Source organism: Peromyscus eremicus, chromosome 2 (assembly GCF_949786415.1).
Source record: "Peromyscus eremicus chromosome 2, PerEre_H2_v1, whole genome shotgun sequence".
In the NCBI taxonomy this organism is placed as follows: domain Eukaryota; kingdom Metazoa; phylum Chordata; class Mammalia; order Rodentia; family Cricetidae; genus Peromyscus; species Peromyscus eremicus.
The window spans coordinates 9,901,231-10,045,409 of record NC_081417.1 but is presented as its reverse complement, the minus strand read 5'-3'; the positions used below and the strand labels follow the sequence as shown (position 1 = coordinate 10,045,409).

The 144,179-nt window shown below is 42.3% G+C and overlaps 2 protein-coding genes and 1 pseudogene across 5 annotated transcripts; 2 read left to right on the top strand and 1 right to left on the bottom strand.

The window, feature by feature from the left end:
• Positions 1–13,048: 13,048 nt before the first annotated feature.
• Positions 13,049–14,864, top strand: LOC131904461 (uncharacterized; annotated as a pseudogene).
• Positions 14,865–32,680: 17,816 nt separating this feature from the next.
• Positions 32,681–93,101, top strand: Nsmaf (neutral sphingomyelinase activation associated factor). Its single transcript, XM_059253826.1, has 31 exons — positions 32,681–32,845; positions 45,407–45,496; positions 50,578–50,656; positions 50,757–50,824; positions 50,896–50,932; positions 53,438–53,488; positions 55,940–56,011; positions 56,405–56,452; positions 56,548–56,600; positions 62,382–62,511; positions 65,549–65,620; positions 67,077–67,185; positions 68,941–69,117; positions 70,942–71,021; positions 71,431–71,521; positions 71,609–71,672; positions 73,494–73,545; positions 73,633–73,753; positions 74,160–74,291; positions 74,899–74,941; positions 75,572–75,735; positions 77,033–77,141; positions 79,475–79,533; positions 82,600–82,667; positions 83,362–83,429; positions 83,832–83,955; positions 85,796–85,879; positions 89,674–89,824; positions 91,228–91,330; positions 91,407–91,516; positions 92,463–93,101. The coding sequence occupies exons 1-31, from the start codon at positions 32,787–32,789 to the stop codon at positions 92,555–92,557; spliced, it is 2,763 nt and encodes a 920-aa protein (XP_059109809.1). The 5' UTR covers positions 32,681–32,786; the 3' UTR covers positions 92,558–93,101.
• A 571-nt stretch (positions 93,102–93,672) lies between these two features.
• Sdcbp (syndecan binding protein) lies at positions 93,673–120,438 on the bottom strand. Of its 4 annotated transcripts, none has more exons than XM_059253827.1 (9): positions 120,334–120,438; positions 109,323–109,388; positions 107,285–107,363; positions 105,658–105,767; positions 101,813–101,974; positions 99,779–99,954; positions 96,557–96,728; positions 95,644–95,735; positions 93,673–94,818 (listed from the first exon to the last, which is right to left on the bottom strand). In XM_059253827.1, the coding sequence occupies exons 2-9, from the start codon at positions 109,371–109,373 to the stop codon at positions 94,764–94,766; spliced, it is 897 nt and encodes a 298-aa protein (XP_059109810.1). In that variant the 5' UTR covers positions 109,374–109,388; positions 120,334–120,438; the 3' UTR covers positions 93,673–94,763. The 4 variants fall into 4 exon arrangements, with proteins under 4 accessions (XP_059109810.1, XP_059109811.1, XP_059109812.1 ...); XM_059253828.1 differs by having other exon boundaries at positions 101,813–101,971; XM_059253829.1 differs by lacking the exon at positions 120,334–120,438 and adding an exon at positions 120,177–120,199.
• Positions 120,439–144,179: the final 23,741 nt, after the last annotated feature.

Here is a 144,179-nt window from a genome sequence, read left to right as displayed (position 1 = left end):
CTCAACAGTAGAGCACTGGTGCTTTTCAGGAGAACCAGAGTTCAGTTCCCAGCACTCATATGGCAACTCACAACTTTCTGTAACTCCAGCTCCAGATGATCCCATGCCCTCTTATGGTACTGTGGGTACTAGTCATCACATGAGGCACAGATATTCATGCAGACAAAATACCCATACACTCAATAAAATTTTAAAAATGGATTTGCAAATGCAAAATTATTCTTAAGGCTACTAAGAGAAGCTCAAGAAAAGGAAATGCTAAGACTGATGCGACAAACTAAGCCTGCACTGTGTCTTCTTCCTTTCTTTGGGAGGTACTGTTTCCAAGATATTTAAGATGAGAGTCGTGAGGTAGGACTGTTTGAGATAGACTCTTACCCACGGGTTATTGCAGCTTCCCTTGCATGTACAAGGGAACAATTTTTCCTCCAGGAGGCCCCTAAGTGTTCTACTCCAAGCAATAAATTCTGATGATCATCACTTTCTTTTAACCTCAAAGTTGCTACTGCAAACAGCAAGAAAATAGACTTTGGGTCATGCAGTCATGGATCAAATAAAGTCACTGCCACTTACTGAGTAGAACTGTGCCTGCTATTAAATTAAAGCCTGAGTTGGCATCTTCTGATGACTGGAAATAACAGAATGATCTCACAAAGTGACCTTAAGCATTTGCCAACAAGCCATGCCATTGCTAAGGAGCAGCAGGTGACAGTGTTAGGTTGGCTGGTGAGACTGTGAGTTTAAATGGATTTAGACAGTCTGTGGCTGCAGGTGGACCAGGCACCAACAGCCTTCCATCAATCAGTTTCTCTTGCCCCTTGGTGTATTGGTTTCCTGTGACAAAATGCCTGACCAGAGCAAGGTAAGGAAGGGAAGCTCTATTTGTCGCACAGTTCATCATGCCCAGAAAGGTATGGCTGCAGCAGCAGGAAGCAGCTGGTCTTACTATGTCTTCATTAGGAAGCAGGGACATGGATGCTGGTACTCAGCTCCCTTTCTGCTTTATAGCCCAGGCCCCGAGCCCATGGAATGGTGCTGCCCTCATTTATAGTTGAGTCTACCTACATCAATTAATTCAATCTAGAAAATTCTTACAGACATGCCCAGAGAGTGGTTTCCATGGTGAATCTAAATCCCACCAATTTGACAATCAGGATTAACTGGACATTTGGGTATCAGGAGGTAGAACACAGCCCAGGTGCATTCTATACACCTGATCTTGCCATGCTTGAGAAATGCCAATATCACTGCCCTTACCTAGAGAGAGGCTGCTGCCAAAATGCCTACTGCGACCTTGGCAAAGACATATTATATTTGTTACTTGGGATGTTAGCCAACATCTTCTGGCAGGTGAAGGTGAAATTTTCATCTTCATTACCCTAAAATACAAGGAGGGAGAGAGAAAAAGGAGGAGGAGGAGGCATAGGGAATAAGGATAGGGACAGAGAGAGAGAACAGGATCAGGAAGAAGAGAGAGACTCACCTAGAATATTAATGTATCTGAACAAATTGTTGATGTTTAGTCATGGAAAATCAGAGAATATTCTCCCATTAGGATCAAAGGAGAAAGATGAATGCAAACTATTGAGCTCAATGTTTGCCAAAAAGTAATTCCAAGTAAATTCTGGTATCACTGATATTGATAATTATGAAGCATCTGCAAATAGAGGCATATGTTTGGGGGTTTGTTGTTGTTTTGTGTGTATGTGTGTTTTTGTTTGGTTTTTTTTAAATATTAACATAATTTTTATTGATTCTTTGGGAATTTCACATCATACATCTCAATCCCACTCCCTTCTGAGTCCTTCCCTGTCTGCCCTCCACCCTTGTAGCCTCCCTCCCCAAAATAATTATTTTTAAAGAAGAAAAACCACTTTTCTCCTCTATCTGTCCCAGCTCTCCGTCACATGTTCATTTGTCTCAGTGGCCTTGGGATCTGTGATATGTCATGAAGTATACCCTTTTGTCCTAACAGCTTTACTTGCAAATGTTCATTACAATGAGTTGTTAGTCTGATTCAAGGTCTCTGGCATCTGCATCACCATCAATACTGGCCCCTCACTGAAACATCTCTCAGATATCCTCCTGTTGCCCTGAGTCACAGAGATCCTGCAGCTATGCTTCTGCAGGACTTGAACCTTCACATGTCTTAGCAGGTCATAGAACAGGTAGATATTTGGGTGGGCCAACTCAAAACTCTAGATGTGGGCCTGGGTGGTAGTTGAGTTGGTCAGTTTAGGCCTCCATTGGTACTATCCCCTCAGGCAAGGGTCAGGACCAGCTCTCCCTCACCCATGCCATTGGGGCTAGCCCTCACACATGGATTGTGAGGGGTAGGGCCAGCTCTTTTGTGCACAAGGCCAGCTATCCCATTGTGGTGCTTGTTGATGGGGAGGGCAGTTTTCCCAGGGCTGTTGGTGGTCTTGGGACTACCTCTCAGTGCCCATGACACTGGGGCCTGTTCTCCTAGGCAAGTGGGGGTGTGTTGTAACAGTACTTTTTCATCAGGACCACCAACCTGCATATAACAACTGAGACTTATTGTCAATTATGAACGTTTAGCCTTTGGCTTAGGCTTGTCCCCTACTAGCTTTTTTAACTTAAATTAACTCATTTATGTTAATCTATGTTCTGTAATGTAGCATTATCTATCTCCCATCTTGCACCTCTAATTTCCTCTCCATGTCTCCTGGCTTTTCCTACATGCCTAGATTCTACTCCACTTCCTTTCTCTCTGCCCACAAGTCCCACCTATACCTCCTGCCTAGCTATTGGCCATTCAGCTCTTTATCAAACCTATCACAGCAATATATCTCCACACAGTGTACAAATATTCCACAACATTTCCCCTTTTATCTAAATAAAAAGAAAAATGTTTAACTCTACCATAGTGAAACTACATACAATAAGAACAATTATCAGGTAAGAATTACATTCACACTGTCCAGTCTACTTGTATTTGGCATATTTGGAGAAAGCACTCTAATATCTATCTTATCATGATGAGTTTAAAGTTTTTTTGTAGGTAGAGTTTTCCTGCCTGGCCCACGGTCAGGACAAATCTCTATCACCTGCCAGTCCCACAGCCTCAGAACCGACCAAGTAAACACAGAGACTTATATTGGTTACAAACTGTATGGCCATGGCAGGCTTCTTGCTAACTGTTCTTACAGCTTAAATTAATCCATTTCCATTAATCTATACCTTGCCACATGGCTCGTGGCTTACCAGAATCTTCACATGCTGTTTCTCGTCCTGGTGGCGGCTGTGTCTCTCTCTGACTCAGCCTTCCACTTCCCAGCTTTATTCTCGTCCTTGTCCCGCCTACACTTCCTGCCTAGCCAATGGCCAATCAGTGTTTTATTTATTGACTAATCAGCAACACATTTGCCATACAGAACATCCCACAGCATTTTATATCTAAACCTTTTTCTAGAATAACTAGTATTACCATCCTAAAACTATCTTTTTAGATCTAAAAACATCTTCTTAAATAAATAACTTAAGCTTTTGTTTCTTGACCTTATAATCTTTGTATCTCTTATGTAAGGGTTTTTTCTGAATTTGGTAACAAAGAAAACTGTATACTATCTAGTGTTCAATCCCCATTAGAGATCCAAGAAGGATATAATATTACCTGAATAAACACGAAATGAAGAGCAAGCAACTTCCAAAACTATAAAAATGACAGAGACATCTGGCTGCCTGGACAGTCATTCAAAGTTCCTCTGTAACATCGGGGCATTCATCTTCAGCCTAGAATATCTGACAGACTTTTCTCTGAATCAGGAATTTTAAAGGACTGTCCTATCTTCTCTTGGCAAATTTGGCAGTCGCTTTCTTTTGTGTCCTGCTTGCTCTGTTTGGATGACATAATTAGCACTCAAGGCAAAGGCAGTTTGTGGCCAAAATGGCTAGCTTTGCCACATTGAAAGCAAACTCCATATGGAGGTTCTTTGATGCCCATCATCCTTTTTTGAAGTAAATTGGTACTGCCAGGAACAGATGTGTCTCACTGTCATGAAAATCCTTTGGCATTAAAACATTTTAATGCCATATTCTGTATGTCTTTGAAGTGTTTGAAAACCATCTCTCTATTTAAAATATGTCTTTGATCTTAAAAACATGCCTGATATGACTGTAAATTTATTGTTATAGATGACTAACTACTAACCTGTCTTTATTTATTATCCTAAATAGCTTTCAAGGACTAAAACTTTATATTATAATTTTAAATGAGCTGCATAGGTACAACACCTTAAACAAGAGTAGAAACATACATACAGTATAACAAAAATAACCTTAAATTTGTATCAGTATACAAAAATCCATACCAATGTAAAATATTTGAGACTAGTGGTTGCTCAAAAGTAGACTCAACAATCCATTCTTTTATCTCATCATTTTTATACTATATTCCCCCTTTTCCCCTTCAGAAAGAGATCCCTGAATCTAATCTCCATTGTTCGGCTTTTTTCCTGGCCATGACCAATAACAACTTGTAACCAACACCCCTAAAACATGAAAAACATCTATAACCTATCAAATGACCAAAAACCACCTACCTCACCTCTTGTGAATGTAGGTATCATGTTCTCTAGATTGCTTCTTATTGTCTTGGGATGACAGCATCCTTGGAGGATGCTGAGAAAATGAGATAATGGTCAAGTCCTGGGAGAGCTAGCTCTGTCACATGTTGTCCAGTCTATGTAATGGGAAAGTGTAGGGCTTATCTGAAGTCCTGGCTGTAGTAGTGCATGAGGCTGGACCATCTCAGCCAGCAGCTTTGAAGTTGTTCTGGATGCAGAATTCTGAGGAAATTGTAACAGAGGCATTCTAAGAGGCTGCATCTCTTGGGCTACTTATTTTTATTGGTGTCTGTTCATTTTTTTTTTCTGAAAACACACAAACTTTTAAAGGTAACATATATATCTACATTAACACATGTATGGATTGTGTGGTGTGCACAAGTCAATTAAAGATGATTTGTTTTGTTTTGTTTTGTTTTTTGAGACAGGGTTTCTGTGTGTAGCTTTGCGCCTTTTCCTGGAACTCACTCTGTAGTCCAGGCTGGCCTCAAACTCACAGAGATCCACCTGGCTCTGCCTCCCGAGTGCTGGGATTAAAGGTGTGCGCCACCACCACCCAGCTGATTTTTTGTTTTATGTTTGAGCAGGTAAAAGACTTCTTCGCATAAAGCCTGTTTTCATTATGTGTGGGCTGCTTATCTGCAAAGCTCCTCCTTAGTCTCCCAGTGAAACAGATTTTACAGGATGGCTGTAAGTTCAGACCAGAGTAGCAACAGTGGAAATCACTTTCAAAGAATAAACCAATTAACTGTTTCTTTAGTGTCACATTTACAAATTCTATCACCAAGACTTCCTCGTATTGTCTTCCCAAGAGTCCACGTCACATCTCTCAGTCTCTGCTCTCTCTCCTCCTTCCCCCTACCACTTCTCTCTGGAGTGGCCATCTCACATCTTGGTGCACTGAGGATTGCCTGGAGAGGTTGTTCAAACAGGGATCACTGGCCAACATCACACAGTTTCTAGTTTAGAAGAACTGAAACAGAGCATGAAAGTTTGTTTCGTTTTCTCTTCTGGTTTTTTTTTTTTTCTTGTGGTTTTGAAATAGGGTCTCAAGTAGTTCACGCTGGCCTCAAACTTAATGCTTGAACTCTGAGCTCATCTTCCTCCTATGTCATGTGCTTAGATGTGCTTACAGATGCGCACTACTCTGCCTAGCTAAGATCTGCTTTCCTGGTAAGTGCCCAGGTGACTCAGAAGCTAGTCTTGAGGACACATTTTAAAGAATATTGCTTTGGAGCTAAGAATAGACTCAGTGGGACAGTTTTTTGCTAGAATTCACTAGGCCCTGGATTTGAACCCCATCCCTGCACACAAAAGTCAGACTTTCCTTCTGGTCTGCTTGCTGTTGAAATGGGCAAGTTAGTAAAACCTGGAAAAGTGGTCTGATCCTGGCTGAACAATGCTCAGGACACAAAGCTGTCATCATGAAGAACAGTGATGATGGCACCTCAGACCACCCTTACAGCCAGTGACTGGAATTGACCGCTGTCCCCAAAAAGTGACAGCTGCCACAGGCAAGAAGAAAATTGCCAAGAAATCAAAGATCAAGTCCTTTGTGAAAGTGTCTGACTATGATCACCTTGTGCCCACAAAGAACTCTGTTGATAGCCCCTTGAACAAAACTGTTGTCAACAAGGATGTCTTCAGAGATCCAGCTCTGCAACACAAGGCCAGGAGGAAGGCCAAGGCTAAACTTGAGGAGCTATGCAAGGCAGAGAAAAACAAGTGTTTTTTCCAGAAGCTTCAGTTTTATGTATATTTTTGTTTCCATTAGTAATAATGATAATAATGATAATAATAATAATGACACTCTCTCCACACATCACAAGAATGAATTGAACATAGTAGAACATTTTCAGGATCCTGGCACTCAAGAGGCTGAGATAGGAGGATTGTGAGTTCTAGGCCAGCCTTGACTACAATACCCACATACAAAACATAGAACAACAAAATCTTTTCCAAGCCTTGAAGAGAGCAGCTCCCCTTCTCTTTAATTTTGGTATCAGGACTAGAGGTCACAGTGCACTGCAAGTACTCAGCAACTTTTGCAGTTTGCCGCCTACTGTGATATCAGTGTCCCCACGTCTTGCTGGAATTTAACTTCCAATGCAGCAACATTAAGAAGGTGTGACCTTTAAGAGGTAATAAGATCTGTTCTCATGAACTGATTATATAGGAGTGGATCAGTTTTGTGGGGTTTGGTAGCTGGTAAAAAAGATAGGTTTGGCACACTTCTCAGTATATTGCCCAGAATTTCTGGAATTTCCCAAGTCCTATACCTCAAAATAAAGTAAATATAATGTGTCAATATTTTGGGGGGAAATTTGGAAAGGAAAGAACATTGCCAAGCTAGGAGAAACAAACTGTAAGGGATATGATGTGTGGTGAGCGTCACAAGAAAGCAGAAACCAAGCTGAATTCTCAAGACCATAGCAGGAGAGTCAGAGACACAAGCAGGCTAGGGAAATGGTCCTAAGCCAATAGTAACTCATGTATGATGGATTAGCTGGAATCATGAAGAGAAGAACAAAAGTTAAAGAAACACATTCAATGTCTGCAAATTAACTAGAGAAAAATGGGGAAAGCACATTGGATATAACCACAACATAGCTATTTTTTTGTATGACAAAATAAGTAGTAAATGTGGTCTGCTTCCCAATTCAGAAAAATACATAGTCCTTGGAAAAATATGTCTAAGTATAATGAAAATAACACAAAATCCTAATCTTTCCATTCAAAGATAACTATTACAAATTGCTATATTTTCTCCTATTTTTAAAATAAATGATTTTAGTATTTTTTACAAATACATTGCAGTCATTAATTACATTGCAGGTAATTAAATCTTCATTAGAAACAGACCTTTAAATAGATATATTACAAATATCCTATTGAATAGATCATCAATAATTGACTTAACTATCAGTCTTTTATTAGATACTAGATCACTGTTAATTTTTCACACATTAAAAATAAGATGATAGTGAATACCTTAGTTCATAAATCTTTATGCTGCTGAATATTTCCTTAAGAATATATTTCTAGATTTACTTTGGTGGACACATAGTTTATATTGATTATCAACTTGACAGGATCTAAAATCATCTAGGAGACAAATCTGTGGGCGTGTCTGTGAGGTATTTTCCGGACTACATTAATTGGAGGTGACAGTTGGTTCACTCCTTTTACAATGGACTTCAAGGATCTAAGTTGGGTTTTCAAGTGTACATTGCAAGGGTTGCTAAATGTCTATATTTGGAAAGATGGACCATATACCTTAAAAACATTTATTCGTTCATTTATTTTAAATTTCATTTTATAGATGTTTAGCTTGCATGTACGTCTGTGCACCATGTGTATGCCTGGTGCCCATGGAGGCCAGGAGATGGTGTTATATCCCTGGAACTGGAGTTACAGATGGTTGTGAGCTGCCACAGGGATAGTGAGAATCACACCCAGGTCCTCCGCAAGAGCAGTAACGGCTCTTAACCACTTAGCCATCTTTCCAGCCCCACAGTGTTTCATGTAATTTCCTTCTTATTATCTAATCTAACTTGTGGGTAATCTCTGATGGGCAATGTGCCTGTTTAAAAATATTCTAGATTTATAAAGTAAAAGGGTGAAGATCAGAAATGAGGTATGATTCTAGCAAATGCATTAATAGTTAGTCATGTGAGGAACACAAGCTGTACAGATGACAGATAAACCTCTGACAACAAAATGTAACTCAAGGAGTAAAAAAGTGGTGTGAGATGGATTTATAGCAGTGGTTCTCCACCTTCCTAATGCTGAGACCCTTTAACACAGTGGTCCTCAGCCTCCCTAACACGGAGACCCTTTAACACAGTGGTCCTCAGCCTCCCTAAAACTGAGACCCTTTAACACAGTGGTCCTCAGCCTCCCTAACATGAGACCCTTTAATACAGAGGTCCTCAGCCTTCCTAATGCTGCAACCCTCTAATATAGTTCCTCATGTTGTGGTGACCCCCCCAATCATAAAATTATTTTCATTGGACATAAAAGCAGAAATGGGTGTGGGTGTCGGGAATTGGGAGGCTGAGGTTGTGAGGATTACTTGAACTCATGAGTTTGGGGCTAACCTGGGCAACATAGTAGGACATTTCCCGCTAGTTCAAGAGAGAACAACTGAGGAAGGGAAGACAGTGGGTACAACCAGAACTTCAGAAACAATGATAGCTACAAGAGCAAGTTTTTAAAACTACATTATTAAAATACATGGAAATTCTTTAAAAATCACATACTGAAATTAACCAGACCCAAAGTCTATACATCTCAATGAATTTCTATAGTTAGAAGAGTGTCAATTCAGGTTGGGTTTTATATTTTCTCTGTCAAATATATTTTATATACTTATCCATCAACAATAATGAAAATCCATGACAGAGTTAGAATTAGAAAAAGTGATTAGTTTTATACCTCCTGTCTATCATCTGCATTCAGTCCTTCCTCACTCCCTACTGTTTATCCTTTCTTGTTCTCTTTTCTACAAGTCATACTGTACCAACTTATATGCTTGTTTTTTTATACACATATATTATTGGCAAAGAACTGCATTAGAGGGACTTTTAGGGATTGTGTGATCACACTTAATATTAAAAACACAGTCCATCCATTTTCCTGCAAATTTTGTGATTGCATTTTCTTTAGAGCTGAATAGTACTCCAATATATAAGAAGTTGCCATTATCCACTCATCTACTGGTGGACATCTATGTTAATTCCAGTTCTTTGCTATAGGGAATAAATCAGCAATAAACACGGAGTGCAAATATCTCTATGGTAGTATATGGGTATGTGCCAGGAGTGAAGTAGTTGGGTCATATTATATTTCTATTTTTAAATTTTGAAAAATTACCAAACATATTTATACAATTTCTGTATCTGTGAATAGGGGTCCCTGTCTTAAGTTTTGAAATTAGGTTTTGAGAACTGGTAATAAGCATAAAGTTCCACAAACAGCCAGAACTTGATTATGGATTAAAAATATGTTACTAATGAGAGTGTCAAGAAAATATCTTGACAGGCCCCTGATAACTCAGTTAAGAACTAGGCCTTGTTATGCCTAGATCAAAGGGACCCCCAAAAGTCCACCACAGAAACTAAATCCCATATGTAAAAGCAAAGAGCCTTTATTTTCAAGCTCAGAGCTTGGACTCTCTGTCTGATGCAGGAGTGTGAGCAGAGAGCCCAGAGCCCAGAAAGGGTGGGTTTTTATCATAGCAGAAGTTGGGGTGAGGGGGATTTCCAGGGTTCAGGACCCTGATTGGCTGACATTTGTCTAGGGGTACAGGGAATGTTTGGAATGTCAGTTATTTCCTCTTAGATGCAGGTCCCACTGGGTGGGGTCAGCATATGGATTTTCCTGTGTCCAGGTGTTACATGCCAGAAGCTGTGCCTGGGTCTCTTAGCCTGTCTCAGCAGCTGTGTGGTCAAGTTGTTTTGCACCCCCTCCCAGTCTCAGTTCACAAAAAAAGGGCAATCAATCACCAACACCCTTGACAGTGGACAAGGAGAATTGTATGTACACCTGGGCCAACTCCCTGCCCCCCACACAAATATACACACGCACACACACACAGGTAATAACCAAATAACAACAATGCTTAGGACTTGTCCAGACTTGCCCAAGAATAGGAAAGCTATGACCTTAAACCCACCCCTGCTAGCCCTAACCAATTAGAAATGTACTAACATAACTGCCACTCACTTAAGCCAATCGTAGATAAAATGACCAAATGATCTAACTGCCCTAGGAACTCCCCTTAGCTGTGCTTAAAAGGAGCTTACACATTTTTCTCAAGGTCATCACCATTTTGTATAGGTGAGGAACCCCACATACATGTGGTACAATAAATGATAGAATTCCTGGCCACTCACCCAGCTACATGACCGCACATGCACTGTTCAATAGCCAAGCAAGAGGCTTAGTCATTCCAAGGTCCTATGTCCTACTGTTGTGCCCAGATCACGACCCCCAGAGAGACCACCAAAGACAAGCAAGCCGGAATGCAAAAGCAAGGTTTAATTTCGGGATATCCAAATGCAATACAAGCCTAGGCAGGGACTTTGTCCAACAGATCCAACGCAGTGGAGGCTGGAGGAAGTGCCCGCCTGTCTGCAAGCTCAGTTTTTAAATGAAAAAAATCACAAGGTTACATCATTTAGGGGTGCTAGTACGGGTACAACTCTGATTGGCTCACTTGTAGGGGCTTTCTAGAAATCATGGCTTAATCTTACTTCTAAGGGAGTGGTTGCCTGCCACCATTTCTCATTGGCTGCCCTGGGGGGGGGCATTTTTATGGTCAGTTACCCTGGAAACCAGGGAGAGGACATTCCATAGTCTGGCAGGCATTACCTCGTGACTACCTTGTGACTCTGTACTTTTACACTTCCTGGTTTCTGGAATCTGAACTGACTGGTTTCAGTAACTAATGGCCTATTCCTAAAAGGAGAAATCTTAGGCCTTAATTTTAGGGTGAAAGAATTTTGGTCTTATTTCTAAGATGGCTCATTTTGGTCTCACACTACACAATCTGTGTGCTTCGTGATTACTTAATTTGTGTGGAGCATGATCATGTAATCTATGTGCATGTGTGGTGTAGCTATGTAAGCCCATACATGCATGTGTGGGGTAATCCATAAAAAGCAAGTGACAGGCCCTCCCCTCCTCTTTCCTTACATGACTATTTCCACAGGCCTAAGCACTACGCTCTGTTCTCCTTCCCCTAGTAAACTCTTATAGTGGGTTTTGTTGTACCTTGTGGCTTTTCTCACATGGTAAACAGTGCCGTGCCACTTAATGAATAAGACAGCGCCACATAATAACTAACAATAAATGCTCTCTTGCTGATCGCATCATGACTGGTGGTTTTTTGGGGACTTCTCGTGGACCTCAACATATGGTGCGTTAGCCAGGAAGTCCCCCCAAGACTCCTGACACATGGGCAGTTTGAAAATCCAGCTGGCAGGTAAGTGTGAGCCTCTTTGTGCGTCTTGCTGTTCTTTGCATTCTTGTGTTCTTTGTTCTGTTCTCTGAAAAGCTCGAGATAAATTGAACCGGAAGCTGGCCCAGGTATGCCAAGTGGACACACTTCTGGCACCTGGGCCACATGCATCAAAAGACTTCTTCGATCCACCTGTATCTGGTTGAGCAGGGAAAGAAGAGCAGGCTGCTCCTGTGACAACAGGGCTTGCAAACAGCCATGAGAAAGGCCATTGTCCTGATTCTGGTTTCTGTTTAAGGCACCGTACCGGTACTTGTTTGTCCATGTCATTGTTGTCTGTACTTGTCTACTAACTTCCTTTCTTGTCCTAGAGAGATGGGGCAAGCAACATCCACCCCACCCCCTTAGTATCCTGTTAGACAACTTCAAGGACTTCTGGGCCCAAGCTGATGACTTAGGGTTTGTGGTCCAGAAAAGTAAACTCTCCATTCGTTGTAGGAACAAGTGGCCCATGCTTGATGTGGGCTGGCTGGAGGAAGGAACTTTCAACCTCCCAATCATCTATCAAGTCAAGAACATAGTATATGGGTCACCAGGGCACCCTGATCAGGTCCCCTACATAACCACCTGGCAGTTCCTTATAGAGAAGCCCCCTAAATGGTTGAAGCCCTTTCTTCCTCCACAGAAGGCAATTATGGTATTAGCCACTGAAAAGAAGGAGGAGCCAAAAGGAGGAGCCAAGCCTTCTGCACCATTGTACCCTGTCCTCCCTTCTCCAAGTGATCTGGAGGAGGAATCTTCCTCAGCCCCACCTCCCTACCCCAGTAGCTCAGGAGGGATGGTTGGGGGAGGGGTGGAGGTACAAGGGGAAGGGGATGGGCTGAGGCACAAGAGGAGGAGCCTGCAGGGGTGGAGATAGGGAAGGAGGAGAGATTCGGGAGCCCTCCACACACGTGTACTAGGGCTCAGAGGGAGGAGCCACCAGCTGAGGCTGACCCCATGGCCTTTCCACTATGAGCTGTGAGACCACTTGATGCCAATGGCAGGCAGCAGCTGGTCCATTGGCCTTTTGCCACTAGCGATCTATATAATTGAAAAATGCAGAACTCTAAACTTTCTGAGAAGCCTGCAAGTCTCATTGACCTATTAGATTCTGTGCTTTTCACTCACCAGCTTGTGGTATGGACCTGGGCTGTTGTTCCCTTTGGGAGGGGGGGCCAAGTAGGTGCAGAGTCAATGACACAGACTCTGGGAGAATGTTGAAACAACAAGCTCAGTTTATTCAGGAAGAGGCAAGCCATATATACCCTCCACTCTGAGGGGAGGTCTGATGAATATGCATCTGTTGGTGTGACATGGCTGCCTCTCATTGGTCCAGGGCGTCTCCAGATCATGTTTTAGCTGCTGTTGCTAAGGCCCTTAGGCAGACCCAGGTTGGCTCTCAGAAAGTATCTTTTTTAATTGTTTGGGAAGCTGGCCCTCAAGCCTGTTAAAGATGAGTCATCCCACACCAGCTGACCGTTACCAGTTACCCCAGGTCCTCTTCAACACTGAGGAGAGGGAATGGATTCTGGCAGAGGCCCGTAAATTGCTTTTGGGCCCAAACAGAAGGCCAACTATGAGTGCAGACCTCATAAACACTGGTTTTTCCCCTGATGTGCCCCAACTGGGACTTCAACACGGAGGGAGCTAGGGAGAGATGGAAAGTCTACTGCCAGGCTCTAATGGGAGGTCTCCATGCTGCTGTGAGGCAGCCCAAAAATTTGTCCAAAGTAAGTCAGGTGTGTCAGGGGCCCAAGGTAATGCCAGGAGCTTCTTGGAGAGAATGATAGAAACCTATAAGGCCTATATGCCCTTGGATCCAGAAGCGCCAGTAAATAGATCAGCAGTGAGCCTGGCTTTTGTCAACAAGTCAGCTCTGGAATCTGCCATAAGTTATAAAGGCTAGAAGGGTTTGATGGTAAGAGGTTGGCTGAACTCACTGTGATTGCAGAAAAAGTGAACAATAACAGAGAGACCTCGGAAGAAAGACAGGCTAGGGGCTAACAAAGGCTTCAGAGAAGCAGACACAAGGACTCAGAAAGGTCCTCTTGGCTGCATCAGGTGATCCTGAAGCTAAGAGGCAGGCAAGGAAATTGGACTTTGGAAACTCAAAACAGGGAGGGAAAGGCCTAAAGGCCAGGCCAGGCAATAGGCTCAGCTTACAAAGAGACCAGTGTGCTTACTGAAAGAAATTGGGTCACTGGAAAAATGAATGCCCTGAATGACAGGGCTGAAAAGTGGAGCCACTAGAGGTACTAGAATTGGAAAAAATGAGTGATTGAAGGGGACAGGGCTTGGAGACCCTCCCTGAGCCTTAGGTAACCCTAAAGGTAGAGGGGAAACCATAGATTTTCTGGTAGATACCGAAGCACAGAATTCCGTCCTGAAACAACCCTTGGGCCAAATGTCCCAAAAGCAACCCTGGGTACAAGGGACCACAGGAATGAACCAGTATTCATGGACTACCCAAAGATTGGTAGAGACAGGAAAGGGCTGAGTAACCCACTTTTTCATGATCATCTCTGAATGCCCACACCCACTATTGAGAAGAGATTTATTAACCAAGATGGGGGCCCACATCCATTTTAACTGGATTGGAATATCAGTGACTGATCAAAAGAGCACTACACATGCTCACCATGTCACTTGTAGGTGAATATAAGTTGTTCACAAGCCCCCCACATAAAATAATTGGGGACCTACTACAAAAATGCCTCAACAAAGTTCCCCAGGCATGGGCAGAAACTGGGGGGTCTGGGCTGGCAATGCACATGGCCCCCATATTAGTAGAGCTGAAAGCTGACACAATGCCAACACACATCAGACAGTACCCAATGCCTGAAGAGGCCAAATTGGGAGTCACCCCTCACATCAAGGCTTCAGAGACCTGGGCATCCTGATCCCTTGCCAATCAGCCTGAAACACACCTCTGTTGCCTGTTAAAAAGCCTAACTAATGACTACCGACCAGTGCAGGACCTCAGAGAGGTTCACAAATGAGTGCAAGACATTCACTCCACAGTGCCTAATCCGTCTACACTTCTTAGTACCTTGCCCCTGGAAAGGACTGTGTATACTGTGTTAGATCTCAAGGATGCCTTCTTCAGCCTGACACTGGCCCCAGCCAGCCAGCCCTTGTTCACCTTGGAATGGACAGACCCAGAAAATGGATTCAATGGACAGCTGACTTGGACACGACTACCCCAGGGGTTCAAAAACTCTGCCACCATCTTTGATGAAGCCCTCCATGAGGACTTGGGTGAGTACTGAAAGACCTACCCCCAGCCAGCCTAATACAGTAGACAATCTAATAGCAGCTGACACCTTGGAAACCTGCAAAACTGCCAGTAAGGAACTGCTCAGAACTTTGGGAGACGTAGGATATCGTGTGTCAGCAAAGAAAGCTCAACTCTGCCAGACTGAGGTAACATCTGGGATACATAGTAAGAGGGGGGCAAAAGATGGCCATCAACAGCAAGGCAAGAAACTATCCTAAGGATCCCCAGACCCAGCAAGCCATTGAGAGGTGAGAGAATTCCTGGCGTATGCTAAGGTCTGTAGACTTTAAATCCCGGGGTTTGCTGAGCTGGCATGGCCCCTATATGAGGCCACAAGGGGAGGGAAGGCTCCCCTTGACTGAACTCCACAGATGGAAAAAGGCTTTGATGAAATCATGGCATCTCTACTAAATGTACCAGCTCTAGAATCACCAGATGTCACCAAACCCTTCCACCTATATGTGGATGAGAGAAAGGGAGTTGCGAAGGGGGTACTGACATAAGCCCTTGGCCCATGGAAGAGGCCAGTGGCCTACTTATCAAAAAGCCTGGACCCAGTGACCACTGGATGGCATCCTTGCCTCTGTATAATAGCAGCAACAGCCCTGCTAGTTAAAGAGTCAAACAAACTGACTTTGGGACAAATCCTAAAAGTGACAACCCCCCATGCTATTGATGGGGTTCTTAAACATCCTGCCAATAGATGGTTAACTAATGCTCAGCTGACCTATTATCAAGCTCTGCTCTTAAACCCACCTAGAATCCAGTTCACCAGCAGTAGTACCTTGAATTCTTCCACCCTGCTCCCAGATCCAGACCTGGACAGACCTCTCCATGACTGTGTGGACATCCTGAGTCATCTTCACAGGATCAGGCCATACCTCAAGGACATCCCTCTGATAAGGGCAGAGGTACCATATTATACTGATGCCAGTAGTTTCATCAAAGATGGTACCAGGTAGGCAGGGGTGGCAGTCATCACTGAGGTCATAAGGACAGAGGCCCTGCCTCCTGGATCGTTAGCTCAGAGGGCTGAATTGATAGCTTTAGCTAAGGCATTACATCTGGAAAGGTACAATAGACTTAACATTTATATCGATAGTATGCATTCGTCACAGTACATGTCCATGGTGTCATCTACAGGGGAAAGAGGGTTATTAACTGCAGTAGGAAAGACCATTAAAAACAAACAGGAAATTTTAGATCTCTTTCAGACCATATGGCTTCTCAGATAAATAGCTGTTATACACTTTCCAGGACACTAGAAAGAAGAGGATCCCATCTCAAGGGGAAACAACCTTGATGCTACAGGCAGATACTACAGCAAAAGAGCAAAATTGCTCTCCAGAAGGCATCCATCCTGCTGGTCTCACCACTGAAGCTGGTAGCACCCACACAGCCAGAATTTCCAGCTTACACTGACCAAGAGTACCCACACATGTATGAACACCTACAAAGGGAAAGGATGGTACAAGACCCTAGATGAACCGATCATTCTCCCATCAGATTTTGCCACTCAATTATCCAGCAGATACATCAGAATATTCATTTGGGAGAGAAGACACAAGACCTTCTAAGGAGAGCACACCTTAAGGTTTGTGATCTTAAATCTAAGACAGCAGAGGCCATAAGCCAATGCCCCACATGCTGGCTTGTGAACACAATGAAGAGAGTCACAAAAACAAGGCACCAGGAAAGAGGAACCTGACCAGGAGCCAACTGGGAAATTGACTTCACTGAGGTAAAACCAGGCCTATACAGCTATAAATGCTTATTAATCATCATAGATACCTTTTCAGGATGGACTGAAGCCTTTCCAACCAAACATGAGACAGCTGCAATCGTAGTCAAGAAGCTAATAGACAAAATTATTCCTAGGTATGACCGAAAGGTAAATGGTGCTAGTTGGTGGCTCTGGTTACCAGCAGAAAAATTATGGTCCACAGCAGAACCCACTGTTAGTTTTTAGAGCTTTATTAGGAGAGAAAAGGGGGTAAAGGAAAGAGAGGAGAGCCAAGCCTGGTGGGGAAGGGAAGCGAGGAGCTGAGTACAGAGCAGACAGAGAGGGTGGGGATTCATATCCGGCTTTTTTAAGGTGCAGATTGTGAGACCACGTAGTCACCAGCGCCTGCTAATGACGTAAGATGCAAGACTCTGAGCTACACATGCACAGGATCCTTACATTCCAAACTTTTTGCTTATTATAAAAAAGAGAGTAAATAGGAATAGGGGCATCGTTTCTTCTGGAAAAACTGTTTCCAGCTGACTTGGTGGACGTTGGTTGGCTCTTAGGGGGGTAGGGAAGGGGGCTTCTGAAGTAGACGGGCATCCTGGGATGGTGGGCTGTCCTGCTGCCCTGGAGCCATCCATCCTTCTTGGTTGGCACCCTGGCCACTTTTGTGTCTGACAGGATGCTGGTGAGATAGGAAAAGCCTGAAGTAGATCCAACCTGTCCAGATGGATTTAAGCTCGTTTCTGGAGCTTTGGAAAAATTTTGAACATGTTAAGAAGCAGCCATGAGAAAATTAGTGACCACTGTAGTGTTTAGTACTCTGCTTGTATTGGTTAGTGTTAATGAGAGAGACAGAGAGATTGGAACATGTTAAGCTTTATCAAAGACAGATTATTTAAGGCACCTGTTTCCTTTACTAGTTTAGCATCCAGGAGACAGGTGATCAATTGTTGAGAGCATTCAACAGTAATTGATGGTTATATTAAAGTCTGTTTTTGTAGAGCCCAGACACTTTTGCGTCTGGAGGTGTAAATACCTTTTAGCTGTTTCAGTTTCTTACTTGATGATCCCTGGACTCCAGTTCTGTGGTGATCCAAAGCAGCCATTAGCTGACCAGTTAATTAGAAGAGGGAACTTGGAAGAGAAAAGCTTGTGGTGCATGAGAACTTATTCTTTTGGAATTAGGGACAAGGCAGAGATCAGGGCCCTGTCTGTGTGCATGAAGAGGAGAAGCACTGTTGACAGGTCTGGAGTGAGGCACAAGGAGGGAGCAATGAAATGAAAGCTCCTACCTTATCTGGAAAATCTCTTCCCATTTAAGTAACTCTGAAAGTACAATTAAGTCTGGTGAGGTGAGTAAGGCTGTCCTCCCTACCCCAACAATAGGGAAACAAGAAGTGAGACCCCAAAACTCTCAGGACTGGGTTAGTGGCTCTGGTTTCCAAAAGGAAAGAAATGGATTGCTTCTGTGCTGTGTTCTGGGTTCCCTGCAAGTGAGCCTGTGGCCAAGCCTAGGTTTGCTGGAGGTCTTTGTCCCCCTGCCTCTTGGTGCCTGAGGGCAGCCAGCTGACCAGTTGTCTTTCTAGGTGGTACTTTGAACAAGGCTCAGTTGATGGCCTGGCCTGGCAGGACAGCACTAGCCTATGTGGCCTCCCCACCCCCCACCCCCACCCACCTCACCCGCCCCCGCCCCACCCCCGCTCCCCCACCCCCCACCCACCTCACCCGCCCCCGCCCCCCCCTGCTCCCCCACCTCCCATCCCCTCACCTCCCCACCCCCCACCCCCTCACCTCCCCACCCCCACCACCTCACCTCCCCACCCCCCACCCGTTCCCCCCCACCCCCCCACCCCCACCCCCTCACCTCCCCACCCCCCACCCGTTCCCCCCCACCCCCCCCACCCCCCGCACTTAAAGCAGGGACCCAACAGCTTTCGGGAACCAGCATGTGCCAGCACTTGGCAATTCTGTTCTCAGACTTTTTTCATCTCTCCTCGGTACACCTTAAATGCCATAGCTGAAACTTCTGCCTGTGGAATCAGGAGCCTTGCTCTCCAGATGCTTAGGTTTTGGTCCTATGTTGGGGAGATCTGGGGAGCAACAGACAGATTTTACTCTGTGTCTTGAATTTTTTTTTTTTTTTTTTTTTTTTTTTTTTTTTTTTTGATGTTTGCTGGCTTAAGGACAGCTTTAGGAAGACCTGCCAGGTGGCAGGATGTGAACTGATCTCTGGCTAAAGAGCCATTCTAGTTACTGTGTTTCCCATGTGGGTCCTGATCATAAACTTATTTGCACGCATCCTAGCCTGCCTTCAGACCCACTCATCTGTGCTTCTCAGGGCAGCTTGAGAATGAGTGGGAGGAGTTAAGGTGAGTTAAAGCCCGCCCAATGCCGGAGAGCGGAAAGTGGATGTCAGATAGACAGAAGTGGTTACACATGGCAGGGAAAGAATCAGAAATGGAGAAGGGGTGGGGGCGAGGTTCAGAGTTTCAGTAGAAAGCTTGGAGATAAGGTAACTCTTTTTATTTGCCCATTTGCTGGCAGAAGTTAGATAATTCCCGCGAAGCCATTATGCAGCCAATTTTACTGGTATCCGCCCTTGTGTCCCATGGCTGCAGCGCCGAGAGATAAAAATAAAAAACTGAAATAACAAACGAGATCCCAGGTTCCTATCTCAAGCATCCTTGAGAATAGGCAGTCTGTGAATCGGCACTAATAACACAGGTTACCTAACTGTCGTCATGATAAGGGTAAGGGCTGGGGCGTGGGGCAGGACAGCATCCCATACTTCCTCAAGAAAGAATGTGTTATGGTACGTAGGCAAGGACCCTCCAGAGGTCTGGTGTGAGTAATATAGCTCAGGCTGCACCTGCGGGAAATGGCAGGGGACTCACGCAGCAGCGGTCATCGCAAGCACAGTTCCCACACGGTAATGTGGTGGTGGCAGCAGCAGTGAGGTGGGCAAATGCGTGGCAGGCAGTCGCAGCTCCTCAGGTTTCCAACAATGTTCAGCCCCAGTCGCTGAGTGCTGGGAATTTCTTATCTGAGTCCACAGCACCAATGAAAGATAGATAACGGCGCTGGTGGTGGCACTGGTTGGGGGAGGGGGGAGAGTCATGGGCCACGGCCATGACTACCAGATTTAAAAAGAGCTTTATTGGTGGCGCACACCTTTAATCCCAGCACTCGGGAGGCAGAGCCAGGTGGATCTCTGTGAGTTCGAGGCCAGCCTGGTCTACAGAGTGAGATCCAGGAAAGGCACAAAGCTACACAGAGAAACCCTGTCTCGAAGAAAAAAAAAAAAAAAAAAGAAAGAAGGAGAGGAGAGGCAGGAGGAGAGCAGAGAGCAGGAGCAGAGAGGGTGGGGTGTCTGTGTCTGGCTTTTTTAAGGCACACATTTTGTGACCATGTAGTTGCCAGTGCCTGCTGATGATGTAAGACGCAAACCCTGAGCTGCACATGTACAGGATCCTAACAATGGCCATCCAGTGCTCTTAGGCTCAGATAATGGGTCTGCATTCATCTCTCAGGTAGCACAGAAGCTAGTCAAGGTAATGAGGACTAATTGGACAAATTGGAAACTTCATTGTGTAGAGTTCTGCCCAGATAGAAAGGATGAACTGGACCCTTAAGGAGACCTTAACTAAATTAACCCTTGAGAGTGGCAGTGACTGGGCTTCTCTCCTTCCCTTTCTCTTTACCAGGTTCCCAAATCCCCCTATGTCAGGCCTCTACCAATACTGTCTACCCTTAAGGCAGAACTGTTGGAGAAATGTGATGACCAAAAGTTTCTCTCCCCCCTACAAGTTCTCTCTCAGGTGCAGCGACAACTCTGGCCCCAGTTCCATGCAGTCGACAAGAAGGAGCCACTGCCAGTGTCCCATGGGTTCTGGCCAGGGGATCCAGTAGTCATCAAATGACATCAGAAAGAGACCTTAGAGCCTGGCTGGAAGGGACCCCACACTGTCATCCTGATTACTCCCACAGCTGTTAAAGTGGACGGGGTCCCCACCTGGATTCACCATTTCCACATGAATCCTGTGGACCCACACTCTGACCCTGAGAACTATGCTCTAGAAGAAGCCAACCCTGGACTTTGCAGGGGCATTGCCTGCAGTGTGCAGCAAGAGTATATTATAGAGATTCAGCTGTATAGTAAAGCTATACCTGGAAAAACCAAGGAATTTTTCTAGAGGGAAACCATTTATCAAGGAATATTGGGTGTTATTTAGCTTTTAATATATACCAGCTATCTTTTGCTATGAAATTCTTGTGTTCCCATATACTACTAGGCATTATGGCAAACAGTTTAGCTTCTCAGACCGGCTCCTGATCCACTAGGTAACACCCCTGCAGGGCCCAGGAGTCAGGCCAGCTGTAGATGCATAGCCTTGTTTCTTGTGCAAATAAAGCTCAGACCATGCCCTTCCTTCAGGCCTAGTAGCATTGCAGAGCTATTGACTCAGACAATAGGGCTTTTTGCATAACCAGGTGCAGGAAGGACTGGAGCAGAATTCCAGAGGAGCAGAGTTGCGTGGCCAGGAGAGAAAGGACAAGGCAGTTTCGGTAGATGGCAAACATCACTGTGTGACCAGGGAAAAGAGAAGAAGGCAGAATTTCTCAGAGCAGGGGTAAGGAGCAAGGAAGGAAAGATGGAGGAGGAAGGAACAGAGGACGAAGATGAGGTCAAAAGCATAGGAGCTTAGTTAGGACTATGAGAAGACAGGAAAAGTAGATACAGAGAGGAGCTATATGTGAGGATGGAGCTGAAGCTATATAGATAGAAATTTGTCTTAGAGAAATAAACAGATGAAAGAGCATGGTGTACATAGATTCTTTTCCCTCAGATAACCCACCACTGGATGTAGTGTCTTCCCCAGGACCCTGGGAGGGACTTTCTCAGAGCAGGCCCTTGGGAAAATTCCGATAATTGCCCACCCACAGGACCCTCTCAAATTGAGAATTTAGAAAGTCATTGACCCAGCTAAGTAGCTAAACAATGATTATGACTGTGTGTGTCCTCCTTCCTAGCCTGTACCAGCTAGGATTACCCCTATTACTTTTAACGGCTGGGCAGAATGTTCATACCGCCATCGGCCCTACAACCTCACTTGGTTTGTTACTGATTTAGAAACTGGGGAAATCCTGAGGGAAACCACTGGCCTGGCCCCAGTGGGAACCTGGTTCCCTGACCTGCATTTAGACCTAACTACTCTGACACTTGGTTCCTTCACACTGAGAGACTTCACATTGAGAGGCCCATACCAACAGAGAGACTCCTGTCTTCTCCAAGAGCAATATTTTTTAATCTTTTTTTCATTTAATTTTTTTTTCATTTTATATACCATCGCCAGTTCCCACTCCTTCCCCTTCCCCCATTCCCCCACTTCCCCCATCTCCCCACCTCTTCCACATCCCACTCCTCAGAGTGGGTAAGGCCTCCCTTGGGTAGTTAACAAAGTCTGGTGTACCAAATTGAGACAGGGCCTAGCCGCTCCCCTTTGCATCATGGCTGAGCAAGGTAATCCACCATAGGGGATGGAAGAGCAATGTTTCTATATCTACCCTGGCCATATTAGGGACAGGAAATGGGAGACAAATGTAGGGGAGCAGATAAATACTATTGTGCCAAGGGCCACATCTGGTGGCCAGCCCTTCAACATGGAGATCTCATTGCCATCTCTAGTGCAGGCCTCCCAGCCTGTGAGAGGCTTCAGGTATGGGCAAGGCACAATCCAATACTAAGTTTGGTTTACTGAGTCGGGCAGAAAGGCTACAGAATGGACATCAGATAAAACCTGGGGACTATGATTCAGGGCATGTCAATTTGGTGATCCTGGGAAGCTGTTTTCTATACAACTGCATGCTCAGCCTCTGTTATCACCCAAGCCTTTGGGTCCAATAAGGTATTGGCTGCTCCAGATAAGCCAAAAGGCACAGAGGCCCAATATCTACCAGTGAAATCCCTCATTCAGACATACTCTCTAGCCCAGGGCCCTTGGGGCTCTTATCAACCACCATCTCAGTTCTGAATGCTTCAAAGCCCAGACTCACTGAAAATTACTGATTATGCCTAGGTACCAAAGCCCCCTATTACAAAAGGATAGCAGTTAAGGGAAACTGTACTATATCCCATAACTTACAAGCTTGCAGAAAGCAACAACCTATTAAGGGGAGGCTCACTTTGCCATTAGTGACAGGAAATGGCCTCTGTCTAGGTAAACCCCCACATGGCTATTCCCATCTCTGCAATCTTACTCAGAATCCAATGGGAGCTGGCTTCCTGATCCACCAGATGACACCTGGTAAGCATGTGCCTCTGGCCTAAGCCCCTGTGTTAATATTCAGGTTTTGAATCAGACCAAAGATTTCTGTGTCCTGGTTCAGCTAGTTCCCAGGATAGTCTACTACCCTGATGATAAAGACTTTTACCAATTAGAAACGTCACCAAGACAGGGGAAATGAGACGTCGTCACAGCTGTCTTAGTATCCACCCTCCTAGGTGTTGGTGTAGCTGGAGCCATAGGCACTGGACCTTCAGCTTTGATACTACAAGATCAGAACTACAGGGCCTTGAGATGCAGATATAGCCACCCTAGAAAAGTCTATCACCCACCTAGAGGAATCTCTTCCCTTGCTCAGGCAGTCCTTCAAAACGGGAGGGGACTTGATTATTATTTCTGGAACAGGTGACTACGCACAGCCTTCGGAGAACAACGCTGCTTCCATGCAACCATTCTGAAGTTATCAGGGACTTGATCGCCCTGCTTAGAGAAAGGATACATGAAAGACAATTAGAAAAACAACAGAATGAGGGATGGTATGAATCTTTACTCAATTGGTCACCCTGGTTATCCACCCTGGACTCCTGATTCTTCTTTTAACCCTGACTTGTGGACCTTGTATCATTAACGCCTTAATCAGTTTTGTTTTGTTTGTTTGTTTGTTTTTTTGGTTTTTGGTTTTTCGAGACAGGGTTTCTCTGTGTAGCTTTGCGCCTTTCCTGGAACTCACTTTGTAGACCAGGCTGGCCTCGAACTCACAGAGATCTACCTGCATCTGCCTCCCAAGTGCTGGGATTAAAGGCGTGCGCCACCACCGCCCGGCTGAGGTTTGTTAAAGAGTGGACCTCCATAGTCCAACTGATGATTTTAAAGCAACAATACAAACCTGCAAACCTGGGAGAAGCATCTCTAGGATTGGAGATGACACACTACTCAAGAGGGGAAGGAGAGGCAAATATCACGACAGGCTCCTGATAACTCAGTTAAGAACTAGGCCTCAGTTCACAAGCAAAGGGCAATCAATCACCAACACCCCTGACAGCGGACAAGGCGAGTTGCACACACACCTGGGCCAACTCCTTCCCCCCCACACACAGGTAATACCCAAATAAAGGACAATGCCTAGGGCTTGTCCAGATTTGCCCAAGAATGGAAAAACTATATCCTTAAACCCACCCCTGCTAGCCCTAACCAATTAGAAATGTACTAACGTAACTGCCACTCACTTAAGCCAATCGTAGATAAAATGACCAAATGATCTAACTGCCCTAGGAACTCCCCTTAGCTGTGCTTAAAAGGAGCTTACACGTTTTTTCTCAAGGTCGTCACCATTCCCCACATGCCTGTGGTGTAATAAATGCCCCCTTGCTGATCACATCGTGACTGGTCTCGTGGACCACAACAACTAAGAGCTCCAAATGTACTTTGCAACTGTAAAACTTCCCAGAATGAAGACAAACACAGCCTCTAAGTTTTATGAGGATAAAGGAATGAGGCCTCTCCAGAGCTCACCACATTTCCCGAGAGGGGCAATAACCAACATCTGTGGAACAGCACCTCAAGCTGTACTTGTCTACCTGAGTTAAACCTTCACTTCGCCTCACTGAAAGTCCAATGCTATGTCAGGAATTCTTGTTCCCAAAAGGACATACATTCCAAAGGTATCTCTCAGTCAGCCTCTACTCAATGCTCACACTTGGCTGATAATCCTGACATTTCTCCTCATGTCTGACCTGAGAGGAAGGTGCCCATGACAAAGCCTTCAACTGTAGTACTCAACCTGAAGGGAGAAGGAGCTCCTTTGCCTTAGGGTGTCAGTTTTGTTCCTTTGGGGCCTTGTGGAAAGGCACCCACTGTTAGAGGAAGAGGCCAGATTTTCAGTATCCCTTCAAGGCATGCCACCATCTGGGCCCACCTCCTACAGCTTCTACCCCCTCCCAATAGTGCCAACAGCTCAGACCAAACCTTTGGAGAAGTTTGATTTCTTAAGCAACACACATAACCTAACTCTTAAATAGACTTACCCAAGTCTTTTGAAATGTTTACCCTGAGCCAGAACAAACAGCTTACGGCTAGCAGAAATTTGTCTTCAATAGCCCTTCAGTTCCTCTGTTACAGACTGGTTAAGTTACTGGTCAGTGAGCACAGAGAATCAACACTATGATATCAAGTGTGGGGGTGGGGCAGGCAAAGGGATCAAGCAGTAGGCAGTAAGGTAAGAGAAAAGCAAGGAAACCATGGGGCTTGCAGTAATGAAGTACTCCAGACAGGAGCCATGTTGCACGCTGTTTCAGCTACTCTGGGTTCTGCTGAGAGTTCAGAGAAGATGGAGCTAAAAGTGGCCAATGAATGTGGAGATTTGATAAGGAAGCATTGTGGAGGAGAGGTGGTAACTGAAGTCTAATCAAAATAGACAGAACAGATGAGAAAAAAATGAAGACGGTATAGGCAGTCAGATGTGTCGAACAGCTCTGTCAGGAATGAGATGCTGGAAGGAGGGAAAGCTTGTCTTAATCTTGAAATATGACACCCTCTCCTCACAGCTCAGGGAATCCCATGAAAGAGGAAATGAAAAGACTGTTAGAGCCAGAATGGAAGACACCAGGAGAACAAAGCCCTCTGAATCAACTAAACAAGGCGCATATGAACTCAGAGACTGAAGCATCAAGCACAGGGCCCACACGGCCTGCATCAGATCCTCTGCATATATATTATAGCTATTAGCTTAATGTTTTCATGGGACTCCTGACTTTGAGAACAAATGGGTCTCTGCCTCTTGTTCCTGCTCTTTGGGCTCTTTTCCTCTTGTTAGGTTGCTGTGTCCAACATGATAGTTTATGCTTCATCTTGTATTTTGTTTTGTCATATTTGGTTGTTGTCTCTTAGGAGCCTGTTCTTTTCTAAAGATAGACAGAAAGGAAGTGGATCAGGAGGGAAGAGGGGATGGGGAGGGGCTCAGAAGAGTAGAGGGGGTGGAAACTATAATCAGGATATATTGTATGACAAAATAATCTATTTTCAATAAAATGAGAAAAAATATATTACCTTTCAGATGGGAATAATCCAATAGTGAGGGGTATTGGTGAAATTATTAAGGCCACTCCACGTAGTTAAAAGGGAGGTTTATTTAGTGGAGTAACTTACAAATGAAGGGATAGGTAGGTTGCAGGGTCTGGGAAAGATGTAGCGCAGTCCGGCGGTGTTCTCTGGAGAACTCTGCTTGGTCTGCCTCCAGCATCCAGGGTCCAGGAACCAAGGGAGGCGCGCATCTGGATCTTGGGTCTTCAGGGTCCTCTCTTGGCCCCGCCTTGTAGGCATGACAGTTACCAAAGCCTCAGTGGGGGTTGGAACTTCCAGATCAAAGCTGGAATGGCTACCCACTACAGAGGGAAGATAGACCAACTAAGAGAATGACAGAAGAAAACATAATTCCAGGTTCTCACTTGCTGGGAAGAAAGAAGTTAGCCTTTGATAGGAACATTTATACCTTTAAAAATATAAATAAAGATGGAACACAAGAGAAGCAGTTAGGTAGAGATTAGGTGGTGGGAAGATGAGAGTACCAGTCCTCGGTTCTCTTAAAACTTCTAGCTCCTAACAAGTTAATACAGCAAAAACATTTCTCTTCTGGGCTAATGTTGAAGAAAACCCTTTGAAAATATTTCTCCCTTCTTCTTGTCCAAGAAAAGCTTGAAGTAGGAAGGACCACTTTTAATCAGAAATGTGCTGTTGCAATAGGGGCAGGAGATGAACCGAACTTGGATTTGTGGAAAGGTGGGGTAAATACTCTGAAGGGACAGCAGAGGACTCAGAAAGAGCCATGAGAGGTCAAGAAAAAGTGAAAAACTACAAAGGGCTAGTCAGTATAAACCAAGTTAGGCAGCTGTGTATGCTGGCTGGCAATGATAGAAGTCAGAATTCTGTCTTCCTGCACAGAAGGAGCACATCAGAAAAATGGCTCTTAGGTCCTTGAAAAAGACACTTCTGAGTTTCAGGAGATACATATGTATCCCAAAGGGGCAAAGGAGTGACTAACACATGTAAGCCCTTTGGAAGTTATTTGTTGTTAGTATGTGTGGTATAGGTGTGGGCCTGTGTTCATGTGTGTGCTCTTGGTCAGTGTGTACATGTGTGGAGGACAGGGGCCAATGTCAGGGGCGTTCCTCTATTGCTATTGACCCCCCCTTTTTGATACAAGGTCTCTCACTGAACCCACCACTCACTCACTGACTAGAGTGGCTAGCCAGTGAGTGCTGAGGATTCAGTCGCAGACTCCCCAGTGCTGGGGGTATAGTATCTGCCATGCTGGTTTTACTTTTCACATGGATGCTGGAATACATACTCATATCTCCACACTATGTGTCACACTTTGCTGACCACCTCTGGCCACCCCATAAGCCTTTTCAGCAAGTGCTCCAGTCCATGTAGACTAGAATAAACAGTAAGTTCTCTTGGCAGCAGTGAACAGGCACTAACAGGGGCTTGGGCCATTCAAGCAAACTGTTAGAAATGGTGCCGGGGCTTAAGTCTTCATGTAGAGAGGGTATGTTGTTGCTAGTTTTGTACTCTTTACTCTTTGGGGAGCCTGCCATCATTTGGAGCTACCAAATAAATACATATACCGGGGCTTATTCTTAATTATGAATGCCCAGCCTTAGCTTGGTTTATTTCTTGCCATCTTTTCTTAAATTATCCCATCTACCTTTTGCCTCTGGGCTTTTTCCTTTTTTACTTCCGTATATCTTACTTTCACTCTTAGTCTGTGGCTGGCTGTATGGCTGGGTGGCTGGCCCCTGATGTCCTCCTCTCCTTGTTCTTTTGCTCCTTCTTTTTCCTCTTGTATTTCTTTTTCTATTCATTCCCTCTGCCTGCCAGCCCCACCTTTCTCCTGCATTGCCATCTGCTGGGGATGTCTTTCTGTATGCTGTGAAAATGTGTTGCTATGATTGATTAATAAATAAAATGCTGATTGGCCAGTAGCTAGGCAGGAAGTATGGTATAGGTGGGACAAGCAGAGAGGAGAATTCTGGGAAGTGGAAGGCTGAGTCAGGAGATGCGGCCAGCCACCACCATGAGAAGTAAGATGTAAGATACCAGTAAGCCACAAGCCACATGGCAAGGTATAGATTTATAGAAATGGATTAATTTGGGATATAAGAACTAGATAGCAAGAAGCCAGCCATGGCCATACAGTTTGTAAATAATATTAACCTGTGTGTTTTTCTTTGTGTCTGAGTGACTGTGGAAACACAGGGATGCAGGAGCCAGGTGAACACAGGAAAACTTCAACCACAAATGGTGCCAGAACGTGAGGCAAGAATTTCCACCTAAACTGGAGAAAGAAGATTCTAAAACAGAGCTAAAAACAGCTTCCTAGTTGTCTCTCTCAAGTTAGCCGCAGTCTGTGTGCTCGAGCTACTCTACGGCGGGTGGGCAGCACATTCCCGCTGAGTTACACAGAGGTTTCTGCAAGCCACACAACATGGAGCATGGTGGATATAGGTTTTACTACAAAACGGGGAGGGGGGCTTCTGGGCTACACACTGCTTTGATAGAAGCATAGACCCAATGCCTTCCATAGTCAGCAGACAGCATGGCTCCCAGCTCTAGTGGTGAATTATCTCCACCATGTTGAAAAGCTAAATTAGGCAGAGCTAGCAGCCAAGGCTTCTGGTTTCAGTACTAGCTGCTGCAGTTTAAAGTAATAGATTCACAATAAGACAGATTCAGATGGGATAAACCTCTAAAGTTTACAATGTGTGTAAACATGTACATAGGCTTGGAAGAGAGAGAAAAAGTAAATATATACAGTTATATAAAGAAATAGATAGTTTTAAAAAATAAAGTCTTTAAAGAGAAAGTAAAAGTAATATAAAAAATAAGCCACATAAAGATGGATATTACACAGAGAATCTGGATTGTGCTGTCTTTGATATTCTTAACTGCAGAAAGACTTTTGGTTGTAAAGACTGCTCAGTTAAACCAATATGTTTATTTTAAAGGTACCTTGACTTCAAAATTTGGATCTAAGTATATGTTGCTTTGGAAAGGAGGCTCTGTTTTTGTTTCCACAGAAAGCAAGAGGCTATGGATTTGTTTCAGATTAAGATAGATCAGGTTTGACCAGCCAAGACCCCTGAAAGGTCTCTGATGACACCATGGACCAGATGATCCAACATCCAGAATGGTTTCAAGGCAACTGACTCAGACAATACAGCCTCATGGACTACTCCATAATCCTAAAATTTTCTTTGTGTCCCCATAAGATACAGTGCCCCCATCCAGCAGGAAGCAGTAAGAGAAGCTACGCCCAAATTCACAAATATACCAAGCGGGCTTTCGAGATGGAACTGGCTCACTCCTTCTCTAAACCCAAGCATATTGCTAAAAGAAAAGGTTGAGAGAGTCTTCTGTACCATATCAGAAGAGCCCTCTAGTGTGGGACAGGGAAAAACCAATATTTTTATTTAAAACAGGTAGATTATAAATGTAATCTCTTTCTAAAGAAGAAAGGGGGATATGATATAGAAATGTAGGATATAGATATGATAGGATAAAAGGGTGAATTATTGAACCTACTTTTAAAGAGCAACTTGTTTAAAATGTTTTATATTGGTAAAGATTTTAGTTTATTGATACACATTTAGAGTTGATTTTGTTCTACTATATATTTCTACTCTTGTTTAAGGTATTAAGTTTATGTAACTCATTTAGATTGTAATGGATAATCAATACAGATTAATAATTAGTCTTCTATGATAGTCAAACTTATAGTCATGTTAAGTTTTCTAGGTATACATAGATATAATTTAATTAGGTAGATAATCTTCAAACACTTCAAAGACCTACAGAATATGGCATTTAAAATGTTTTAAAAATTTAGACTTTCTGGACAGTGAGACATGTCTGCTCCTGGCAGCACCGGGTTTGCTTCAGAGAGGAGGATGGGCATTGAAGACACTCCATATGGAGTTTATCTTCTTCTTGGCAAAAATAGCCATTTGGGCAAGAAACTATTCTTGCCTGGACTGCTTGATCAACTGGACATGCAGGACCCATAGAAAGGTGACCACTGAAATTTGCTTGGTGAAATGCTCCTTCACGTTCCTGATTCACAGAGGAAACTGCCAGACATTCTGCAGGACACAGAGAAAAGTGACTGAGAGAATCTAGGCCTGTAGGCTGAAGACAGATGCCCCAGCTTTACAGAGGAACTTTGGATGACTGTCCAGGCTGACAGCTGTCTCTGTCTACTCTCAGAAGACTCCTGAAAGTTGCTTGTGTCCTTCTCCCATTTCTCAGGTAATATTATATCCTTCTGAGGTCTTTGATGTAGTTGAAGACTAGATAGTTATAATTTCCTTAGTTATGATAAAAGATAAGTTAGATATGAAACCTTAGACTCACAAATATAGGATAGATAGGATATCTTCTTTAATTTTGCCAAATACAAATAGACTAGATATTATAGTTCTATAGAACTATAGTTCTTGCTTGATAATTGCTTTGTTATATGTAATTTTACTATTGTTAAAGTTAAAAACCTTCCTTTTTGAAAAAAAAAGAAAAGGGGAAGTGCTGTGGATGTCTTTCTGTATGCCATGAAAATGTGTTGCTCTGATTGATTGATAAATAAAATGCTGATTGGCCAGTAGCCTGGCAGGAAGTATGGTATAGGTGGGACAAGCAGAGAGGAGAATTCTGGGAAGTGGAAGGCTGAGTCAGAAGACGCTGCCAGCCGCTGCCGCCATAAGAAGATGTAAGATACCGGTAAGCCCGAGCCACGTGGCAAGGTATAGATTTATAGAAATGGGTTAATTTAAGATATAAGAAATAGATAGCAAGAAGCCTGCCTTGGTGATACAGTTTATAAGTGATATTAGCCTGTGTGTGTTTATTTGGGTCTGAGTGGCTGTGGAAATGCAAGGACGCAGGAGCCGGGTGGACACAGGAAAACTTCAACTACAGCCATTGTCCATTCAGCTCTTTATTGGACCATCAGATGTTTTACACAGGCAAAGTAACACAGCTTCAGAATTAGACAAATGGAACATATAAGAATGCAACACATCTTTGCATCATTAAACAAATATTCCACAGCATAAACAAATGTAACACATCTTAATATTCCACATCAAGGGTATGTGCTAGAAGTCCACAGGTTTTGTAGTCAATGTCAAGGCACACTTAAGAAGAGTTGGAGGTACCTGGCTATTTGGTCCAGGAGAGAATCTGTCACTCTCAAGCTTCCCGGGACCACACCTTTCTTCAATGTTTAATTGAAAGAAAAGTTATATTCTGGTCTATTTTTTTCCTTACCTTCTTCTAGTCAAATTAATTTGTCTCCTCTGACTTCAAAGTATCTACTGTCATATTTCTCACATAGAAATTTCTCATGTAGTACCTCAGCAATTCTCATAATCTTGTTTTGCTGTGCACATATGCACACAATGACACTTTCCCAAGGGACCATTAAGCCAGTGTCTCCCAGTTACAGAATCTGTGCAGCACTGAGATACAAGGAAGAGATTCACTGACACAGGGTCCTCAGGTCTCTTCATTTATTACCCACAACCTCCCCCCCCCCCCCATTCAGACACAGAATAAAGACAGCTAAGATGCATTGCTACTTCACCACCAATGTTTTTTGTTTTTTGTTTTTTGTTTTTAATTTAGCCCCGAAGAACCTGGTCCTTAAGACAATGGTAGGTGTGCTTCAACATGCACACAATTTGGAGGCTTGATATCTGAGAGTCCCTCAAAGGTAAGCAATCTGCAGCTTATTCTCAGAGTATTGAAAAGCCCCAACTCCCATGAAATACCAGTCACACTTGGTAGCTAGATTTAATACAAAAGATAATAAGTATTGTTGAAGGTCGGGACCATTCTTCACTTCTAGTGGGAGTGGAATGGTGCAGCTACTTTGAAAGCAGTATGGCGTGTTTTCAAAGTTTAGAGGTGGAGTTATTAGACAAGTCTAGCAACTCCACTCCTTGATTTCAGCTTCGCTCCATAGAAATGAAAGCATGTGCATACAAAGACGGGTACATGAATGCTTATAGCTGCATTATCCTTAATAGCTAAGAGGTGGAAACACTGACATTCCTAGCAACTGCTGAATATATTAATGGAAATGTAGTATGGAATACAATAGAATACACTTCAGTGAGAAAAAGAAACGGAATGTTGACTTATGCTACAGCTCATGAACCTTGAAAGCATTATGATAAATGAAAGAAATCAGACACAAAGACCACATATTGTATAGCTGTTTTTATTTGAAATGTTCAGACTAGGCAAATTCATAGATATAGAAAGTTAAGTGGTGTTTTCTAGGGCAAAGGTTTTTGGAGAGGCAGCTAGGGAAAGCGCTTGCTAAAACGTAAAGGTTTGAAAAACAAAATCCTAACACTGTGGTCATAGTTGCACCTATCTATGAATATTTGTAAGAACCATAGACTGCTGCACTACAATTGGGCAATTGTTTGGTACGTGGGTTGTACCTCATTAATGCTGTTATTTAAAAAATGCCATCAGTTATTTCAATAACTGAAATTTGGGATTGAAAATCCAAAACGTTGTTATTTCATGTCCCCGCCGCCATCAACTGGGGGGCTCCCGGGCAAGTGTCGGCTTTCACATGTGAGGTATCCACGCCGCAGCAGCGCTGCAGAGGTTAGTCGGGACAGCGGAGGACGCGGCTCCGCGGCCCCGGGTCAGCGCGCGCCCCTCCTCCGAGCCTGAGTCACGGCGTCGCCCGAGTCCCCACGCGAGGATGCTGCGGTGAGCGCGGTCGGGACGCCGCGGGCCCTGGGGCGCAGCGTGGGGCTTTCGGCCGCCCGGCGGCGCCGCTCGGGACTGCTCGGGACAGTCGGCGGCCTGCGCGCCCCGGGCCTCCATGGCGTTCACCCGGAAGAGGCAGCGTGAGCAGCAGCTGCAGCTCTACTCCAAGGAGAGGTGCGCGGGGCGGGAGGGAGGCCGGGAGGGCGGGCAGCGCCCAGGCGCTCTCCCGCAGGCCGCGGCCGCCTCCCGGCTCCGGGAGCCGCGAGTGGGCCCGGCCGCCGGGGGCCTCGGGCTGCGAAGGCCGGGCCAGCCCCGCGCCCGCGTGGGGGCGAGCAGCCGGCGGCCTCCCGCAACCGGCCTGCGTGGGCGGCTGTTGGAGAAGCGCGCGCGGCGGCACGGTCGCGGTCACCCGCGGCCCAGGAAGGACCTGGGTAAGGCTACGGCCTCCCTCAGATCCCGTCCCCTTGTAGGAAAGCGCACTTCCGCCCCGCGTGCCCTTCCCAGTGCGGTTTTGTGACCCACACGCCTGCCGAAAATCCAGCTCTGGTTCCAGCAGGAATGTGGGCTAAGCCGTTTCTGCAAACACGGAGTTTGTTAGTGGGAGCTGCGGTCGGGCTGTCACGTTGTCGCTCGTGGAGCCAGCCAAGCTGGTTATACCTAGAGACGCAGGTGCAGCTTTTAATTTTGGGTGGATTTCCCTTCACCTGTAGTTATTACTTAACCCGCCCGCTTCCTTCATCCAAACATCCATCTCTCTTTAATCTGTAATGTCTGGTCAGGTGGTCCGTCCTGAAATTGCATTTCCCACCTGAGTTTAAAAGGGATGTCTTTGTCTGGCACCAACGACTTGTTAAGACTTGTTGGTGTTCTGTATTGCATTGATGAGCATTCACATTAACGTTTTAAACGTTTGAACTGTTGTCATGTTCTAGACTTCATTAATAGTCGTTTGTAACAATCCTGTGGCCTCAGTGATGAGCAGGGAAACCGGAAAGGGGTGTTTTGTTCTGTCTTTTAGATTCTGTTATTTTGATTGTCTTACACTGTTTTGTAATGCAAGGGGAACCTGCTGCCCTTGTTATTTCCCGCATATGCTGTTTTGTTTATGTTAGGCCCACAGTACTCCATGGTTAGAGTTCTCCTAGCCCAAGCACGTATCAGTTATCAGCATCAACAATCAGCATTGGCAGTTGAATTCTACTTCCTGATCAGTCCCAATGTTTTTTCTCTACCTAATGGCTTTGCAATCTTAGGGTACTATTTTAATTAGAGGAACGGTCTCTGACTGTGAGGTTTGAACTTAAGGAGATTCTTTATAAATCATAGACTCCATCCAAAAAGACCAACTTTTAAAAGTTAACTTTGGAAAATGAACCTTACTGAGACCCAAATTTAACATTTCTGCGCACGTGTTTCTTGGCTTATCTATCACTGGCAACATTAAGGACAAATGATGATAAAGGCTATTGGCTCTAGCCGTCTCAGAGAACTGTTCCTTTTCCTGAGGAGCTGGAGGCTAGCTTGAGAGAGAACCAGAGGCCTCCCTCTGCACTGTGGCCTCACTGGCTCCTCTCATACTGAGTTAGGGATTTTAGATTTCCACAGCTACCAAACAATGACCCCAGAGAAAGAGAAGCTGAAGTTGGTGTGTATTTCTCGGATTGCTGATTCAGCTCCAATTAGAATAAGCCGTATTTTCTACAAAAGTAGAAGCAGAGCCTGTTTGGGAGACTCTGCACCAGTGGTTTCCATCACAGTGATTATGGAAGAAAGAATGCAGCAAAGTAGATCGGTATTCCAGATGTTTAGTGAGACTGGTGACGGGTGATGAATGGTATACGGCATTTACCAGGGCTGGAGAAGGAAGCCCGGCTGGACTGGGATTGTTAGGTATGAGACACTCAGTTAAATATTAATTGCAGGTTTTTGGCATATGTCCCATGTAGACTTGGGGACATATTTATACTAAAAACTCTGTACAGACTAAGTATATTGTTTATCTAAAACTGAACTTTAACCGGAATCCTGTACTGCTACTTGCTAAAACTACACAGCCCTGCACTGAGACTTGTGATTTGTATAACCATGCACTGGTGCTGTTTCCTGAAGTTTATGAAAAAACTCTATGCTTTAGTTATTTTCAGGATTAGAAAGCAAATAAATGATTCATTTTATTTGTTCAGTTAAGTGCTTTTGTATCCCTACGATTTTGTCAGGAGCCATATTAATTTTACTAGTTATTTAAAAATACCATGCTTAGATGTTGATGAAGGCTAATAAAAAAGTAAAGAGAGAAATTCACATATATTCTTTGAAATAGTTGAGCATGGTCAGTGGGTAAGCAACTGAGGATATTCTACAAATTGCCACTTGTTATTCTATTTATGAATACTTCTATTTAAATTTTGTCTTTACAACTATTTTTATCTTACTTATGTAGAAGTTTACATAGTTGAGACACAGGCCTTAAAAGCAAAAGCTGTCGTTTTATTTCTGTGATGTAATAGAACGAACAACTGTGGTTCGTAAGCTGTCATGTTGGGCTAAAGTGTTAATGAGTGTTAATTTTCTGTTGTATGCCTGTACGTTACATTAATAGTCTTACAGGCATTCCAGAGACTTCTACTCGGCTTCAGAGAGCCCATGGATATATAATTCTTTGGTTACACTGATATTAATTTTTGTTTTTACTCAACATATTTGTTTATCAGTTGAGTTTGCATTTATTAAAAATACCTTTTTAGAATACTAAATGATTTTTTATTCTCCCATGTAAATCTTCCATTTCTGTTGTGGAGCATTCTAGTCTTTTATTCCCCTTTTGTAGATTATGCCAGATATTGGAAAAGGAAATAACATGCAGAATCAGCACTCAGTCAGTTGGGAATGTAATGAATCAAAAAAAGTTGTGCTTTTAAAAAAAATGGCTCAAAGCTGGGTGTCGGTAGAGCAAGCCTTTAATCCCAGCACTCCGGAAGCAGAGCCAGGCGGATCTCTGTGAGTTTGAGGCCACCCTGGTCTACAGAGTGAGATCCAGGACAGACACCAAAACCACACAGAGAAACCCTGTCTCAAAAAAAAACAAAAACAAAACAAACAAACAAACAAAAGGGCCAGTTTTTATCACATATATCAGTGAGAGAGAAAATAAATGTTGCAAATATTTTGATTAACTTAAAATTTATATTGGCTTCATCAAAAATGCTTAGTAGCCTATCTCCTTATTCCATTATTATTTCAAATTAACTTATTCCAAAACAAGAATAAATGGGATTTGAGTTTTTGCTATATGATTTGCATCAACTATATCATTTTAAGTGTGATATAGATAGGATGGTTAAGGATTCAGTAGTAAATTTTAGTTCTTTCTCTTCCTGCCTTCCCTACCACCCCATTCTTCCTTTCTTTCTTTTATGAGATAGGGTCACATGTAGCCCAGGCTAGACTTGAATTATTAACCCTCTTGCCTGCTGTACCTCCCAAGTGCTGTGATACAAGCGTGTGTCATACCCAACATTGTATTAACCATGGTGCAGTGATACTTTTCTCTTTTGTTATTGTTGATGTACTGGGGATCGAACTCAGGGCCCTGTGCATGGTAGGTAAACACTTTACCTCTGAGTTATATCTTTGATTAGTTTCTTCTAAATACCACTATGGTCTCCATTTTAACACCAGATATTTAGAAATTGTCCTAACATTTTTAACTCAAAAAGCTTTTGAAAATTGTTTCTTGTTTAATTTTTTATTGATTATTATTATTATTATTATTATTATTTTAGTTATTCCTTTTTTCCTCAGTGCTGGGGATGCTGGGGATTGAACATAGTGACTTGCAGATGGTAGGCAAATGTTCTGTCCAGTCCTGTTACTTACTGTTAATTTGTATTTTATGAGAAATTTTGAATTGTTATCTTTTTCCTGAAGTGAATCTTTTAGGAACATATAATAACCTCACTGTTTCTAGTATTTTTTTTTATTTTGTCTGATATTCATATAGCTATGTCAGGTGATTTTCATTATATAAAATTTTCTATTCTTTTACATTTTCTGTAACCTTGTGTTTTATGTATATTTCTTGTGAAGTAGTGTATGATCTAACTTTTAAACTTAATTATACTTTGTTCATTTATTTTGTGCATGTGTGTATGTGTAAGCATGTGTGTGTGGCGGTCAGTTGCAGGAGGCAGGTCTCTGTGTCCACCGAGATATCAAATTCAGGGTGCCAGGCTCGGCAGCAAACACTGAGCCGTTTGCTGACCCCTTCTTGTTGATTTTTTTAGTAGTTTAATTTGAATCGTAGTGTTAAGAAATAGTTCACTTTTTATTATTACAGATTTATTTCTGCCATCTCACTGCGGTCTTGGACTTCATCTCCTCCCCTACCCCCTTTCTTTTGGATTAAGTGAAGTTCCTGTGCTGTCTTCAGTGTTCATGCAGAGTGTGGGGTGCTATATTCTAATTTTATCTTTGTTTTAGTGCTCACGCTTGAAATTTTAACATTTACTATACTATCTGCAGCTAGTCATTCTCCTCTTTCCTCTCTGTCAGTGTGCAGGCCCTGGAATAATTACTCCTGTTGTCCCATACTGAATTATAGTTCAGTGTTGTCCAGTTAAATCTACACATTAGGCATTATGACTGCCTGACTAATAATTTTGTAGTTTTATGTGCATGCTTGCTACAGTCTTTGATGGGTTTTCCTTCTTGCATCTCATGTCTTCCTTATGGAAATTTTCTTTCTTAATAATATCCTGTAAAAGTTCCTCTGAGCAGGGTCTGATGATAGTATACTGCCCTTGTTTTTGCACGTCTGAATATATCCTTATTTTGCCCCTGCTTTGAGAATAGTCTTGCTGGATGTATCATTTTCTTAGCATTTTGAAGATTCTAAACAAAGGCAGATACCAGAGAATAGACCAGGACTTGGTGGAGAAGCAGTAAATCGTGATACCCCTAGCAGAGAAATGGTTGGCTGCAGGTATGCCCTGCTCCCCTCGACAGCACTCAGCTGTCCAGCTTTGCCACTTGAGAGAGACAGAGAAACTTGAATCCTTCAGAATGACCAGGTGGCAAGACATGATAGGTCCTGCTTGTTACCCCTGGGCAGCCCAGTATTTGTGGCTTTGGATTGTCATTAACCCCACTGGCTTGACGGGGGACTGCCTAAATCTATAAGATCTGGCAGGATTTGTGGTATCCCTGTCCACAGTTGGGAAGCATGAGCACATTCCCTGGCATCATTTGGGAGCTGGGGTCTAAGCCTGTGGACAACCAGGATTGATGGCCTTAAACACAAAGCCATAACCAGATTCTGGGCAGCTTCCCAGGACACCACCTTTTCATCTGCAACAGACTGGTGCCGCTGCTATTGAATTGTTATTTGTAAGTAGAATGTCTTCTCTGGAAGCTTGGGAGGCCTCCTCTCTGTGGTGGTTGCTGCCGCTTCTCCAGCCCTGCTGATTTCTTTAAACTCAGATTTTTTGGGTCTGTTTTCCAAATAAGGTCATCTATTCAATATCTCTACTACATCTTGTAGTTGAACTTAAGAAACTAAGTAAATGATTTGACTAGGTCACATAGCTTGGTCGTGTGTGATGGCTTATTTCTTCACCTTGGTTGCATTGGGAGGCCGCTGTGGACACACCTGTAAGTGTATCTGAAGACATTTCCAGAGAAAATTAACAGAGGGCAAGACACATCCAGAATGTGAATGGCCATTATGGGATGAAAGAGGAAAGGAAGGAGCCTGTTAGCCTAGGCAGTTCTCTCTGTATCCTGGGACAACTGATGTTAGCTGCTGCTGCTGCTGCTGCCTTTCTGCCAGGAGAGACTAAAATCCGTGACACTGTGAGTCACAAGACAAAACTGACACCGAGACTAAGTGCAGACTAGGACTAGCCCCGAGTTCTTGGGCCCAAGTGCAGCCTTTGTCCCATGGTGACTTACAAGGCATGTGAACGGCTGGGCAGCACTCACTGTTAAGTTCTCTGAAGTTTAAATGATTCCGGTGTGATGGAAGCATACTTTATATGACACTGGAATCTCAGTCTCACTGCATCCGCAGACCAGTGCATGAGCATGCCTGGAAGAGTCAGAGGGTCCGCCCCAGGTTCACATCAGAGTCTCATTTCAACACGCTTCCTAGATGACTGTGCGCACATGAAAGTCGGAGAACTCAAGGTAATGTCAGTTAGGCATCCGTGCTTTCTGTCTGTTTGCTACTTCTTTCCAACTGCTCCTTTGCCTCTATCTGGTCCCCAGGGCTCCCTGCACACATGGCTTCGTGTGTGTACTGCAGGGTGCATCAAGGCCCTGCATGTGCTGGCTAAGCACTTCACCACTGAGCTTTGTCACCCAGTCCACTGGGCTGTGAGTCTTGATGAGTGAGAAAGCTGAATGGTTTTTAAGAGCACTGGTCATGTTTCTACCTTTAACATCATAGATGTGGAGACTTGAAATTAGAAGCAGGAGGCTTTATGGATAGTGTCAGCGGGAGGGGTTTTGTTAGCTGAGCTGGGTCAGGAAGTAATTATCTCACCCACTGAGAAGAGAGTATAATTTCTTGGAGTTGAGCTAAGTAATGGAACAATAAATGTTCTGTGGAGGGGAAGGACTAGGAAAGTCAGCTGAAATAGTGAAATGGTTTTGCTAGGGAAACATACCTTCTGCAAAGAAAGAAGGGCCAGTAATTTACATGAGCCATTGGGTACAGGAACTAGAAATATCATTTAATCACTCATATTTCTGTGCAAATTTGTAGAATATGGATAACTTGACACTAACTAGACACATGGGAAGAGGGGACCGCATGTGAGGAATTGCCTTCATCAGATTGGACTGTGAGCTGTCTGTGGGGGCGTTTTCTTGATTGCTAATTTGTGCAGGAGGGTCTACCTATTGTGGGAGGCACTGTCCTGAGCAAGCTGTTCTGGGTTGTCCGAGAAAGGTAGTTTTACAAGAACCTGGAAGGAAACCAGGAAGCAGTATTCCTCTCAGAGGGTTATTCAGCTCCTGGCTCCAGGTTTCTGCCTTGAGTTTCTACTCTGGTTTCTCTGGAGCAGTGGTTCTCAACCTTCCAAATGCTGCAGCCCTTTTAATACAGTTCCAACCATAACATTACTTTCGTTGCTACTTCATAATTCATTTTGCTACAGTTATGAACTGTAATCTAAACATTTGTGTTTTCTGATGGTTTTAGACGACCCCTGTGAAAGGTAGTGGGACCCCCCCCACACCCCCACCCCCCACCCCCGGTTGAGAGCCACTGCTCTGGATGATGAACTGTAACCTGTAAACAGAAGTAAAGACTTTCCTCCCTGAGTTGGTCATGGTGTTTATCATGGGAACAGAACGCAAACCAGGACAAGGGTTAATGTATGTTTGAGGTGTCACTGAAGCTTGGGGACGGGAGTTGGGATTAGGATCCAGTGGTGAAAAGCTGCAGACTGATACAGAAGTATCAACCGGCAAGGAGAGGCAGTGAGTTTGGAATGTCAGTTTGTGGAGCTCAGGACCAGCGTGGGTGGGGCCCATACAGTGAGGACCTTTTGGAAAGAGGAACAGAGATAACATACTTGCATTCATTCACTGCGGGTGCTGGCAGTGAACAGGGGAAAAAGTGAGAGAAGTGTACCTGGGGCAGATCAGGAAACAGGAAGTGGCAGCAGTGACAAATGCTGAGAAGCATGGTTGAGCTAATTACAGCTCCCCACTTCCCCTTTTAAAGTTTTAATTTACCGACTGCAGAGCTTGTGAAGTTTACTTGATTCTGAACATTAAAGAGACATGAGTGAACCGAGTAGCAGTGAAGAAACCTTCAGAGAAAGCCGTAATGCAAGGCACCGATTTGAATCAAGGGAGTGAGGCCACAGCCTTACCTAAAACCTAGATTTTTAAAGAAAGCAGTATTGAAACTTGAAAGTGAAAAAGCAAGCCACTATTATTGGACAGTTCAGGAAAGCAGTTTGACTCAAGAAGTATGTGCTATCATCAAAGTGTAACTTAGAACTTCTGGTCCGTTGCCAAAGGCAAGGCAAGCGAACACAGCCGGCTGTGTGATCGTGTTCCTCCACATTGATTTCCAGAGCTGAGTCCACAAGTTATAACGGGCTTCAAGGAAACTGGAGCCTCCCCTGAATGGGAGCTTTGAAAAACGCTGTCGGTTAAGAAAACAATACCAGAATTTTCTAAAGTTGTGTTTGAAATGAGGACATATGTAGCTATTAGGCAGGGCCATGAGGACTTAGGACGGAGAAAGTGACTCTTCTTTTGTGCTCTTCTCTCGACAATGACCTTCATCTAAAAGAGAATTTGGTAAGATGTGTGAAGAGGCAGGGGACACAGGTGTCTGCTGATGGAAAAACGCAGGGAGAGCTTGCGGTTAGGACTGCAGTTTTCTAGTGACCTGGGGACTCTGAGAGGTGCTGAAAGCGTGCATGTACTGGCTGCTTGTTAGCGCAGGATGGACAGAAGGTTCACAGACCACAGATGGAGGAAGTTGTCACCAGTCTCCAGCATGAATTACCAGTGAAGTCCTGCCCTAGTCCTCTAATCTCTGTGGGCAGAGTTCTGATTGGAAGGTAAAAATAAAGTAGAGTTCAGTCACCATCGCTTGGGCAGAGGATAAAGTGTTTCTGTCTTCTTGTTTGTTTTTAGTTTTTTGTGTGTGAACACAATTAAAATGGGGAGATTGATGTTCATCTAGTTAGATGGAGTCTAATGTAAGTAACTGTTGAGAGACTGAAAGACTCTTCCAGAGGATGGTCTTAGTGTGCTGAGTGCTTGAACTAAAGAGCTGGAAACGTCTCGTAAGTGAGGTCCCTGACCTCCTGCTTCTGACCCCTTCTCCCCGAAGTGAGTCTTGAATCCAGAACTTCCCCCCAAGCTGTCTCATAGAACCTAGAGCCCCTCTCCCCTAACCAACCACAGAAACTAGGGAGGTCAATTTCTGTTCCTCTCTTGAAGCTCTTCACTGTGAGAGGTACTGACTGACCATACACATAGCTGGAGGCCAAGGAGACTCAGCAGAACTGTTGTTGGGTGCACTGTTCATCCAGCACCTTCTGACGTTCACATTTCCACACAGCTGTCTGCTTTGCCTGTGTCTCAGACTTAAGTGTAAAAGGGAGACAGTTTTCTCTGGGTGTTTGGAATGCTTTCCTGTCATGCAAAAGTCTAAATACGCTTGTTAAGCCTGTCTCTTGAGCCTGCCTTTGTTACAGGAGTGATGGGCGTGGCTATTGTGATGGACAAGGACAGGTTTTGCTGTTTCTGCCCCTCCAGCTCTCTTCAGACATTGCTGATGTGTGGGAGTGGCGTGGTGTTTGCAGGGTGGTGTCACCAGACTGTAATCTCTTTGTATGTCTGTTTTCTTAATCTCTTCCTTATTCCAAGAAGGGTTTTTTTCTGTTTGTTTTGTTTTTTGAATTTTAAATGACTTGCTTACTCAGCTAGCTTTCTAGTAGGACCACAACAGCCTGGCTTAATCTGAGGATAGCTTGGGTCTTCAGGGTATGGGTGGCAAACCCTGAAAGTGTGGCTGTCCTATGGCTTGTGCAGTGCCACTCGGGTGTCAAAGCACATTTTCCGTTGAGCTTATGCCAGATTTACATATGTAACCTAGATACAGGCCTGACTGGTACACACTGTGTACCCACTGTCAGCGTGACTGGGAATAACTGTGGAGTCGCTGTGCATGCAGGGCTGTTCCTCTGGCTGTCTGGAGTGGAGCAATCGGTCAGGTGTTAAGCATATCATCAATATGTTTTAAATTCAGGAGACTCGAGGATAGAACAACATGTGTTTAATATAAATGACTTGCTAAATTGAAATGTATCTAGAAAATGACCCCCACTCTGTGAAGGTGGGTCACACTGAGACTCTGTAAACCCAGGGGCCCAAGTCTAAGGAGTAATTAATGGTTAGCTGTAATAGTAATACGTGAGAGCACAAAATCATGAAACTGCAAAAACGTGACTTTAAAGGTTTTTCATAATTTATTTATTTTTACATGCATTGGTGTTTTGCCTGCATGTATGTCTGTGTGAAGGTGTTAAATCCCCTGGGATTGGAGTTACAGACAGTTGTGTGCTACCATGTGGGTGCTGGGAATTGAACCTGGGTCCTCTGGAAGAGCAGCCAGTGCTCCTAACCACTGAGCCACCTATCTAGCCCTGAATTTAAAGTTTTTAAAGCATTAGCTTTTACTCCATAGAATATTGTTTGGAAACTATTGTCGAAAGTAATTGAAATAATTTTCACACAGAATGTATTTAAAGCAGGTACCAGGAAAGACTTCAGTGGAGACAAAACAAACAGCCCTTAAATCGTTAATGTCAAGGATGTGATTGCTTAGGTTCCTTCCCTGTAGGTTTGCACTTCCTGTAAACTGTAAGTATTTATAAACAAAGGAAACTACTATTCGTTTGTGATAGATTTAGTGCCAGACTGTGGGTGGGCATCTATCTTGATCACCACATAGAAGAACAGTTGTTTTGGAAGGTGATCTGTGTTTCCTAGTCGTAAATTCATGCACATGTCTTGTTGAAGAAAACTTACTCTGTTTCCCCTTCCCGTGGGAGGAGAGGGGATAGCAGAGGACGGAAGGAAGGACTGCACATCGACATTCAGGTGCAGCCAAAATCTGGGGGCAGGGGGCAGTAATTAGTGAATAAGTTCCTGATTGGTGCCTTCCTGGACATCACCTGACACATCAAAGGAGTGACACCATCCTCCTGAATCTGATGACTGTACTGGAATTCAGATGGGCTGAGAAGGATTTCGGGTTGTGCTCTGGCAGTTTGGCTTATGACTAATTTTTTTTTAATATACTGGAGACTATTTATGACTTCTTTATGACTAATTGTTGTTCAGAAATTTTTTAAATGCAGGACAGGTCAGTAAAACTTAGATGGTAAAACTAGTTCCTGTTATCATTAATTTTAATTTCATGAATCAGTCCTTTGGGTCAGGTGTAGCTGAAGTTTTCCTGTGTCCCGCCTGGCCTGCAATCAGGACAAATCTCTCTCACTCACCAGTCCTGCAGGCGCTCAGACCCAAGTAAACACACACAGGCTTATATTAATTAAAGCTGCTCAGCCATTAGCTCAGGCTTCCTACTGACTAGCCCTTACACTTAAACTCAGCCCATTTCTGTTCATCTATGACTTTATCTGTGTGTCATTACATGCTGCTCCCTGGATGGCTGGCATCTCCTGACTCAGCCTTCCTCTTCCCAGAATTCTCCTTGTCTGCTTATTCTGCCTATACTTCCTGCCTGCTACTGGATGATCAGCATTTTATTAAACCAGTGTACAAAAGCATTATACCACTGCAGTCAGGTTGTGTTTTGAATGAACAATCTCTCGTGTCACTCAATTAGAGTATTTTGTTAATTAGAGTGTTTTCACCTTTTCTTCTGTTCCTTGTGTTGTCTCTAGTCCTTCTTGTATATTCTCCCTGTTTATTTGGGTGTTACTCTATCATGTTTGGTCTTTATAAGGATGATATTAGTCTTGTCCTTTTCTTCTGACTCTGCATTGTCTCTGTTCCCTCAGTTTGTATTCCTGTGCTTATTTGTGTCTTGTGCTTTCACTGTAGAAGCTTCTCATCTTGGAGGGACTCTTCAGTGCCAGACACCAGGTAAAGCCCTGTGCTTGCACTGGTTTTAGGATGAGTGGTGTTGTCCCGGGAAGCATCTGCACTGATTTCTCTGTGTGGCTCATTCCCATCTGCTCCCTGCCTCCCACAGATCAGCTCACATCTCTTCCTTGCTTGGATATCTTTCTAGTTTGCTGTTGTCTTTGGGTTTTGTCATTTAAAAATATTTTATTCACATCTTAGTTTTGTTCCAGGAGGAAGCAAAATAAGCAATATTCTGTGTGATGCACATTTAATCTGGGTATATCCCTCAAGGACAGCAGAGCGTCTAGATCCACCTCAAGTCTGATGCCGTCTGGAAGCTCCTCTGTGACTAGATGCTGTCAGCATTCCCTGATACTCTGCAGCCAAAAACGCGCTTCTTTCACTTTTTTGCCGTGTACCTATTTCTGTGGCAATTCAATTAAATTATTACTTTATTTTATCTTTTTAGTTGTACGTGTGCACCCCCCATGGTTCACATGTGGAAGTCTATGGACAACTCCCAGGAGTCAGTTTTTCCTTCCCCTGGGGTCAGGGTTCTGGGGTCACTCAGGTCATCGGGCTTAAGCAAGTCACCTTACCATCGTACACTTCTGCCATTGTGCTTTTAAAGTACAAAGCACTTAAAACTGAAGGAACTATACAACTCAGTCTATTTATTTTACTTACTAAACATGTATGGTATCTAAACCATCAGGTTGGTTGTAGCCATCTGCATACCTGCCTCCTAGAGCTCATTACCTTTGGGAGTCGTAAGAACTCAAGACAGTGTGGGACATGATCTCAGGGTTATGGCAGGGTAGGTAGGGACAGGAAAGCCTGGCATGCACCATCAGTGGACATTGACACAAAAGTTCCGTGGGGAGGAGAGCAAGCTTGTCATAAACACTTAATTTTACAGTTTGGGACTTTTGTGTGTGTTCGGAGAGTGCATCTGTGCTGTGAAGGACTCCATTTGGGGCATGGGAGAGAAGAGTGTGGGCTTCACAGAGTGCTGCCTGGGGATGTGGGAGCAGGCTTTTTATGTGCAAAGCCTTCTATACCTCTGTAAACCGGATGCAACATGAAACTGTCTTCTTCTTCCATGTTTAGGTTTTCCTTACTGCTGCTCAACTTGGAGGAGTACTACTTTGAGCAGCACACAGCTTTCCACGTCCAGCACCAGGGCAGCCACGAGGAAAGGTGAGCGAGCTCACGCAGCTCTGGGCACTGTGAGGTCTGAGGCCTTTAAAATAAACACAGGGCTATGGAGGAGTCCCTCTTTAATTAGGTAGCCAGATGGTGGCATAACTTACGGAGGTTCTGCTCCTCTGACAGAGGCTGCCGAGCAGAGCAGGGCTTTTAGAATAGTTCTGGCTCCTCTGACAGAGGCTGCCGAGCAGAGCAGGGCTCTGTAGCTAGAGTTTTCCTGCCTGGCCCACAGTCAGGACAAATCTCTGTCACCTGCCAGTCCCACAGCCTCAGACCCGACCAAGTAAACACAGAGACTTATATTGCTTACAAACTGTATGGCCATGGCAGGCTTCTTGCTAACTGTTCTTACAGCTTAAATTAATCCATTTCCATTAATCTATACCTTGCCACATGGCTCGTGGCTTACCGGCATCTTCACATGCTGTTTCTCATTGTGGCGGCTGGCAGTGTCTCTCTGACTCAGCCTTCCACTTCCCAGCTTTATTCTCCTCCTTGTCCCGCCTATACTTCCTGCCTAGCCAATGGCCAATCAGTGATTTATTTATTGACTAATCAGCAACACATTTGACATACAGACCATCCCACAGCACTTCCCCTTTTCTTTTCTTAAAAAGGAAGATTTTAACCTTTACACATCTCCAAAGTCAGCTTGGTATATTTGGGAATTTGGGCGTAGCTTCTCTTACTACTTTCTGCTGGAGGGGGGCGCTGTATCTTCTGGGGACACAAAGAATATTTTAGGATTATGGAGTAGTCCATGAGGGTGTATCGTCTGAGCCAGTTGCCTTGAAATGGTTCTGGATGTTGGATCGTCTGGGCCATGGTGTCATCAGAGACCTTTCAGGTGGTCTTGGCTGGTCAAACCTGATGTATCTTAATCTGGAACAAATCCATAGCCTCTGGCTTTCTGTGGAAACAAAAGCAGAGCCTCCTTTCCAAAGCAACATATGTTTACATCCAAATTTTGAAGTCAAGGTACCTTTAAAATATACATTTTGGCATAACTTAACAGCTTTTATAATCAAATGGTTTTTTTTTTAGTTATGAATATCAAAGAGAACATAATCCAGATTGTCTGTGTGGTAGCCATCTTTACGTGGCTTATTTTTTATATTAGCTTGAGCCTATTGTTTTAAACTGCAGCCTTTTAAGCCTGAAATGGCGCTGGCGCTATGGCTGCTGGCTCCGCCCACTTTAGCTTCCCAACATGGCAGTGGTATGTTTTCTGCCAGCTCTGGGAGCCATCAACTCTCAGAAATAGTGGGTCTATGCTTCTATCAAAGCAGCGTGTAGCCCAGAAACCTCTTTTTTTTTTTTTGTTTTGTAGTAGCAAAGGCTAAATCCACCACACAGCTTAATGTGCCACTTGCAGAGGCCTTATTCCCGCCATACTGTAGGTCCAGCACACATGCCAGGAACCCGCCATAGTAGCTCAAACACGCAGGCTGTCACTAACTTGAGAGAAACAACTAGAAACTGTTTTTAGCTCCGTTTTGGAATCTTTTTTTTTTAGGTTTTAGGTGGAAACTCTTGCCAACACGTTGGGCACCAAGGCTCCTAGGGTGGTTCTGGCTCCTCTGACAGAGGCTGCTGAGCAGAGCAGGGCTCCTAGGGTGATTCTGGCTCCCCTGAGGCTGCCAAGCAGGGCTCTGGTCATGACCATGACTTTGCTCTGGGATCCCTCTTGTCACAGTGCACCCTGCTCTTGGTCACTGGGAAGATGATGCAGTAATGATCAAAACCATGGAGCAGTGAAAGATGTCAGCCTCTTCAAAATGAAGTAATAAATAATGCAGTGTGAACCAGAGCAAAATCTGCTTCCTCCATAACTACTAATTACTCCTTTAAAAACAGATCCAGTTGCTTGGTTCAATTTTTTGAAAACTATTAATCAAAGCATATTTTGTCTTTGCATTTTTGTTTTCCCTGTACAAATTGTACTTCAGTGTCACTAAATTGCTGATTAATGTGAAGTTATTCTTATTTGAAAAATTCTAGCTAGTAAATACAAAGGGGTGATAGAATTTAAACCCTGGATGAAGTAATGGATCTATATGAGGGGGTCAGCAACTACACACAGGTTTGGACCCAATCTGAGTGGCCACCTGCTTTTACTGGTATATGACCCCATGTTTGGGAGAAACCACTGCCATTTGTTTCCATGTGGCCCATGTTTGCTCACCCTGTGACAGTTGTGACAGAGACTGCATGATCTATAAAGATACCTCTGTCTGGCTCTTCATAAAAACTATTTACCATAATTATATGGTGTATTGTAATCTTCAGTGGCTGCTAAAACCATTGGATGAGAGGTTAATGAGAAGTTTTGTAATGGGCATGTCAAGATTAATACTACCTTAAGTCCCTCGTATTTCCTGCTGATGTAAAGGCACTACATGCCCCTGCCCCCCCAACATATTGTCAGAAGATGTAACAGAATCTGATCTAATCCCATGGAGACTATAAAGGAAGGACATGTAGAGGGCTGTCACACAGATGCAGTAAGAACAGCTATGGGCTGGGAGGCGGGGCTGCTATTTCAGTGGGAGGCTCTGGTCTGGAATCCCCAAGAGAACGTGGGTTCCAGCCTACGATTACAAAAGGGACACAAAAAAGTCACTATGTGGGAAATAATTTTATTTATTTATTTATTTATTTATTTTTTGGTTTTTCGAGACAGGGTTTCTCTGTGTAGCTTTGCGCCTTTCCTGGATCTTGCTCTGTAGACCAAGCTGGCCTTGAACTCACAAAGATCCGCCTGCCTCTGCCTCCCGAGTGCTGGGATTAAAGGCGTGCACCACCACCGCCCGGTGGGAAATAATTTTAGATTAGCAAGTGTGAGTGGTATATGAATCAAATATAATGTGGACTTTGTTTGGATTTTGATTTGAGTAAACAAACTGAAAATACATTTATGAAATGGAAAGTTTTTGAACACAATGTATGTGGAGACCTTAAAGAGTTATTCATTTTTAAGCATGATAATGATAGAGCCATTATTAAGAGCCATTATTAAAAGAGTGCTTCCTCAGAGCTCTATATGTAGACCAGCTGGGCTAAGGAGGGCTTATACAAGAAGCAAAAATAACCAATGCTAAGTTAGGTGATAGGTATATGGGCATTTTCTATTCTATTTGCTTATACTTAGAAATTTCATACTATTAACAAATTTAACTGTTGATAAGTTTGTATATTAAAAGTAAATGCACTTAACAACATGAAAAAAATGTAAATTTTCAAAACCCTTTGAGAAAGGAGAGTTGTAAACTGAATCATGACCTTCTGTGTGATGGGCCTGTTCATCCGTTCAGTGCATACATATATTGAGTAGTGACGGTAACCAGACGGCTCCAATATCACTTTCTTCCACAGATTGGGAGGCCATTCTCGGACTTTGCGGCTGTATTTCTCAGTGTGGGCTTTGTTGTTGCTTTTGACACTTTAGATTTCTAAGTTATATAAAGATACAGGTTCACAGATTTCCCTCTGATTCTCACAAATACCCAAGTCCTTGATTGGCACAGGTCTCTCACAAAAAGTGGTGTAGTATTTGCAATACAGCCTGCAAGCATCTTCCTATTTACTGAACACATCTGTGATTATGTCCAGGACTGAACATGGCACCATTTTATCCCCATCCTTTCAGCACAGTATTTGATCACAGAAGATCCTAGTTTTGTTTTTGGAACTTTCTAAAATTAAAAAAGTAATCTGAGTTGCTTGAGTATATGGAGACAGAACCTTGGATATACAGGGCCGCCTGCTGCTGCCTCAGTTGAAGTAGGGTAACCCAAAAGCCCTGGGTGCACAAAGTGAAAGAATTCACCCAGATACCAACCAAGGGCTGGGAAGATGACTCAGTGGATAGAGTGCCCACCGTCCACTCATTAGGACTAGAGTTCGGACCCCAGAACTAGGTAAAATTCTGGCAGGGAATGGCAGCCTGCCTGCAACTCTAACCTCAGAAGACAGAGACGGGGCTTCCCCAGAGCAAGCTGACTAGTGAAAGAAACTAGCCATTGCCATGAGCTCTGGGTGTGGCTGGGAAATCCTGCCACAAAGGATAAGGTGCAGGAGCTATGGAGGATGATTCCAACATTACCCATGGCCCTCCACACATATGTGCACAGGTGTGTATGGACATTTCCCCACACCCATATGCTACACACATGCAAACGTGAGCACACACACACACATGCACATACACATGAAAAATGGGAGAAAAAAGAATGTGAGATCATAAATTGTACTTGTATATAAACATGTTTTTGGAAATTAATTGTTCATAGTTACAGTCAGTATTCTTTTATATGTCTGACTTCTTAGTAAGCTGTTGTCTTGTTTTAATCACTGATAAAAATCAGTTGATAAGAGAAAGTAAAGGTGATGCTTATTGGCTCAAATTAACAACAGCCTCTAAGACACTTGAGCATATTTTTTTTCCAAAACTTAGTAAAGCCATATGATTCAGGAAACTACAGACACTTCCCATATCTGATTATCAGCTCCATATTTGATTATATGATATTACGTCATAATCTTTAAAATTGCTTATTGCCATGGAATAGATTTTTCTCTGAATACTTCAAAATCATTTATGGTATTTTGTATGTAAAATTCAAATTTAATTTTTTCATGGTTTTAAAAAGCAAAAAATAATCTTTTGTTTATTGTTATTTTTGAGTTCTTCAAGATTCAGAGAATGAAGAGAAGAGCCAATGGAATTTGCTGAAAACGTCACAGGTGTAGCGTGTGTCAGTGTTTCTGAGCCTTGGTTTCTCTGGAGAGCAGTTGTGAAGACTCAGTAATAATAATGATGCTGATAATAATTAATGAGGTTATGGGGCTGCACTCAGCAAATGCAGCCACAACTGCAGCCTGTGTGGTGTTCTCCAGCTCCTGAGAGTGGAGCTGAAGGAACATGGTTGTTTCCCATCGTGCTACGCCCTTCCTGTAGTTGCCAAGTTTTTATTAGCTGACACCTTAGCAATCCACATTCTAGTTCAAATAAATAACTTTTGTGATTGTCCTGGTGTTCATCAAATAATCTTTTCTGCTTTGGCTCCTAGGAAAATCAGAGGATCATTAAAAATATGTTCAAAATCAGTGATTTTTGAGCCAGATGCAGTATCCCAGCCCATCATTAAGGTAAAGGTGTTTTAAATGTACACAGAGACATTCCTAATTGTGTGTGTACATGTACTTTTACTTTTGCTTACTTTTATAATATTCTTTCAATTTTATCCAGATTCCTTTGAGAGATTGTTTAAAAATAGGAAAACACGGAGAAAATGGAGCCAACAGACACTTTGCAAAGTATGTAATTTTTCACTTTTAATTTTACTTCAACAAAATTTACATATCTGATGACTTTTTCTGTATTCCAGGGCAAAGTCTTCGGGTATTTCACTCATTTTCAGACAGGTGAGAAGCATGTAGTAAAAATGTTTACTAAAAATGTTAGTATGTATTTTTCCAAATTTGTATGAAGATTTCTGTGCGTGAGTATGTGTAATTTTTTGCATGATGAAATTATTCACTTGATATAGATCTCAACTGAAAACACTTGGAAATAGATGTTTAAATGCCTTGAGAATTTAGTCATTGAGAAATAAACGTTTTAAAAGATAAGATTCTCCCATTGGCCCTTCCATGTTTACTAAGTATAAGGATTGCAGTTTGTCCTCAGAATCAGTGTGGGAAGGTTGTGCGACCTCCCACTGCTAAAGGTGGCAAGCCAGTGCCAGGCCTCGGAAGCAGCCTCAGGCAGTGCTCCAGAAGGGTAGTCTCTCCTGCAGGAATGACCTGAGCTGTTGTCTTTTGTTCATTCCAGAGACATACTGTATTCACTGCAGTACTCAATTCAGTATTGGCATCACATGACAAATTAAAATGTAATTTTTCTGCTGGCATATCATTAATTAGTTTGTAGATTAAAAAATTAAGTAAAGAAAGAGCAGAGGTCTTTCTTTGTTCTTTTGGTTTTTGGCTCCACATTGCTTAATTGTCACAGGATTTGTTATCTGGGTTGCCTGGACTCTGCAATGCTCTAGTTCTGTGCATTGTCAGGGTCCAGAGAAACATTCTGTGATCCAGTGCGTGCAGGAACTCTGTGGGGAATGTGACTGCAGCTGAGCACTTGATCCAGAGATTTGTGCAGGACAGTGCCTGAAGTGTTGGTGGCTGTGTTTGCTCTTTTGGGGGGCCTGTCACCCAGCTCCCAAATAAATCACACACGGAGGCTTATTTTTAATTATGAAAGTCTGGCCTTAGCTTGGCTTGTTTCTAGCCAGCCTTCCTTAACTTATCCCGTCTACCTTTTGCCTCTGGGCTTGTCCCATTCTTACTTCTATAAATCTTACTCTTACTCCATGGCTTGCTGTGTAGCTGGCCCCTGATATCTTCCTCCTTCTCTGGCCGCCACTTCTTCTTTTCTCCCAGATTTCTCCTTCTGTATATTCTCTCTGCCTGCCAGCCCTGCCTGTCCTTTCTCCTGCCTCACTATTGGCCATTCAGCTCTATATTAGACCATCAGGTGTGTTAGACAGGCACAGTGTCACAGCTTCACAGAGTTAAACAAGTACAACATAAACACAAGTAACACACCTTAGAATAATAGTCTGCAACACTGAAGCATCTGGGGAGTGGAGTGGGCGGAGCCAAGAGTGGCCTCTGCTCTCTCTCATCATGGAACCCTTTGTTCATAGAACACTGTTTAACATGCCTTGACATTTCTCTTATGAAATCTGGGAGATTTTGAATTAAGTAACTTTCTGTTAGCACCTTCTGTAATTCCAATTTTAAAAAAGGAAGAGATGAACTATCTTCAACTTCATATTTAATGCTCCAGATGCAAACAGATAAAGCCCATCTGGTGCTTTGTGGGGGAGTCCTGTTACTATCCCTAACCCTGTGTGTGCTCACAGTGTATTTCTTATTACATCATGCACTTATTGAAAGGCATCCATATCTTGGAAGGAAAGGGAACTTTTTTTTTTAGTTAAAAGTAACATTTTCTTTAAAGAACTACCCATCTTAGTAAAGGATGAATAACTTGGTTTTAGAAATACAGCTCAGAATAATCAGTTCAAAAATCAAGGGGCACCCAGGGCAAGCTACTCTTCCAATGGATATTTTAAGCTTCATATGTCCAGAAGACTTTCACCAAGTCTCAGAAAGAGGTTTTGGTCCAGAGTTTTGCTTTCAGATTTTGTTGTTGTTGTTGGAATAACATGTTTGTGTGTATATTATGCGAGCACGTATGAACATTAGTTTTAAGCCATGTGTTCAATAGGGGAGGTGGATGGCGAGAGGGCAAAATCTCTCTTCCTGTGTCAGTTAGTGATAAATGTTATGAAGAAAATGAGAAGCAGGATGAAAGTGTAGGGCATCCTAGGGAATGTTGCTGTGCTCCTTAAGACAGAGTGGTTAGCAAAGAGAGAGCCACTGGCAGTGCCCACAAGGTGAGCCAGCGGTGATCCCCAGATAGGAGTTGAGTGGAGTCGGGGCAGAGGGGTCAGAGCAGAGGGCACGCTCAGAGGAAGGCTGGCATAGGAGCAGCCACTGCCGTGGTGGCTCTGAACCATGGTAGGGCTGTCAGGAGCAAATGAGAAGACCACTGGGGAGCTAGCTGTAAGAGGAGTCTGACCTGGTTTGTATGCACTTGAAACCTTCTGGTGAGGATCAGCAGTGGAGCCAGGAGACCCTGAGTGCTCTGCATCAGGCCGGTGAGTGCTGCTCATTATCCGGGTTTGTGCTGAAGACAAGCCTGGCAATGTGCTGATGACGTAGTTGCAGTACATAAAGGATAACAATCCAGAAAGACTTCCAACTAGAGCTGTGTAACATGTAAACATTGAATTTATAGTCTCTTTTAGGAATTCTTCACATGAAAACTTGGTTATTTCAGTGTTGATTTGCCTTTCTCAGGTATATTTCATTAAAGAACACAATATTGTGGCACCATATAAGATAGAACGGGTAAGTAAAGGTTTTCATGTAGTATTGGAAATGTATGCAGTGATTTGGAGCAGTAGGACTTTTATGGTTCTATTAACATCTTTAATCAAATATGGTAATACTGGGTACTTCAAAGTTTATTAACAGTTAATACAAAAGTGCCCAAGGGATACATAGACTTTAGCTCTAATAGCAAAAGCTTAGAGATGATATTAGAAGTGGAAGAAATGGAGAGATGCTCAGAAGTTAAGAGTACTGGGGATTTGTTACTTACATGGCAGCTAAAAAACCATTTGTAACTCCAGTTCCAGAGGATCTGATGTCCTCTTCTGGCCTCTGCAGGTACTGCACACATGGTACATAGGTATTTATGCAGGCAAAATAACCATACACAAAATAAAAATATCACCTTCTAAGAAAGGAAGGAAGGAACTGAAGTCAGTGGACAAATTTATAAGTATATTTTACTGTGTATCACTGAGAATTTTTTGCTGAAAATTTTTTATATATTTTTTTCTTCCGAGACAAGGTTTCTCTGTGTAGTTTTGGTGCCTTTCCTGGATCTCGCTCTGTAGACCAGGCTGGCCTCGAACTCACAGAGATCCACCTGCTTCTGCCTCCCGAGTGCTGGGATTAAAGGTGTGTGCCACCACCTGAAAATGTATTTTTACGAGTAGTCAAGAACTACTTAGTTTTTAAAATACCCTATATTTGATAACAACTTTTATAAAGTCATAATTTGGTGGAAGTTATAAGGATTTATCAAGGAAGCATAGGCATTTATGTGACTTCACCTCTGTTGTGATCCTTCACACCGCAGCAAACTGTGTGGGGAAGGCATCACTCCTATTAAAGGCGTTTTTATAGAACCAAGGGGCAGAGCTAGCTCCTAATAAGGACACTTCTGTGAATGAGAAAAGCCATACTCTCTGTGCAAACCCAGGCCCACAGGCTGAGTCAGCTCCAGGTGCAGGCCAGCCTGCAGTATCTTGTCCAGCAGCTGCTTAAGCAGTTTTATAGACAAGAAAACTTGCATGTGCAGATGACCCAGGAGTTGACCACTATGTGTGAGTGTCCCTTCCTCCCTGCTAAATGCTTCATGCCTTATGACTGTTCCCTTGTTGTGACATTGCCTCTACACTTTGACAAAAGCCTCCATGGGCAAAAGCCTACCCTCCTCTCAGGTTGAGAGCACTCCTGGGTACCCTTCCTCAGGTAGCTCTGCTGAGACCATCTGAAGTACAGACCTGTATCTCAAGTGCCAGGCACATAGCTATCAATGCATGTGAGGGTTCTCTAGGGATGCAGACCATCTGGACATTACGTTTATGTGTGTGTGTGTGTGTGTGTGTGTGTGTGTGTGTGTGTGTGAGAGAGAGAGAGAGAGAGAGAGAGAGAGAGAGAGAGAGAGAGAGAGAGAGAGAGAGAGAGATGAGACAGAGAGAGATTGTTATAAGGAATTTATTACAAGGAATCAGTGTGGGAGATAATATAGACTGAGACATCCAGCCTCTGAAGAGCACACAGTGTAAGACGAGTCTGCATCTGAAGGGAAGGGAAACCCAGCCTTCCATCCAGAAGATAGTCACAAAGGTGGAAGTTTCTATCTGTAGTCTTTTGTTCTCTTTGGACCTTGACAGACAAGACTCACTTACATTGAAGAGCTTAGTCCATTTTAGTCAGTCTAGTGACTCGATGTTAATTCTGCCTCATAGACATACAGAAACAATGTTTACTGAAATATATTGGCATTTTTTGGCCCAATCAAGTTGACATGTAATGGTAGCCATCATGTACATGTGTTCCTGTCCCCAGGGCACCTCAGTACATGGAGTGAATATTGAGGGAGCTGAGGGAGAACTAGATATCAATACAGTGACAGTGAGAGAATTCTGTCCCACTCACGAACGAGAAGAGCATGCAGAGAGAACACTAGCCAGGGGTCAGCATTGTAGTCCAGATGGACCCGTGGATATAGCACAGAACATTCTACCACAGTGACACATATCACATGTTAGGTCACAAAGCAAGCCATAGCCAAGGTGAGATTGAAATCACTGCCCCACCACAGTGAGGTGAAATCAATTGGAAAGCCAGGATAGTGCATTTCAGCAGCATATTGTCAAGCCAGCAGTGGGTAAAAGAAATGAAAAGAGAAACTTGGAAATATTGCATGACAAATGAAAACCAAAAGAGAATGTCAGATTATGGGAGCAAAGCAGCATTAAGAGAAATGGAAGCTAGATGTCTAGATTACAAAAGGAAAGACTCAACATAAAACTAACTCCACCCCTCAGGGAATGAGAGCAGGAAGTACAGACCAAGTGCAGGGCCATGGAAGGCACTGAGTGACAGAATAGCCGTAGGTCTCTCTCAGTTCGGGGATGAGAGCAGAAACATGCAGAGTTGGCAGCTGCTGGGCAGGTGCTCTTAAAATAGCTGGCTGACATGCTCTGCTTCTGTCCTCATCAGGGAAAAATGGAGTATGTCTTTGACCTGGAAGTTTCTGGGAAGGTAGAAGATGTTGTGGAGACATTGCTACAGGTAAGCCGGCTGGCCCTTCAGTCTGGCACCCACAGAACACAGAGCAGAGTGAGCCGGAAGCCTAGGTTTTGTTTTTACTTTTGTTTTGACTCATGTAGCTCAGGCTGGCCTCCCTCCTGCCTCTCTCTCCTGGAACTGGGATTAAAGGCATGCACCACATCTGCTCAGAAGCCATCTTTTAAATCTCGTATTTCATCTTGTCCAGATAACTATCACTTTTCTAAATATGCTGATTTACTTGAATTTGGAAACTTAAGTAGGAAAAGCCACAGACATCAGGAGTTATCTCTGCTGTTACTAAGTGAAAGAGCAATCAGTGTTTTCCATTGCCTCTAAAGAAATACTTGCTGTCATCTGCAAGGAAGCTAATTGTGTGTATTTGTCACATTGTAGTTGCACAGGGCATCCTGTCTTGATAAACTTGGTGACCAAACAGCCATGGTGAGTGTTCTGAATAACTGCTGTTTGACTAGAAGTTAACTTCTGTTGAGCTCGCTTACACTCATGTTCATATTTTTAAATGGTTTTTCTCGTAGATAACAGCTATCTTGCAGTCACGTTTGGCTAGAACATCATTTGACAAAAACAGGTAAGATTTCAACATTTTGTTTTCTGACAAGAATGCACTGATGTGGGCTGGGAAGTGGGGAGCACTGGCCTAACACTTTGGTTCTGGCCCCAGCACGGCTTTCATCATCTTATTCCTGCTCATCTTAGGGAGTGGTCCAGGCTAGGGATGATAACTCTCAGAGTTTCCTCTGCTCTCCTCCTTCCTGGCATCTGCCACTTAGAAGCCTGTGCATCCCACCACTGCCGTCTCGCCAGCCTGTCCAGTCTTACCCACTGGGCTTGCCACAGTGTGCCACAGCAACCCTTAGTCCATCTTCTCAGTGTTGGTCTCCCTGCTCAGTTCCTCTTCACCCCCAACCTAATGACCCACTAAATTGTGGCCTGTGTAAAGAACACATCTATCACTTGACTGTTGGAAGTTACAGTGACCTGCTGCCATGGCCTCAGCCGCTTCTGTGGCCGTGCCAGTTCACTGCCCCGTGCTCCAGGTGGCTGTCGGCTCTCATGAGTTCTGAGCTCTGGCTGCTCACAAAGGAAGCAAGGCGCTGCTGGTCACCCACTCTCTGCCCTCTAAGCCTTTGTCGTATTCTCTCATTCCCTCATTCTCTCTCATCTCCTCCTCCATCTTTGCCCCTTGTTTTCTCATGTACGGAATGTGTATCTGCCTGTCTTTTGCTGCTGACTAACTGTGCTTTCTGCTTTTAGCTTAGCTGTCCATTCTTAAAGAAAGTAATTGCATTGAGACTTTCCTATCATTCCCCCACAGGGACCAAGAGAGTATCCTTATTGTTCTAATGGTTTTCCCATTGATTTTCTTGGCTTTATTAAGTATGCAATACAGTTTCTGAAAATAATGGTGCTATTTATTTTTATCCTAGTTTCTTATTTATTTCTTGCCTTAGATGTGGGCTATTTGCCTATGTTTCCATTTCATATTCTTCTGTATTACTTTATCTTCACAGTGACTATTGATACCTGGTGGTCCACAACCATTTATGGTGCCAGGAGATGTGGCCTCCTAGGGTACCAGGCACACACATGCACAAACAGACATGTGGGCAAAACTCATACATATAAAGTGAAATAAATCAATCATAGGAAAATTAAAGAGTGGTTCACTTTGAAAGTTTTAATTTATTCATCCAGAACCTGAACTGCTGTACTGAGGGTTTAAGGAGGAGTCTTTGCGGTGTGAAATGGGATATTCCAGTCATGTGAATGCTTCTAAGACAGTGAAAGCAAACTTGCGAACGTGAGCTTTCATCGTAGTTTTTAAGATACGTCTCTTATTGAAGATATATGTTTTCCCTACTTTTTATGTTGAAAGGGTTCAAATTCTGTCAAGGTGAAAGAACAGTATAAAGAACCCAGGTACCCTATGACTTCCTAGGCGTGTGCTTGTTCATGTCTTTCCAGTTTGCTTTAGACATTGCCATGCTCGTTGGCATACTCATGTGCTCTGCTGTGTGTGTGTTGTATTCAGGCTTTCTTCCTGTCATTACCCCTCCGTAGTGCAGTAAGGCAGCCTCTCTGTAGCACTTGGAGGGCATTAGCTATCCTAAGTCATCTGGTTATGCCAGTTCAGCATGCAGAGGAGGTGGCTGTAGCTTATGCAAATACTGTGTCCTTGTAGATAAGGAATTTAGATGACTGCAGAGTTGGGTGCATGTGCCTGCGTGCGTGTGTGCGCGCAAGCGTGCGTGTGGGGGTGTGTGTGTATGCGCATGTGTGGTGAAATCTCTATGTAGTATATATGTACGTGTTTGCATGCTGAGTATAATTTTTCGAATTGTTTGACACTAGGTTGTAGGACATCATGGCAGTGTCCCATCAGTATTTAGGTGTATATGTTTTAAAGAGTCTTTGTTGCAGTCCTTGGTATCATTGTCGTGTCCAATTAGCCACAATATCTTCTAACACAGCTCCACATTCATATTCACCAAAAGTTTTTTAAAAATTCTCTATTTTAGAATGTTTAGGTTTTTAAATTGAAGGCCTCTATAGAACTCCCTTCGTTTGTCACTGAGCTCCCCCTGGTATTAGGATGGGTGTGTACTGAACCCTTCTTTTCCAGACATTTGTTACTGGTGCAGAACATAATAAATTCTTTTTTAATATTGGCTTTGTACCCTGCCATTTCTTTCTTTCTTTTTATTTTATTTTATTTATTTATTTATTTATTTATTTATTTTGAGACAGGGTTTCTCTGTGTAGCTTTTGGAGCCTTTCCTGCAACTCACTCTGTAGCCCAGGCTGGCCTCAAACTCACAGAGATCTTCCTTCCTCTGCTTCCCAAGTGGATTAAAGGTGTGCGTCACCATGCCCGGCATACCCTGCTATTTCTAAATTTGTGCATGAGTGAGTCCTAGATGGGTTTTTAGCAGAATCGATATTGTGTTCATGCTTGCAGTCATTTCTGGACAAGGGCAATTTCACAGAAATTTCTGTTTATTTTCTACCTGCTGTCTCATTGTACTGTTTTGTTTTTGAATACCTTGGGTGCAGAAGCCCTGCCTATTCTTGATGTTGAGGGAGGATAGTTTGGTGTTTATCATTAAGGAATGATGGTGGCTGTAGGTTTTTCATAGATACTCATTGTGACAGTACGGAAACTAGTTTTTATTTTAGTTTGCTGAATGTGTTTTCAGTAAAAGGTACAGAATTTTGTCAAGTATTTTTTCTGTACTTATGGACATGATAATTTCTTGTTTATTGTTAATATTATAAATTATATTGATTTTTTAATGTTAAATGAACTTTATATTCATGTAAAAATATTATTTAACATGGTGTGTGACCCTCTCTATTGCTTTGTGGATGTTTTATCGGATGTTTTTGCATCTGTGTACATGCAGGAAAATGCTCTGTCATTCTCTAGTAGCTGTTTTGGTACAAACTTCTGCTGACCTCATAGAATGCATTTGGATGTGTTCTGTGATCCTCTGTTTACAAGAAGAATGAGGCTTGGTGATATTTTTTTCTTACTTTTTTTGGTATAATTTACAGATAAAGGTATATAAGTATAAAGTATTTTTAGGGATGGTACTTAGTGTAGTTTGTTATTATTAATTAGTACCACCATCCTTATTACTGTTATTTTGAGAGAGAATCTTGCTATGTGGCTAAAACTGGCCTTGAGCTTGCAATCCTTTTGCTCCAGTCTCCTCAGCACTGTGAAAGAAGTGAGGCCACCACATGCAGTTTATCTCCTTTCTTTGTTTGTTTTTGTCATGTGTATGAATGTTTTGCCTACATGTGTGAGTGTGTACTATGTGCATTTCTAGTACCATGGAGCCCAGGAGAGGGTTTTGGTTTCCCTAAAACTGGCGTTACAGATGGTTGTGAGCCACTGTGTGGGTGCTAGGAATCACACCTCAGTCCTCTGCAAGAGCATCAGGTGCTCTTAACCACTGAGCCATCTCTTCAGCCCTGGCCTTACTTATTTTTTAAATTAGATGCAGGACTATTTAATATCCAAGAAGCTTTTTTTTTTTTTAATCTATTTTGGTGTGGGAGTCTGTGGGAGACCAGTTCTGACCTGAACCCACCTTTTGAAGGATTCTTGAGTGGAAGAGAGAGGAATGAGAAAATATCAGATAGAAAGATAGACGTAGATGATGAGAAGAAAGACAGAGACACAGGATAGTTTTGGGAGGGCCCTGGGTCAATACCCAACAGCCCAGAACTTTATTCAAAAGGGCTTTTTATAATATGCCGAGGGGAGAGACAAAAGACTTCCCCCTTGCAAGATCAAAGCACACCGTGTACAGCCAAGTGTAGACCCTTCCAAACACCTGGTAAACATGCCTTTGGTCAAATCATCCAATTATGCAGCCCTGCTGGGTAAAGCAAGCTCAGATTCTCTGACCCTGAGTAAGTTCTCACTAGATAGCCTCTGTAGGCTCCCACATTTTGTTAAGTTGTATGTTTCAAAAATGTGTCCATTTTATCTGACTTATCAGACATGTATTTCTTAGTGTCCTTTAACATTTGTTAAAAAACACACACACACACACAAAAAACATTTATTATTTAGTTGGGAGTGGGCTTCAGGTTCATGCATGTCCGACACATGTATGGAGGTTGTAGTCAGTTCTCTCCTCCTACCGTGTGGGTCCCAGAAGTTTTAATGCTAGCAGACTGTGTAGTTGCTCATATTCATGCCTGTTTTTGATGCTTTCGGTTGTCCGTTTCCCCTTATCAGTGTTGTGAAGGGATTACCAATTTTATTAATCTCAAGTAATACCCTTTGACTTAGTTATTTTTTTTGTCATCCATTTTATTTACAGCTGATGTCTGCTTTTATGATCTCTTTACTCAGCTTACAGAGAGCAGAGGGGATGTCCTCTGGTGCTAAGTGCAAAGCTGCAGTAGCAGGCATGGCTTTCTCTTGTTACAGTAGCAGGCATGGCTTTCTCTTGTTACAGTAGCGGGCATGGCTTTCTCTTGTTTCAGTAGCAGGGACGGCTTTCTCTTGTTACAGTAGCACTTCAACTCAGTCTCCCTCGAAGTGCAGCTCAGGTTTTTTTGGTGTTTCTTTTGTAATTAACTTGGCCATTTTTTTAATCTATAGGTGATTAGAAGTATGTTGCTTACTTTTCACACAATTGAGGATTTTATAGTTATCTTACTGTTGCTGATTATTAATTAATATTAGTTGATTAGAAAATATGTTTTATGTTTCAGTCTTTTGGTGTTTGCTTGAATTTGTCTCATAGTCCAGTATATGGTCAATCTTGGTAATATTTCCTATTTCCTGTAGCTCTTGGATCCGATGTCTGTAATGGTGCTCACGTGATGGTTGTTTCGAGTGTATATTTACCATAGTGACTGCTCTGTTGACTCACTTGTCTGCTGGAGAGAGATGTTAAAGCTGACAGTAATGGTTATTCAGTTACTTCTCTTTCTCTGAAGCTGTCCTGACCTACAGACTTTATTATCGCATTTCTGATTGGTTCTAAGAACTCATGAGGACTGTTCAGCTTATAGTTGATTTTGATCATTAGTCAGGCTCCTCAAGGGTCTCTGGTTTTCACATTTTCACTTAGAGAACAGTTTGGCCCAGTGTCATGTCCTGTATTTCTTTCTGTTTTTACTTGTCTTTGGTGCCAGGATTGAACCAGGGCTCCTGCACGATAAGCATATGCTCTACTGTTGAACTGCACTCCCAGGTCCATGAGATTTACTTTTAATAATTTAATAATTGCCCTATAATATTGATAATTTAGTTGTTTCCACAATTCTTTAAATTAACAAATAAAAAATGGAAGACTTTTTTAGTTAGACATTTTAAGAGTAGAAATGGCATCTTTGAGTGGTTTTATGTTATGTATCAAACTGACCTTCAAGCAATTGCAATTATGTGCTCAAAACCTGATAAAGTAAATGTGCTAAGGATAGGGTCTTGCTCTGTAGCCCAGGCTACTCTGAAACTCGGGATATTCTGCCTCAACATCCCTAGAGCTGAGATAACAGATGTGAACCTGTGCTCTACAAGGAGGTCTTTCTTAACTGTCTAACAGTAGGATGTTACATGGTTGTAAGAATAGCTTCAGGACTGTTCATTTTGGGAGAGATTTTGTTTCTGTGAAATGTAATCTCTTCTGTTAATAAAAAGTCGGACTTCCATTATGCCATCTAAAAGAATATCAACCTTATTTAAGAAGCCAATTTATATTACCACCTTTTTCATATTAAGTGTGGTGTTTAGACATATAGCAGGCAAATTTACATTGTGGTTAAGCCTAGAGTAGATCGATTTCTGACTTTTCTGACTCTTGCTGCAAAACATTCTTTCCAGGTTCCAAAATGTTTCTGAAAAGCTGCATATGGAGTGCAAAGCAGAGATGGTAACGCCTCTGGTGACGAATCCGGGACATGTGTGCATTACAGACACCAGCCTGTATTTCCAGCCTCTCAATGGACACCCAGTACGTGGTCCTGGTCACGGGGCTATGTACAGTGCTTGCTTCTGTCTTTCAGCTTGATTTTCCAGGACCTGACATCAGAATTACTGTCTTAAGTTACTTGAGTTACTTCGCCGCACTTCTTAGGGAAGTTCAAAGTCATTTGGCAGCCCCCCTGTAGCAGTGTGGCTTCCTAATGCCCTGAGTAGTTGGTACACTCACTGAATGCAGTCCCCTCTGACCTGCGTCCAGACATTCTGAAGGACCTTGTTCCTAGTAGTGTGTAGAGAAACTCCACCCTCCTGGTTATGGTCACATCAAAGGAGACTTATTCTTCTTTTAGAAAGCACAGGGAAAGACACCAAGAAAGTGCTGTAATGAATGAGAAATTGGTCTCCCATGTGCACTTTGCCTGACACTGTCTTCCTTGAGTGGTGGTGTGAGCTTCTCACAGCCAGTGTGGGGTTGTGTAGAGATGCTACATCTGGGTCTATGGGACTCCTTCCATAGTCTAGGACTCCTCCTGTAGTGTAGGAAACCATCTTCTTGTTAAAAATAACATTAGACTTAGAACTATGCTGGGAAGTAAACAGTAACACTAACTTGTGAAGATTTATTGCTCGCGCAGTGATGGTCTTTTTTGGAGTGGGTCATGAGAGGACCAGAAGTTCTGTCCCTCTGGCCACACTATGGGCTATTGACCGGCACTTTAACTGACAGGAAGTGTTTCCTGTGGAAGAAGAGTATGCCCTGGACATTCTCCAGGCTGGTCATTGGCACTAAACTGAAGTCAGACATGGTGTTGTAGCGATTCTGTCCACTAGGTAGGTGGTGGCAGATACTGGTCAAATCCAGAAACATGGCACATGGCTGGCTGGCATGGTGTTCTCCGATATTGGCTACTATTACTATTTTTGGTCAAAAACTTGTAGAAAAAATGTCTGGCAGAACAGCTTCTGGGGACACAGTGAGCATGTATTTCTTCCCAAAGCCCTGGCCAGGCTTCTTGAATCGTGTTGGGGTCTTTAAGGCCGTTCTCAGAGCTGCAGAGCCTGGCTTTCCTGACACCTGCGATCAGTGGTGTAGAAGCTTGCCTTCTAGCTGAACACACAGTATTTTCTAATTTTGATTCTCTCTTACTATTTTTTTCCAGTTCCAGAGAATCAAAAACATTTTTTCCTTTAAAAAAGAAACAGTCTTGCCTTATATTTAATTTATGAGGTTTAAAGGTCTTGCCTTATATTGTAATTTATGAAGTTTAAAACTCTGTAATAAAGGAAATTAAAAACATAGTTCTTGAATAAATAGATGTTAGGACAAAGCAAATTCTAGATCAATACTCAGGGCTGGAGGGATGGTTTAGCAGTTAAGAGCATATGCTGCCCAGTCATCAGGACCAGAGCTAGAATCCTATCTCCTACAGAGCCCATGGTGTCCCACGCATACCTGTATATCTGTACCCTTAGCTGTGAGCCAGGTGGAGGTAGGTCCAGGGAGAGAACCTGCCCCTGCTGCAGGCCGCAGGAATATCATAAGAACTCAGCTGGTTATCACAAAGTCACTACCTGGAGGGATCAGGGAATTCCTCCAGGGGAAGCTAAATCCCAAGGAGTTTTTGGTGTTTCTTGGCTTGTTATATATCAGCTGTATTCTGTTATGAAAATCATGTGTGCCTTCATAGTTTTCCCAATTGACTTTTCCCTAGAAGGGCTAACAGTGTGGACTGATCACTCTCTGGACATACACATTCCAGGTATTCGGAGAACAGCCTCAGAAAAGGCTTTCTCTGGAATCAGATTATCTCCGTTGGCCACTTTCAAGGACTACAGGAAACACTGCCTAGGTTGACACCCAACTTTCAAAGAGTAACAGTGATAGCAGCCCACCTGCAAGTCTCCTGACTTAAATTCCACAAAGAGACACCGCCTAGGTCAGGTGGACATTAAGTAATAGCTTTACACAATTTAGCTCGGACCCTCCCTTTATATACCAGGACTTCCAGGGCACGTGGAGGACGGAGAAGAGAAAAGAGAGTGGAAGAACTAGATGGGTAAGAACTTGAGAGAACAAACTGAGATGGGGAAGAACTAGATTGAAGGGCTAGAAGAGAGGACTAGAGGAACGAGATGAAAGATGAAGAAGAGCCAGATGGGGAAGAACAAAATGAGGAAGAGCCAGATGAGAGAGAAGGAGATGGGAGAGGAGCTGATAGGGGAAAGAACTAGATAGATGAGAACCTAGAAGGGACAGAACTAGATGAAGGAATTAAGATAGAACCTAGAGGGGACAGAAGATAAATATAGAGATAAATCAGGCAAGAAAGGAGCTAGACATGAGAACAGAATAGAAGCTGTGTAGAGAGAGAACTATCACAGAATAATAAAGTGTATGAACTAAGGAGTTTCATGTATATAGATTCATTTATTTTCATCAAAGATTAATTATCAGCTGGTTGTAGATTCTTCCCGGACTCTGGGAGGGGACTACCGAGGGGCTGGACCCCCTTAGTCCTCAATATGCCCCAAAGAATAGACTTCTCTTGGCCTTCACACATGATTACACAGGTACATGTAGACCCTCACACACTGGTGCATACACACACACACACACACACACACACACACACACACACGTAGCCCCTCACATGTAGGTGCATACACACACACACGCACACGCACACGCACACACACACACACACACACGCACGTACACACAGGCAAATAAATAAGTAAATAAACAAATAAATGTTTTGAAAGAGCAAACTTCTTGAGTAGTTATTTATACTCATTCTTGAGTGCTACGCACCACACAGTAATCCTTGCAGTAACCTGAAAGATGAGGACACCATTGTCTAAGTTTACTGAGGAAGGTTAGGAAATGTATCAGAGTAAACTGTGAAACTGGGTACCATTTGTTCCAAGATCTCCTGGGTGTTCAACTGCAGCACACTGGGAAGGCAAAGGATTTGTGGCTCTTTCCTTCCCTGCTGTAAGATACAAAAGAACAACTTGTAATTGTGTTAGAATGGTGACTCTTGACACTGCCTTTGTGCTTTTTAAAGAAACCTGTGGTCCAGATAACACTCCAAGATGTCCGGCGCATTTACAAAAGGAGACACGGCCTCATGCCTCTGGTAAGTTCAGTTCACAGGTGCAGGACAGTTCCCTGTGGGGGACTGCCAGACCTGCAGTGAGGCAGCTGGTTGACAGACGGGCCTCCGCAGCAGGCCTGAAAGCCCAACAGTGCTGTATGTGAGTGTGTGGAAGCTTGACCTTGATAGAAGAATAACTCTTCTCTGGAAATAAGAGGTTCTGTTGCAGAAATATTTTTTGTTCAAAGAGCAAAAGGGCTAGAGAGTCCTTGACTTTCTCCCTCCTGAATTCCCAGAGCTCCTGGGCTAAGGCTAGAGCAGTGCTTGCAGGATGCTCCCATGTCCCTCCCACCACACAGGCTCTGCAGCCAAGTCTCAGAGTAACACTGAAATCCTTAAAAGTAATTCTTTAGTATGGAAGAGGAGTACACTAATACAGCCACAGCGGTTAATTAAGCCTCTGAGCTTAGGGAGAGAGAAATGGAGAGGATAACCATTAAAGCCCATGAGGGTTCTTGCCACCATCTCCTCGCTATGTAAACACCACCCTTACCTTGATCTCTCATATATGCACCTTAGAAATTAGATGGTTCCATGATGTTTTGGATTGACACCAATAAAATTCATTTTCTTTTGCAAATTATAACTAGCTCATTTTTGTACTTTTAATTTGTGAGATTCAAGCACTTTGCTACCTATTTTATGTCCATTTCTAATGATAGTAGACAATTACAGAAAACAGATACTATTAAAAATATTATGCTCTCAGTATAGAAGAGCAGTCAGTAAAAGTGAAGAAATTAGCATTGGTTAGACTCATGCATTTCTATCACAGCACTGTACATTACAGATAAAGCAGTTGTGAGCGCAGGAATTAACTTCCTAACTTCCCTAGGTAGTGAATGCCAATAGCCTGGACTTGAACCCAGGGCCCATCTGGGCTCTCCTTGTTGTCTTCTCCCATCTTACTTTGCCAGCACAATGCCCATGAAGCTTACAGTTTTCTTTTCTCTTGAGACTTGGCTTTACTACAGCCCAGGTGGCCCAGAGCTCATGATTTCCCACCTCAGCCTCCTGGGTGCTAAGAAAATAGGCATTCAGCTCATAGTTTCCTTTAAAATAACCATAATTGAATGGGTTATTTAATTATTAATTTGTAGTATTTCATAGTTATTTAATTTGTACAAGAAAGCTAAACATTTATGTGCTAGAAAGAAATGTGAGTTCATTGGAAATTTAATTTTAAATTTCAGAATAAAAAGCTATGTCAATAACAATATTTGGTACTAAAGAGAATAACATTGTTTGCCTGATGTATATCTCTTGTTCTCAAGATGTTTATAAGAAAACATATGAATATAGGGATATAGAACTTGAATCAATTTATAAATGTCAGCAGGCCCAAGGCTCAAGCATAGAAATGCTTAGCTGACTTTTGAGATTGTGTGATTCCAGGATGAACATGGAGCTATTTGTTTTATTCTTTCTGAATTTTCAGGGCTTGGAAGTGTTTTGCACAGAAGACGACCTATGTTCCGACATATACCTAAAGTTCTATGAGCCTCAAGACAGAGATGACCTCTATTTCTACATTGCCACGTACCTAGGTCTGCTGGTCTTGCTTCACTGTCTGTTCATGGGAAGGTAGCTCAACTTCTTAGAAGTTGGGACAGCAAATAAGAGAAGAAACAGTGCTTCGCCATAGTATTACTTGTTTTGTTCTCTGATATAATATCCTACAAAGTAGGGAAATGTTGGTAATTTCCATGCACGACATTTTGGTAATAGTTCATTTGTGTGTTTTGAAAGCTCCTGATGAATATGTTAAATGCTTCTCTATTTTAATGCCCTCCAACTTAGAGTGGGTTGCAAAGAGTCTACTCAAGTGTTTTTTTCACGTCACGATTTAATTTATGAAAACCAAAACTGCATTTTTTTTTAGGGTGGGAGAATATGTTTGTGATCACTAGTTGAGGCGGAAGGAGCAGGTGAATCCTCTGTGCTCAGCTCAGCACCCTTGGAATAGAATCTACTTTCCTTAGGAATGATTCCTCAATCCTCATGGAAAATGTGAAGTTCTCCCCCTTTATCAGAAAAATCCCCTACATTTTCATCAGTTGTGAACTTTTTGTTAAGCTATGTGACTAAATTAGATTCCTAATTTACATAATTGTCATATTACTAAAAAGGAATGATTTTTAAATGGAAGTTGAGGTTTTATTAATACATTCTAATTTGTTTCTCTCTAGTGTACAGTGAGATCATTTCTAGATAAATGTGTGGTAAAGGATATCTTTCCTTGAAATGAAATTTCCCTTTAGGGAAAGATTTCATTCCAGCAGGAATATATTTTATCCCATAGTAGCTTATAGTTATTTTTCCCCTCATTGAGCCATTACGTTAACATAGTGAATAAGCAGAGATTGGTTATGAGTTTGCTTTTGTTGTCTACGCCCAGGTTTGTTGTCTTCTCCTGACAAGGACAAGACAACAATAGAAAAGCACTGTTTTGGGGTGCTGAAGCTGCAGTCAGGGCCTCTCCCTCTGTCTGAGCTCGTTTCTAAGTTTGCTTCAGCTTTTCCAGAGGGTTCCAAGAGCGAAGACAGTTTCACTTTCGAAACCTTTCCTGGTAGCTAATTAATTTGGTAAGAAGTAAGTAAGAACACATTCAATAATACACTACATACATAGTAACAGCGCTTGAGTTAAGATGCTTGATACAGCCAGTAAAGAGTTTTTAGATTCAGAAGTGCAGAGTCTTCTAAACAAGATGATAATCCATTCATTTGGAGAACAGTTGAGTCATTCTGACTTTTCTAAAACAAGAGTTCTCACAGAGAGACCGTTTTTTCCCAGGAGGGCCTTCCTGTTTAATGGTCAGTGCCACGAAATTCCTCTTTTTCTTTGGCAATTTTGTGTTTTTCAAGTTCACAAATCATATGTAACTACTGATTAGTTGGCAGTAGTCCACCTCTTCAGAATCTGAAAACAATTAATTAAGCCCTATATGGTTTGTTCTGGCTTATAATAAAAGAGGGAAGTGTGTACAGGTGGCCATGGTCTCTAAAACTCCATCAGAACTCAGCAGACTTGATAGCACTCTGTGACTCATTGTGTGATTGCCGTCTGAGGCCCTGTGATACTTGTGTGTTCACTCCGTAGTCTTATATTGTTCAAGTTATGTAATATTTGGGAGTGGTTTGATAATAGTTCAATATATTTAATAACTTCTTTTCCTGTATCTTTGTGAAAACAAATCAAGACACTTTGAAAACACTAAAGAATCTAGCCCTGCCACATTGAGTAGCAGCTAGCCAGTCATCCTGGAAACACAGCGAGCTCCCTGACCCCTCTCCCCTCAGAACACCATGTCGCAGAACACACTGCGGAGAGCTACATGCTGCAGTGGCAGCGCGGGCACCTCTCCAACTACCAGTACCTGCTTCACCTCAACAACCTGGCCGACCGCAGCTGCAACGACCTCTCCCAGTACCCCGTGTTCCCTTGGATAATAAATGACTACTCCAGCACAGAATTAGGTGAGCACTGTTGTGCATGGGCCTGATGAGGATCTGCTTCCAAAAGGGCATATGTGTTTTATTTTATATCATATCGGATTATAGGAACAAATTAGAACTCATTTCTCACTAAAGATTGCCAGTTTCCATTTCACAATACTGGACAGATGTTGTATAAATAGTGTTTTATGTATATTTACCACTTCTTTGAAGGTTATGCATAGGAAATGTGTGCATAATTTTAATTCAGTCTTCCCATTATTATGGGTAAGTGCCAAGTTCTGAAACATTTAAATTTCTCACTGAAAATTCCAAGATAGTTTATTTTAGATTCACATTGAAATTTTGAATACCCAAAAAAAAAAAAAATCAAACATCCACTAATCATAGTAGGAAATGGAAGTCATCCATGATCACATTATGAGAGGGAACAGTACTGCTCAGACTTTTGTATTGTTACTGGGACAGAATACCCAAGTAAACCAAACGATAGGTGGAAAGATTGATGTTAGCCCATGGTTTCCAGGGGTTCAGTGCATCATGGAAAGGACAGTAAGCAGAGCCAGGAAACATGGTAGCCAGGAAACATGATAGCCAGGAAGCAAGGTAGCCAGGAAGCAGAGCAGAGTAGAGCAAAGGGCTAGGACAAGATACAGCCTGGAAGACATGCCCTAGTGACATTCCTCCTCCATTTTTCACTGCTTCCTAATACTGACATCATATTATAAACCAACTGAAGGATCAATTCATTCAAGAGCCCTCCTCATCTGATTGTCTCAGGAAATGCCGTGAAGACACACCCAAAAACTTCTTGCTAATTTAGACATTTCTCAGTCCACTCAAGTTGACACTCAAGACCATCACAACATTTTCATTTTTAGGGCATCAATACTTCTTTCTTGTTCCCTTAAATAATGTTTCTAAAATTTGATAATATTGTAATTTTATATCATAATACTTTTAAATTATATATTGTGATCAAATAGTTTTTTGACAGTTCAGTGAGTTGATCCTTTGTCATTGAAAGTTATAACAAATTGTCTAGGGATATAAGAATGTATTTCTTTGATAATTTTCAAATCCTTGGTTTTTAAGTTTTGTTAATGTAGCTGGGCCATGGTGGCACACTCCTTTAATCCCAGAACTCAGGAAGCAGAGGCAGGTGGATCTCTGTGAATTCGATCTCTGTGAAGCATGCTGGTCTACAGAATGAGTTCCAGGACAGCCAGGGCTACCCAGAAAAACTCTGTCTCCAAAAAAAACCAAAAAATAATTTCTTTTGCTAATGTCACAAAAGAATATTCACTGTAGTTCAGACATACAAAGTAAACCTTAGTGGCAGAATATGGGTTAAAAATTTGTTTTTGTAGTTTTACTTGGAATTGGGCTTCCTTTGTTTTTTTATTAGAAAGTACTTTAAAATGACATTTACTTATTTATTTGTATGTGTGTGAGGGTTTGGGTGTGTGGCTGCACGTATGCCAAGGCAGACCCATGGAGGTCAGACAACCTATGGGAGTCTGTTCTCTCCTTCCACCAAGTGGATCCCAAGGGTTGAACTCAGATTGTCAGCCTCCATGGCAGGTGTCTTTACCCACAGATCCATCTGGCCTGCTACAGCAAGTCTTTGTTTGAACAGTCTTTATTTGGAATACCTTACACTACAGATGTCACTTTTAAGTGGATGTGGGTTTTTTCTTCCTTTTTTGGCACCTATATAAATAACGTAGGTGCTTACTACTTGTGTACTTACCTCGGTGTTTAAAACTGCTTTGTAGAAACACGTGTGAACTTGGCTCATTCCAGGAGAGTAAAGGTGTAATGTCACTGTGTTGGTGTTTACAGACTTGTCAAATCCTGGAACCTTCCGAGATCTGAGTAAGCCCGTGGGAGCCCTCAATCAGGAACGGCTGGAGCGGCTGCTGGTATGTGCTGGACTCCTGGCTTCTAAGCAGCACACGAGTCGTGGCCTGTGCTTACTCAGTAACTGAACCCAGTCCCCAGACTTCGATGCTCAGGGTCAGGATGTCCTCAGCCCTTTCCTGCCCTGACTGGCGGCTCACCGTTTCTGTGTGTTTGTCTTTGTCTTTAATTGGGGAAGTAGAAGGATGGCCTGCTCGAATTATTTTCATGAAGATATTCTTTGATAAAGTGCAGAAGAGGTGCCTACAATTCGTTCCGTTTTGGGGATGTCGGCACCTTCCGTACTGCAAGCCTGGAAAATGAGAGCGCACAGCAGGAAGGGGTGCTGCTAGTCAGACGCGCTTTCCGCTGGCCCCTGCTGTCCTGAGGGTTGACGCCTGGAGTCAGTTACTGTTTGTTCTTACGTTGTAGACTCGATACCAGGAAATGCCCGAGCCAAAGTTCATGTATGGGAGTCACTACTCTTCCCCAGGCTATGTGCTCTTTTACCTCGTTAGGATCGGTAAGGCTCTAGCATCATCCACTGTTTCACTTGGATTCCCAGATAGTTCTACAGTCTGATTTAACCTTGTTTTCCCCCCCCATCTAGCACCAGAGTATATGCTGTGTCTACAGAATGGAAGATTTGATAATGCAGATAGAATGTTCAACAGGTTTGATAAAACATCTCACCATTTTGAACACTTTCTGATTATATATGTACAGTATGCTTGTTTTAAAATACTAGATATAAACAAAAATACAAAGAAATGTAAAGCCTAACCAGGCCTGAAGGCATATACTTTTAACCCCAACACTCAAGCGACAGAGGCAGGCAGATCTTTGTGAGTTCTAGGCCAGTCTGGTCTTTATAGAGTTCCAGGACAGCCAGGACTATATAGTGAGACTGTTTCTCAAAAATAAGTCATTTTTTTTTCAAGCTTTCATAGTGTATGTAAATATAGGGAAACATGTTTTTTATTATGTTTAATTTATTTTATGTGGATGAGTATGTGTCCGCTTATGTGTATGTGTACCATATGCATGCCCTACCTACAGGAGCCAGGAGATGACCCGGAACTGGAGTCACAAAGAGAGCTGTGATCCACCATGTGGGAGCTGGGAATCCATCCCAGGTCCACTGAGCCATCTCTCCAGCCCTAGAAACAGATTTTTGTCTGTTTTGTTTCAAAACAGGGTTTCTCTGTCTAACCCATGCTGTCCTGGAACTCATTCTGTAGACCAGGCTGGCCTTGAACTCTGAGATCCGCCTGCCTCTGCTATCCAAGTGCTGAGATTAAAGGCATGAGTCACCACACCCGGCTTAGGCCCAGTTTTTTAAATACAGAGTTTTCTCCTGTCCTGTGTAGCCTGAGCAGGTTTTTTTTTCCATACTATGAAGAATATTTTGAAACAATGGCTTTAAAAATTTATTGTGTCATGTTTTAGAATATACCACAATTTACTTAAACTGTTATTCTCTATTGGGCAATTAGATTTGTCCAGCCAAATTTTATTCTTCTTAATAATTCTACTATGGTGAAAGCATTAAAATTAGCTTACATATTTGCATGATTAACATTTCCTTCCCAGAATACAAAAAGGAAGCAAAGTCCCCTTGTGTCCCACCACACGTTTTTAGTCTGATCTTTTCCGGAGCCACAGAGCAGTTGCTCAAATGATGTGCACCTTCCATGGAGCACTGTGCATGTGGTGGTGTGGGATGATGTGGTGTGCACCTTCCATGGAGCACTGTGCATGTGGTGGTGTGGGATGATGTGGTGTGCACCTTCCATGGGGCACTGTGCATGTGGTGGTGTGGGATGGTGTGGTGTGCACCTTCCATGGGGCAGTGTGCATGTGGTGGTGTGGGATGATGTGGTGTGCACCTTCCATGGGGCACTGTGCATGTGGTGGTATGGGATGGTGTGGTGTGCACCTTCCATGGGGCAGTGTGCATGTGGTGGTGTGGGATGGTGTGTGCACCTTCCATGCGGCAGTGTGCATGTGGTGGTGTGGGATGGTGTGATGTGCACCTTCCATGGGGCAGTGTGCATGTGGTGGTGTGGGATGGTGTGTTGTGCACCTTCCATGGGGCACTGTGCATGTGGTGGTGTGGGATGGTGTGGTGTGCACCTTCCATGCAGCACTGTGCATGTGGTGGTGTGGGATGGTGTGGTGTGCACCTTCCATGGGGCAGTGTGCATGTGGTGGTGTGGGATGGTGTGGTGTGCACCTTCCATGCAGCACTGTGCATGTGGTGGTGTGGGCTTGCTTCACTCTCCTGTGATTTCTAGTGAAGTTCCACCAGCCCCCGGGCCACACTTTTCTTTTTGGTCAAGGGGCCTCACATGCATGTTAAAAGCTGTGTCGGTGAGAAAGCTGGGGTGCCAGAGTCTGGAACAGCAGGTGTTAGTGGGAGGATGCAGAGGAAAGCCGCTGTTGCTGTCATAGCTCAGGTTGATCATGAGCACATCACTCTTTTTCATATCTAGTATTGCAGAAACCTGGAAAAACTGTTTGGATGGTGCAACAGATTTTAAAGAGGTAAGCAGTTCAGGAAGATGGCAATCCACAGGGCTTTGGTTTCTAAATGCTTTAAAAACATGTTGCTACCCCTCCCCCAACTTGCAGTTGATTCCAGAATTTTATGATGAAGACGTCAGCTTTTTAGTCAATAGTCTGAAGTTGGATCTTGGAAAGAGACAAGGAGGGCAGATGGTTGACGATGTGGAGCTTCCAGCATGGGCCTCAAGTAAGTTCCTCCTGAGGCGTGACAGCATAGCATGTTGCATGCTTTCTTGAGTAGTAGAGTTGTGATGTCATTCATTGTATTGTATTCTTGTGGCTTTTAAGAATAGCTACTTAATTGAACCTCTCTATCCCAATCAGAAGTATGCTGAGTCTACATTGTAAAGACATCAGTATGTGTTTGACAGACCTAAATGTTATAAAAATGCTTCCTGCCACTTTTTCAGAAAAAAAAAATATGTAAGATAAAGAATAAAACTCATTAGAAATATGTGTGTCTTTAAAGGAAAAAAAATAGATGCATGTATCTCTTTTCTCCTAGAAGTTTTAAGCACAAATGGATAGGTACAAGAAATGAAAGAAAATACAATAGAGATGGCATAAAATTCTGATGAAGTCTACCCTGATAGGTCCCCAAGACTTTCTCCAGAAGAACAAGGATGCCTTGGAAAGCACTTATGTGTCTGAGCACCTCCACGAGTGGATTGACCTGATATTTGGCTATAAGCAAAAAGGAAGTGAAGCTGTAGCGGCCCATAATGGTATGTGACATTTGCTGATGTTTCACTTAGTGTGTGATGAGAAAGCAGACATGCAGACAAACAAGCTGGAGACCCAGTGCTCTGGCCGAAGACGGGGGACATGAGCTCAGGGCCAGTCTAGGCTACATGTCTAGACTCTACAAACCAAACAAAAACCTCTGTAATAGAGCAGTAACTTCAATGCCTGCAAAGGCCCAAATGTTGCTTTTAATTAAGCATGAAGAAGATGGCAGCTGTCCACCTCTTCAGCCTCAGTGCTTATCTGCCTCAAGTGTCTCTGATTCTCTCTGTCAGTAGCAAGGAACTTGAGCTGAAATCCAGAAGTGACTCCCGTGAAGTACAGTCACACCAGTGCTGTGACTAATGCTTCCCTAAAGGAGAAAGAAATAACCAAGGAAAACACCCAGATAACAGCACATTACATCTGCCAGTTACATTTTTGTTCACCAAAAGATAATAATACAAGATAATATTTACTGTTTGAATATTAATGTTTCACAAATGAAAATGAATTTCTTTGAATACAGCTTTGAATTGTGCAGAATCTGGACAGGATATTTATGACTAAATGTATGTTTTTTCATTAGTGTTTATATCTCTCCTTCAGTATTTCATCCCCTGACCTATGAAGGTGGTGTAGACTTGAACAGGTATGTATATGTCTACAAGGTGTTTCTGCTTCAATTTAAAACACTTCTATCTGAATTATTAATGCACTTATTTGAGCAGTTAAGATACAGAAATTTTGAAATGATTTATATCTTGCTTTCAACATTGTTAGTTGCTTAGACACAGAAAATGGGGGCCAGAGAGACAGTTCAGTAGTTAAGGGCTCTAGCTGCTCTTCAGAAGGACTTGAGTTCAATTCCTAGCACCTGGGTGGGGTAGCTCATTGCTACCTGGAACTCCAGTGCTGAGGAATCTAATGCCTGCTTCTGGCCGCCTCAGCCACCCATACAGGTGTAGCATTCACCACCACCACCTGGCAATATTAATCTCAGCACTCAAGAGGCAGAAGCGGGTGGATCTCTGAGTTTGAAGGTAGCCTGATACAGAGTGAGTTCCAGGACAGCCAGGCTACACAGAGAAACCTGTCTCAAAACAAAACAGACGGAACAAAGAAAAAAATATTATGTAAAGGTGTACAAAGAGGTTTAGTCCTAACCCGTGTTGGCTTTTTATCTGAGGTTCTGTCTCCCTGTTGACCTGCACTCTTTGAAGTTCGTGCTTTAGGACTTGAAGCTGGTGGTTTACTGTGTCTTTTGTCTTTCTTCCTAAAGCATTGAGGATCCCGATGAGAAAGTAGCCATGCTGACCCAAATTTTGGAATTTGGGCAGACACCAAAACAGTTGTTTGTGACACCACATCCTCGAAGGATCACCCCCAAGTCTAAAAGTGTGTCCCAGGCCTCCAGCTATAATGCTTCTATGACAGATTCTCCAGGTAAGTCCTGTGACCAGTAGTGTAAGGTAGGGGCCTTTGTTTGTCTTTCTGAAGATTCTGAAGCAGAGATGAAACATGAACTGCTGAGTTGCTTAAAGATGTTTGCATCTGTAGGAGGCTTTGGGCTACTTCGGTGGCAGGGCTAGTATGTGCAGGGCTTTGGGCTCTGCCCAAGCACCACAAAACAAACTTATTTCTCCTACCTCTGTCTTTGTTGAAGGTTGTTTGTAACTATCGACTTTGAGGAAAGGTCATTTCCTGAGGCAGTGATTGTCCTGGCTCCTTCCAACGCTGTGCTTTTGAAGTTTGCACTCAGTGCTTTGCAGCAACTGTCAGACATGTTCCCAGTCACCTACTCTACACTTTTCCAGAAAAGACTTGGCCTTGACTCTACCAAACCCCCATACAGAGCTTGAATTCAGTTCAGACTGCTTCGCTTCTTAACTTTGTTCTTTTTTATTTAATTTTCTTAATGTGGCAAATGTGTGTAGAGTATCTCTTCCATCCAGGCCATGCTGGCTACTATGATGAACTTTCAGATCACGCACCTTCATCAATGTAACTGTGTTTTGTATGTCATAGAGCTTCACATGAGGAGCCATGTGACAACACAGCATCTCATCAATAAAATGTCTCCTTTTCTTCAGTTTTGTCTCATGACACCCAGGCATGCTGAGCCTCTCAGGGAGGCTGCAGGAGTAGCAAAGCCCACTTTCCTACATTTTCCTGTGAAGGCTTGACCTAGGGGCTGCTTAAATTACTACTTGAAGACATGCAGGTTTAAGTCAGAAATGCTGTCTTCATCCCTTAATCACCAGCCATAACCACCATCATGACCGTTTTAACCAGGGTAATCAACCCAGGTTTTCTTCAGGCAGAAGTGAGAGCATCACTTCTGCCCAGAAACCCTTTGAGGGACCAGAAGCCTTATTTTATTTCTTGTTTTCTTTATCCCTCTCAAAATCACCATAAAGCTTCAGTGTTCTAGGCAACTGTCAGGTTTTACAAAGGAAAGGGTTGAGAAGGAAATGGCCACTCAGACTTCTATTTCCCGTGATGCCTAAGCGACTAGTCAGATCAGGACTTTGCAAACACTAGGAAGCCTGGAAACTTCAGTGAAACTTTCTATGTCTAATTTGTTCTTGGCTAACATTGGGCCATATGACGAATACCTTTGAAAGCATATTTTGGTGGGCGACTTGTTTTCTTGGTTCCTTAATTTGAATAGGACACAGGGTGAGTCTGGTGCAGCTGCCTTTCTGTGGTTCCTGACTCGCTCAGCACTAGTTTTGTGTAGTTTCTCCAGGGGAGGAGTCATTTGAAGACCTGACCGAGGAAAGCAGGAGTCTGGCCTGGAACAACATCACTAAGTTGCAGCTACACGAGCAGTACAAACTCCACAAAGAGTAAGCGTGCCTCGTTCCTCGTCTGTCTGGGTGTTGGGGGTGAACTGTAGAAGCCAAGTGAAAGGATGATAAATGGCACTGGTGGCGGCACTGGTTACCCCGTGGAAAGGTCATGGTCACTACAGAACCCAGTGTTAGTTTTCAGAGATTTATTAGGAGAAAAAAAGGAGTGGGGGAGGGGAAAGAGGAGAGCCAGGCCTGGAGAGAGAGAAAAGATGGGGGAGAGAGGGAGCAGAGCAGAGCAGAGAGAGAGCAAAGAGAGCATGGGGTCTGCATCTGGCTTTTAAGGCGCAGATTGTGTGACCACGCCAGTATGTAGTCGCCAGCACCTGCTGGTGACATAAGATGCAAGGCCCCAAACTGTACATGTGCAGTAATGTAGCTGGAGTGAGGGCAGAACCCTTCCCAAGTCAGATGGGAAGTGTCCATTCAGTGCTGCTGCAAAATGTCTACAGTGGGTTCTGATGCGAAGCCAGTGTGGCAAAGGGAAACTTGGCAGGAAATCGTTAGTTTTGGACCCCATGCTCTTCCATACTGCCATTTCTGCCATATGCTGTTCTAGAACAGTGGTTCTCAACCTTCCTAATGCTGTGACTCTCTAATACGGTTCCTCATGTTATGGTGATCCCCAACCATAAAATTATTTTGTTGCTACTTCATAACTGTAATTTTGCTACTGTCATGAATAGTAATGTAAATATCTGATATACATGATATCTGATATGTGGCCCATATTTGACCCCAAAGGGGTTGCAACACACAGGTTCTAGGATGAGATTGGGCTGGCAGACAGCCTGGAGTTTTGTACCTCTAAACTATATATACCACCCCTCAAATCTTAAAAATTGGGAAATTATGGGACAAGTGTGTCTGTCACCAAGCTTTGAATTTACTGATAGTGTAGGAGAAAGTACATCTTAAAAAAAAAAAAAAAAAAAAAAAAACGGGGCTAACAAGGTAGCTCACTGGATAAAGCCCTTTTCCTGCAAGTGTTAGGGTGGAATTGAGATCCCCAGAACCTGTGTAGAAGCTGGGCAGGTACAGTGGAGGCCATCTGTAATCCCAGAACTCAGGAGAGAGACAGAGGATCCCTGGGCAAGATCGCTAGCAGATATTCAGTGAGAGACCTTGCCTTAGTAAAGTGCACAGAGAGCCATCACGGAAGACATCCACATACACAGACACCCATACAGACATGTGCTCCCACGGACATGCAAATGTGAATATACATGCATACCACACACATATTCACATGCAAAAATTATAACAAATGTGGGTGGGTGAGTGAATGGATATATGGATGAATGGGACAGTTAATAAAGATCTTTCATAAGGTAATGATAACACATGGGTAGAGAAAGAGAGGCACCATAAGGTAATGAAGTCAAATGTGGTAAGAGGAAAAGGGGATGTACAGGAGAGAGGGAAGGAGAGAAACAGAAAAACATATCCATTGTAAAATCTGCATTTTTTTTTTTTTAAGACACCTGTAACTTCAAGGAGCTTGGGTTTGTGAATGAAAGCCTTCTGTGTATATCTCTCAGATTGTTCATGTACTCTGGTAGGAAAGCTTAAGAGACTGGCCTAATGGGCCAACCTGCTTCATAAAGAAAACCCAAGCCTGAGCTCAGGCCCTGGGACAGCTCCCTGGCTTTCAGCACTCTCACACAGGTAGTGGCCGTGTATTCTACTGGTCATGAGTAGGTGTGGGTGTGCTAATGCCCGGCTTTGTTTTAGGTGTGTGGCTCAAAGCGTAGTATAGCATCTTGAAAATAGACAGCTAGTTCTACCTTGTTTCTTTTAGAATAGCTTTTCCTCCCTCAACTTCCCAGAAAGGCACATAGGAAGAGTTCATGTGGTCAAAGACGAGATGATGGTGTAAATAAACTGTGCGTATACAAGTAATGTTTAATGGTTGCGCCTTGGATGTTCTTAAAAGGGCCCACTGGAGCTCCATGTGTACCCCACTGACAGACATTAGGGATGGTGCATTCTGAATGAAGCAAGCTAAGTGATTGTACAGAGTAAGTGCCGTCACTTTGGGGATGGTCAGGTCAGGTGTGATTGTAAGAGAAGCAGTTTTCACGTGTCAGAAACATGTTAGCATGTTCTGCAGCAGCTTGGGGAGCAAAGAGTGGGGATGTTTTCCAGCAGCAGGGTGTTATCTGAGCAAAGGTGGGCACTGCCAAGCAGTGACTTGTCATGGCAGGAGCATGCAGAGAACAGACCGAGTGAAGAAGCTATGAACACAAAATGAAAGGACCTTAGTAAAAATAAAGCAGGTGTGCCAGCACATGGCTAATGGTAATTTATAAAACTTTGATTTTCAACAGGGCGGTTACAGGGATAGCAGTGTCTTGCAATGGATCTTCAGTCTTTACCACATCACAAGGTATGTTTTCCCACCTGGAAAGCTCTTTAGCTGGAATTACAGTGTCTGGGCTTTACTGGCATGTGCTGCTTCCACATAAAATAGGCTTGGAAAAGTTTTGTTATAGTCTGCCAAAAAAGAAAGGCTTCCTGTTGCTGACAAGGTTTCCTGGATGAAGGCACAAGGCAGGAAGAGTCAGTTGGCCATGGTCTTGCTTATTCCAGGCTGTCTTACTTCAAGAGGTTCCAGGTCTGCAGAACTCAGAATGGTATGGAGGAGTAGCCAGGGCTAAGCCAGACCTGGGTTGCCAGGGTGGTGGTGCACATTAACTTGTAGAATGTATATTTGCTGTTAGGTTTCACCCTGATATTCAGCATATAGCTCTAGAATTTTTTTGTAGAAATTAACATAGCATTAAATTCATATATTGATAATGTACCTGTGCCTTATTGATAAGACTTAGAACTATATCTTAATGATACATTAGAATTTGGCTGTGCTGATCTATAAGAACAGTAAAATTCATCTCTTGCTGCACATGTGTTTTTCTGGAGGTCTATCATTAATTGAAGTATGCTTTAGTGTCAGGACAACCAGTTCTGACAAAGCTAGTGATTATTTTTCATGAAGCTACTCTTTAGTCCTAGATTAGCCCAGGGGACTGTAGTTCCCATCTGTCATGTTTATAAATAATGCTATACAGCTAACCACATCCAGGTAGATGAGTCACTGCTACCATATTCTGTCACTGTGATGTGACCTTGGATTCCATAAAATAGAATTTCCCACAGTCTACAAAATAATTGTGTAGGAAAGGTTATATGCAGGACCCTACACTGGACATGTCAGGGTATCTACAGTGCTGCTCAGGAAGGAGGAAGCCATCTGTGTTTCACCAGGATTTCTAGCTACTGTGTTGACCCATTAAGCAACCAACAAACATTTGTGTCTTTTAACAAAGTCTCTAGTGCAGCGGTTCTCAACCAGTGGGTCGCATCCCCTCTGAGGTGGAATGACCCTTTTACAGGGGTTGCATACCAGATATCTTACATATCAGATATTTATATTATGATTCATAACAATAGCAAAATTACAATTATGAAGTTGCAACAAAATAATTTTATGGTTGGGGGTCACAACAACATGAGGAACTGTATTAAAGGGTCACAGCATTAGGAAGGTTGAGAACCATTGGGCTAGTGGTTCGTAGGGTTTGTCTGCCATGGTATGTCGAATCTTCAAATCTTTGTACTCACGTGACCTTGTAAACCATGAGTTTTATGTTTTATGTTATGTTATGACCATCAGGGCTTCAGATCTCCCCCAGTACCACTGCTTTGTGAATTTGCTAAGTAAAAAGGAAGGATTTTTGTTAAAGTCAAACATTTGTATTTTTGTTTCAATTTACATTTCTCAAGTTTAGATTTTCATGATTTGTATTACTGGTTTATATGCATTCTAATATTGGCCTCAAAGTTAAGTTTCTTGCTCCGATGCACAGTGTTTGTGACTCAGATGCTTAAGTTTTGGGACCATTCACAGGGATCGCCACCTGGGGGACCAGTGCTCACTGCCGTCTTTAACCTGTTGACTTCTAGTGCTGGGAGAGCATCTCTCATTTTGAGAAAAGTGTCTTGGCTGCTTTATGTTTCTTTAAAATGGTCAAATTGTCTCTGGTAGACTTTGTGGTGAGCACTCAGAACTGCCTAACAGGACCAAAAGCAAATTGGGAGGACATCGCAAGATCAATGACATCCTGAAGGAATGGCCAAGTGCTGTTGTGTTTCTGTGTTTGTTCCCAAGCTAGTGCTAAGTAAAGTCTTACTGAGGCTCCTGTTTATAATTTTCATGAATTCTGTTGCCAAGATTAGGTTGAAATGTGAAGTTTTACTGTAGAGAAGAAATTGATTAAAGCTCGTTATGATGGGTTACCATGGTGGATATTTAGGAAGTAGGTTACTACAGGATGAATAGCTGTAGCAACATGGAGTTGTGTGTCTTGGGGGTTTGTTGGTGCTGGAGATTGTACCATGGCTTTGACCCCATGGTAGTGTTCTTCACTGAGCCTCTGCTCTGGCTTTTTAACAGTTTGTGTTGGTGAGCTTGCACAGTGTTTATTAGTCAAGGAAATTAAACATTTGGGTATTTTCCTTCCTGCATCACTATTCTTTTACAAGCCAGTCGTTCTCCCAGCCAGTGTAGACACTTGATTGGCATCGGATCTGCTGCAGAATTAAAAGTGTTTGACTGATTCTGCATCCCACTCCCTTCCGGTGTGTTAACCTTAACCCGGCCTTTCTTTTCAATTCCAACTCTGCTTATCCAATACCTTTATAAAACAGGAGTGTGTGGGGCGGAGCTCAGGACTCTAAGTACCTACTTTAGGTACCATTCATTATGCAACAAAACATTTTCCTTCCTCAGTAAAGAGAAAAAATAATAAAAATGAGAGTACTATTCATCTATAAATAATTTTTAAAAAATGTCACTCTATAATTAGGCCATTCATTTAAAAAATTACTTCTATTGGCAAAGTCTTTGTTTTCTTAAAGTTAAAATTGAGCCTGGAGATATGGCTCAGTATTTTAAAATACTCTTTAGGGAACATGGGTTTGGTTCTTGGCACACACATGCTTGTTTAAAACCATCTAGAACTCCAGTTCCAGGGAATGCAGCACCCTCTCCTGGTCTTCACAGGCAGCAGGCACATATGGGATACACATAAATGCATTTTACAAAGAACCACTTATATATACACTCACACACCTTTGTTAAAAGGATAATATTTGTTTTAGTATTAAGATTTCTGCCTCCCTCCTCTCTAACTTTCCATGCACTTGAGTGTGGGGCTTCATTGTGCATGCAGGCCTTTAGAAATATCAGTGGCAAACTATGTCTGTGCTGGGATTGTATGGTTTCAGCCATGAAGTTATGCCTTAGAATCTTCATGTTGGCATGGCCTCAGAGGCCTGCATACACTTCGTTTTCCGTGGAACAATGCTGACTTCTGCCCTCCAAGAGTTAGTAGGGCGGTTGTCCTTTGGCGTCTGTAATGCTTAGGCAGTCTTTCATCTTTCTGACTCTCAGATTCCACTCTGAAGATGTTTTCTAAAGAATCCAAAATGCTGCAGAGAAGTATATCATTTTCAAATATGGTAAGTTTATCTTACCAGTGTTATTTATGGTAGAAACTCATGGGACCTGGGGTGTAGTTCAGTCCTGAATCTGGAGGGCGGGAGGGAGGGAGGCTGGCAGGAAGGAATAAGGGAGGGCCAGTTTCTCCTTACTTTTTCTCATACCAGTATGATTTAACCTAAAATCTTGAATACCCAGTAGAATTCTCCTTAATAAGTTTATCCTTTCTTTTAGCTATCAGAAAAGAAGTATTTCTGTGCTACTTAAATAATTAGGCACTTCTGATTACTTGGAGAAATAAAACCAGTTATTAAAGAGTGTGCCTTATTTTTAACATCAACACTCCAGGAGATTTTGGTAATTCCCTTGGGAACTTTGTACATTTTCCTTAGCCACATCTCTGCAATACAGAGAGGGCCATTTCATCCTTAAGGACTATTCTCCTACCATGCTCTACTCCAGAATAGCAGCATTCCTCCAGCCCTGTGAGAGCCCAAGAGGCATGAGGCTGGGTTACAGTATTCCTGACAACTTTGAGCATTTGGGAGAAAACCAATATCTGGACTTAGCAACTCTTGAGTCCTGGATAGTGATGAAGAAAGCCACTATAGAAAGAATCTGACATCTGTTTGGCAGGAATCCATAATTGAAGTATACCAGTGAAGGGTTTACTAATTATTGCAAGTCATTAATATCAAATCTTTTGTATTTCAGGCTTTATCATCTTGCTTACTTTTGCCAGGAGACACCACTGTCATCAGTTCTTCGTGGGATAACAACGTGTGTGTATCTGTGCCTGCTTCTTGTAATTAATTCTGCATGCTCAGTGGCTGCTCACATGTGGATGTGAGGGATAAGCAGGCTTGCATTAGAGGAGACATGTAGAGATGAGGCCAGCATCGTTGGGGTCAGATAACCATTATTTTAGTATAATAATTTCTCCAATTAGAATCTATTTTTTCTATGTTTTAAACTCAGGTGAAATGTAGCTAAGATAGATTTGGAAGTAATATAATTTCAAATTCAAATGTTGACTATTTTTCTCTTAATAATACAAGAACAAGTAATTTGTAATTCTAGTAAGCATTAGTAGTTTAGAAATAATGTTTATTTCTTAAATGCATGTTTAAGAATCTTAAAAATTAAGCTTGGTTATTATTTTAACAGTTGTTGTTATCTTTTAGCTATTTTTATTCCATAGCATTTGGAAGACGCCAAGACACACTGATGGGACATGATGATGCTGTCAGTAAGATCTGTTGGCATAATGACAGGCTGTTTTCTGCATCTTGGGACTCTACCGTGAAGGTCTGTATATACTTTTTAACTGAAAATGTTTGATTATATAATATTGTGAGCCATTCAGTTTCCTATCAATATGTTCAGAAAGTATGTAAATGATATACAAGGATACGTTATTACTGCATTTTCTTAAAGTTATTGTACTGAGCATTTCTTCCATATATCTTTTTTATTCTTTGATAGTTTTACACATGCATATAATGTATCTTGATCATATCCAATACAAATCTCCCCTCCTTTTCACTCTCACAATACTTCCCTCTCCCACCTTCAAATCTTCCTCCTCCTCCTCTGTTTTTAAAACAGTTAGTGTTGCCGGCATGCAAAATGGATGTAGGCCATTCACAAGAGCTTGAGTGGACCATCAGATGCCACACCCCCAAAGGAAAGTGGCACCTCTACCCCAACAAGTTGCCAGTAACTGCTTAGCTGGGATGGAGTCTCATGAGGGCTTCTCCTGTCAGTGATGGAATGCTGGGGAAGTTTTGTGCAGGTGACCACAGGTGATGTGAGTTCATGGGTACAATAGCCATGTCATGTCCAGAGGACACTTCATAGCACTCCTCCCCATCCTGCAGACTCTTACATCCTCTTTCATGCTGCTGCTCTCTCAGCACTGGGCTGTTGATGTGAAAGTTCATGAAGGACTGAGCAATCAACAGTCACTTACTCTCCGTACTTTAACCAGTTAGGAGTGTCTACATCGACTGCTTCCTACTGCAGAAGCAGCTTCCTGACCAAGGTTGAGGGCAGCACCCATCTATGGGTCTAAACATAAATATGTAGATGGCAGATTGGCAGTGTGGCTGTTCAGCAAAACAGCAGTAAAGGACTTTCACCTAAGGCCTAGGACTTCCCCAGCTCTGGGCCTTTGACCAGGTTTATAGGACAAGACATGAATTCCTTCCTGTGGAGTAAGGCTCAGATCCAGTTGGAAAGCCATTATTGTGCACAGCAAGCACATCTTGACTGGCATCTCAGTCTAACAGCATGCAGGGTCCACTGTTGGATAAATCCATCATGGCCCACTCCCCCCGCCCACCCACCCACCCCCAGTGACTGACACTGAAAGCTGTGCAGCAGAGAAGGCATTTCCAGGTCAGTTCCATCTTGATTTCATAGGTCCTTCAATACACATGTGTTGTGTCTTCAACAATAGGGTCTCACTGTGTGCTTGTGCATAGTGTGTTCACCTAGGTGTTTACAGGTCTTCTTCAGAAACAGAATTGGAGCTCTTCTTGTTTGATGACTGCAGACACAGACTGGAGCCCTACTAGTTGATCAGTTAACCCTAACAGTGCAAGTGAAGTTGAGGGATCATTGAAAGATCAGAGTGTTTAAATGTGAGACAGGCATCCATGTGTTTCCACTGTTTCTGTGCTGTACAGGGTCATCAGCTTGCTCTTCAGACTTCTGTTTTTCCATACAAGCTTCTCTAATGCTTAGATTTCCAGTTTGATTCTGTGTACAGGAAAGAAACAAAAACCATTATGTTTCTTGCAGAGTTTGTCGGCATTTTTTTCTCCAACCTTATAGATAAGTTTCCTCTATATAATATTATAATTTGGGGATTGGTTACTTACTTCTTGAAACACTACTAGACATTGCAACACTTGTGCATTCAACATTCCCTTGATTGACAGAGTGCTTAAACCACACAGAGTAACATATTCAAGGGATGGGTGTGGACAGAGGCATGTGTGTACTAGTGAGGAAGAAGCCCATGGGAGACACTGGACCTGTCCCAGCATTCACTGGCAGGCATGCTGGATGGGAGTTTTTGCAAATGTGTGGAGAATTTTGTATTAAAATTTAAAAATACCTTATGCAATGTGCTTTGTCCTAGGTGTGGTCGGGTGTTCCTGCAGAAATGCCAGGGACCAAAAGACACCAGTTTGACTTGCTGGCTGAGCTGGAACATGATGTCAGTGTGAGTCCAACAACAAAGCTCTAGGTCCAGAGGGTGGGTGGGCAGTAAGTACTTGGATTTGTGTATGTTTAGTCCGTTTTCTTTTGCATATTACAGATTATAGGCCAGCTCTTTGGGTGATCCTGTTAGGTGCTCGATTCTGCCTTCCTTCCCCCTCTAATAGGTTCATTGGCACATTTACCTGAGAGAATTAGCTTCTGTCCCATTTAATTTTCAAAAAGTCAGTTCTGAGGTAGGACCCATCATCTTCATGCTTTCTGACCTGGAAGGTAGAAGGGACTGTCTGTCCTGGAGATACCTATCCCAAAGCCGAGAGCACTGACAAGCTGTGGGGATGGCCGAGAATGCACAGCCTACCCACAGAGCCACAACAGAACAACAGCTTGTTCCTGGTGGTTTATCGAGTCATGCTACTGTGTCTTAGGCTGTAGTTTACAGTATTGCCTTTGTCCAGCAGCTGCAAAGTGATGCTGCGTTTTCATGGTCTTCAAGGTTGAAGACATTCAGTATGCAACTCAAGTTCTTTCATTTCACACAGCCTTCAAATAGTCATGGATTAGCCCTGCTTCAAGTACTTTGCCGCCTCAATATGATTTATTATTCAGCATTAACTTTTTTTTAAAGGTTTATTTATTATGTATACAGTGTTCTGCCTGCAGGCCAGAATGGGGCACCAGATCTCATTACAGATGGTTGTGAGCCACCATGTGGTTGCTGGGAATTGAACTCAGGACCTCTGGGAGAGCAGCCAGTGCCCTTAACCACTGAGCCATTTCTCCAGCCCCTCAGCATTAACTTTTTAAAATATATTTAAATTGAAATAGAATTATATCACCTTCTTGCCTCCATTTCCTCCCTTCAACCCCTCCCACCTGATGTCCCTTGAGCCCCTACCACGTCCCCTCACTCTCAAGTTCATAGCCTTTTCCTTCATTATTGTTACATACATATACAGATGTATATGTATACACATGGATATATATAAATACAACGTGCCAAGGCCGTTTTTGTTGGTGGTGTGTAGATGTGAATTTCAAGGCTGACCACTCTGCATTGAACAATCAATAAAAAGGCTCATCCCTGGGAAAGGTTAGTTCTCCTAGTAGTCATCAATTGCCTATAGTTTCTTGTCTAGTTGTGAAACCCTGTAAAGTTTTTCCTTTTCCACATTTACATGTCTGCTGATATTGCCACTGTTCCAGTCTTGTTTAGGTAGCCATTTCTGAGAGAGACTGTTTTACAGCTGGCTTCTCGTATTCTGGCTCTTACACTCTCTGTGCCCTCTCTTCCTCCATGTTCCCTGAGCCATAGATGCAGGAGCTGTGATGCAGATGTATCCAGTGGGGCTGGACTCCCTATAGTCTGTTAATCTCAGCATTGTGTCCAGTTGTGGTTTTCTGTAATGGTCTTTGTTTACTATCAAGAGAGACTGCTTTGGTAAGGGGTGGTAACTACACTTATCTGTGGGCATAAAGACAGGGTTTAGCAAAGTGGTAGTAGTAGATTGTTTTCTAAAGTCCATGACCTCACTAGTCCCAGGAAGCTGGCTATTTTAGGAATGTACCAGGAATGCTTTCCCTCCTGTTAAGTGGCCTTAAGTCCAGTTAGATAACTGTGAGTTGGCACTGATGTATGAGTGCCACTCATTGTGCTTTTATGCATGTCTTACCATGCTGGTAATTGTCTTGGTTCCTAGGTGTTACAGATGGGTAAGACTGTTGTAATTGCTTCCTTCCCTTAGCAACTTGCATAGTAATTTCTGGAACCATAGAAGCTAGACCACAGAAAAGAGGCTTTCAAGTCAGATCCAGCTCAAGTCATCTGCGTCCTGTGTCCTCAGGTGTAGTGTCTTCAGGAGTAAGGGCCCAGCTTCAACTCCTGAGAGGCACTAAGAGCTCTATCAGTCATCTATACTGTTTAGGGAGTCACTTGGACTACCATGACCATTCAAAAGGCAATTTCTCGTGTCCGGTACTGAAGTATTTGTTAGTATATGATTCTTGTGGGGAGCATTGTCAGCCCAGGTGGCTTAACTTCCTGTGTGTGTGCACATACACTTACGTATTGTGTATAATTTTATATCAGTATAAAGTAATATGATTTCTTGAGGCATTATCACACAACTTTGGTGTTACTTGTCCCTTGTCCTCTTCTTCTGTATTGACCTCCCCCAGCCTGTGCCCCCTCCTAATTATTCCATTTCCACTTCACCTGCTATCCTCCATACCAGTGACCCCTTATACTCTCCTGGTTTCTAGGTGGGATACTCACATTTGGAGGTAGGAACTGCAGATGAGAAAGAATATGTGACATCTGTCTTTCTGGGTTTGGATTTCCTCACTCAGTATAATCTTTTCTAGGTTACCTGCAAATTTCATATTTATGTACAGCTGAATAGTATTCCATTGTGTACCAATGTACCACATTCTCACTATCCAGTTATCTGTTGGGCATTAGGTTGTTTCTATTTCCTAGCTGTTGTGAATAGGGTTGTAATGGACATGGCTGAGCAAATATCTGGAAAAGGATGTTGAGTCTTTTGTGCATATGCCAAAGAGCTTGGTCATATGGTAGATTATTTTTCAGTTTTTTGAGGATTCTCCATACTGATCTCCAGAGTGGCTGCTGTACCAATTTGCATTCCCACCAACAGTGAATGAAAGAGAGTTTGTCTCAACAGACTCTAAGCATTGGTTGTCAGCTGTTTTGTTGATCTTAGCCATTCTGATTGGGATGAGATGAAATCCCAAAGTTGTTTTAATTTCCACTTCCCTAATCGCTAAGGATGAACACTGTTTGAAGTATTCTTAGCCATTTTTATTTCTTCTATTGAGAACTCTGTTTAGAGCCCCAGCCCATTTTTCAGTTGGGTTGTTTCCTTGACTCTGGTTTTTTGGCTTTGATTTTTTTTTTTTGTTTTGTATGGTTGTTTGTTTTAGTTCCTTGTATATTCTGAATATTAATCCTCTGTTGGATATGTAGGTGGCAAAGATTCTCCCCCATTCTGTGGGTTTTTTCTCCACCTAGTTGATTGTTTCCTTAGCCATATGGAAGCTTTTTAGTTTTATGAGGTCCTACTTGTCAGTTGCTGGCCTTAATTCCTTGGCTAATGGAGTTGTGTTTAGAAAGTCCTTTCTTACATTTATATCTTATAGGGTATTGCCTGTTTTTTCTTCTAGCAGTTTTAGCATTGTTTCAGATTTAAAATTGACGTCCTTGACCCACTTGGATCTAATTTTTGTACAGCAGGACAGATATAGGTCTAAGTTCATTCTTCTACATGTAGACATCCAATTTTGCCAGTACCATTTAGAGAAGATGCTGTCTTTCCTCCAGGATATATTTTTGCCTTTATATCAAATAATCAGATGACAGTAGTTATGAATACTCATATTTGAGTATTCCTTTGGTCTACATGTCTATTTTTGTGCCAGTACCCTGTTTTATTACAAATCTGGAATTACAGTCTCTTCCTTATTATTCTTTTTGCTCAGGATTAGTTTAGCTATCTGGAGTTTTTTCTGATTCCACTTGAATTTTAGTTTGTTTTGTTTTTGTTTTTCCTTATGAAGAACATTGTGGGTATTTTTCTGGCATACTTAGAATTTTACTTCATTTTAAAATAAATGGTCATTAGATATTACTAAAATATAATACAATCATATTAGTTGTGCCAGCACACACTGCACAGTAAAGCTTAATTTTTGTCATTGTGAGTGGATACTTTAAGGAGCATGGGAAAAGCATAGTTAATGAGGAGTCTGAGCCAATTATTTATCACTGTTTCTTCTTAGGTCAATACCATCAATTTAAATGTTGAAAGCACACTGTTAGTTTCTGGCACCAAAGAAGGCATGGTGAATATTTGGGACCTCACTACGGCCACCTTATTACACCAGATTTCATGCCATTCAGGGACAGTATGTGATGCTGCTTTTAGCCCAGGTAAGTATCATCCTTTTCCAAATAGAACCTATCAGCTCAGCTAGAACTCTGAAATTAAAAATTCAAAAACAAAACATACCTCATTAATGAGAGGTTCTGCCTATAACTAAGGCTGGTTCATTTCTGGATACATGGGAAGAGCCATGTGACTTCTTTGGGGAACAAGGCCTGAGAAGAGCACAAATGGCTCTCCTTGTAGCAAGACCCTGGAGACCTTGACTCATTGGCAAATACCTGTGGACAGTTAGCTACATAACTCCAGGCATAACCCCAGGAGCATGGTGCTACATGCTCTCCTAGCTTTCACCATACTAGCCAAACTGCTGGCCTGAAAGAGTCACAGTAGGTCATGAAGTTTAAATACTACATATTTGTATAACTGTTCTGGAGCGAATGATTTTAACCACAAGAGTCTTTGAGAAATGTTACTAAATAGATGGTATCAGGGGTTAATGGGAATAGTCTAGAGACAAGGAATGAAGTAGAATCATAGAAACCAACAGTTCCCTCATTTCTAATAACTATGCCAAGGCCCCAAGAAGTTAAGGGAGATGGACACAAGGACAAGGGATAAACAGTGCCAATGATTAAGAGTAGGTTTCCGAGTTACGTTGTCTATAGGATAAATGGAAAACCCTGGTATGTCCTCAGAGGAGATGGAGTAGTGCAGAATGTAGAATTGATCCAGCTTTGGCTGGTGAGTTGGTCCTGATAACCCAGACCCTACCAGATGTAAATATTAACCACAAGAGACAAAACTGTCTCTCACTTTGCATGACCCTGTAACCACGTATGCTGCCTACTGGTCACACTGTTCTACCTGTAGGTGTGCCTAGCCAGGAAAGTTCCTTTGTAGCTTGCAAAACTGCTAATGCTTCTGACAGTAGAGATCTAGATCACAAAGGTAATGGCTACAGATGGGAAAGTTGGGGGACGGAAGGGGGAAAAGGAACAAACTAGTAATTATTGTAACTATTTTTAGAAACTTAGAAAGGCTCATTGTAAAACTGTTCATGAAAATGTATAAAGACAGCCCAGGCTATCCAGGGCTACTCGTTTAAACAACAGGTGGTCAATTTCTTCATGGTGCCAACTTCACACACCCATCCCAGGTCATTAGACCTGTCTGGAGCAAGGCTTCCAAGCAAATACACAGACTTTTGGCACTGGTAATTTATAAATTGGATACTGCTTTTGATTCTTCAGCTGGAGGAATCAGCATGTGTAGTGGAAATGAACTCTTAATCAAAGGGCCATCTCATTTCAGGGTCTTAGAAACTGGGAAAAAAAAAAAAAAAACTTCAAGGAGCTCAAGGAAAACCAAGTAGGCAGTAGATTCAGAAGTCAAGTCTGAGTGATCAGAGCTGCTTTCTGAAGCAGCTTCCTGTGTGTCTTTATGGCAGATAGTCGCCACGTCCTCAGCACGGGAGCAGACGGCTGTCTGAACGTGATTGATGTACAGACGGGCATGCTCATCTCCTCCATGACCTCAGAGGAGCCACAGAGGTACAATTTGTTCGTGCTCATGTGCTCTGGTCACATACTTCCTTTATGACAGACTGTCTCCTGATCATGCTTGCAGGTGCTTCGTCTGGGATGGCAATTCAGTCTTATCTGGAAGTCGGTCTGGTGAGCTGCTTGTTTGGGACCTCCTTGGAGCAAAAATCAGTGAGCGGATACAGGGCCACACCGGTGAGTGGAGTGCAGCTATTACATCTGCTGGTGAGCTGACTCAGGCCCCTTCCAGCAGGGGACACTTGTAGGCAGACCCCAGGTGTGCTCTGGGGGGTCAACATTGCCCTTGCATTCTGATTGGCCAGTGGTTATGTATTTTAACTTCCTTAAGATTTATATTTATTTCAGCCTCTGAAAAAAATCTTTACTTCCATATAGAGAATTAAAAAATATGGCAAAGCTTAAAAATAATGCAGCTACCAAAAGACAATGAAAAATAAACTCCCATGGAAACTAAGGCATCCTCCTACCTACTAGTGTCAAACTGCCACTCCTACATCCTAGTCTTGAGGGGTGTTTGCCAGTGAATCCCATATGGATCTTTCCGGAAGCACTATGTGAGAGAATTGCACAACATACAGTATCATGTAAAGCTCCCTGCTCCCTCTCCCTTTTCATTTGCAGACTCTTGGAAGACTCAATGTAGTCCGCTTACATTTGCAGGGCTGTTTTAACTGTTACATCTTCCCACTGTGAGACATACCTTCACTCTCTTTTCTTGTCATATAATTTCATATGCTTCATCTATCTTAAAATTATGTAGCTATGCTTTCCCCCTCGGTTCAGTGGGTTTTTTAACAGTTGCAATTCATCTGTGAATCTTTCCATGGAAAAGGCATAAATCTGCAGACGTGGTCACAGGCTACTCATTTCCCTTCCCATAAAAATCTCTTTACTTTTCTTATACCATTTGCCAAGGTGTGTGTTGGCATCAATCGTTTTGCTTTTAGATTCATATGGAATTGGTTTCATTCCTCTCAAGTTCTCTGTAGAAGTGGGTGCTTTTAAACTTATAGACAGCTTTTGTTATACAATGACAAGGAATAATGATGGCATCTTGGTAAGTGTATGGAAGTCAGCATGCAGTCACCAAGTCTACCTTGGTTGCCTCCCTGTCTTTCAGGTGCCGTGACATGCATATGGATGAATGAACAGTGTAGCAGTATCATCACAGGAGGGGAAGACAGACAAATTATGTTTTGGAAATTGCAGTATTAAGTGCCTTTTCCTCTCTGTTAAGTTCAATTCTATTTAATGTATTTTTAAACCAAACTTTTAACTGGAGAATGTGCAATGATATAGTACTTGGAAGTTCCACCACATGAAGAATTTGTGGTTTCAACTTCCTAAATCATGGTGACTTCATTCAAAGCCATTTGTCATCCGTTAAGGCAGATAAAAACATGGCAGCATTACGGGCAAGAACATTCTTTTTAGACAGAGGACTGTCACATGTAATGACAGAAGACTGTACTGGGTGGTAGAAGACGAGAAGAAATACGCATTGGACTGAGAACATCGGGCAGCACGGTCAGCACTGGCAGCTCAGTTCTCCGAGAAGCAGTGCAGGAGCCTCTGATCCAAGTTGCCCGGTTGTCACAAGGTTCTTGGATGTGTTTTCATGGACTGCTGCCTTTCTACAGTGCCATGTGCCCAGATTCTAAGAATCTAGGGGAGGAATAGCAGTTCTTATAACAGTAAGTCTGTTACTGTGTATAGTAACGGTTTATATTTCATTACGCTACTAATGTTCATCTTTTCTACATTAAAAATATTTTTCTGTAATGAAAGCACTTTTCCTTTTATTTAAATAATTTCTTTTAAGAACTACAAATATTAATCCTTCTACAAAATCATACTTAATGACAAATATAATTCCATTTCTTTTGGGCCTACCTTCAGAACCAAGTCCAGACAGTAAGGTAGGTAAATTGGAAAATGTAAATTTCCAACAAGGTAAGCTATGTAGCAATAGCAATGACTTCCTTTTTATTTAATCTCTGAACAGCAACCATATGATTACAAATTTTCTGTGCTATTGAAAGTATTTTTATAGTGTGATTAAGAGGGAAAATTCCCAAACCAGACCAAAGTAGTAGAAACTTGAAAGTCAGTTTTAAGCATCACTGAATACATGTGTGTGGTCTCTGATTTCACTAGAGATGCAGCAGTCTCAGTAGGTTCCTTCATCACCTACAAGTGTAGAGGGTGAATGGGGCCACCGGTCTGGCCATCTAGGGCTCCCAAGCAAGTGTATTTCCAGACACAGCTCTATGGCTGTTCTCAGAGACTGTGGATGTGAAAGGACCGAAGGAATAACAGACAGACAAAAGTTTAACATTTTTATACGTTTACTAGGATAATATCAGATAAAATACTAGGATAGGCATAAACCAAGAAGAAGAAAAAAATCGAGATAAAGTGTCATTGCCATTTTTGTTCAGAGGACAGAGTCAGAAAAATGGAACAAATTAAAATGGCTAGGGAAACATTCTAAGACTACCCAAGGTAGCTAAGTTACATAATGTTAGGATTCAAATGCCAAATTAAATATTGCCCACTTAATAATCTACAAGTGAAAAGGAAACTCCAAGATTTGTTCAGTTTATATAACAACTTTTACATGAAATATATAGCGATTTGTTTTTCAGAAAGCATTACGGCAACTTTGAGGCGTTTCCTTTATGCAGTGACTAGAAAATCTCCACACAACTAGGCAGCTCTGCTTTACCAGTAAGCTGCTCAGGGCTAGCATCTACCAGCTAGATAGAGAGCTAACATCTCAGGTCTCAGAAGGCAGCAATTATTCTATTTTGGCTTTTATTCTAAATGCTTACTGTAGTTAAGGCGACAGTTGAAGCATAGTAAGTGAAGGTAGTTAAAATTTAGTGACAATCATGATAGTCTCTTGCAAACTACACACACTGTATAATGCTTTTGTGGAATGAAACCAGTGTTGATTAACTGGAATTTTACAAACATACGGAGAAAACTTAAAAAATAACTATCAAAGGCAATCATCCTCAATGTTCTATGCTGATGTTCTAAAATCCAAGTATGCCACAGAACTGAAGCACACGACTAGCACTGTGCTTTATCTAGGACAAAGGTGACCAGTTCTCACACAGCTAAGACTACACCAGTCATCCTAACCACAATGGCTTATAAAAACATCAGGTTTCCAGTAGAGAAACAATTCTAGGAAAGTCAGTAAGTTTCACATCTGTAAAACCAGGATAAGGCTACACCTATCTTAAAATCTGCAGAAGACATCAGATAGATTGAGGTTTCCAGCCAAGATGGAAGATAGACAGGTCCCCATGCAGCATATTCTCCCTGGCTCCGGGAAAGCTTCATATGCAAAATATAGAAGTTGCCAAAGAAGAAAACTGGAAACGTTCAGCTGCGTATGTTGTACAGGTTCTTAAACCTCAGGAATGGTGTGATCCATCAGGCTTTTCATAATGCTTGGTGCCATCCTACAAGAGAGCCACTCATTATATAAGTGATGACTTACTTGTAAAAATGCCATGTTAATCCAAGACAACCCCAATTCTAGTTTAGCACTATTATCACTGATGAGCCTGAGGGGAAGAAAAGGTCTTTCAATGAGCTCAGAGCCAAGGAACTGATAACTGAGTTGGCTGAGACTGTCCAGGAAGACTAGACATCTGTACCAGGGTAGATATGCTAGAGACAGTGTGAGTCCTTTATATTAAGACTGGCAGTTTAATTAAAATAAAATAGCAAGGCTATGATGAGTCAGAAGAAAAGCGGGGAGAAGGGACCTACCAACAGTTAAAAAAGAAAAAAGACTACAGAACAACTATTATTTTTTTCTTCCTATTTTCCCCCCCTGAGGGTAGCTAGCTGCATTCTACCCAAAAGCCAAAAATATAGACAAAGATTTCATTACAACAGTTATGCTTATGTATCTTCCAAATCTCACTTTCACGTGCTGTATCAGGATTTTGAATGAAGAGTTTCCAAGATACCATGGTAACAACTATAAGGAAGATAGGAGCAGAAAAGCTCTGGGAAGAGTCACCCCTTGCTGGCCCTTGTCAACTCTCATGGACTTTACGTTCCTCCGTTCCAGAGGACAGAGAGCAAGCATCATGCACCTCTCTACCTCCTGAGAGACACTGGGAAGAACAGGAACTGCCACTCTTAATATCTCACAGGCAAGCAATCCCCGTTACAACCACCACGACTAGATTTCTACAAAGCAGAACTGCAGACTGAAAGTAGTGTTTACATTTATGTCAGGTGACCACAAGCATAAAGTAGAGCTGTCCACTTACCGTTTAATAATATGTTCAAAGAGAAAAGCAGGCATGATTGTAATGGTAACTACAGTCCCAGCTGTTGACAGTATGTCTGCAATCTGAGAGTCCTAATGAAACACAACAGAATTTAATTTCACTGAGGTTTTATTTAATAAACATGAAACTGTAATTGTTAGGTTAAAAAAAAACTCACTATATTTGCTGTTCTCGTGCTAATATATCTCTGGAGTCACAATCCCTGGTATGTCTGAATTTTAATTTTACTGACATACGTTTTTTAAGCTGGTCACAAACTTGAAGGTACTGAATAAAATCCTTTCCTTGAGAATGGATAGCTTGCCCCATATACAGTCAACTGATTCTAGAATTTATGAATTAAAGTTTTACTTAAAACCTTTAGATCTTAAGATACTCTTAATTCAAGAATTTATAAGCCGAGCATGGTTTCACATGCCTTTGAGAAGTAGGCAGATCTCTCAGACTTAGAGAACAGGATGGCCTACATAGTGAGTTCCAGGACAGCCAGGGCTATTTAGAGAGACCCTGTCTACAAACAAGCCCACAAAAACTTTACAGATCAAAATGTATAAAAACAAAGTATTAATAGATACCAAGACATTCCTTTTCTCTATTTCTGGACTGAAAAAAGTTGGACATTCACCCATTCGAATGTCTAAAAATTTCCCTGCCCATGTTTCCACAGAATTATAGCTTGAGGAATGCCAGGAATCATAGTTTAGCCACCTCAGTATGGGAAAGACAATTCCACGAAACATCCCAGAGTTATTTCTGGGATGGTCCAAGAGCACTGCTGGCCAGGGCCCCCAGTTGCTACACTTATCTCCCACCAAGTTTCAGTGTTTGAAGGCCCCCATCAAGGTCATACCACCGAGATGTTTTCTAAACCAGGCTCCAGGGCATTCCTTACCTTCAAGCCAATGACATTCTGCCCGTTGATCTCACAGATGTGATGATCAGTGAGAAGGCCATTTCTGGCAGCAGAACTATCTTTCACTATGGATGTGATTTTTCCACTTTTAAAGATAAAACCAACATGCCCGCTGCTGTCCTTATGCATAGTAATTGTCCGCTCAAAGGGCCTGTAACATAAGGGTTGGGTTAGATTGAAGCTTTAAATTCGGTATTTTGTTACAGTAAGTGCTGTTTCTAATAATTTACTATGACTCTGACACTACACATGGGACACCTCAGTAGCCTTTTTTTTTTCCATCTCATGATTTGACTGACTTGCTAATCAAGATATCCTTCTGTTAAGTTTGAGAAAACAGAACAGAGTGCTTTGTGGAGTTATCAATATATCAATACATTTTTCTTTACAGTTCACCATACTTTGCATTAACGAGATGGCTTTAAACTAAATCACTGAATACCTTCAATACTTCTGGGAGCCAACTGATCTTAGGGCATTTGAATTTTAAAACACTGTATTTATTGATTGTATGCGCACAGGTGCATGGATATGGGTTGCAGGAGTCAGTTCTGTCCACCACATGAGTTCTGAGAATCAAACTCAGGTCATCAGGCCTGGTTGTGAATGCCTCACCCACTGAACCATCATGCCAGCTTTATTGGTTTGAGACAGGGTCTCATTGTACGCAATCCAATCTTCTCAAGTGCTGGAATTATAGACAAAGCTGTCTGCTCTAATTTGTGGTACAAAATTGAAAAAAACAAAACAAAAAACAGAAACAAAAACAAAAAAGCCACCAGAGAAGCAATGAAAGGATTCTTCAAGCTTGACTGTAAGGGAGGCACAAACTACTATTACAAAGGCCGTGAGCATCTGTCTCAGAGGCTGCCATGCAGTGTAATCCATGCTGATGTTCTGTAGCTCTGCCACAGTGTTACTTAAGATTTTAAGGCCACCTGATTTGTTCACATTATGAAATTCTGCAGCTGTACCTTCCTATTGGTCCCACTTATAAAAAACTTCTCTTATGCAAAATGTTTAAAATTATTTAAGAAGTGAAAGACCTCTTCCAGTACAAACTTCAAGATACTGAAAAAGGAAATCACAGAAGATAGTTGATGATGGAAAATCCATGCAACTGGATTGGCAGAATATTGTAAAAATAGGTATATTACACCCAAATTAATTTACACATTTAATGCAATACCTATCAAAATTCTGATATCAGATTTCAAAGTTTTAGGAAAAAAAAAACAAAAAACCCTCAAGAATTCAATTGGAACCTTAAGAGATCACAAATAGCCAAAGCAATCCTAACAAGAACACTTATTGGGGCTTTACAATATTCAACCACAGATCATACCATAGCTATAGTCATAAAGTCTGGTGCTGGCATTAAAACAGACAGAAGACCAATGGAACAGAAAGAGGGCCCATAAATAAGGTGATAAAGCTATGCCCATGTAATTTTTGGCAATGGAGGCAAAAACATAATGAGAAGACTAATCAAGAAATGACGCAGACGGATGAAATTAGATTCTTTCACTTTGTGCAAAAATAAAAATGGACCACAAGCCAGGCAGTGGTGTGCACGCTGTTAATCCCAGTACTCGGGAGGCAGAGGCAGGCAGATCTCTGTGAGTTCCAGGCCAGCCTGATCTTCAGAGAGAGTTCCAGTCAGGGCTACACAAACCTGTCTCAAAAAAAAAAAGTTCAGTATTACTAGCCACCAAGGAAATGCAAATTAGAACTACTTTGGAATATATGAGCTAACTTGTCAGAATGGCTATTATCAAAATGGGATCTGTGTGTCTGTCTGCAAATTAATACACCAATTGTGGAGATAAGTTTGGAAGTTTCTCCAGCAATTAAAAATAGAACTACCGCATGATTCCACTACTTCACTCCTGGGCATACACCCAGAGACTTCATACCCTACTGCAGATACGTGTGCCCTGTACTCTGTGCTACTTACTCACTATAGCAACGAACTAGAATTAACCTAGATGTTCATCAACAGTAAGTGGGTAAAATTTGTGTGTGTGTGTGTGTGTGTGTGTGTGTGTGTGTGTGTGAATATATATGACTAGTATTCAGCTCTAAAGAAAAATGCATTCATAAAAGTTGCAAGAAAAATGGACTTATACTATTACTCAAAGTAACAAAATCTTAGGAAATAAGCACATTATTTATATGAAGGACCTAGGCAGTGAAATATATATATTTATATTAACAAAGGCTCACATGACATAACAGATCTAACTCTCATGGATTTATTTATGGTGGTGGGTAAGTGTCAGAAAATATATTCCACAGTGAAAATATAAAATCCAATGTGAAGCTCCACAGCTTCTGTTCCAAATAACTACTCTGTATAGAGATTCACTGAGACTTACAGTCTTTGGATCTGGCTAATTTCAACATGTGATTTTTTTTTTTATTTGCAAAATTAACGTTTTTTAAAAAATGACATAGGTGGGTCTGTGCATGTGAGTGCAGGTGCCTATGAAGAAGCAAGGTGCCGGAGCCCCTGGAGCTGGAGTTATAGGCAGTTGTGCCCTTCCCAACTTGGGTCCTCTGGGAACAGTGTGTACTCTTAACCATCCCTGATCCAACTTTATGAAATTCTGCTTACAGACTAAAAAAAAATTATAAGACTTTTCCATTTTCAATTTTTGATATATTTAGGAATTTAATAAAAATTTTTAGACCAATGTCACTTTAAGATAAAAATAGACTACCCACCATGCAGAACGATTCATCCTCTTTTACTTAATTGCACAACCACCCCAGAGACCAGAATTGGTTTCAAAACTGAGTTCTTGGGAACTCTGTGTCTATTTCCGTCCTCGTGACAAAGGGCCCTGGTAAGGATGCTTAAGCAGTGGGCTGCCGAGTGATCCCACGGCTTCTTTACTGTGTCAGTTACTCCTCCAGCATATACATCCTTTCTAAATGGACAGACAGGAAAATCACTGCCTAGCGGACAGATTCCCATAAAGTGCGGTAAAGAATATATGCAAAAGCAGAATTCTATAAAAAGAATCTATGTTAGAAAAATCTGTAGCACACAACTGCAGCAACTCCATTTGACTGTAATGAATCAACATTTTCTTAAAAAAAAAAAGCCAAAGTAGAAAGCTGTATTTACAGAACCCTGAAGTGAAAACCAATCTTGGTGTACTTGAATCTGCACTCTCACTGCTGGGTCGGGCTCACCTGTCACGGATGGTCATGGTGATCTTCTCTCCAAACGCCTGCTTGAGCACTTTGTGTGCCTTATCAGAGCTCCAACCCGCACAGTTGTCGCCATTGATCTGGAGCACTTGGTCCCCAAATCTCAGACCAACCAAGGAGGCTGGGGAATTAGCCTGGACTAGCTGAACAAATACACCCTAGATAAGAAGAAGAGAAGTTACCATTTTCCACTGCTATGGCCAAGGAAGCGGCTGATGACAAATCCTCCTAGGACTGTACGAGTGTCAAGTCATTTCTTAAAAAGAAACAAAACTAGCCAGGCGGTGGTGGCGCACGCCTTTAATCCCAGCACTCGGGAGGCAGAGACAGGTGGATCTCTGTGAGTTCGAGGCCAGCCTGGACTACCAAGTGAGTTCCAGGAAAGGCGCAAAGCTACACAGAGAAACCCTGTCTCGAAAAACCAAAAAAAAAAAAAAAAAAAAAAAAAAAAGAAACAAAACTTTATTAAAGCAATAATACCCCCAAAACAAATCAAAATAAACAGATCTCAGGCGGGACCTACCTGAGCATCCTTGGTCACATCACCCTGCATAGAGTCTAGTGACAGGAACGGGCAACTTTGCCCAATGCAAACCTCTACATGGCAGGTTCTGATCACACCAAGCACTGCATGTCTGGTGAATTGTTTTCCTGCTTAAGTATATATACAAGAGGACTCAGGTTCAGTTCCCAGCACCAGTATGGTGGCTCACAACCATGTCTAACTGCAGTTCCTGGGGATCTGGTATCACTTTGTGACCTCTAAGGGTACCAAGCATGTATGTGGTGCACACACATACATGCAGCCAACACTCAAAACATAAAATTAAATAAATTTTAAAAATAAATGATAGTCTGAGGTAATAATTCCATGTTTTTAGTTCAAAGACCACTTTTCTCATCTCTTAAAATATCAATACAGCTGGCATTAAACAGGCTAAAAAGATAAACATGTTAACTATAACATGAATGCTTATAAATAATCCATTATGAAATTCAGAAGGGTACCTCTAACAACTAACTCACACAGACATTCATACTTATGTAAATTCAATCAGATGTTGAACCATCTATAGCTAGGCCTTCCCTACAATCTAAGATGGGCAGACATGATTTGTGCCATGAGGTGCTATCAACAGGCAGCGCCCCAATACACAAACTAGAATGGTGCCAAAGGATCCAGAGAATCTCTGCTCCAGTATCCTGCAGGCACGCAAGAGGAGGAGAACACCAGTGAGGTCAAGGCTTTACAACAAGCACAATGGACGTGTGTGGAGGGCTACACACAATCATGCTCTCAGCCCATTGAGTAGAAAGGTGGTGCTGGCATTTCCTGCCAAGATCAGCCTCATTCCGTTCCACAGTGTGCCATACTTATTTTGTCTGCAGAAAGTTGGACTCACTGAGCTAAGGAGTCTTAAGACTGAAACAGAATCCAGAAAGATACTGACTATAAAAAGAAAAAGAAAAAGAAAATCATAAATTGAGGTTTATGAGACATACCATGTCTGCAACATTTTAAAATGTATCTGGGAAACCTGGTTTCATGTCTTTAGTGTGTCAAGGGGATTCACTGCCTGAATTAAAAGAACTTGTTCACAAATGGTCATCAAGTTAAATTTTTATAGACAGAAAGAACCAACTTTGCAAAACCATCTAACAAATTAAATATTTATCACGTAGTTTAAAAATGCACACCCAATTCTCACTGTCAATTTTTCCATTACTTTCACATATGCGGCCCTATGCCAAGCCCAGAATTCTACTATACAAACTCTGTCATAGGGTTTATGTAAAGCTAGTGACATCATTCATTTCAGTAAAGAGAATCAAAAAGAAAAGCTCATTCATGGTGATCTGCTTACAAGTTCCAGCACAGGCTGTCTCCACTTGAAAGTGGAAAATTAAGTCAGTAGATTTGTAATATTCCTCACTGTAGATGTGTTGTTACAACTAGCCAAACGATTTTCATTTCTAACTGTCTGATGTTAATATTTCAGAAATCCAAATACTTACATTATCTATTGACTTAAGTCTGAGCCCAATTTTTCCATCTTGATCCTTACACAGAATGACTTCACGAATCCCTTGCTTAATTTCTGCTCTTCGAATTCCAGCATCGTTGCCTGTCACAGGTGCTACCATATAGTTCACACTGGATGGTCTTGCTACCAACTGCTGGAACAATACATAATCTGTCAGTGTCTAGAAGCACTTTCCCTGAAAGTAATTGACAGAAAACTGGAGCATGCTCAGTTCTAGTTCTTAGAAATATTGCTCCAAAAATAAGACCCCGCAGTGAAGTTGATTTCTACAATAATGGCACTGGTTTTCATTTCTTCGTTCCTCTAGTAGTTTACTCCATTATCCTTGGATAGATAAGACTCAGGGACTTTGCTCCAGGCTTGTTATTTTAACTCAACTGGCACTCTTGTGTATGAATCATCATCTGCTGCCGAACTACCTCAATCAGAGAACACTTAAGTGTCAGCAGTCTCTAAAGACTGCATTGTCCAATGAGGTCATATGACCTCAGACTGGGTAAATACACTACATGAAGCTGCCACAGCATTGAAAGCAACATATGAGCCGGGCGGCGGTGGTACACACCTTTAATCCCAGCACTTGAGAGGCAGAGCCAGGTGGATCTCTGTGAGTTCGAGGCCAGCCTGGTCTACAGAGTGAGATCCAGGACAGGCACCAAAACTACAAAGAGAACCAAAAAAAAAAAAAAGCAACACACGAACCATTTCTCAGAAAATATCCTTGTCACCAACAACTATGCTCGTTCACCTTCATTTTGAACATATTTTCCTAAAACCAAGAAGTCACTCAGAATTTTTGCAACATGCATTTTCCAGAAAATTTCTGTGGTATAATCATAAAATTACCAATTTAAAAATAAACTTAATATGATCAAGGACTTAGGTCAGGAATGAAACATTTATATTAAACTGCTCATGACAAAGTTGTCATGCATGTACAATGGGATTGGGAAAACTGAAGCGTCCAATGCAGGGCAGTGGAACTGGGGCTGACCTTATACCAGACATACAAACCAACTCCAAATGGATTCAAAAGGCTTAACTGTTCAGATCTGCTGAAAACGCAAGACAAATCTCTTTGATACTAATCTTGACAATGATTTTTTAAAAATTTTTCATACCAGAAGCATAAGCAAAAATATTTATGTAAAACTATATCAAACTTAAAAAGGTTCTTCACAGCTGGGACCAGGCACGGTGGTGTACACCTTTGATCCTAACAGAGGTAGGTATATCTCTAAGTTCAAGGCCACCATGGTCTACAAAGACCCTGCCTCAAAACAAGTTCTTCACAGCAAAAGAGGCATTCAGCAAACTGAGAGCAACCCATGGAAATGGAGAAGTTATCTACAAATCATGTATTAAGGGGTAAATATCCAGATGTATAAAGAACTCAAAACTCAAGAGCAAAAAAGCAAGTAATTAAAAAATAGGCAAAAAGCCTACATAGGACATTTTCCCAAAGATAACTAATGGCTCATAGGTATGTGAAAGGGATCATTTATCATTAGCAGATATAAGTCAAAACCAGAAGATGACATTACCACCTCACAATGTATCTACCAAAAAGACAGATGTGCTGGTAAACTTTTGTGCACTGCCATACACCAAATGTACTTAATATAAGCATTATGAAAAACCGTATGGAGGATCCTCATAAAATGAAAACACATTTGCCATAGGTCAAACAATCCTACTTCTGGGCAAACATCAAAAGGGAAATAAAACCACTATATCCCAATGATACCTCATTCCCATGTTCACTGCAGCATTATTCATAGTGACCAAAGCTTAGAAACAAGCGTCTGTCAATAGATAAATGAATAAAGAAAATCTTGTCTGTAAATACACAATGGCATATTACTCCAGCCATAAAAACATGGGCATTTGGACAGTATGGATGATCCTGGAGGGCTTACACTAAAGGAAGTAAGTCAGAGACAGAATGACAGTATAGTCTGCTCTTAATATGAAAACAATAAATACAGAGTCTCAGAAGTAGAGAGCAGAAGGACACTTGTGGGGGTAAGGGGTGGGCAGAGGAGAAATGGGGAGATACACAGACTTTCAATGATAAAGTAATTCTGGGCTCTAATGAACAGCACAGTAACCATTCTGTTAAAACCATGTAACTGAACTTTCTAGTGTTGTAACTACATACTAAAAGTTGTAACTCTAGGGGGGGTAGATATATTCATTGGATTAATTGTGGAACCATTTCACAACGTACACAAATTGATACATAATATGTTGTACACCTTCAATGTACATAATTTTTATAAAGCTGGGGGAGAGAACTAGATGGAACACAAAAACAAAAAATATATGGTATGTGAAATGAATTAGTCACTACATGGAAGAATTAACAGAAATCTCCAGAACAAATTAAATATAACAAAATGATAGAAAAAAAAAAAAAAACGAGTACACTAAAGAGCCTTATACATGCAGATACTTCTAAAGGAAACTTCAGATTACCTTCCAGGCCAGAAATGTACACATGGAGGGGGCCCTGGTGTGCTCATTACATTAAAGGGAACAAAGAATGCAGACCTGGGCAAAGGAGGTCAGACACACTAACTGGAGCCTCAGCATTAAATAATACCTATAATTGGGGTTTTTTCGATGTGAGAAGATAAATTTTCTATAAATATAGCAGTTAACCTTTGTTTCTCCATAACTCCTTTTAAAGATTTACTTTTATATAATGTATCTATATGTGCATCTCTGAGTATTTGCCACTTGTGTGGCTGCCCAAGGGAGCCAGAGAGGTTGTCAGATTCTCTGGAGCTCCTCTGCAAGAGAGGTACTGAGCCATCTCTTACCAACTCACCCAACCCTTCAGGGGGCTGCAGCTACCAGAAACGCTTCCCAAGGTCAAAGCTGCAGCAGACTCCACCCTAAGCACCTTGTCCACTCTATCGCAGGACAGCAGCTAGCTCCCTGCAGTTCTAACTGGTTCTACTTTTTCCTTTGGAAGTCTCTGACTATCTAATTTCTTAAAATTACCTCAGTTGAAATACTCTGTTTTCCACTGGACCCTGACTAATACAAGTAAGTTTTCAATAAATATTGAAATTTCAATAAATAAATGCTATGTACTGTATTAAACAGTGGCATTATGGCAAAAGAAGAGAAGTAGATTCAGTCATGAAGTATGTAACTATAATCATATCAAGTGCTATATGTTATATGTAAGCCTAGCACCTCAGTCTAATTACAAGAAGCTTGGCTTCTAATTATAAGAGGAATAATAAAATTGTGAGCAAAATAATATGGCAGATATGTACTTCACATGACTAACTATCCGCACTGCAATACTGTTTGAAATAGGAATTGCTGAGATATGGAAGAAACAACTGAACAGAAGTACAAACTCAATGCAGTAACACAACTAGAAAGGAGAAAACAGGCACACAGGGCAGAGGCCCAACCACAGTGTTTTAGGAAAGGATAAAATGCAAAAGACAAAAGAGAGACAAAGACCTAATAATTCAACAGTGGGCAACAATGTTCAGAAATACATCTATAAAGAAATCTAAAATCAGGCTGGGCGTGGTGGTGCATGCTTTTAATCTCAGCATTCAGGAGGCAGAGGCAGGTTGATCTCTGCAAGGCCAGCCTGGTCTGTAGAGTAAGTTCTAGGACATCTAGGGCTATACAGAGAAACCCTGTCTCCAAAAACAAACAAACAAAAGAAAAATCTAAAATCTGAGACGTCAACACTAATGTTCTAAATATGTAAGTTCCCTATGAAAGAGTTTACATCTACATATAAAGAGCATTTTATTGAATTCAAAATTATACTATACATACCCCTTGGGTTGGTGCTCCAGAGACCATGGGCATATTTGTACAAATTTCTTCTTCATTTAAAGTCAATCCCATGTATTGGGAGAGCTCTGGATACAGTTTAGGATAGAGATCTAATATAAACAAATGAGGAAAAAGGCATTGGCAGAATATTCAAAATAATATGTTATTATTAGAAATAATAATATGGACTTACTGTGTTTTATAAAAAAAAATCACATTTAAGGTACAAAGATTTAGACACATTTAAAAGATCCATAAAATGGAAAGACATCTCTCCTTCTATGCCATGATTAGAATGCAAAGAATCCATAAAATGTTTAATGTGAAAGCCCTAAAATATAAATACATCTGAGATAGTCTGGGCTTTCCTATGCAGTCATCCTTTTGTGGCCAAAGCACTGGGTTCATAATCTGCAGGTGTTCACGTCCCTCATTTAACATGGTCTGAAGCTGGCTGGTGGGGATGGCTACAAGCCAGAGCTCTACTCATGTGGCAGAAGCAGGAGGACTGCCACAGATGTGAGACCAGCCAGGGCTAGACAGCAAGACTTCAAGTTGAAATAAGTAGAAAGAAAAGAAGGCCTTCTAGCCATCAGCAGACCTGTGCAAACCCTGCTGTCACCTTGTGACCCCTTGCTGGATACTATCATACACAATCACCCAACACTAATGGCTATTGCATGTTCACAGTACAGATAAAAATTTAGACAGAAATAGAGGATACAGAGGGGTGACTACTCAAAGGTAAAAATTATTTGTCTAAATAAATGATCTTGTCCTTTCTGTTTCTTAAGATAACCCTGTGCATTAGAAATTTGGGAATTATGGCATGAATTCTTCTGTTCAGAACAACCCAAGTATTCACTGTCACAACTGCTATGAGATGTGACGGTTCCTCTCACCTAACAGGAGAAAAAGGCAAAGCTTGTGAATTTACTCAGTTTCCTACCATTTTAAGAATGGCAGCCATAGTCCAATGAAGTCACACAAACAGAATTTTTAAACATTAACAATATTTAACATTTTTAGAAGTGTGCTACTTCTAAAATCTTTTCCTATGATCTACTTTGACTTCAGAGTAGATTCACTCCAAAGAATAATGTTAGATGGACACACAGAAGATGAAAGGCCACAGAAACTTAAGAATTGACCATTGACTCTGTATCCCAATGTCTTATAGCACTGTCCTGAAGCCCCTGAATCTGTATGGAGTCTGGAGAGTAACTCTTAGATCTGATGTGAGACCCAATGGGAGCTAGTCAGAAGCTTCCCAAGCTCCCTGGCAAAGGTGAAACGAAGCAGCTCAGAGTGTCTGCGAGCTGCTACAGCAGTCAGGAAAGCTTAGCTCCCATGCAAGAGTGCTTTCCTGTTAATGAACAGACGATGTTAAGGTCTATGAGTCCAAGTAAAATACAATTTAATTATGCCCTAAAACACACTTTCATACTCACAGCTCTTGACTATACAGGTCAGTTCTTTAGTAAACCATTTTTCCTTATTGCTACTAAATCATTAATCACAAATTCATATAACATGTCAAAATCCTAGGTTCTGAATTTCAGGGGGGGGAAAAAAGGCTTTGTATGTATTTCTGTCCAAAAAAAATGAGCCCAAAGTATGAACCTACTTCCATCTGGAGGGAAAGCAGCAGAAACATCCACCAAAACTGCTTGGGTGGCAGGGCTGGCAGAGAAGGCAGTCTGAGCCTGGAAAAGAAAATTCTATCAGTATCAAAAATACATATCTTTCTTATATGATTTATAAGTTAAATCTAGAACTTCCCAAAGAAATGAACAACCGAAGTTTTACTCCAAGTTTCACTTTAAATACTTCAGCAACCATTTATTTTCCAAAGGAAACCTATATATATAAAAAAAATAGGAGTATCTTAAAAACTGAATGACACCACTTATTTACATGATACATGTTATTTATAGTCAGTGCTTAGCAGTCTCCTGCAAATAAATCAACTGTATGTGCTTTCTCTTTTGGTATTTGAGACAAAGTTTAATGTAGCCCAGGCTAGCCTCAAATTCCCCATTTAGTTGAATACTGTATTACCATCAGCTCTTGATTCTCATGCCCTCACCTCCCAAGTGCTGGGATTATAATCATGTGCCATTCTGCTCAGTTTAATGTTGGGGATGGACTGAATCCAGGGCTTCATGCACATCAGACAAGCACAGGCTGTTAAAGAGTTTGGAACTGAAAAGGGTTCTAGATCGATCATGTAGTGCTGAAAGCCATGGCTTAATGGCTACTATAAAATCACTTACAAAATATGAACTGCCAGTTCACTGCTGAGGTGCAAAAAGCCAGATGACAAGAAGGAGTGTTACACTTCTCTGTAACTTCTTGCCAGGGCATCTCAAGATAAAAACACACCAGTCACCCACCTAGATGACAAAGCAGAACTAGTCCAAGAGGCTGGACTAGAAATGTTTGAAATCTAGTAGGAACAGAAGAGACATACCCCACCTCCACCTGGCCCTGTTCCCAGCAGCTAGCTCTCTGCTCTGAACATTGAAGGTCCTCTAAAGGAACCTGCTTCTCTTAAAGGGGTCAGCTGACATAAACTGAAGTCTTTTACTTTACAGGAAAACATCCACCAACATCAACTGCCTTCTGTATTTTCAAAGTGAAAATGCTCTACTAAAAGCCAACTGTGGTTAATTTAAGTTCAATTCACAGCCATTAAGAAAAACGTGGACAAAGATCATTCTTTGTAATCTGTGTGCTAACCCTTAATGTAATATTGTTTTAGGGTGAGTATTTCAGATAAAAGCTTTTTGAAAAAAGCACATGTCCAGATGAACTTTGTGAAAATTACCAGAGGGGGGAACTGAACACTACAGAAAGAAACGGCATACGTTTGAAATAACGGAGCATGCTGCTCACAGCTTAAAATCATCCCTCCTGGGCAGCTCAACTGCACACTTCAGATGCTAAAAGCCACATTTTAATAGCCTTCCTGGAAAACTGTCTAGGGAGCAATCTCCCCACCCAGTGCCACTAGGTCAGTCCCTAGGACAGCTGAGCTGCCATTTCTATTCTGTTCACTCTCCTTTCACCTGAGGACGATATCAAGAAACCTGCACCAACTTTACATAAGACTACGACCATCTAAGGCGGAGACACATATTATACACTCCAACTTACATGAGTTATATGCAATTTAAACTGTACTAAGAAAATTAAGCCCTCTGAAGATTGTAAAACAAATTTTAAAGAAATACTATCTGGCTGGAGTGGTGGCTCAGAAGTTAAGGTAGAGAAGTACAGTGCTCTTGAAGCAGACCCAAGTTCTGTTCCCAGCACAGGAGCCTGGCAGTGCACAAGCACCTCCAACTCCAGCTCCCAGGGAGACCTCTTCTGGTCTCACAGGAGTCTGCTGCACTCACATGTCTGTGGTAAACACACACACACACACACACACACACACACACACACACACACACACAGAGTTTTGTTTATCTAAAAAAGAAATACTATGCCAGGGCTGATGGATATAGAGAAATGATAAAGAATTTCTAGTCTTCTTGTAACGTTTTAGTCTACAACAGACCTAAACAGACATATGAGTACACCAACAAATGTATCCTTCCCATTTCATTTCGTAAGTGAACACGTTATGAAATAATTTTTAAAACTGAAAGCAAACATACCTGAATTACTTTGTCTACCTTCAAATCTTCAAGAGATGGATAAAGAGACATTTTTGCAGGTTTTTTCTAAAGAAAAAAAAAACTTTTTCAAATGTCACAGAAATTTACGGTGTGTACAGCCAGCAACATGCACATAAACATGGACAACTGTTTAATACAATAAACATATAACTTCAAAAGCCAAAACAAGAAGACTATTTAAGGCATATCATAGTTGTTAACAGACTTAACAGTTGTTACCAAACTCTGTCTCTGTTCCCACAGCTACCAAACTATACTCATCACGGACTTTAAACTTTACAAGTAAAGCTGCCATCACTTCACAAGAGGCCTGGCTTATGCTTAGCTGACACAGTGCTCCTCCGCAAAACCAGGGTCAGGAAATGACCTTTCACAAGATACATTACTTCTAACAATGAGAGCAAACAGTGTGCAATGTCTCATGTAAAACAGCACTGGGAGAATACACATACGTACATGGAAAGACTATCATACACCATCTGTCTTTTTTTTTTTTTTAAGCAGTGGTTTTATCTTGGGAAACAGATACAAGAAGGAAACTATTACCTTTCATTCTTAACATTTCTATACTGTTCAATGTTTTTTTAAGCTACTGTAAGCTGTTTTTTTGCAACAAGTTAAAATAAAATTCTCTGAAACATTTAACACTGAAATAAAAAGACACATATTTTACATTTTGTTTAGATATTCTGAGATAAATACCCAAGACTTCCACTTAACCAAATAAAGAGAATGTATCCTAATTGTTAAAAAATTTTGGCAATTACTGAGCCAGTTTATCAACTTCCCACTTCCAAATCCATTCCTTATCTCCTGCTCTAAACCAGCTGAACCTTAAACGATGTCCTACTGACAGAAGGCTGGAGGCCTCATGCTCAGCAAGGGCAGCCAGAGGTGTGAAGAGCCGCCCAGGCGAGCTGGGGCCGCACCCTCTCCAACCAGCCCACCAGACCTGCTTCTCTAGCACTCTGCATCACAGGGAGAAGACTCACGCAGCTTAGCCTGCTATGTTGAGCAGAAAGCCATCAATCACATTGGAGCATGTCACCCAAAACCCTTTCCTGTGGCTTTGCAGTAAATTCTAAAATGTGACATGCGTTAATAAACACTCACTGGTGAAGTTCTGCCATGTCTATCAAGGAGCACCTCACAAGCCACAGAATAAAACTATCAGCAGGCAGCTTGCTTCTGTGGTACACTCTCTTGGTCTTAGTAGTGGCTACTTATTAAAACAAAAACCCCAATAACAGACATGAGAAGTCCTCTTTGAGTTATTAGCCAGGGCTGTTGTGATAGTTTGAAAGAAAATGCCCCCCCCCCATAGGGAGTGGCACTGTTAGGAGGCCTTGTAGGAGGAAGCGTGTCACTGTGGGGGTAAGCTTTGAAGTCTCCTATGCTCAAGCTACACCAGTGAGACAGTTCACTGTCTGTTGCCTGTGGATCAAGATGTAGGACTCTTAGCTCCTTCTCCAGCACCATGTCTGCCTGCGTGCCACCATGTCCCACCATGATGATAATGGACTGAACTTCTGAAACTGTAAACTGCCACCCCAATTAAATATTTTTCCTTTATAAGAGTTGCTATGGCCATGGTGTCTCTTCACAGCAACAGAAATCCTAATTAAGACAGCTGTCTAAGAGACTCCCAAAACATATAGCCTATTGCTACTACCCTTGGTTGCCCCATAGAGATGGAAAATATGTCCCTACTGCTGTCGATAACATGCATTCCAGAAACAGGGCCCAGAGATTCCTGAGTTGGAACTTACCTGACTGCCTCTTCCCTGAGGACCAGCTTTTACGATACCAGAAGGCATCATACAAGCTTCCAAAGGAGGAAGGCAACTATCAGTCCTACCCAGCTCTGAGGCCTATGAACCACATCAACAACCACTACCCACGATAACACTACAGGTGCAGCAGTAGCACACATTCCTTGTCAGTAACCACCCACTCTCTAACTGGGCCTTAAGACCTGCTCAACAAGAAGGGAAACTGGTACTGGAAAGCTAGCTAACTACTCAGAGCTAGTAAAGTCATGGATACTAGAGGAGAACCTACAATCACTGTTTTACTAAACCAGCACAATCCTTAACTATATTCTAAATATCTGTCCTTAAAGTGTAGTATTCACCATTCATCAAGGAAACTTCCTTTTGCAAGAGATGGGAGACAAATACAGATAACCACAACCAATTAAAATGCAGAGTTGGGGGGGGTCCTTAAAATGTAGTCTTCAGCCCTCATCAAGGAAAATTCTTTTTGTAACAAATGGAGACCAATACAGAAAACCACAACCAATCAAAATGCAGAGTTGTGGGGGACCAGTCCCAATGGATACATCTACAAAACACTCCTGCACCTAAGGCTCAGGGAACATTGCAGATGGGGTGGAAAGATTATAAGAGCCAGAGATCAAGGAGTTTGCTGTAATGTCAGAAGCTACACCCATAAAGTCTTGCCAACATGACTGCTTAAACCTGAGCTGAGTAAGGACAATAACATACATGCCAAAGTGAATGGGACTTACCTGATGTGGGCATTTTAACTAGGATTATAGACTGAATAGCCTTTTATGTCTGGCTTCTTTCATATTGTATGGTATTTTAAAGGTTCATCAATGTTGTGGCATCTATCAGTGCTTTTATCCTTTTAAGGCTGAATACATTACATTGTTTACATACCACTTTACGTTTATTCATTCTGATCTGTACCTTGGGGCCATAAAAATAATGCTGTTGATAATGCTAGCACTCTTTTGCATTACTTGTAAATATTATATATATATATATATGCATATATATATATGATTTAGAAGTTTTTACATAAAGGTATGTCTTTAATTCTTTTGATATACATAGCTAAGAACATAACTTCTAAATCAATATGGTAACCCTACATTTAACTTTTTTGTAAACTATCAAACTGGTTTCTAAAAGGATTACACTATTTTTATACTCTCAGAATTCTAATTTCTCCATTTCCTCACTGCTACAGTCTGTGGTTCTGATAGCCACTCTAGGAGTGAAAGAGCATCTCACTGTGGTTGGAATTTCATTTCCCTAACAACTGGCAATGCTGGTATCCTTTCCTGTGCTTGGCCACTTGCAGACCTTACTACATCTATATCTTCTGTCTGTGAAGATGCCCAATCAAATCCACTGCCTGTTTATTTAACTGGATCATTATTTTTTAATGGTAATTGTTCTGCTTATATTCTAGAAATTAGGTTTTTAATCCATTCAGGTTACCAAAAAAAAAAAAAAATCAATGGAGCTGGTTGGCTTATAAATACAAATCTATCTGCACACTGGGAAGTCAAAAAACTTGATGAAATGTCATGTCCTGTGCCACAGACAGCAACTTTTCATTGTGTCTTCACATGGAAGAAGGGACAAGACAGCTCTATGGAGTCTCTACCGAATGGGTACTAGGTGCTACTCATAACAGCAGAGCCCTCAAAATCTCAGTCCCAAACACCCACTTTTATCTTGGTGCTTACAGGTTTAAACAATGAATATTTGGAGGAGCAGATATATTCAGACATACCACATACTCCTATCAGATATGATTTCTAAATACTTTCCTTTCACTCTTTAGATTGTCTTTCATTTTGAGCGCCCTTTGTAGCACAGAAGTAGTTTGTTTTGATAAAGTTAAATGTGTTTCCCTCTGGCTATTTGTGCTTTAAATGCAACATAAAAAAAACTAACTCATGGTCATTGAAACAGTTTTTGTCTAATAATTTAACAGATTTGGCTATAATATTTGCATCTTTTATCTATTTTGAATAGTTTTTGTACACAGATAAAGCAGAGATGCAATTTAATTCTTTTCTATTTGGACATTAAGATGTCGGCTCTGGCACTGTCTTTGGAAAAGGCTAGGTTTTTCTTACTGAATTGCCTTGGCCTAGTTCAAGGTCAATTGATGTTTAAGTATATCATCGTTCCTGGCTCCTATTCTACTGGTTTATTTTAATCAGTACCAGTTTTAATTACTATACCTTTGTACTGTTTTGAGTAAGAATTTTTCCCACACTATTTTTTTTTAAGATTCTATGGTTATTCTGCATCCATTTTAGTTTAGTGTAAATTTTAGAATCAGCATTTTCTATTAAATTTCAATCTCAGACAACTTCACACAGTGCATTCTGGTTACTCTTCCCACTCTTCACCCTTTAGCAAATTTTAAGTATAGAATCTGCACTTACGGGCATATACACAGATCTGGGGGCTGGAGAGATATCTCAGTGGTTAAGAGCACATACTCCTCTTGTAGAGGATCAGTTCCCAGAACCAATGTTGACAGTTTACAACTGCCTATAACTGTTCAAGTTTGAATCCATTGTATTTTATTTTTGTCACTGATATTTTTTAGTTTCCCCTACAATTTCTTTTACCCTATAAAGTATTCCTGAGTATATTTTGGTTTCTACTTTTCCCTGTGGTCAAAAAGATGCTTGATATATTCTTAGAACTGTTAAGATGTAATGACCTCATAGGTGATCTTTCTTAGGAGTATGCTGTACATGCACTTAAAAGTGTCTTCTATGAAGTGGATGGAATGTCCTGCTAATGTCTTTAGGTCCATTTGGTCTACAATATTGCTCAAGTCCCTTGCTGTCTTGCTAATGCTCCATTTGGATGTCCTCTCCACAATCAGAGCTCTCATAAGAAAGTCCATTATGCTGCTGTTTCTCCTTTGTCCCTATCTGCTTTATGTAGTTTAAGAATTTGAGGTTGTAAGTGTTTGCTTTCTGAGTGGGTGCTTTTAGCATTACAGCACCACACCTTTGCTTCTGGAGTGTCCTATGCCAGCAGTTCTCAACCTTCCTAATGCTGCAACATTTAATACAGTTCCTTATGTTGTGGGGACCCCCAATCATAAAACTATTTTCATTGCTACTTCATAAATGTAATTTTGCTACTGTATGAATTGTAATGTAAATATCTGACATGCAGAATATCTAATATGCGATCCCCTGTAAAAGGGTCTTTTGACCTCCAAAAGGGTCATGATCCACAGGTTGAGAACGACTAATCCTATGCTTACCACACGAAACATGCTCAACTTACCATATACTAATATCTAATCCCAGCACTCAGGAGGCAGAGGCAACCAGATCTTTGTGAATTCGAGACCAGCCTAGTCTACAGAATGAGTTCTAGGACAGCCAAAGCTACACAATGAAACCTTGTCTCAAAAAACCAAAAAAAGAAAAAATAATAGTCTCTAAACTGGGAAGGACAAGTAATACTGTGCCAAGGTTTGAGTACTTCTGTCAAATTACTGCACTTAGAGGGAGGGGTCAGAAAGAAGGGCTATACCTTGGCTCATGCCGAAAGACATCAAAGGCCTGGAGCAATAGTTCTCAACCTAGGGGATACAACCCCCTTGGAATCAAAAGATCCTTTCACGGGCATCATACAGCAAATATCCTACATATCAGATATTTACATTATGATTCATATCAGTAGCAAAATTACAGTTATGAAGTAGCAACAAAATAATTCTATGGTTTGGGTCACCACAACATGAGAAACTGTATTAACGGGTAGGATTCGCAGTAGCAGGAAGGCTAAGAACCACTGGCCTAGAGGAAAGAGAAGCTTAAGCAAAGGCTGATCAATGAATACACTTTTATTCACTAAGGAGAAAAACGAGCCAGCTAATAGTTTACTTGGCTTACCATTTACTCCTGTACCACCGCTTTCAGCCCATGTTTCTATAGCATCTCATGTACAGTGTAGACAGCTGCCTTTTCCCATGCATTCATTAACTTTTTTGTGTCTTCTGCTTAGCAATTTAGTCTTTATGTACCTGTAACTTCCTTACTAACATTTTGTTGTTGACTGTCTTGTAGCATTTTGCCTCTCTCTCCTCTCTTCTCAGCATTCTCTCATTTGTGTGTACGTGTGTAGCTACGCACTTCTCATCTGTTCTCACTTCCTTTCTATAACCCTCTTTGTGGTTACTGTGTGAGGAGGTAACCATTTTCAGGACTGTGACCTCTCCTTCCACCATGGTATAGGAATCAAACTCAGCTTGTTAGGATTGCGAGGCAAAAGCCTTTGCCAGCTGAGTCACCTCCCAGGCCCCACACTTACCTTTTACAAATGAGCTCTGTGCTGTCATGCTTTGCTGGTGAACATCCTCTACCAGAGGCCATTTGTTAGACTCCTTTTAGCACCTGTTAAAGGGCCGACATGGTGGGAAACTCTCTCCACCGTTTTTTCTAGGGCACTACAGCCGCTTTGTCTATGAAGGGCAGTTCCGCTACATACAACACTTTGCAGAAGGATTATCAAACTTTGGATATATCAACACTCTTCGTGGGCCTGCACAAGTTCTGCTGTAAACTCTGCCCTTAGCCCTACCAAGGCCCTTCACAGGACGAGTTGTTCTTCTCTTACAGCTCTCTCTAATTTGTTCATTTGATACTTCTGATTTGCTCCAACTTGCTGTGTACAGGATTCCTTGACTGTCATTTCCTTTCCCCAGATTTGGGAGTTTGGGACATATTTTTAAAGCAAAATTTTTTTTTTTTTTTTTGGTTTTTTTCGAGACAGGGTTTCTCTGTGTAGCTTTGCGCCTTTCCTGGAACTCACTTGGTAGCCCAGGCTGGCCTCGAACTCACAGAGATCCGCCAGCCTCTGCCTCCCGAGTGCTGGAATTAAAGATGTGCGCCACCACCGCCCAGCTTTAAAGCAGATTTTCAATCCCTTCTCTCCTCTGAAAGTTTCTGAAGGCTAAAGTTGTAAGTTTAAATTACTGTGCAAACAAAAATGCCTCTAACTTGTAAGCCCTACTTGCCCAAGGCCAGACAACCTCCCGGAATGCTGGGGGCTTCTGTTCTTGGAACAAGCCACTTATTTTCACTTTTGTAAACAAGATTGGTTGCCCAACTTGCTTGATCACACATAGGTGGGAAGTGTGTAGGCAGGATGTATGCTTACCCCCACTGGATGAAGATGGGAAGTATGTCATAGCCCTGTGGGTTTGTGGGTTTTGCCTTTATAGGCACCTGACTATTGTAATTTGTGGTTATTCTCTGGGAGTCCCAGGTATGGAAATGGCCAGTGTCCATTGTCCTAGCTAGTATTTATAATAAAGCTTGCTTCAAAGTTGGCTCAAAAAATGTGGTAGTGGTCTTATTCTCACCTGGTGGAAATAACAAATTTTGTATCAGCATGATGGCTTATAAATCAAGTGTTCCTGTAACATCCTCAAGTTCCATAATTTGACAGAAATACTCAAACCTCAGCAAAACGCTACTTGTCTTCCCAGTTTATTATAGTGTACAAAACTAACAGAGATGCACCAAATGGGGGTGGGTGGTGGCGCAGGGCAGCAGTGAGCGGCTAGCTGACCTTCATAAACAGCTATGAGAAAGACTCTCCCATCCCTGCATGCTTGCCGTCACAGTAAAGAAATGTCCTCTGCATTATGATGGGATGCTCTCTTGCTTTAGGCCAATCACTGGCCCCAGCTGTGCTTTGTTTCTGTTTTCCATGTTAACAATTGACTGAATAGTTTTCTCCTTGGTGAACAAAACATATACTCATTGATCAACCTTTGCTGAAACTTCTCTTCCCTTTAGGTCTCTGAACTTTGATCTACTTTCAGCTTGAGCCAGGGATATCCCTTTGTTCTGGCCCCTCCCTCCAGGAACAAGCTGACTTCTCTAGACTAGGATTTGAGTTTGCCACTCTGCCTCCTGCTGGTCCCCCTCACCGTTCTCGCCTTGTTTCTCCTTGGTATAGCCAGCTAAGCTTTTTCTACCTATACCAAACAGATGTTTACAGATATTCTGCTCTCACAATCTTCCTTTAGAAAGAAGTCCCTTCTAACTAGAATCGACTGACAGTCTAGAAGGCAACACAGGACAGCTACCACAACCTTTCTCCTTCACTCAGCAACCCTAGCCTTCTACACATCCACTCATGCACCCGCCCCATGCAGCCCCAGCTCCCCAGCTCCACATAAAACTCTTCCCGCTGCTGACAAGAGAAGGAAGGGGTGCTGGCAAGAGAGGCTCCTGGGACACAACTGGGCCTTCAATGACCCCTGTTTGCAGGATCAAGACTGCTTCCAGCCTCTCTCTGTCCCCGCGTTTTGTTAGTTTTACACAAGCAACAGTGCTAGAGAAATCCAACAAAATCTCTCAAGCTAAGTGTTTATCATTGTCGGTGGATGAAATCATAGGCATTTATCTTCCACACCACAACTGGAAGAACAAACCGATCCCTTTCAAGTAAGAAGTGGGTCATTTAATTACTATTTCCACAGCAAAGCCAATTATTAATCCACCTATGTGACCTGTACTGTATCCCAAAAAGTAAGATTGAATCTGGCATTGATTCCAGGGTACAGAACAGTTTGCCAAAAACCGTTCCCCAGCTTCCTCTACTTCTCTCCACCCCCAGTCACAAGGGCTGAGTCTCTCATCTGATTCCAAGTGTCAAAAGTATTGAGCTCTTTGTGCAGGACCGTGAAACTACCCTTGACTGGAATTTTACAATGACCAAGTGAATTAAGAGAATTCTGAAAATATTAACTCACCAGTTAAGAGTTCTCATTTTAATCCCTTACAATTCCTACTAAACCATCATGTGCCGACTAAGTCATAGAATTCTGCTTCTAGGCCTCCCACTCGGAGTGATGGCACGATACCCAAGGCCCCTGGAAGTCTCCCAGAGTCAAATCAGCACCCAAAGTCCTCAATATCCGAGGAGTTTGACTGCAACCTCCACAGCAGTTGCTCTGCTCTTCTTATTCCTTGGAAAGAATTGGTGCTTTCAACAATCAGCCCCTCAAGCAGGACTGGGCTACCACACATTGGCTGAAACCCTAACACTCCATCATGTCGTATGAATAGCCCTGAACCCAATGCACCAGTAGGCTTTAGAAAATGTCACCCAAAGGTGTGTCGGTCGCAAAGACTTTTTTCTAATGATTTGGGTCATACCACAATCTCTTCAAAACATAAAGACAACAATGAAAAGGACTACAAAAATTGTATCTGTAGAACTGGTGCCCAGTAGAAAGGACAGTCACTTGGGTGGGACAAACAGGTAATGCTTCATTTCACTGCTGTGCTGTTGTTCTGAGCAATCCTACTGTTCCTGCAGGCATTGTAGGGTTTTTGTTTGTGTGGCTCATTGGTTGTTTAGCATCATTTGGAAAAATTAGTGACTGAAGAAGTAACTTCTAGATTGCTAAGATTTTTCTACCTATCCCTCAACACCAAGCAATATGGTGTTGCTTCCTTGGGCCTCTGACCCACTCACAGCTCAAATGAGGGAAGTGATATTTTGGAAAAACTAAGGTGGTTGTTGTTGTTGTTGCTGAGCATAATAAAAATCTAGAATTTTCCTCTCTGGGCCACAGTTGCAGAGAAGAAAACTAAAGGGGAGGGGATGCATGTAAGACCAGCTGGTGTATTACAGGCTTACAGTGGAGGACCTCACCACACACACTGAGGTTTCAGATGATATCCTTCTAGCCGAAGTTCTTCAAACGTGAGAATCGGTGAATAAACAACATATGTCTATTTAGTAGGAGAAACAAGATTCTTCAGTGCACAGGAAGAACTTGGTCTTGTGGCATTTTTAGACAAGCCCCAAGCACCAATCTCACTAAGAGGGTGTTAGTTTCCTTCCACTGCTTTACTTGTATTCCAGATTTACTGTGCATGTTTAGAGGCCAACTGTGGAAAACACGTACGAAAGGTGATCAGCAGGAACCATTAAAGTAGGCAGTTTAAAAAAACCAACTACACTGATTATTCTATTTAATATTTATAAGCCTAAACGAAAATTCTCTTTAAACAAGGAACAAAAATAGATACTCTCTCACCATCATCCTAAACCACTCAAGTTATTAAAGATATATTTGACCAGAGAAATAAAAAAATCAACAAATAGTACTGACAGAACCCACTGATAGCTGAGATCTGGAATCAATACTGTGTTCTGATGACCCAAATGCAAGAAAAACCAAAAGCAATGATGTGTTAGAACAGAGATACATTTGAAATCTTCGCAATGGTTAAAAGACATGGCCACACATTCTAGTTGATGAACAATTATCATCAGATCTGGCAAAAACAGTGGGAAATGGTGTCATGCTCATTTTACGGGACTGTTTAATTAAAAAGTACATTTAATTGCTAATCAGTCCCTTCTCGTTCATGATTTCTAAATCCTCTTTAATGGTTACAGCCCATAGCTACAGTCTGCTTCCAAAGTTAAGTAACTGTTATAATGGAGTGATTGTTTACTGAAACTTTTGAGTCATTCCACTTCCTTATTTCCTGGCGTACACCATGGGTAATAGTCATGTACCACGTAAGACCTAAAAGTTTAAGGAACTAAGCTGTTTACAGGATGGAAATGAAGATTTTCAGTTTGTCCTCAGCCTTAAAACGAGAAAATGAGTGTACAAACCTGTTTAATGTATCACCTTTACACTGAAAAAGCATGACATTTACCAGGCCAGCAGATATTTTAATGTAACTTTCGTTCTTAAACATTGTTCTTGGTGTAATGCGGGCATGTTAAGAATTTCAAACCCTACACTTTCTAATCCACCTAAGGGAAAAACGCCGCTATGTGTCTCAAGTCAGGACGAATACAACAGACGCTCCCACACACTCCACGGCTCCATAACTGCACTTCGGAAACTGGAAACTTTCCATGTCCATAGCCTCCCTCCTCCCCGTATTAGAAGGAAATCCTCAAAGGAGAGCTGAGTCACCAGACCTCCAGGGACAGTTCCTGTGCACACACCCTCCCCGCCCCCTCCAAGAGCTGCCGCTCAGCCGCTAACCGTTGTCGCCTCCGGTCGGTCCCCGCCCGGGCCGTCCCGATGCCGCCGAGGACGCGACCAAGGAGGGCCGAGTGCGGGTGGGGGTGCCGGCCGGGCCCACCGGTGCCCGGAGCAGCTTTCCGGACCTCCCGGGTCCGGGGCCCTCGCTGCCGCTCACCTGCACCGACGACCGCGCTGCTCCCGCCGCTCGCTCGGGCACCGACTAGCGAACCTCACGGCCCGCCCTACGCGTCATCGCCGCCCCCGCCTTCCGCCGCGCAGGCGCAGGCGCACGCGCCGTCCCCATGACAACGCGGCGCATCCGCGCGACCTCCCAGCCCAGCCTCCTCCGCCGAAATCCGCCCCAGACCCGGCTCCCGCGGTGTTTTCCTAGGAGCCCCGCCGCCTTTTACTACCCTTTGTTCCCAGAGCGAAAGCTCATTGGCTGCTGACGTGAACTGTCGGTAACGCACAGAAAGTAAAAGCCACGTCCTAATCTGAAAACACAGACTGTTTTCTGAGAGTTGATGATGCGGATGCGAGAACTCAAGCTATGTTTTGGGTCCGCATTAATCTGCGAAACCAGCGCAACATTGCATGGCAGAGGCCATTACCTGAGCGTTTCCTGCTAACGGATTATGACACCATTAGCATGCAAGCAATTGTCTATCTAAATTATTTAGTTCACAGTAGTTTGAAATTTTATTTCTGGTAACTAGTAAAACAATAAGCATTAAACACATGACAAATAGAATAAAAATTTGATCCTCAGGGAGGTTATGTCTTAACTGATGAAAAATTTGTAAAAATACACAATTGAAAAAGAAGAAATACAGCTCTGTTCACAGATGGCATGGTTATCTACGTAAATAAACTGTATTAAGCAGTTATAGCAAAGTTGCGGGGATACAAGGTTAGTATACAGAAGTTAATTACTTTCCTCTCTGCCCCAAATGAGCAACTGGAATTGGAAATTACAAATACATCAAAATAAAATACTTAGCTACAGGCCTAGTTGATATGAAAGGCAAGAATGTAAAGGAAAACTCCTGAAGGAATCTGTGCCTACAGAGATGAATTGTCTGATTAGAATTTCATACTGTGGAGAGGTTGGGATGTTGCAGGTCCAGAGGAATAATTGCTTTATCTTGGACTAAACTCTGACCTTCCAGAACAGCCATTCCTTGCCCCCTGTGTCCAAACTAACATCCTATGACAAGAGATAAAAGTCTTTTAGAGTCTATTGAACTAGCAGGCGACTGGCTTTTGCCAATCCTAAAGCTCAGAATGCCTTCAGAGAGCATCTTGGGCCTGTAGGAAAGCTTCCATGTCTTTATGTACCTGCCTCTCTGGAGTACCCACCTATGTATTTTTAACTTGCCTTGGTTTATGACTTTCTCTGTTCTGTAAAACTATAAAAACTACATGACACTGCTTCCATTATGAAACATGGTGTTTGTGGTAACCTAAAACTGTGTTCCCAGGCCATGGTCACTCAAAATGGCCCCAAAATAAACTCTTAGCCCCTTTAAGACGAGAGCTACTGTTTTGTGTTGACAGAGGAGTTCTAAAGAAAATTAAAGACCTAAGTAAATCGAAAGACACCGTGTTTATAAGTAGGAAGAGTCAATTTTGTAGAGATGCCAATTCTTTCCACCTTTATCTATAGATATCATACAATCTCGGTCACAGTCCCACCAAGCCAGACATACCAACAAACTGATTCCACAGTTTATAAGAAAAACAATGACCATGGCTGGCAAGATGGCTCAGTGGGGTAAGAGTACTTGCTGCTAAAAATCTATCAGCCTGGGGGCTGGAGAGATGGCTCAGTGGTTAAGGGCATTGACTGCTCTTCCAGCAGACCTGGGTTCAAGTCCCAGCACCCACAGGGCAGATTATAACTGTCTGTAATTCCAGTTCCAGGGGACCTGACACCCATGGCAAAACACCAACGCACATGAAATAAAAATTTTTAAAAAAAACCATCTATCAGCCTGGAAGGAGACAGCCAGCTCAACTGCTGTCCTCTGACGCCACACTTGTGCTGTGTGGCACAAGAGCTCCTGTACACACATGTGCACACATGTACACACACAAACAGTAAATAAAATAATCTTAAAGGATTCCACCTCTAATAGGTGGAGCATGGCAAATATAGCTTTGATAGAACTTGCCCTTCCCCTATTCCCTCTTCCTAAAAACCATTAAGAGTTTCCAACAGCTGGCCACCATAGTCTGTTCCTCTACTTGACAAAGTCCTCCTGAGGCTGACTACCAAGGTCCAGCTATTAAATATTGAAGTCCAGCAATTAAAAAAACCCTTTTGGCTGCCTTAATTAATACACCCAATCAAAATTAACCAACTGATCCTAACATGGAGTTTCCCCTTTTACCTTTATAAACATATTTTTCTATGGACCATGTCTGTCTCCCCTCTATCCAGAGGCAGTCCTTTGTATCTCCAGGACAAATATCCCCTCCTCCCGTCCCTTGTCCCTTTTCTCTCCTCTCTCTGTTCTCTTCCCCTTCTCTCCTTCCCTCTGTCTCCTGTCTTTGTCCTTTATTCCCTGTCTTTTTTCCCTCTAGGGAAAATAAATCTCCTTTGTGCTGAGATCTTGGTCTGAGAACTTGATCTTGGGGTGTCTTGTGCTGATACTGGTCCCTAAAGATAATGAAGAAAGCAAAATATGTAGCTTGACAGTGTTGTGCTTTGGCTACAAGAACAAATTGCCAAAGGCTAGGTGGTTGAAGCAACAAAAATATTTCCCTCTGAACTCTGGAGACAGGGAATACCTAGATGAAGATCTTGGGACCAATGAGTACCCATTTCTTAAACTGCAGATAGTTATCTTCTCATTACATCTGAAAGAAAGAGAGAAAAATGGGGGGGGCATTAGAGAAGAGAGGAGAGTTCATGAATCACACTGCAGAATGGGCTTCAATGTAGAAATGTGGGGTTAGAGACTCAACTATCCTGCTCAAAGCAGTACTCGACACAAAATCTCCTTTGATGTTGTAGTAATCAAGAGAGTAGATTTGACAGGCAAATGCAGCATAGGAGTAGAATCAACAAATACACTGAATAGATCTTTGACAAAGAAGCAAAGTCTTTCAAAGGAAAAAATTTAAAATCTGCTTAGTGGTAGAGCACCTGCTTAGAACACACACAGCCCTGAGGTTGACCCCCACCCACCCATCCCCACACACCCAGTATCATAAAAGAGAAGATGAAGAGAGGAGAATATAACAGCAGCCATTTCACTTTGGCTATGGGGAGAGGAGGAAGAGTGGAAAGGAGATGGAAGATGGGTGGTTCCTTACCAAGTGCGTTTCCTCAGATAAACCTAGACATGGACTTTAGATCCTTCATAAAATCCACTTTGAGATGGATTATGATCCTAAATTTAAAATGCAAAACTCTAAAACTCCTAGAAAATAATATAGGAGAAAATCTATGGGAACTTGGGTTTGGGGGAAAGTTTTTAGATGTAACAACAAATGCACATTCTGTGGAGGAACACCAGACAAACTGGCCTTCATTAGAAAGAAAAGTGCTTTCACTGTGAAACATAGTCCAGAGAAAATGGTACAGACCAAGATGGGGAAGAAGGTAAGAAACACATCTGAGAAAGGATCTATCTTCCCAAGACACCAATTACACTTACACTCAGCAATAAAAAAGTCAATGAGCCGGGTAGTAGTGGTGCATGCCTCTAATCACAGTACTCACGAGGCAGGGGCAGAAAGATTTCTGAGTTCAAGGCCAGCCTGGTCTATAGACTGAGTTCCACAACAGCCAGGGCTACATGGAGAAACCCTGTCCTGAAATAAACAAGCAAACAAATAAATAAATAAAAGTTAAGTCATTAAAAACTTGACAAAAAAGTCTGAACAGACATCTCAGCAAAGAAGATATAGATGGAGGCAATTTGTGAAATTCAGAATCCTATTAACAGTAGGAGACTGCAAATTTAAAAATGAGATCACAATACACATCTGGCAGAATGCTGAAAATCCAAAGCGTTGATAGTACTGAATGCCAGCTACAATGTAGCAACATTCAAGGAGCATAGCCACTGGACAGCATAGAACTTTCTTACAAATCTAACCGTAATTTTGTCAAATGTAATAGCCATGCTTCTAGGCACTTAAATTAGCTGAAAACTTAAGTCCACCAAACAGCTGTGCATGAATATTTATATCAAAGTTATTCATAATTACCAAATTTGGCCACTAAAATGGTCTTCAATAAGTGAACAGAGAAACAATGAAGTTTTATCCATCAAACTTAAAAAATGAGCTATTAGGCAAGTGAGATGACTCCATCAGTAAAGTGCTTGCCTTGTAAGCCCAAAGACCTGAGTCCCACCCTCAGAACTCACACAAAGAAGCAAAGAGTGCTGGTGTGGTGATGCACACTTGTAATCTCAGCACTCGCGGGGGGGCAGAGACAGGTAGACTCTTGAGGTTCCCTGGCCAGTCAGCCTAGCCCTAGTCAGTGAGTTCCAGACAGTAAGAGACCCTATCTCAAAAAAAGGAGAAGGATGGTATCTGAGGAACACAGGGTATCTATGTGTCTTAGTTGGGGGTTCTATTGCTGTGAAGAGACACCATGACCATGGCAACTTTTATAAAGGAAAGCATTTATTTGGGGGCTTGCTTACAGTTCAGAGATTTAGGCCATTTTCATCATGGTGGGGAGCATGATAGCCTGCAGGCAGACATGGTGCTGGCTGCATCTTAACCAGAAGACAACAGGCAAATGAATTGTGACACTGGGACCCAAAGCCTGCCCCCACAGTGACACACTTACTCCAACAAAGCCACACCTCCTAACAATGCCACTCCCTATGAGACTGTGAGGACCAATTACATTCAAACTACCACACTATGGTTGACCTTTGAGCTTCTCATGCATGTACACAAATGTACATATGCACCTGAAAACACAGGTGCATGTGTGCACTCTTATATGCACATGCCCATGCACACACACATACTCACACACACAAGCACAAATGAGCTATAAAGCCACACAAAGGTGTAAGAAAAGTCACTGTGCAGCACACGGCTATAACGCCAGCACCAAGGATGCAAGGATGGGAAGACTATAAGTCGGAGGCCAGACTGGCCCACCAATAAGACCTTGTTTGAAAGGAAGATACTTCAGTGAATTTTAGAAACCAACCTAAAATGACTATAATGTGTGATTCCAACAATACTAAATTTTGGAAACAGCAAAATAATAGATGGTTAAAAAATACCAGGGATTACCAGAAGTTGAGGAAGACAGAGAAATGGTTAAATATATGGATTACAGGAGATTTTTAGAGATTTTATGTGATACCATGACAGTAGATGCACGATATTATGCATTTGTCAAAGAACATAGGACAGATGAATTGTTTTATGTGTGTGTGCATATATATGTGTGTGATGTGATTGTTTATATATGATATATATGTATGTGTATGTAGGTACCTATGTGCTCTTTTTCCCTAGTTCCTATCACAAATCTTCAAAAACTTTTAAATGTAGCGTTCTGAATGATAAGGGACTTTGTTAACCTAATGAGATGGTTTATGGCTAGACTGTGAAGGGCCCTAAAGAGCTTCAGGTTGAAAGTAGTCACCAGAAACACCAAGTATGCGGTTAGGGCTGAGCTCTCAGCCACAACCAGTGACATCCAAAGAGGAAAGGTCTGAAGTCTGAGTTCGTGCACTTGGTCAGACCATGAAATCACAAATCAAAAACCTGTAGGCATCAAGGCTCCCGGCTACTTTTTTCAAGCATAAAGGCCTTAGCCATTGGAATCTTCTGGACCTTAGCCTCATGTTTTTTTACTTGTTCAGCTGTATCTTCCATTAAAAAAAAAAAAAGCAACCCTACAATCCTAAGTACAGTCCTCTTGGTGAGTTCTGTGAGTCATCCTAGCTAATCATTAAACCTGAGCGGGTGGAGAGGTGGCTACCTTCAGATGGATGCCCTAGTTAGAGAACAGTGTGAGCAGCATGAGGAAGCCAGGGCAAATTGTGTTGGAGATCTTTACTAGATGGGGTCTGTGGTAAACTGGAAGCACTCAATATCAAAGTTGAATTAGATACTAGAACACTCAGTAGTGTCAGAGAACTGTTGACAGAACAGAACATACTGTATAACACAGAGAGGGCTCCGTGAACACTGTGGTTTTCAGTTAATATTATACCCATATTGAGTCACGAATTATACTAAATGTATTACTGTTTATATCATGGAAAGCTGTGTGCTTTCCATGTATAGAGGGAGTGTATGTGAGCTCTCCATAATATCACGTTAATTTTCATGTAAACACAAAAGACTGGTTTTTGTTTATTTGTTTGGCTTTTTATACAGGGTTTTCTTTTTGTGTAGTCATGGCTGTCCTAGAACTCCCTCTGTAGACCAGGCTAGCCTTAAATAGAACAAACTAATGTCAAGCTCATAGATCGACCAGTCTCTGCCTCCTGAGTGCTGGGATTAAAGGCGTACTCCACTATACCCAGTTCAAAACACTGTTTTAAAGAATAAAAGTAATACAAAACCAAAATAACTGTTCAAAGCTCTGATAGAGATTTGAAGAAAAAAAAAAAACGCAGGCACTATAAAATGATATTACAAGGTAATCAATTAGCCTAGGAGTTCACTAATGCTTGCTTGGAGTTGTAGCTTTTAGCCTGATGGGTACGAATTAGCCAAGTAACTAATGGAGGGAAAGCGTCCCAAGCAGAAGCTTTGCATTTGATGAACTGAACCTTGATACACTCAGAAGCTGAAAGGCCCCTGTGGTTAGAACATCAGGATAAGAGATAAAACAGGCCAGGTGAGGTCAAAGAGTAGGAGGTGCTTGCTGAACACAGAGGAGCATGATCGGTTACATTAAAAGCAGCTTGCACTGCTGAGTGGGGCACAGATTAGAGGTGCGGACAAGTCTGCACTAAGACTTTGATGTGGTCTGGCCCCTGAAGGCAAGCCGGTCCCCATATGGTGGTATTAAGAAGTGTTTGGACTCTTTAAGAGATGGGGCTTAGTTAAAGGTGATGGATCACTGTTGGCATTGTCCTGGGAAGAAATTCACACCTGGCTTGTGCAATTAGTTGATTTAAAAGACCAAACTTCTCAATCCTGCACTGGCTTCCTGTCTGCCCACGTGATTTTTCTCTTCTATATTTGGTGACTTCTTTCCATTTTTATGTCAGACTGTGATACAGCCAAGCAGCCTCTCACCAGAAGCTGAACAGACAGGACTATCTGATATCTTGGACTTTCAGCCACCAAACTGTGAGCTCAATAAAGCTCTCAATGCCCAGCTTCCAGTATTGCACCTAGCAACTGAAAGATGAACTAGCACAGGGAACTACTGCAGCAATCTCTCTGTTTCGGTTACTGCGCGTGGAGATGTAGAAACTCAGAGTTGAAGTAACTCTAAGAAAAGGAGTTAGAAAGACTTAGTGATTGGTCAGGTGTGGACTAACTACAGGGAGATATCCAGATGGCTGCCAGTGTTCTGACATAAACAAGATGTTGATAGTGGCACAGGTTCTGAGATAAGGTACACTAGGATGAGCACATACAGAAGGCAAGAAGATTAGAAACTGTAAAAGGTACTTTGAAGATATGGTTGAGTTTAGCATTTTGAGATGGGCTATTGTTCTGATTTGAGCATACTGAGGGAATCCTTTGTCTAGCAGAAAGCAGAAAGACAGATTAACAATAAGAACATAACAGAATGAAACCACAAACACCCCATTTGGGCTAAGGACACAGCTCAGTGTTACAGTACTTGCCTAACATGTGTCAAGCCCTGGGCTCAATTCCTAGTACTAGATTAAAACAACAGGCAGAGAGTGGAGAGGGAGAGACTTAGAATACAAACAGTGTCAGGTCCCAAAGAAACCCCTGGACAAAGCTCAGTACTTGTCCTCTTCCCAGCACTTCTTACCGTGCCCCTACCCTAACCATCTCCAGCCCAAGGGCTTAGCTTCTCCTCCCCCAGCTTCTCATTCCTGTGTAAGCTTGCCCATTTCAGTCATGCACTGTCTTGATTCTCTCTCTCAAGCCTCAGTCTTGGCCCCTTTGCCCTCCTGGCTTCCTTCTCTTCCTCTCTCAAGCCCCACCCCCTTTTTCATGGCCCCAGTTCAGTCTGTACTCTTTCGGATGCCTCTGGTTGTACTCTCCCTCATATCCACAATAAAAACCGTCCCCTCAATCATATCTTGGAGCAGCCATGTCCAAATTTTCATTCAAACAGTAAATAGTAAACGAGGCAAATTGATCAAGAAAAGAAATACTATCAGCCTGATATGTGGACACATAATCTCAACACTCAGAAGGTTGAGGCAGGAGGATCAGGAGCTCAATTACAGTCTGTGTCACATAGTGAGATTTTGTCTCCAAATTTTTACTATAAATGACTCTTGTATTTGAATAACCTTTATGTAAACCCAGTAAGATTAGAGTATTATTATTTTAGGACCAAACATGATCGCAGTAGAGTAGCAATGAAGGCCCACTAACGAACACTCCTCTGGTCAAGAGAAGAAGATCTCTGGTACTTAGGAAGGTGGAACCCTCCTAGGAAAGTGGATTTACCTTACGCCATGCCAAAGAGGCAGGCAGAACCATTATCCTTTAGTTGGCTAATATATTTTTAACTTCCAGAGTTCCTGCCCCCAGCACAGACTCTCACAGAGCACAGCCTGCTGCTAAGTCTGCGTGCTTTTCTGAATTGTTCAGAAAAGTGTAACTTTCTTTTCTTCATTCTATCATTTTCCTGAGCATGCTTCCCTAGGTCTTTGGGCTTCCCCCTTTCTTCAGAGCACCCCATCTCCACCATGTGTCTGCCTGCCCCCACGCCAGCTAACCCCCAGCAGCAAAGCAGCATCCTTTTCTCCTCCATGCTCCTCCTTTCAGTAGCTTTTGAGGTTTACAGTTTTCCTCGCCCAGGTTATTTTTCTTTTAAATTCTACTAAAATTGTCCTAGGCTTCTGCTTGATTCCACCTTAAAATTCTTTTATTAACGGAATTAACAGGTGACCCTGATTTCCCTGGTATCATTTACTGACCCAAAAGGATCCCCCCAAACCCAGTAGCAACCACAGGTTGGCTACAGATAGTAATTTATTTTCCAGAACATGTTCTTATTTAGGATTTTCAAGAGCCTGATGTAACAAAAAGTTCACAAATGTGTATGTATATACCCTAGCAATTACCCTGTAGGGCATGACCAACCCAATGTACAGCAGCTTATAAAAACTTCCTTAGCACCCACCTCACACTGTGCCTAAAGTGCATTACTATTTATTTGAATGAGTAAAACTGGAAGTAATTATCATAAAAATCTAATCTTCAGAACTGAGGTTTTCCTCATTTGAAATCGCCTGGAGCCACTAAAATTAGCTTCACAGCTCAAAAGAGTGGACCATCTGGGCAGGTCACTTGTTCTGTTGAGGGATGTAACTTCCGCTTTCCAAGAGTCTCAGCCACATGACAAGCAGCTTCCTGAAAGTCCTTAGATCAGCCTTTGTTCCAGAACCTTGTCTCCCTGCCCCCGCCCCCGCCCTGGGTGTGATGCAGCAAGACTGTGAACTATGTGTTAAACAGTAACAACACCTAAACACACTCCCCAGCCACCTTCCTCAGGAAAAAACAAAACAACAACAAAATGAACTCTGGTTATGATTTTTCTATAATACATATTTTTTCTGAGAATTCTATCGGTTCCTCTCCTAACTTCATGTCCTCTTTTCTGTTTTTTATAACCCAATGAGTCCAATTAGAGCTTCCCATAAGTACATGGGTCCAGGGCCACCAACCTGAGCATGGGCAACTGACCAGGCCACACCCTTTAAGAAAATTGACTCTGCATCTCCCAGCAGCCATCAACTGCCAATAGTTCCTCAGCTAGGGATGGGGCCTTTTGAGCCCTTCCCCAACTTTTCCTGGAATCGCCACTGACTAGATCTTGTACAGGTCGTATGCAGCAACCATAGCTGTGCACTTTCTAGAGAATCTCATGGAGAAGAGAGCATGTGTCTGAACACATTGTTGTCTGTTGAATGGCTCCCTGAGTGCACTGGGTAGCTCCATATTTAATAAGAACACTGAAGACAGGCAGGGCTGCTCAGTGGTAGAGTACTTGCCTACCATGTGAGAAGTCATGGATTCAATAAATAAACAACACAAAGAACATTGGAATAAATCATTGTGTAAAGCTTAAGTACTTGCGAAGGTGAATAATTATTCCTTAATATTATTGAACACATGGATTTAGCAGAGATGATACCCAGGTAAGTGATAAAGTCCCTGTTGCTAAACTAAACATGTTACAAGGCTATTTTTAAAGCTGTTCTATCACAGCATATTTTTTTCATTGTGAAATATATGTATACAGTCACATGACCCATACCTCTTAGAGGTGGTAAAAACATTGTTAATCAATGCAATGTATGGTAAACACAATATAAGTTAATTTATGCAACACTTGACTCCCCAGACCTTTTAATTGAACCTTCTCTCAGAAGTAATGTATTGGCTTCTGTGGCCACCCCTGTATCCACCCACCTCCACCTCAGGCATGTCAAGCACTTTAACCACTAAACTATACCTCTAGTCTGGCTTCTGCTTCTCTAAGAAATTAAAACAAAATTTTCTTAGTTTTGAAATATCTCCCTTGTACAAAATATATTTTTTAACATATGAAAAAGTTTAAGATGGTGCTAAAGTGACTTGTGACTTTTTCTACAAAGGGAGTTTCAATTATTGCATAAACCATTAGTGACTCAGTCACTCATTGTATTTCAAAACTGTCTTCTTGAGTTAGTTGCCATGAATAGACTTATAAGGAGAGAAAATGTAAAATGTATTAGCCCATTTGAAACAAGATTCCTATAACAGAAAATAAAAAGAAACGATAAAAAAATGTGCAAGGATATAGTACAGTAGCTTTGATATTGCCACATTAGTGAAGAGGATGGAATGCAACAGTGTTGAGGACAATTTTTACAGGAATGCTACAATGTTTTGTGGACACTTATATTCAGCTTAAATGTTAACACTATCTGGACTATTTAAGAATACCTGAATAAAGTCATTAACAAACCTGAACACATCTGTCCTTTGCCAGGTGTGTGCCATGTTGACATTGGTGCCATCGTTTATTGACATGGTCAGAACTCCTTCAGTGTGCTGACCTTTCTGCTTTCAACTGTGGAATTCTCTCTGGGATGCCACTCTAAGCTGTGAATACACACGCCCTTAGGGAAGGTGCCAAAGGCTCATTTCCAAGTTACTCAGAGCAAAATGTGTTCCAGATGCTCAGCCTCACACAGTTATTTACACATCTGGGGGGATGCACAATTTCTGATCATATTCCTATAGAAAATTGTATATCTCTGTTATTCATTAATTTTCCCACACATAGATAATTGAACAACTACACTACTTTGACCACTGAATCTTAGCCTTACCATTCAGTTCTTGCTATAGTCTTCATACAGTTTTACATCTTATCGGGAGTGGTCTTCTCTTCCCTGCTGTGTCTTGAGTATTAACCATCCATTCCTATCTGCCTGAGAGCTCAGCTGGTTTTACTTCTGCTTATCTTTGACACTGGAGCAGTGCCTGAGGAAGTGAACAGCTTCATGTCTCTAATAACAGTGTTTTCCTTATTATAAAGTCCATAGTATTTCTTCACATCTTAACACTTTAGAACTTCAAGTTTCTGTCATCATGGTGTCTGGCAAAAAAGTAACTTGAAGATGCTTTTTTTTTTTTTTTTTTTCCAGTTCAAGTTTATCATGAGCTGTAGTTGTCCCATGAGAAGACTGTCAGCTCCTTTGCAATATTTGCAGTCACAGTATCTAACTGTTAAATCTTTAACTTAAGTTAAGATTCCTTTCGTCAATAAAGCTGCCTTAAAAAAGTTTGTACAATGAGGTAACTCAAGACCACCAAAGGTTACAAATGGAGGCCAGAGAGTCCTGTGATGTCAGCTTTGTATAAAGACCTCATTCCTCTTTCAGGGTTCTGAATTCTTCCCCAATAACTGGCCTGTGAAGGAGCCTTACATCTCAGTGCACATAATTGGCCCGATGCACAGAACATCTATGTGAGAGTCCTAGAGAATCAACAAGTGAATCTTGGGAGCAAGAGGTATGTGGGACTCCAGGAAGTCCTGCCAGCATTTAAAGGCAGAAGTCTCCATGAGCAGTCTCAGTAGTAGCAACATGAACAAAACACAACCAGAACTGTCACTGTGCTTTCTACAAGGAAATGCAGAGATGGGGTCTTGACCATATTTAGGGAAGGTAGATTGATCCTCTGAGCTAGGTCACTGGTATTAAACTGGGCTTGTATTCCCTGCATTTAGCATAAATAAACCTGTTGTAAGTATAAAGCTGGGAGCTGGAGTGAAGAGCCTCTGACTTACGAAGAGCTCAGTCTGACCTGCCCCCCCCCCCAGTACTGGTGGAAACTGGAGGATCCCCACTGCTCGCCTATCAGTTAGCTTAGCCTAACTAGAAACCTATAGGTCAACCAATGAGAAACCCCAACTCAAAAACAAACAAATAAACAACAAAATCACAAGGTGATGGCTCCTGAGAAAGAATGATACCTCAGGTTGTCTTCTGGCCTGCACACACATACATGTGTGCATAAGGGCACATGCATACATGTACTCCCCACATACGTACACAAAGCATTATTCTTAGGAATAAAGTCCCAAGAGCAATCCCAGGACCCATCATCCATTCTGCATACTGAGGGGATGCAAGTACCCTCAACTGTCTTCTTTTGCAAATCAAGTTAGAACTTGCTGTTCATATCCTCACATATTATTTATCTCAGTGTCTACTCAAAAGTTAGATGTCACTTTTTTTATATTCAAAAGTACCCAGACACATTATGCCTTCCTTTATTATGGTTTTGGTGCCTTCCTTTTCAATTCCTGAGAGTAATAGTAAAAATGTTAACCGAAATTTCTAGAAATAAATAATTTACCAATTTTAAATTGTTCTTTTGAGTGTAAGATGAAATCTCAGACCATCTGCTTTATCCTATTGTGTCCCATCCAAGACATGACTCACTCCTGTTCCAGTATCTGTGCTGCATATGCCACTTACCTACTAATCCTTTGTTCATGTTGCTCACCAGACTGACTGAGATACTGCAAAGTGCATGCTTCAGTCACTTTTCCACACTAGTCCAACAAGACATCCATGCCTACATTACCTCACATCTCACTTCATCTAAGCATGGACAACATGGAACTGGTGTGGGTATCCAGGTAGCTCCTACCAGATATCCAGGGAACCATGAGTAAGCAAAAAAATGTGATTGTTGTGTAACTCATTATGTAACCAGCTTTGGCAAGATGCCACTTTTGTGTGATTTTTAAAATAAAATGTCTCTATAAAATGGGACTAAAGGCACATGCTCATATCTTCCAGTGGATCCAGGAATCTTTTTAAATCTCCCAGCTCTTCATGATCTCCACCCCTGACCCCTGAACTGAACCTCACCATTTGGTATAGTGAAGGGCAGGACCCCAGAAATAAATGAACCATCATCCACAGTGGATGAAGAAGGCACAAAGGAGTGTGGTGGTCTTTCTTGCCTATTGGGCCCCAGAAGAAAGCTGGATGAGGTGCACAGAGTGTCCTCATCCTGGGGAAAGGTCTGGAGGTCCCAGTGGATGCCCTGACAGGAAAGGAACAGATGGAAGCAGAAAAGATATGCTGACTTGTCATAAAGATGCCCTGTAGTGGGAGGCCAGGGAGTGAGCTAAGAGTGATGGAGGAGCTGGAATCCTGGGAATGTGCTTTAGGGACCCACCATCCAAGGTGAGGCAGAGTATGAAGAACTGCCCCACCTACTTTTGCAAACTCCACTGGTAATTAAGCAGAAGATAGAGGCAGAGCAGCCCCCGGGACAGTGTGGTCAGGCCCAAGGCAGAAGACAGCCAAAGACAGGTCAGGCCCAAGGCAGAAGACAGCCAAAGACACACGTCTTACATTCCCTGTAATCTCACAGAGCTGCAGCTGGGAAAGCACAAGAGTCCCGGGGAGCCAGTCCCTACTTGACTGCTGTACTTCTGCAATGGAGGTGCAGACGGTAAAGTGCAGAGTGGGTGGAGAAACTGGCCTCAGTCACCACCCATCCCTCTTAAGGAAATGTTTGCTTGTCCTGAGAACATAGAGTCTGGGAGAACACTTGGCAATGAGCTGGATAACAGCTGGAACTTTTCTGGTATGGTCTCGTTCTGGCAAATTGCCAGAGCCTATGACTAAAAGGGCGTTGTACACTGGCTTTATTCAGATAGTAGGGGCTATGTTTGATGTGAACTCCTGTGGCCTGAGATGTGGCATTTCACCACCAGAATGAGGGATTTGATTGGGTCTTTGAATGCAGTACTATGTGGGCCAGCGTATACAGGAGGTGACCACAGCCCTGGGCAGCATAGAAAGCCAGAATGCTAACATTCTTCCCTTTTTGATTATTATAAAATGGTGAGTTATGGATAGCAAGTTGGGGGGGGTGCCAAATTCTTGAGACTGCTTCCTGCTGATTTGGGGGCAAAGTGGGGAGGGGGAAGTTGGGAGTTATGCACAGCAGGAGGTGTGAGTGAATAAGCATTCAGTAACTGTCATCCGGGAGACCCCTTGAGGAAGCTGAGAAGGTAGGTTGCTAGGAAAAAAATAGATTGTTATCATTGACCTCATGAACAGTGCTAGACATGGGAAGAGTGATAACTGCCAGAAAGAATGGGACAGAGAAGTGCCCTGGTTGTACAGAGGAGGCAAGGGTGGATGATCCAGACATAAGAGCAGATATGCCCTTGAGTCTAGAGTGGTAGTACCAGCAGTGAGGTTCCAGAAGCTTGGGGAAGTGGCACACCAAATCAGGAGTACAGGAGCCACTACATCTGCTGTTTCTCTAGAGAAAGGAAATGCCCCCATCCATCCTGTAAAAGTGTCAATGAATTAGGAGATAACAGAATTTTATGAGTGGGCATGTGAGTGAAGTTAATCTGTTTGTATTCACCCAGTTGGTGTCCTTGGTTGGTGCAGCAGCTGGTGGTGTATCTGGAGGGCCTTTGAGGGTCTGGCCTTGGCATGAGTCAGGCAAGAGGGGTGGATCTGTGCAGGAACTTGTGTATGTAAAACAACTAGAACAGACCTACATCTTGGTGTCATCGCAAAAGCTATGGCCTTGAACCAAAAGGTCTGAACATTTTCTAGGGCCTGGTTTCAGCCCAGTGAAATATATCTTTAAATCTATAACCAGAGGAAATTTACTGAATGGAACTGGTTGAGTGAGTGAAGGAGGAGCAGGAAGGCTTCCATACCCTCTCAAATGCTAACCTGTCTCTAAAAGCTGGGACAAGCAAAATCCACAGAAATTTAAGGACTTCTAAAAACTGTTTGTAATCAGTGATCTATCAGTTTACCAAAACTGCATTTATCAATACTAAAACTTTGAACCTCCGAAGTTACATCTGAAAGTGGTTTATCCTGTCCCATGAAATCTGTGAATGAGGCACACCTGTCTGTACTTTTAATAGGAAACTTACTAAGGAGCTACCAAGGTGCTTGTAGCCTTGGGGTTGGGGAAGAGAGCTGTTAATTGGCAAATCTATTAGTACCCTGGTCACCAAACACCATCAGATCTGAGAAGGGTAAGTAAATGAGCAGAAGTGAGACAGCTTTCCAGCTACATAGGTAGTCCCAGTTTTCTCTTAAATGGGAAGGAGGGGGCCCCATCCACCCCTTTGACAGGAATTGGCAAGGGAACTGTGGGACCCGAGGAAGAAGTTAAAGCTCCCAAGTTCAGTAGAAGTTCAGTGGGCTTACCCACTATCCTGTAGCACCCCTTCAGGCTTGGAGAGAGAATGGAAGTCACCAAATCTAGATGCTGTGTGTCCTCCACCAGGCTTAGGAGTTCAAAGGCCCGGAGAGTCAGATGCCAGTGTTGATGAAGTTGGACCTCCATGGCATGGCATAGAGGACGAGTCCACACAGGGCATTCTGATCTCCAGTGTCCATGCTGTCAGCAGACAGGGCATGACCTTAGGTCAGGGCAATACCATGACCAGTGGCCCCAGGCTGCATTTGATGCAGGCTCCTGGCAGAGGTGACTTGGGCTGGGCTCTGGCAGGATGGAGCCTCATAGTGCACTTCCCTGGTGGGTGAGGGGCCCAATGGCTTCAGGGCAGCTGCCAAGGCATTGGCTTGGAAAGTAGCCTTCTGCTGCAGCTGGGCCTGTTGGGAAGGCTGTCTCTTTTTGGGTGTTAAAAAAGGCCATTTTCACCAATTCCTGTATGGGGATTGGAGACCCTCCTCAGTCCGTTTAAAGCTTACCAATATGTAAGTGAAAGTGAGAAGGTTAGGCATAAATTGGTCTTTGTTAGCCTGAATATACCTTAGATAAGGAGAGACATTTTCTGTAGTTTTGTCATTATTATGAATCTCAATACAAACATCTGACATGCAGGTGGACCTAGGCTACTCCTGTAAAAAGTGGCAAGATCATTAAGGGGCTGGGTAGGGCCATGAAGTTTCCAAAGACCCCTGAGCAGTTAACATAAAAATAGCATTGCTCACCTAAGGCCTTGCATAGGCCCCCTTGTTGAAGGAATGATAATTAGGGGGACCATTTGAGCAAATTTTAGCTCAAGGCCCCTTCTATTCTGGAGAACTATTTCAGCTAGAGAGTAGAGAGATTTCTCTAAATATGTAACAAATTTTTCTAGGGCAGCAATATCTGCATCTATTGCCATTTTTAAGTCCCTGCAGTTTTGATCTGATCTTTAAGTACAGCCAGATTATAGTCCTGAATGATTTATATAGAAATAATAATTTCTTATGGCCATATAATACCTCTTTGGTTCTGTATAAGGAAGGCAAAGTGTCTTATCTTATTAAAGAACCATTTTAGTTAATAAGTCCATCAACTGACAATTATGGGCCCAGTTTCCTAGTTTGTAGCCATTTTGTTCCCTTTGCCAGGGAGTTTTTCTTTGACTTAGCCTTTTTAGCCTGTTTCAGGGGTAGGGACAATGTACTCTCTTCTATAGCTGCTCCATGTAGATGGTCAGAATTCAGGAAGTCTGAAAGGCTAAGCAAAAGAAAGGAGGAAATTTAGGCAAAGGAGTATTTATCAGAAGCACCTGATTTGACCTAGTTGGAAACAAGGAACATTTATATCGGCTGGATTGGTTCATATCAGCTTTTAGTAAGTCTATGGCTCACAGGTTGAAGTGAGCAGGTTGCAGTTAGCAACTGATACTTGGATGTGTCTGCCAGCCAAGTGGTAACCTGTTGAGACAAGTTTGAATTAGGAACAGAAGTTAAAATTTATAAACTTATCTGGAACTTTTAGGCCCATAGTCTTAGTAATTGGACAGGTGGGGAAAACTCAGGCTGTATCATGGAAAAACAGGTAATAAGTATCTGTAAAACAGCAGGGATAGAAGCATACCTTTATATTTAGAAGAAAAAAGCATATCCTAAATGAGCTGTCTGGGAAGATCAGCCACCCCCATTTGAGGTTCTGCTACAGAGCATGGTATTCCTTGAAACTTCCTGGAGGAGGAGGAGGAGGAGGATTGCCTTTTCATCCCATGTTTTGGGCCTCAGAGTCAGTTGTTGCCGGCACATACAGGGATGAGAAAAGAGGAGGGTTATGTATGGAAATGGGACTAAGGGAAGAAAGCTCTGAGCACCGTTGGTTGGGGCTTGTGACTCCTCAGGGCGTGGGAGTAAAGTATGGTGTGCAGATACAACCTTTCATAGTTGTGGCACACCAAATATTGTATATATATGTACATATGTATATATTCCAGACAACCAAATACATAACACCTGCTTTATAAAAAGTAGACAGTGTGGTGCAAACTATCTAGCAGTTCACTGGAGATTCCCTAGAGCAATGCTAGAATAGCATCTCCACTAGCCTAAAGTGGACCGCCCTAGCCTGAGCACACACTGTTTATTGGTCATATGTTGTTCTTCTCTATAGTGTCGCTGTAGACTATGGATCCAAGAAGTGTCCTGGGGCTATTCCAATAAAGTGCCTGGTGTGGCTGAAATGAAGGGAGTAGATGTGGCACCAGTGTTGGTTTTACGCGGCAGCGCAATGTTATTCATTAAGCGGCACTGTTACCATGCAAGAAAAGCCACGAGGTATGACAGAACCCACTATAAGAGTTTTGTTAGGAGAAGGGAGGGGCAGAAGAGAACATGACCAGGCCTGTGGAAGACACATGCAGAGAGAGAAGGCAAGGGGAGGGGAGCAGAAGGAAGGAGAGGAGTCTGTGATCTGCTTCTTATGGATTCCCCTGCACATATGCATATGGGCTTATGGAACTGCACCACGCATGAGCACAGATTGCGTGCTCATGCTGCGTGCAAATGTAAGATCCCTTGCCTGGCTACTAAACTGCGCATGTGCTGTCATGTAGCTGGGGTGTGGCCATGAATTCCAACATTCCAGACTCTTTGCTTATTATTAAAAAAAAAAAGGCAGGTGAACAGGAATAGGGTCACTCTGTCTCCCAGGAACTGCTTCCAGCTGACTTGGTGGGTATTGGTTGACTCTTGTGGGGGCAGGGGGTAGGGAAGGGGCTTCTGAGGTAGCCAGGCATCCTAGGATGGAGGATTGTCATCTGCTGCTCTGGAGCAGTCTGACAAGGTGCTGTCCAGGTGGATTCAAGCTGGCTCTGGAGCTTGCTGACATGTCCAGGTGGATTCTATGGAGCTGGGAAGAATTTTTAAACATATTAAGGAGCAGCCATGGGAAATTTAAAATCTTGAGCTGGTGACCATGATATTGTAATGTTTTAATAATCTGCTGTATTGGTTAGTGTTAGTGGGGGGGATATTTGGAACATGCTTTTAATTTTTACCTGAAATAAGCCTTATCTGAGACAGATTATTTTAAGGCACCTGTTTCCTTTATTAGTTTAGCATCCAGGAGACACAGGTGATCAATTGCTGAGGGCTAACAGTAATGGATTGTTATATTAAAGTCTGTTTTTTTGCAGAGCCCAGACCCTTTTGGGTCAGGGGTGTAAATACCTTTGAACTGTTACTGTTCCTTACCACCTGGGTATACTTGGTGGTTCTTGGCCTCCAGCTCTATGGTGATCCTGTAACAATTAGCTGAATAGTTAATTAGAAGATGGAACCAGGAAGGAAGAGCTTGTGGGGTGAGAATTCGTTCTTCTGGAATTGGGGACAAGGCAGTGAATCCTGGTGTCCTCTGGAACTTGAGGGAGAGCAGGGCCCTGTCTGTGTCCCTGTGCATGAGGAGGAGAAGCACTGCTGACAGGTCTGGAGTGAGGCACACGGAGGGAGCAATGCAATGAAAGCTCCTACCTTCCCATTAGGTACTCCTGAAATGGGAAAATCTCTTCCCATTAGGTACCCCTAAAAGTACAACTAAGTGGTGGGGTCTGGTGAGGTGGGTAAGGCTGTCCCTCTACCCCAATGACAGGGAAAGAAGGAGAGGTGGGGCCCTAAAACTTCCTCAAGACTGAGTAAGTGGCTTGGTGTCCAAAAGGAAGGAAATGGTCACCCCAATATTGCAATGGCTATCCTGTTTCCCTGTGAGCCTGTGACCAAGCCTAGGAGATAGCTGGAGATGGTCTTGGTTTGATGCCCCCATGCCACAAGGTGCGGGGGTGGGGGGGCAATCAGCTGACCAGTGTCCCTCTCAGTGGCACTTTGGACAAGGCTCAGTTGATGGCCTGCATTGGGCAGCGCATGCATAAGCCCAGTGGCCTTTTCTAGCCCACTTAAAACAGGGACCTGGAAACCTTCAGGCAGCCGCTCCGATAGGGTGTGGCAGCATTTGGCAATTCTGTTCATGGGCTTTCTCATCTCTCTCATGGTACCTTAAATGCCACAGCAAGGGCTTGTCTCCTCTTTTTCAACATATTTGTTTTTAACAGATCAGCTTTATAAAAATCAAAAGCTTGAGAAATGGGCCATCATCATTTTTTGAAACCAAGAGGCATTCTTTTCTCCTTTTCCTCTCTCCCCTCCCCCCATCTCTCTAATCATTCTTTGTCTTCTGTCAGCTTCCTTCCCGTCACCACACTTCACAAACCATTTAAACATCAATAAACTCATAAAGTCATAGCAACTCCTGAAACCACCAGCTTAGCCTTTGATTCACTAAAGGAAGGCACCACTTTTAAGGGTTTTCTTATGAGTTGAGGTTTGTTCTTTAATTGTGGAGAAAGCTTGTCACTGATTAATGGAGATGCCACACTGGGAACATCTCATGCATATGACTCAAACTGCTTTGATATTACTACATTGCATCACTTCCCCATTTATTAATTTCTTGTGAGCTAATTCACATGATTTAAACACATGGTTTGCTGTGGTGGTCTCCATTTGCTGTAAAGAAAAGTCTCTTTGATGAGAGTTGGTAGTTGGGAGAGGGGGACTGAGCCTCTCCCGGGGATGAACCCTCTTATTGGTTGTTCAATACAAAGTGTCAGCCCTGAAACCTCGTATATACAAACAACAAAAACAGACTCAGCAGGTTGTATTTATACATTTGTGCATAATACACACACACACACACACACACACACACACACACACACACACACACACGTGGATATCAAAGAAAAAGAGGCTATACATTTTGGGAGGGGCCTGGGAGGGGCTGGAGGGAGGAAAGGGAAGGGGAAAAGTGATGTAATTCTGTTTTAATTAAAAAATGATCCCTTCCTTATCTTCAAAGCAAATGATTAAACTCTGCTTTTGTGGTCCTCCACACTCTCCAGGCCCCAGGAATCTAAGAGCCTGGAGATTACACTGATCCCACTCTAGTGATTCAGGATAATTACCCCATCTCATAATTCGTAACTGATCCGTACATTCCAAACTGGCTTAGGTTCAAACCCTGAACTAGGTCCCAAACTCACATGGTCAAGGTGCTCCACTCTTCACCTGCTTCCTCTCTGAGTCTACATCAGAGCTGGCTCCCACTCTGTAGTAATGCTATTTCTAGCTCCTGTTGCCATATCTAACCTCGTATTTTATCTGTGTCATACTGGAAGATTCTGGAAGATAGCTATAACTTCAAATCTTAATAAACAAACATTAGGACTTAAGTTCTCTTCCTCCAGGAAGTGTGTGAGCTCATTAACCAAATTGGTTCTTGATCTTCCTACATGAAAAAAATCTTCCCTGACCCACAAGTGGATGGTAATTAATTAAACAGAACAAAATTTGAGCTATACTCTGGGTATATACTCTATCATGACTGAATCTTTGTCCTACAGCCTTCTGTTCATTCTTGCATGTTTGTGCACGTGTGTGTTCATGTGTAAACTTGGTTACATGTATACATGTGTGTGCATGCATGTGGAGGCCAGAGAACAAAGTTAGGTGTCGGGCCTCAGGTACTGTTCACCTTTTTCCTTTTTGCCAGGGCCTCATTGGCCCAGAGCTCTTCCTGTAGGCTGAGCTGGCCGGCCAGTGTGCTGGGGTTGTTTGTGGGATCTGGGGTAGGACTCAGGAAGCACTTCATCAACTAAGCTGTCCACCCAGCCCCTCCCATGAGCTTTCATATCACAGGAGATGTGTCTGTAATAGGAGGAGCCAAGTTTGAATTTCCCACCATGTAGGCAGAGCTTCTCTGTGTCCCTGCAGCTGCTCCCAAATAACCACATTGAGACTTATTATTAATTATAGATGCTCGGCCAATAGCTCAGGTTTGTTACTAGCTAACTCTTACATTTTAAATTAACTCATATTTCTTATCTAGGCTCTGCCACGTGGCCATTCCTTTTTTTCAACACGGAAAGTTCATCATGTTCCTCTCCGTGTTTCCTCAAGACTCCTGAGACTCTTCCCTCCTCCTTCCCTGCATCCTCTTAGTCTGGTTCTCCCGCCTAACCTTATTCTGCCTAGCTATCAGCAAGTCAGCGTCTTTATTAACCTAATCATGGTGACATATATTCACATAGTGTAAAGGAATATTCTAAACCACTTCTTCATAGAGCTATGGTATATGATATTCACACTTTGAATTACAGTATGAAGCAGAGAAAGCCAATTATCTTGCAAACATTTGTTCTCTTTTCTTCCTTAATAGTGGGACCTGGGAACTCTGCTGGGCAAAGCAGTGATATTTCAGACTTTTGGCAGCTAAATGTGGCTGGTGAGATATAACTCAAGTATTTTGAAGTTTCCAGGAGGTTTTGACCTCATTTGCGTTAGCTCCTTCCTGCTATCTGGAATGTGGGTGTGGTGACTAGTGGGCAGGAATTTTTGTATCCTGAGATTTCACTTCTAGATTTCTTCTTGTGTAACAACAACAAAAAATGTTGACCTTGCTTAAGCTACTTTATTTTAGGATTCTGTGTACAACCAAATAAAATCCTAACTAGATCAAACATTCTTTCCCTTCACTTGTTGAAAAAGAAAAAGAAAGATAGAAGAGGAATTAAGAGCATTGTGGGAACTCCACCTCCCCCCAAATATGCCAATCCAAAATGTGTTGGGAGCATGAGGTGATGTAGCAAAGTGTTCCAGGCAACAAAACATCATGTGTCAAGGGATGTATGAAGCTTCTAGAACTAGAAAAAGCAAAGAAACCAATTATTTTCTACAGTATCCCAAAGGAACCCAGCTCTGGCAAAACCCTTGATTTAGTCCATGGCTCCATTTCAGAGTTCTGATTTTCAGAATGAAAAATAATATACATTTATGTTGTCTTAAGACACTGAAGTTATAGAAATTTGCCACAGCAAGAAGGAACTAGTATGGTGCAAATGGTCCTCTCTGTCAATAGTGATGCTGTGGGTTTAGGTCACCTAGTCCTCACGATATGTCCAAGGACATTTCATGCCACCTGAACTCACCAGAGTTCTTCAGATAAGCCCCTGCTTCTCCACATATTCTCAAGTGCCAAGGACATCTTTAGAAGACATCATTCCGTCTGCTCCATCACTGCAGTGCCTAGATCTACTAAACTGCTGTCCACGCCCGTGTTCTCCATAGCTGGCAGCCCCTGCAGCTGAGAGCAGGAGTAGGAACCAGTGAAACAAACTGTTTCCAATGACACTCAGAAGCACTCAGTGACATCGGTGGTAGTGAAGTGGCTTCTTTGGAAATTTCTCAGGGCAACCGCACTGAAGGGAATTTTAGCCGTAAGCACAGGCAGAAGAATTCTAACTCCGATCATGTCTGTTTTAGAGCAGTTATAGCCAAAGATTAAGCGATGGAGTAAGCAAGAAAGTTAGAATATTCAGCAGGATTTGCCTGAGAAACTGGATGTGGGACCCACACACCTACCCAGCCTTCCTCTCCTCCCCTTCTTTGGACAACAGGCACAAGCAATCAACTCAGAGATTAAACCCCCAAGTGAGGAAACTGGCCGGACAAGCTGCAAATTGTTTCTGATGGCCAGTTTCTGGAGAAAAACAGAACAAGCTTAAGAAATCCTCAAAGACACACCAGGAAAAATTATGCCTGCACACTCTTTTCTAAAAGAATTGAGGCTACATCCTACCATAAATAAAATGCAAAGTAAGCAAGTTAAGATGACCATAGGAAGCAGAATAAATGTAAGATTTTTAAAAGTAGTGGTTTTTTTTTTAATACTAGTAAAATCTGTAGTTGAATCTAACGGCTGGTATATAATATGAAAAAACAAAAAATTTAAAATAACCATTATATCTACATAGTTTACAGGTGTTGAGAGTGAGGAAATTCAAATCCTGTTCACTTCATCTCATACTAGAGAATGCTTTAAAAGGGAACAGATATGTCCGGTCTACTAGAAGGGTATAAATTAAATACATGTGTTAAAGATGTATGACAAAAAGTCAGGTATGGTGGCTCACACTTGTAATTCTAGCATTCTGGAGATTGAAGCAGGAGGGTTGCCAAGAGTTCAAGACCAGCCTCAAGTACAAAGTTCATAGTGAGTATCAGGTAAGCCATGGCTACATAGCAAGATCCTGTTCCCCAAATCAAA

What these genes read in the sequence shown, in the direction of transcription:
- Nsmaf (XM_059253826.1), top strand. Translation starts at nt 32,787, where the DNA reads ATGGCGTTCACCCGGAAGAGGCAGCGTGAGCAGCAGCTGCAGCTCTAC. An exon ending in TTGTGGAGACATTGCTACAG is followed by an intron (nt 56,012 to 56,404) that starts GTAAGCCGGCTG and finishes GTCACATTGTAG; the next exon opens with TTGCACAGGGCATCCTGTCT. An exon ending in CTACTCCAGCACAGAATTAG is followed by an intron (nt 69,118 to 70,941) that starts GTGAGCACTGTT and finishes TGGTGTTTACAG; the next exon opens with ACTTGTCAAATCCTGGAACC.
- Sdcbp (XM_059253827.1), bottom strand. Translation starts at nt 109,373, where the DNA reads ATGTCTCTTTATCCATCTCTTGAAGATTTGAAGGTAGACAAAGTAATT. An exon ending in AGGTAGACAAAGTAATTCAG is followed by an intron (nt 107,364 to 109,322) that starts GTATGTTTGCTT and finishes TTTCTTTTCCAG; the next exon opens with GCTCAGACTGCCTTCTCTGC. An exon ending in GACTTAAGTCAATAGATAAT is followed by an intron (nt 99,955 to 101,812) that starts GTAAGTATTTGG and finishes CTTCTTATCTAG; the next exon opens with GGTGTATTTGTTCAGCTAGT.